This window comes from Rutilus rutilus (assembly GCF_951802725.1).
Source record: "Rutilus rutilus genome assembly, chromosome: 5".
Taxonomy (NCBI): domain Eukaryota; kingdom Metazoa; phylum Chordata; class Actinopteri; order Cypriniformes; family Leuciscidae; genus Rutilus; species Rutilus rutilus.
The window spans coordinates 28,410,917-28,555,095 of record NC_140213.1 but is presented as its reverse complement, the minus strand read 5'-3'; the positions used below and the strand labels follow the sequence as shown (position 1 = coordinate 28,555,095).

At 37.1% G+C, this 144,179-nt stretch overlaps 8 protein-coding genes across 15 annotated transcripts in view; 4 read left to right on the top strand and 4 right to left on the bottom strand.

Moving 5' to 3' along the window:
- The window catches only part of myo7aa (myosin VIIAa), a 42,886-nt gene extending 30,598 nt beyond the window's left edge, over window positions 1-12,288 (bottom strand). Inside the window, exons 1-11 of the mRNA XM_084410099.1 lie at window positions 12,095-12,288; window positions 7,020-7,133; window positions 6,661-6,813; window positions 4,193-4,377; window positions 2,985-3,106; window positions 2,736-2,878; window positions 1,855-1,968; window positions 1,586-1,739; window positions 1,392-1,468; window positions 949-1,068; window positions 729-871 (exon numbers count right to left, since the gene is read on the bottom strand). Coding sequence (XP_084266225.1) covers window positions 729-871; window positions 949-1,068; window positions 1,392-1,468; window positions 1,586-1,739; window positions 1,855-1,968; window positions 2,736-2,878; window positions 2,985-3,106; window positions 4,193-4,377; window positions 6,661-6,813; window positions 7,020-7,133; window positions 12,095-12,175 — 1,406 coding nt within the window. The 5' untranslated portion in view covers window positions 12,176-12,288. The remainder of the gene's footprint in view (window positions 1-728; window positions 872-948; window positions 1,069-1,391; window positions 1,469-1,585; window positions 1,740-1,854; window positions 1,969-2,735; window positions 2,879-2,984; window positions 3,107-4,192; window positions 4,378-6,660; window positions 6,814-7,019; window positions 7,134-12,094) is intronic.
- Window positions 12,289-25,832: 13,544 nt separating this feature from the next.
- capn5a (calpain 5a) lies at window positions 25,833-51,580 on the bottom strand. The gene is made up of 13 exons (XM_084408840.1): window positions 51,375-51,580; window positions 48,712-48,884; window positions 44,198-44,329; window positions 35,834-36,042; window positions 35,447-35,639; window positions 34,801-34,994; window positions 33,260-33,337; window positions 31,425-31,620; window positions 31,226-31,348; window positions 29,573-29,769; window positions 29,370-29,491; window positions 28,084-28,220; window positions 25,833-26,151 (listed from the first exon to the last, which is right to left on the bottom strand). Exons 2-13 carry the CDS (start codon window positions 48,874-48,876, stop codon window positions 25,969-25,971), a joined length of 1,929 nt encoding a protein of 642 aa, XP_084264966.1. The 5' UTR covers window positions 48,877-48,884; window positions 51,375-51,580; the 3' UTR covers window positions 25,833-25,968.
- ompa (olfactory marker protein a) lies at window positions 36,619-38,141 on the top strand. The gene has a single exon (XM_084409803.1). The coding sequence runs from the start codon at window positions 37,021-37,023 to the stop codon at window positions 37,642-37,644; it is 624 nt and encodes a 207-aa protein (XP_084265929.1). The 5' UTR covers window positions 36,619-37,020; the 3' UTR covers window positions 37,645-38,141.
- A 2,977-nt stretch (window positions 51,581-54,557) lies between the features above and the next one.
- On the top strand, window positions 54,558-56,271 carry LOC311290748 (uncharacterized protein). The gene is made up of 2 exons (XM_084409444.1): window positions 54,558-54,803; window positions 55,279-56,271. The coding sequence occupies exons 1-2, from the start codon at window positions 54,581-54,583 to the stop codon at window positions 56,202-56,204; spliced, it is 1,149 nt and encodes a 382-aa protein (XP_084265570.1). The 5' UTR covers window positions 54,558-54,580; the 3' UTR covers window positions 56,205-56,271.
- A 613-nt stretch (window positions 56,272-56,884) lies between these two features.
- Window positions 56,885-62,148, bottom strand: dcun1d5 (DCN1, defective in cullin neddylation 1, domain containing 5). Of its 4 annotated transcripts, none has more exons than XM_084409448.1 (11): window positions 62,014-62,130; window positions 61,226-61,284; window positions 61,038-61,089; window positions 60,839-60,941; window positions 60,673-60,764; window positions 59,938-60,008; window positions 59,723-59,814; window positions 59,516-59,624; window positions 58,479-58,583; window positions 58,188-58,290; window positions 56,912-57,457 (listed from the first exon to the last, which is right to left on the bottom strand). In XM_084409448.1, exons 4-11 carry the CDS (start codon window positions 60,907-60,909, stop codon window positions 57,399-57,401), a joined length of 702 nt encoding a protein of 233 aa, XP_084265574.1. In that variant the 5' UTR covers window positions 60,910-60,941; window positions 61,038-61,089; window positions 61,226-61,284; window positions 62,014-62,130; the 3' UTR covers window positions 56,912-57,398. The 4 variants fall into 4 exon arrangements, with proteins under 4 accessions (XP_084265573.1, XP_084265574.1, XP_084265572.1 ...); XM_084409446.1 differs by having other exon boundaries at window positions 56,922-57,457; window positions 61,047-61,089; window positions 62,014-62,148; XM_084409447.1 differs by lacking the exon at window positions 61,226-61,284 and having other exon boundaries at window positions 56,885-57,457; window positions 62,014-62,148.
- Window positions 62,149-62,166: 18 nt separating this feature from the next.
- eif2a (eukaryotic translation initiation factor 2A) lies at window positions 62,167-70,890 on the bottom strand. Its single transcript, XM_084409443.1, has 14 exons — window positions 70,796-70,890; window positions 69,985-70,054; window positions 69,828-69,899; window positions 69,092-69,210; window positions 68,860-68,959; window positions 68,683-68,765; window positions 67,922-67,995; window positions 67,686-67,830; window positions 67,467-67,583; window positions 64,818-65,392; window positions 63,429-63,542; window positions 63,240-63,353; window positions 62,708-62,773; window positions 62,167-62,484 (listed from the first exon to the last, which is right to left on the bottom strand). Exons 1-14 carry the CDS (start codon window positions 70,821-70,823, stop codon window positions 62,419-62,421), a joined length of 1,743 nt encoding a protein of 580 aa, XP_084265569.1. The 5' UTR covers window positions 70,824-70,890; the 3' UTR covers window positions 62,167-62,418.
- A 967-nt stretch (window positions 70,891-71,857) lies between these two features.
- On the top strand, window positions 71,858-74,527 carry serp1 (stress-associated endoplasmic reticulum protein 1). Its single transcript, XM_084408999.1, has 3 exons — window positions 71,858-72,089; window positions 72,312-72,387; window positions 72,990-74,527. Exons 1-3 carry the CDS (start codon window positions 72,006-72,008, stop codon window positions 73,028-73,030), a joined length of 201 nt encoding a protein of 66 aa, XP_084265125.1. The 5' UTR covers window positions 71,858-72,005; the 3' UTR covers window positions 73,031-74,527.
- Window positions 74,528-74,534: 7 nt separating this feature from the next.
- Window positions 74,535-117,691, top strand: lrch3 (leucine-rich repeats and calponin homology (CH) domain containing 3). 5 transcript variants are annotated; one of them, XM_084408990.1, is made up of 21 exons: window positions 74,670-74,980; window positions 88,004-88,148; window positions 89,734-89,860; window positions 89,960-90,065; window positions 90,154-90,290; window positions 92,454-92,563; window positions 94,240-94,333; window positions 94,459-94,579; window positions 94,707-94,852; window positions 94,940-95,016; window positions 95,319-95,364; window positions 95,441-95,578; window positions 99,787-99,834; window positions 100,460-100,540; window positions 101,188-101,262; window positions 101,720-101,753; window positions 101,858-101,971; window positions 103,515-103,615; window positions 106,292-106,429; window positions 106,530-106,607; window positions 115,602-117,691. In XM_084408990.1, exons 1-21 carry the CDS (start codon window positions 74,725-74,727, stop codon window positions 115,758-115,760), a joined length of 2,331 nt encoding a protein of 776 aa, XP_084265116.1. In that variant the 5' UTR covers window positions 74,670-74,724; the 3' UTR covers window positions 115,761-117,691. The 5 variants fall into 5 exon arrangements, with proteins under 5 accessions (XP_084265119.1, XP_084265117.1, XP_084265116.1 ...); XM_084408989.1 differs by lacking the exon at window positions 115,602-117,691 and adding an exon at window positions 109,292-112,978; XM_084408993.1 differs by lacking the exons at window positions 100,460-100,540; window positions 101,188-101,262 and adding an exon at window positions 99,979-100,032 and having other exon boundaries at window positions 74,535-74,980.
- The last annotated feature ends 26,488 nt before the right edge of the window (window positions 117,692-144,179 follow it).

Here is a 144,179-nt window from a genome sequence, read left to right as displayed (position 1 = left end):
TATGTGCATTATAATTAAATGTATTAATTGATTATTAAATGTTTTATTAAATATAAAAAATGTATTAATTATTATTCATTTTATTCATATAACTCAATACAATTTTATAATTAATGTGTTTCACAGACAAGGATTAAGCTAGTCCCAGACTAAAATGCATGTTTGAGCCGTTCTAACTGAAAGCAATTTGCACTGAAATATCTTAAAATATATCAATGCCATCAATGCCATCAAAATGCACACCAGTAGTTTTTTTTCTAAGGCATGTTTATAAAAGCCACTTAAATGCCCTATTTGAACTAAGGCCTAATTCGGGCTTAATCTAAGCTCTGTCTGTGAAACCGGGCCTATTTAACAATATTTCATATATTCATTATTTTCAAATATACATTTTAAAGCTTACAAGTCAAGTCAAGGCAACAGTCTCTGAAAAGGAAAGTTGCTTTAGAGGTGGAGCTTCAGAAATATTTAAAATTCAATGACATTTTTTTTCTGTTAATATGCACTGATGAATTGTACACAATTAGACCAGGAAAGTGCATTAAGGTACATTTTGATTACAATTTGACTAAAAGTAGTCATGAACCATCATATGCATGAGGATTAGTGTATAAGTAAGTGAATAAGTACTCAATTTGAAAATATTTTTTTTATGTGTAACAGGGACACTATAATGAGGTGTTTGCAGGATTTGCGCTGTATGTAAGTGTGTGTGTGATATTTTCTACCTGTTAACTGTGAAGTTCTCAAAGCCGAATATGTCGAGCAGGCCGATGGATCTCCGCACCACTTTGAGCTCAAGGGATGGAGGCTTATAAATGGCTGCATTGATTTTCTCAACAATCCACACAAACAAGCGTCCATATATACCCTATGAGACACACAGCTGGTTAGATGCTGTTACCGAACAGGATCAAGTATATAGATGAACGTGTGAGATGGTTTTACCTTAACAAAGGCATCTCGCACGTCCAGCGCCTGCTCAATACTGAGAGGAGTGGACACCGTCTCTCCACGGGTTATTATGGTTCGACTGGTCAAGCAATTCATCAGGTCCTTCATGTCCACCTATGAAAACATACAATAATACAGGATTTTAAGCAGTCAAAAAGTCATTTTCTAACTTATGCATACATTTTCTCTGTACTTTTTGCACCCTGTAGAAATCTTAAATCCATCACAGTAATTTTATCTTTCCATGTTAGTCACTAGAGGGCACACAAACACCTGATCTTGCACATTCTTGTACTAGCATGCTAATACATATTAACAAGAACAGTCAAATGTCAGATACCTCAAAGACTGATTTTTTTTTTTTTTTTTTTTTATTAAAATGCATCTAAATCACCATAACAGCAGCCATGTTATGACTTTATGATTTAGCATCATACCTCTAATAAAAAAGCAGCAGTGGTGAGATTTGAGCAACGCACAACCTCACAGGCATCCAAATTATCATACGTGCGAGCTGAGGAGGAAGTTTACAACACCATAAGTTGTTAAATACAACATTTCTGGCTATTTTGAACTGAAAAGGTGATGACCAAAATGAGTTTATTAGACACATTTGTCCAAGCAAACTCACCCTCGTAGTTCAGGTTGCCCATGTGCAGAATAGCGGCTAACAGCTTGCAAATCTCCCAGTTCTCCTTTTCAGTGAACATGAGGACCTTCATGGCCGAACGGATGTTTGAGTATTCCTTCTGATCATCACGACCGTCACAAACAGTGCAGCTTCCCTGAGTTATGACAGGTCAAGGTTATATCATCTGTATATCTGAAGGACATTGTCAACATGTATTCTGCACAGCAAGAACATTAAAGCATTAAAGAACATTGAAGATCATCACTCACAATGGTAAGGTAGGTGTAGTCTGCGGCTTTACCCAAGCCTAGTTTTTTCTTCTGGTCTGGAGTCATTCCCTTCAACATACAGTAGAAAATGTGGTAGTTTCTCTCATCGCGGGCCTGAAAGAGTGGGAGAAAAGATGCTAATTATAGAACTTAAAAAGTTTCACAAATGTTGCCATTTGGACTGATTTTATTTTAATCGTAAAAATGCAATGTTTATAATTATAATGATGTTCTGAGAAAACCTACTAGGTAAGTATGACCTATGACCCTAGAAAGTCGCATAAGGATCAATGAATGATATGTACTGTATATCCCTCTAAAACCCTCAAAAAAAATGTTTTTCTAGAAATGTGTACTCCAACATAACCTTTCTGAAACCAAAATGCAATGTTTTGAAATGTCATACACTACTGTTCAAAAGTGTAAAGTCTTATTTATCAATGACGTTCAATTGGCATTTATAATGTTACAATATTTCTATTTCAAATAAACTACTCTTTTGAACTTTAAATTCATCAGAGAATGCTGAAAACATATATCATGGTTTCCACAACAATATGAAGCTGCATTACTGTTTTCAACATTGATAATAATAAGACATGTTTCTTGAGCAGCAAATTAGCATTAGAATGACAATTCAGCTTTGCCATTATAGGAATATAATCCACTTTAAAATATATTCAAATAGAAAACCATTATTTAAAATTGCAATAATATTTCACAATATTATTATGTTTTTACTGTATTTTTAATCAAATAAACTGCCTTGGTGAGCATAAGAGACTTTTTTCAAATACATACATACATACAGTACATAAAAAAAAAAAAAAAGTGAACACTAATATATTAGCCAAAGAATTCGGATTCAAAGTTGTTCATACCTGTCGACACACTCTGGATTTCTCTAGAAGGTACTGTTCAATCTTTGCTCCCTCTATAGCTCCTCTTTTGTTGAAGTGGATGTCGATGTACTTCCCAAAGCGGCTGGAGTTGTCATTACGGATGGTTTTAGCATTCCCAAAGGCTGTTGGGTAAAGTCATTAAACAAACCGGAATGTAATTTGCTTTTTTCTGACAGAGATGTGGTTTCTTAGAGCTCAACCCCCTCCAGATGGTCCCGGTTCTCTTACCTTCTAAGATGGGATTCGCCTCCAGCACCTGCTGCTCAATCCAGGAGTGCTGCCCGCTGATAGCAGCCAAAAACTGTAGAATCAACTTGGTACTTTCTGTTTTTCCTGCTCCAGACTCACCACTGACGGGAAAATATACAGATATAAACATACAGTCTTAAAAATAAAGGTTCCAAACAGGGTTTTTGCAGCGATGCCATTTAAACATTTATAGTCCCCAAAAAATCTTTCAGTCAACACTTAACAGTTCTCAACAGAACAATGTTTTAGTGTGAAGAACATTTGACTTGCATAGTATGGGGGAAAAAATACTATGGAAGTCAATGGGGTCCATCAACTGTTTGGTTACCGACATTCTTCAAAATATCTTCTTTGGAAAGAAATTCATACAGGTATAAGTACCAAATTTGGGACTAGAGTATATGGAAGCTTGTTTCCATCACCGAATGAAAAAATCAAAAAGGTAATTGCTACTTTTTATCTCAGAATTGTGTGATATAAAGTCGCAATTGCGAGATATAAAGTCAGAATTGCGTGATATAAAGTTGCAATTGTGTTATAAAGTCAGAATTGCGTGATATAAAGTCGCAATTGCGTGTTATAAAGTCAGAATTGTGAGATATAAACTCGCAATTGTAAGAAATAAACTCGCAATTCTGACTTTTTCTCAGAATTGCATGTTTTTATCTCGCAATTCTGACTTTAAAACATGCAACTTTATATCACGCAATTCTGACTTTATATATCGCAATTCTGACTTTATATCACGCAGTTCTGACTTTATATCTCGCAATTCTGAATTGAATTCAGAAAAGTCCGAATTGCAAGATGTAAACTCGCAATAGTGAGATAAAAAGTCGCAATTATCTTTTAAAATGTATTATTCTGTGGCGGAGACAAGCTTCCATAGTAGCACTGTCAACGGCATCAAAAATATTGTCCTGTATTTTAAACTGGTAGAAGTGAGATCAAAGTTGGCGTTAGGTTTAAAATGACCAGGGTAATGTATGGGTCGGGATCAGGAATGGCCTTGAGGTCATAATCAGGAATAAGGTAAGGCTTAGGGTTATAGGGTTAGGCTCAAGAAAAGGGTTTGGGTTAACCTGAAGATATCCAGTTCCTAAACAATAGATAGACAGACATAAGACAAGCTTTAATGGAAGCACTCACACCAAGCGTTGCTAACAGAGTCTTACAGGTTTGCGCACCTTATGATACAACACTGGTCTTTGTTGTTGCGTTGCATGTTGAAGTAACAGTTGTCAGCGATGGCAAAGATGTGTGGAGGCATCTCTCCGATCTTCTTATTGGTGTAGAGGCGAATCTGGTCTGCCGTATAGATGGGCAGCAGCTGATACGGGTTTACAGCCACTAAGATGGACCCGGTATACGTCTACGAAGGATACAGAAATAGAGCTGAAGCAGAGGAACATGAGTGGATATGTTTGTTTCTTTGTTCTTTAATGGACCACACGACGTAAACATTTATAAAAATATCCTCTTAGGAATGTAATTCTTGAAATTACAACACTGCAGAATAATTATATAAGGTACAAATAAACCACTTGTTTTTCTTTACTTTTATGCAATATTGACAGGCTAGTTCATGTAGAGGACATGCAGATATCAACAGTCATGTTACGGCACAAGACAGACAGTCATATTGGTTACGAGGCAGAGCGAGTGAATATGACAATGAGAGGAGAGTGCACGGGCGTCTTGCTTTTCGGAGGGTGCTGTTACAGTGGGATGTATCAGTGTCCTGTTACCGCAGACCTCAGAGCCATGTTGAAATGGAGAATCGTAATGAAAACACACTCACTCAGAGTGAGGCAATGAACAGCGAGCAGCCATGCGTGTGAAAATGATGTTTGCATACTCACCCGACCACCACAGTTAGTCTTCATATAGAGAAAGAGAAGAGAAGAGAATATAACCAAAGCAAATAACTGAGGGGACTTATTAAAGGGGGAGTTATTAAAAACAGGGTAGATATAAAGGCTCTTATGGATTTAATTAATGGAACAGGGCAACAAACTGTTTTTGTCTTTGCGATGACCATAATGAAACAGAAATACCATATTATTTATTCCAATTATTATAATTTTTTTGACAATAGTTGTGTATATATTTGAAATTTATTTATTCATTTGGTATTGAGCAACTGAGCAAATTAGTGGACCTGGATAATTATTTTGATTAATTTAACTCATAGAATAGGGCAGCAAATCTTTCACAATGAATAACTGAAATATCCCATTATCAATTATTTATATATATAGATAGATAAGAGTACACATAGATTGGTTTAAACTAGTCTCACTGGCTCACTGGTGACGCAAGATGGTGTTCTGCTGGTTTACCTGGTTGGCCAGCCTGCAAGTATCCAAAACCCCTCTAAAACCAGAAAACCAGACTATTTTTCTGCTGTAATTTAATAAGTATATAATATATACACTATATCGCCAAAAGTTTTGGGACATCTGCCTTTACATGAAGATGAACTTTAATGACATCTCATTCTTAATCCATAGGGTTTAATATGGAGTTGGCCCTCCCTTTGCAGCTATAACAGCTTTAACTCTTCTGGAAGGCGCCATCCCCAAACTGTCCAAAATGTCTCGGTATGCTGAAGCATTAAGAGTTCCTTTCACTGGAACTAATGGGCCAAGCCCAATCCCTGAAAAACAACCCCACACCATAATCCCCCCTCCACCAAACTTTACACTTGGCACAAAGCAGTCAGGCAAGTACCGTTCTCCTGGTAACCGTCAAAACATCTTAAAGAACGTCCATCGGATTGCCAGACAGAGAAACATGATTCGTCACTCCAGAGAACACGTCTCCACTGCTCTAAAGTCCAGTGGCGTGTGCTTTACACCACTGCATCCAACGCTTTGCATTGCACTTGGTGATGTAAGGCTTGGATGCAGCTGCTCGGCCATGGAAACCCATTCCATGAAGCTCTTCTAGCTGTTCTTGAGCTAATCTGAAGGCCACAAGAAGTTTGGAGGTCTGTAGCTATTGACTCTGCAGAAAGTTGGCGACTTCTGCGCACTGTGCGCCTCAGCATGCACTGACCCCGCTCTGTGATTTTACGTGGCCTACCACTTCGTGGCTGAGTTGCTGTTGTTCCCAATTTCTTCCACTTTGTTATAATACAAAGTTGATATAATAACAGTTGACTGTGGAATATTTAGTAGTGTGGAACATTCACGAATGGACTTATTGCACAGGTGGAAATCTATCACAGTACCACGCTTGAATTCACTGAGCTCATGAGAGCAACCTATTCTTTCACAAATGTTTGTAGAAGCTGTATGCATGCCTAGGTGCTTGATTTTATACAACTGTGGCCATGGAAGTGATTGGAACACCTGAATTCAATGATTTGGAGGGGTGTCCCAATATATAGTGTATATATATATACACAAGTAACTGATTAAATTAGCCTGCATCATTTTTTTTTCTTTCATTAATTTAATTTGATTCAGGTCATTTACATTTATACATTTATTAACTAATCTAAAACCTTCAAAATAGAAACCTATTCAAAACATACTTTCCATTAATCACAAAACTGCACCTCCACATCTGTTGTGGAGTTTTGCATTAGGTGTATGCTTACGCAACAAAACATAGATCTTCAATACTTTGAATGGACAGCAGGACTTACATAGATGAGATGTTCTCTGTAGCGGATGAGAAGGTTCCGGAGGATCCCCGCCTCATTCAGATCCCCCAGTCGAATCATGTCCTCCACCCCGTGGATGGAGGTGGGGTGCATCGGCTTAATGTTCGTGGCATTTTGGGGAGAGATCCAGTGTTCCTGAAAAGAATGCAGATCCATAGATTTAATGCAAAAGAAAACACACAAAAACCCACACCAAAGAACTTCAGAATAATTATTAGCTCCAAAGTCACATGTCTAGTCTTTATATGAAATGAAACATATGTAATGCAACAAATCATATAGATCAGCCAGAAGAAGAGCAGCTTTTCAGCCCAACAGATCAGCAATGATCAATAACTTACATTTCCTTCATCATCCAAGACTTGGATCTGACCAGAATCACAGAGCTTCACCACGGCTCCGATCGGGACCTCAAACTCCCGGCCTGTCTTCAGGTCCAGCCAGACATAGTCGCCCTGAAACACAATTCAGACCATCGAGCATCAGAGAAGTGTTATTTTAGATTTGATTGGGATCCTATAGTTTTAATTAATATTTTGAATACATTTCTATTTTATTTAGTTAACATTTTTGTAATTTTTAGTAGTTTTTTAATGTGTCTAAATATTTTTTTGTATTTTTTATTTAGTTATTTTAGTTAAACTAAATTAAAAGGAGAAATGTTGCCTTGGCAAAATAAGTTTAAGTTTTTTATATTTTACAGTACATGTTTATTTTATGGTTTTAGTTTCAGTTAATAACCCTGCATCAGTTTATTATTTGTAAATGACATTAGTCTGACATCACTTCATTCAAAAACCAAAGACTGAGACGCTGTGACATCATCGGTGCATGATGCAACTCAAAAAGTGCTGCAAACCTGCACTTGCACACCTCTCCTCAACAACATTTATGTATGCATTCATCAGATGCTTTTATCCAAAGCAACTTGAAATAGAGAAACTTAATTACAATTAAATAAGACACATTTTTTGACAAATCATGCAGGACATCATGCACACACTGAACACACTTTACTACTTAGTGTTAGATCAAAATCAAACTGAATTCAAATGTAAATCCACCAAAATATAATTCCAACAAGACACCATTAAATGATTGGTAAGCATTTGCACGTAACTGGCAACTCTCCACACATACCGGTAATAGAGTGCTGTGTTTGAACACAGTGTTGACATTTCGTACTAAGGCCCACTTTGCCTGATCCTTCTCGTAGAGTTCGACGTAATCCCGACGCTTGTACATCCTCACGAGATCAAACTCTAATCCATGCAAATGGCAAAACTCCAGACCGAGAACGTCTTGATATACCGCACACACACCCACACCCTCACTTCCTCAGCAGGTGTGTGAGCATTAAAACCAGCTGTCCACAGACCCAGGATATCACAACAACAACAAAAATGTTTCCTTTCCGGTCCGACAACAGGACAAAAATAATTGTAGAGACAAAAACAGGAGTCCAAGTTGTCTGCACTACGTCCTGAAACACACAAACGTCTCTTCTAGGGCATCATTTGCACAAAGGGAAACCAAATCTGAGGCCCAAAGCCTGATCCTGTGTGGATCGTTCCTCTCTGTATTTATTGCTCCGTTCACTTTCTTGTTCTTAAAGTCATTTTTTTCTCTGCTGCCTCACTGTCTCCACTCTTGCTTGTGTATATAGTGTGAATGGTGTCTGTCCCTGTCTTTCAATTGAGGAAGGGTTGGTCATTGCATTGGGTGTGGAGGTGGATCCCCAGTTAATATGGAGCTTTTTAATTAACTAAATATCCCCAAAGGCAAATCAATACAGGTAGAGGGAGAACCCAACACCGTTTGGCCGCAGCTGTCACGTCTGAGAAGGCAGCATTGCCAGCCAGCATCGCTGATACAATCCTAGCAACGACACACGGCTGAATAATTCATGCCAAGACAACAACTGCATTGTTAGCTCACTCCTCCTCTCTGGCTTTCGTTATCAAACCTCCTAACAGACTATCAGAGGCTAAAACAAGAGCACTTTACGAAAGAAATGTGGCACACTTAAGTATTCATTGAAAAGCAAGACTTTGAAAGTCTGAGTGCAGAAACAGAAACTAAAAAATAATAGAGAAAATACTTTGTGAACATACAGTATACTGACAATACAGCTCTTACAGCAAGTGGTGTAAGATATAGATCAAATGTCACCAAACCAACTTGGGTTCCTATCTCGACTGCAAATCATTTCTATTAAATAATTGTCTTATGATAGAAATGAGTTTGTATTGTTCATTTACACAGCAGCAGCACAACTGTTTTCAACATAAGAAATGCTTCTTGAGCAGCAAACCAGCCTATAATGATGGTAACACTACAATAAGGTTCATTAGTTAACATAACATAACTAACAATGACCAATCCATTTGTTACAGTATATATTAATCTTTGTTAATGTTAGTTAATAAAAATACAACTGTTCATTGTTTGTTCACAGTGTATTAACTAATGTTAACAAATACAACCTTTGATTTTAATGACGTATTAGTAAATTTTGAAATTTGCATGAACTAAGATTAATAAATGCTGAAGAAGTATTGTTCATTCTTAGTTCATGTTAACATAAGGTAGTTAACTAATGAACCTTATTGTAAAGTGTTACCAGAATGATTTCTGAAGTATCATGTGACACTCAAGACTGGAGTAATAATGCTGAAAATTCAGCTTTGCATCACAGGAATAAATTAGACTACATTTTAAAATATATTAAATAGGAAACAGTTGTTTTTAAATTATGATATCAATATATTTCATAATTTTACTGTATTTTTGCTCAAATAAATACAGTCTCGTGAGCATAGAGAGACTTATTTCAAAAACATCAAAAAGCTTACCGACCACAGGCTTTTGAACGCTTACATTCACACATAAAGGACAATCACCGAAAATAATGAATTGGCTCAATGATTTCTGTTTGTCCAATCGAGTTCACATAGGCCTAATGCAACAAGAATTTCAAACTTTTATTATGAAGGTCTTTTTTAATCATTTGTGATTTTCTAATGGACAAAGCAAGTTTTTTAGTGATTATTTTGACTGGAATTTATTATTTATGACATTTAAGGTATTGAGGCTGCAATAAAAAAAATAGCTATAAATTTTTTTCAATCACTATATGAGGCGCACAACATAAAACAAAGCTCCTGAAACAAAGCTCCTGAAACAAAGCTCGGACATTGGAAGAACATTTAGAAACTGGACCTCTAATTAAATATCCCAGTTGATGATCCAGTTCAAATGAGATGAGAACATGGTGGTGAACATTTATAGCCGTACAGGTGTATGAGCCTGCAGCAGCGCAGGTAAATTATTCAGCAAGTGCAAACGATCAGCACGACAAGACGAATGACGTTTGTGTTAGTTAGATCATGCATTATCCCCGACAAACAATAATGCGGTAGGCTACTACAGTTACTACAATAGATGTAAAGGATGTGCGTCATAAAACACTCTGCAACCTAATCTGAAATACATTCGTGAGCGGCAGCACAGACAATAAACAAAGGCGGCCTTGGAGCATCAGTTTCTTAAGGTAGCCTAATCTAAACCCATAGGTGTAAACCAAAGACCCATCGAGTTTGTGAGCTCATATCTACACGTAAGATCGCCCCCTCTTGGCAACAACTGGTCATGCGTTTTATTTTTTGCATGCATGCATTAGAATTTGTGAGGAGTTAAAAACATTTAGAATTGAGTATATTCAACGCATTATCAAGTCTAGATTTTCATATTTTCTAAGCATTGTCAGGCAATGCCAAACTTGTCAGCATGTCCCATAAGTCTTTGGTTAACTTTTGAGAAAAAAAAAAAGAACTGTTCAAACCGCTAACCCAGAACATGAGCAGTAATAGATGCTTGACTTGCCAAACACAAAAAATGACAGTAGCCTAAATCATCTTGGTCTTGGCATTCAGTTTAAAATTTGGTCTGGATTGGTATTAATTAGCATTTAGATGACAAAATTAGGCAAAGGTCAAACAAACAAGGGTTAATGTATGTTCTAAAGGACAGCTGGTGTTTCACTGCAACCACCATTAAAATGCTGCCAAATGTTCTGCCTCAGTGCACAGTGTCATCGCCAAACTGGAACATTACAGCATAATATTCATAAAACATGCCTAAGCAATTAAACCACTATTGCATTTAAACCATTAAACGCTCTCCTCATAAGCTGGTACTGTAAACCAGTGTAGATGTAAAGCATGTTTCCAGGGTTATGTTGTAGCTATCTGTCCTCTCAGAACAACATAGACATGAACCCTGTGAATGCTGGTCTCATTCTCATTGCTCTGCATGCATGACTGCACTCACTCACTCACTCACTCAGGGGGAGTGTCTGTTCTGTTGGCCCCGCCCACTTTCAATTCACTATGAGTGGGTGGAGAATGAAACAGGTGATGTCATTGGATGGGCACTTAAAAGACTGGAATATTGGATGGGCACTTAAAAGACTGGAATATTCGTACCTCAGACTGGAATGCATTCATTAATCAATGCTAATTAATTATGAGCCAGAAAAAGATTGTAATAATCAGTGGTTTTGATTCATTTTAAACAAAGCTGAAATAAAATAAAACATAAATAAACAAACTTAGAAGAATTAAATATATTTTATGAAATAAAATAGGTTGAAATACTAAAGTTACTCAAACTAAAACTGAAATAAATATAAATTAAAGCTAAATCGATTTTTTCTAAAGGAAAAAAAAAACAAAGAAAAAAATTATATGAAACCACATAACAAAATTAAAACTAAAATATATAAAAAACTATAAAAAATGTAAAATATGAACAAACACTATAATAGCCTACTATATAAATAATACTAAAATAACATATGGTAAATACAAAGTGTTGCTCCATGAAATTCATGTAGGGTGAATCTTACAGTCACAAAGATTGTCAAGAACATAAGCCCAAAATCGAAAGAAAAATATGTGGAAACAAATATATATTTTGTGCATTTTGACATTATTTTCATAGTGATTAAGCACATTTTCACCTAGATTCTCAGTCTCATCTTATGCTTTTTTGAGTTTTTTTCCTCATTAATTTCAGTGATAATGCTTGTTACAATGCAAGATTACATTTTTTAAATTACATGATTTTTTAAATAAACAATATAAAGGCAGTACTACGGATGAATAGAGTATTTATTTAGAGTAACTGTCATTAAATTATGATATAAGAAGTCTTCAAAATATAATTTATAATTTTTTTCCCCTGTAATTTTGGGATGAATTGGTAATGCTCTCATGAGATTCACCTTTTATGATTTCTTACTCACAGTCAATCCCACTTTTATAAAAATAATAAATATGTGGCATCTCTTGTTTACGCTATTAAAAGTCCTATTTGCAACTAAACCATTGACGTATTTAATCCCCAGCCTTACCTGTATTAATGTGAGATACTTGTAACTCAGTCTGCGCGTTCTCACATCCCTTTCCTGTGCTTTAGCCCCCTTCATCTCCATTGCAACCCCATTCCAAACACACTGTCCTGTTACGGCACCTGCTGACCGCTAACCCTTCGTTTCAGTCTGTGTTCTTTAAGGTGACATACCACTGCAACTATTCGTTCCACTGTGACAGACAGAGGCGAGGTTCCCTCGTACCCCTGTGAATTTATCAGCCCATGAATGACCACTTTCTTGTCCTAAAAATGAGGTCCTGTCAGCAGTGATTAGAGACACAGAAAGGCAGATGAGACGAGTTCTGTGTTCTGTGTTCATGAGGTTTCCACTGCACTGGCAGATCCTACACACATATAAAGCCAATAGACCAGCATGTTTCTAAAATAACCTACAAAAATAACCCTTGTTACTACAGTTGTAGTACAGAGACAGAGATTTGTAGATGTCAAAGTATTGTATATAGCGCAAACCAAGCATTCAACTCTCCGTATTTGCACAAACATAAGTAATTATGAGACTTGTAAATAATTAAGAATTGTAAGACTGGGGCTAGTTGTCACATAGATATCTACAAGGTCTACAAGTAGTGGACTTTTTCAGTAAAAAAAATCCATCAACATTTTTGTATTAGCTGTGATAAAAAAAAAAACACTAACATATATTATGTGAGAGTCACTATTTACTATTTTTAGCATTTTTTCATAAATGTCAGATAGGGCAAGTTGTCACATTTGTTTTATATTTTGTAATTTCTGTTAGCCACAACAATGGACAATTGTTTAAAACATCAATTTATACAAAGTTCTGTCATGAAACTCTAGATGGCACAGGCTGATAGGTCCTTAAAGGGATAGTTCACCCAAAAATGAAAATTCTGTCATCATTTACTCACCCTCAAGTTGTTCCAAACCTGTATGAGTTTCTTTCTTCTGCTGAACACAAAGGAAGATATTTGGAAGAATGTTTGTAATCAACAGATCTCGGTCCCCATTGACTTCCATAGTAGGAAAAAAATATACTATGGTAGTCAATAGGGACCGAGATCTGTTTGGTTACAAACATTCTTCCAAATATCTTCCTTTGTGTTCAGCAGAACAAAGAAACTCATAGAGGTTTGGAACAACTTGAGGGTGAGTAAACGATGACAGAATTTTCATTTTTGGGTGAACTATCCCTTTAACTCAATCTGCTTGCAATCACACCATGCTCTATAGGGCACAACTGATTGGTTACTGCTGATCAACCTTCAAATACTTGGTCAGCTTTGCTGTAGCAGTTTCAGCGTGCTTGCAGAAACCCTCCACCTTCCCCAGCTCCACCTGTATAGATCTGCTACGGGTAATTCATGTACGCTATATTGTACAGCAGCAGCATGTCTTATGCCGAGTTCACACTGAACGATTCTAGGGCCGATTTTCGCTCGCCGACAGGTTTTGGGAGATCGCCGACAAATGCTCGAAATCGTAGGCAAATCGGTGGTCATTCATGTGAGTGACAATCACGCAGTGTGAATTATCAAAGACGCGATCTGAGAGAATCGTCGTGGCATGCTAAATATCTGAACCTGTCGACGATTTCAAAATCCTGCTGTGTGAATGTGTTCTGACTGAAAACTACATCGGCGATGACCTACAGCCAAGGAGGAGTTACAGACCACAATATCAGTATTTTAATAGATATTTTTACAATTATATCAAACAGCAAAGCACAAACATTTGCTTGACAGCAGCACATTGCAAAATTATTTATTTACCCCCAACTCTATTTGCATAACACACAATCCTTGCTCTCCTCATCTCCCCAACCATTTCCTCCTGCATGATCTGTTTTTTGTTTTGTTTTTGCAGCCGCAAATCTTCTTGCAGGCTATAATTTTTAACAACAATTTCAGTCTTGTGCGAGAACTCAGGTCTCACGCACAAGTTGATCTTGCGTTATTTCCTTATCACTTGTCGCATGTGTTTGGTTGTGAAACGTAGTTTGCGGACCAGACATAAGCTGTCAGCGATTCTTCCTTTTGCAAAGTCATGCAGTGTGAAACCTCCTGTCGCCGATCCATCGTGCAGTGTGAACACAGCAGTAACTGAATGTTACCCCAGATAGTCACGCAGTGTGAAAAGAACAGTGACCCGACTACTTTGAAAATCATGCAGTGTGAACTCGGCATTACTTGCTCACAGCAGTCATGTATGTATTGGCAGTAGCAAGTCCCGTATTTTCTCTGTAGCAGCAGCAAAAACAAACAGCAGCAGCAGCGTAGCAGATCTATTCCACCAAGACCAAACATATTAACATTGTCATATCCATAAACACTCCGAGAGTTGTCATGACAAAAATGTATTTACCTTTTTTCATGTTTAATGAATCCTTTTTACTCAATTTTTTCAGTTTCAATTTAGCTGAAAAGCCATTAATTAGGCAAATAAATAAATAAAAAAAAATTGTATTTTAATTTTTTTTTTTTTATATATATATATATATATATATATATATATATATATATATATATTATAAAAAAAAAAAAAATTGCATCAATAAACAGCAGGTATAAGGTGACAACTTACAACATGCCCTGCTATGGGGTGAACGTTTCTTTTTCTTTTTCTTTTTTTAGTCCTGGTCCTTATCAGTGGTCCTTATTTGTGTTTATACAGAAACTGACCTTCACAAATAAGCCAACTCTGAGAAGTATTCATTGCAGTAAAAAGTGTGACAACCAGCCCTTGACTCGCCTACACCACTGTTTTGTACAGCTTTCTGCTGGTAATGAGCACTGGTAATGAGATTCAGGCGTTGAACTGAGAACACAATCTGTCATTTATCACAACATTAGAGGGTCTTTAGAACATTGTGGAAAACAACAGTCTTAACTCAAGAATCCAGACATGCAAACAACTTCATTAACCCGAGCAGCACTAATAAAGAAGTAGCCTAAACGAGACAAACAGCAGAAAGATAAATTCACAACACGCTGAAAGAACAATACAGATTGACATACTACTGAGGGCAGAGGCAGAGTATATGGTACTGAGACCCTGATCAGATTAGAGATAATTAGTTAACAGCATTTACGTTCTCCGCTCCACTGAAGCAGCTTTATTTCTGGACCGAGTGTTTACATGTGTCTCAATGTCAAACCAGTGATGTTCCCAACTGACCTCTACAGGCACCAAAGAACAAAACACATTCACAGCCAGCATGCAGAGGTGTAAAGAGTACCCGAAAACCACACTTGAGTAAAAGCAGTAACACTTTATTTTGATGGTCCCTTTTAACATTCTGTTGCCTATAAGTAACTTTGCAACGACATGTCAACTAGCAGTCATTAGAGTATTAATAGACGGTCTGCTTAATATCTGCTACCTTTTTATTTTGATGGTCCTCCAACAGATATTCTACTGAATATAAGTAACTTTGCAAGTACATGTCAACTTATTCTAGCCCTAACCCAACCAGTCAACCAATACTCCAATGAGAGTTAGTAGAAATGTAGGTGCAACTTTGCTTATAGTCAACAGAATGTGTTAAAGGGACCATCAAAATAAAGCGAAACCCAGATACGTTACTGTGTTACACCATTACAAGTTACAAACCACCAATTCCAATATGACTTGAGTAAAGTATCTGGTTTTAAATGAACTTAAGTATTTTACTCATACTGAATGTAGGCTCAGAGACGCACTAGTCCTCAAAACCTAAGAGACACACCAGTGAAAAACAAGAAACGGCTGATTTGTGAGGATGCTTATTTTCGAAAATCAAAATAAAACCGAACACTTCAAAACTCCAATAAATCAAGGTCGACACAACAGTCTCTTAAACGTCTACAAACAGTCAAGTTCAGTTAAGCTCAAGTGCTCAAAACGGACACAAGTAAACCAAAATCTCTTCAAGGTCTCTTCAATATAACAGATAAGTCAAATGAAATATTCAAAGCCTACTTTCAGCCTCCTCAACGGCTCCAGCTATGTCCTCATCTCATTTATGAAACACCTGTGATTCAAAAACTACCTGCTAATGCACTCGCATTCGTGTAAAATAGCCTTGTTGACTAGTTTAGGTGAGGAGGGCTCAGTAAGTAAGCAAGTAAGATATAGTACCTTCAATGCCCTGTAGATGGCGATATTGCTTGTTTTGTAGCAGAAATAAACTACTGCAGAAAAAGTTAGGTGCCATACAAAATGTAAGGAGTAATTTGCTGAATTCGGAACTGCATACTAGCAAACTACTCTTACTATTTTCCCCATATCTTTATTTGACAAAGATAGTAAGAGTAGTATCAGAGAATGTCTAATAAGGCGAGAAGTTTCACTCTCAGTACACTTCCGGCTTCTGAAATGGTTGCGTTCCACTTTGATTCCATATGAGGGCGCTCACAGGACGAGTGCAGAATGAATGGAGGTCTATGGCAGTATACCCATCAAAATCCACTTTTCTCAGGATATAATTTTTTGTCTAGTAATTGAATATTGTATTCGAAAGGAGATGCAAAGAAATTACACATTGCTGGGTGTTAGATTTTTTAGAGTCACTTATTTGCTTTAAAAAGTCTTTTAAAGTGTCAATGACGTCATACACATCGTACGACCAGAGATACTGCTTTACGGCAATCCTTCAGTCACTTTGGTGCTTTCGCGCTCTGCACTTTGTTTTCTCTCGAGACATCGACAACACAGCTGACACAGGTAAATACACGTGCTAGACGAGTTTTTGTTTTGTTTGTTTCTGGTCCCGCTTCGGATGCCACGATGCCATCAAGTGGTATCTCTGGTCGTAATCAGTCCTTCACTTACCAATCAGCGTTCATTAGCAGAATGCTAGCGTATTATGGGCAACAACAACTCAACCTGTAAGAAATCGAAAAGACATAAGTACTCGTTCATTCAACTTTCGACCTATAACCCATGTTGAACTTGCATCGACCTACTATCGAATCTGAGATTTCTCAACGGCAATCGGGTGAAAGAGACAAATTTAGCCGTCTAGCCCCATAGACTCACATTCATTCTGCACTCATGGGAGATCGCCCCCAGTGGAACTCTGGTGGAACTACAACCAAAATTCGGTACAATAGGACTTAATAGGGAGTGGGCAGGCTCTCCGTGGACGGGCTCTGGTAGTGTTAGTATGCGGTTCCGAATTCAGCAATTGCATTACTCATCATCACAAATATATTTGAATAAACTTATTCAAAAATGTAAGAGAGTAGAAAGTAAAAGTTGCTTATATCTATGATATTCAGTAAAACTACAAATAGCCAAAAATATACTTTAGTACAGTAACTAATAACATTTACTCAAATACTTTACTCAAGCTAGCTTTGAAAGCATGAGATCCCACCCTCTTTTTAGAGCGCTCTCTCCAAAGCTACGCCTCTTTCAAAACACATGAACGCACACAGCTTGAGCAGAGTCTGCAAACTGTCACATGAGACGACGTTAAATTACTTCATGTCTCATGTCACATTTTTGGTCCAGAGACTTCCGCAGAAGTGTTTGTGTACCTGCTGTAGAATGACCATGACTGTGCTGTTTGTGTTTCCTTCTGGACATCAGACGTCACCACACGAGACCCTGAGAAAGAGCCACACATCAAGATTAGTGCTACCCAAAACACTCATAAAGTGTGCATGACATAATCATGACATACACATCTGCAAACTTTCTTTTAAAGTGCATCGTCATAATACTGTACCAACACAATGCTTCTGGTCGACACAAACACACAGTGAAGCACAGAGCATTAGATTCAGGTTATCTGTCACTCGACCTGAGAAACTCGTTAAAATTCTCTTTAGAATTAATTTTACACCATTGCTTTATTTCATTTGTCTATACTATTTGTTTACTCGATTTGTACAACGATTATTTTACTTTTATTCACCTTGTTTTTTTATTTTATACTTTAATTTTACTTATTGCTTTGTCAACACCAAATGTTGAAAATTTAAATAAGAAAGAAAGAAAGAAAGAAAGAAAGAAAGAAAGAAAGAAAGAAACGAATATGGATTTTTTTTAACTCTAACCTAATTTATTTTCCATTTCTCAGGTCTCACAATTTTGTATAATAAAACAGCTAAAGATTATAAAAATACTGTATGACAAGAAAAGTACAAATATTGCAAATAGTCTCTCAAGTAATATGAGGTCATAAGCCTGCATGTATAAAATATAGAATATTAATCATAAGATTTTTTTTTTTGTTTTTTTTTTAGATGGAGCAACATGGCAACTACTCATGCAACACTCATACTGTTTTTGTGTTTATGAATTATTGTCAAGCACTGAAAGTCAGATAAACACAGATAAATATATATAAAATCAGCATGAAACAGATGTTGCTTCCCTATTGTGATGAATATGAGTGAAACGGCTTTTCGAATGAGAAACAAATGTAAGGCGGGACTTGATTTTGACCATGGGGAACTGATTAGATGGTTGTGGATTGCTATTGGTGGATCTCCTGTGAGTGACAGGTTGTCTCGCGCAGTACACATCATCAGAGGAGAGATGAGCTACAAGATGGAGGGGAAGTTATTTTGTTTAAAGATTATGAAAGCACATGAATTAAAAATTAAAATAAAAATAAAAATAATGATGCGCATGGATAAATCAATAATTTATAATAAATATTGCAAGAATTGGCCATTTTGATTTCATGCGGACAATGGGACACACAACACTGAAATACAGTAGTCAACATTTCAAGTGGATCAAAACCTTTCATCAAAGTTATACATGAATTTTGATGAACAATACCCGTTCTTGTCTTAGGACAACTTTGATGAACTTTTTGGATCCACTTCGAAAGTTGACTACTGTGCAAGCAGACACACAAACACATCGCCTCTGTAGCTTTTAAGAACCAAGTGAACAGAAACAAACAATAACCATATCAAAAGCAAGAGCAGTACATTAAAGTGTATAAAAAAGGAAAAAAAGGTAAAACAAACAAGACAATAGCAGCTGTAAACATTCTCATGCTAAATTATTCAGCCGTGGACGACCTGCCTCACATTTCCTCTATTTAACTTCCCTTTGACAACAGCTGACCTATGACCTCCTGATAAACATGATCTTTTTAAGCCATCTTTACCAAGACTAACTATCTACGTATCTATCTATCTATCTATCTATCTATCTATCTATCTATCTATCTATCTATCTATCTATCTATCTATCTGTCTGTCTATTATCTATCTATTTCAAGTAACTAAAATGTTTTAGTTAACTCTGGTCCACACTCTGGTGTAGTTCCTGTAAGTCTAGCTGTTTAATCTGGGCTGGACACGCAGGGGCGAACAGGATAAATGTGCTGAATAGAGCTGCATTCACGTGGACATTAATATTTTACTGTCTAATTAAACCAGCTGACGTCTGGGAATAAAGACTGCACACTCTGGATGCATGGGAGAGGGGTTAAACAACAGACTAATAAATACGGGACTGGGTCCGTGTGTTGAAGAGCCACTACACATTTCTTTTCATTTCCCTCACAAAAAGTACTGTGGCGATACCATGGTATCAAATATCATGGTACTTTGATATGTACTACCAACTGAATGATGATCATATTCATGCACCATGGCATTTACATGACAACATAGAATAGCATAAAAATATCATACCATTCAAATTCTAATAAATTAAATAATAAATAAGTTTGATTTTAGACTTGAACTAGAAAAAAAATGGAGGGGTGTCTATTACTTTCTAAGCATTTGAACTTCCTTAAAGGTTCTTCTCTGATTACATCAGGGTTGTTCAACTAAAACCACGATGATGCCGTCTAAACCAATTTATCAACCCAAATCCAATTGACTGATCAATTAATCATTTCCAACTGTAAACTTCAGACATAAAAGCTGTCTGCATTTAACTGCTGTTGAATATATAAATACAAATCTAAAAGAACAAACACTTGTGGTGCCTCCTACTGAGATGGAGGCCTTCTTGTTTTCGTGTACAGGATATGTTTAAAACATGATTTGGATCAGGCCAATTTAAGAACTTCTTAGTCCAAAATCCACAGGGTGCCGATCTGATTCCTGTTCTGACCAATGACAGGACAGATTCAAGCGGCCAAAGAAAAATCTTAACGCCCAAAATACCAATAAAGGACTATTTTAAACCCACAGCTGATCTTTAGACTTATCTTTCATTGGTTATGTCACAAGTTAGAGGTTTCACAGACACACTCTACACCCTGTATTCACACTGGAAACAGTGGATTTCTTATGACAGGTTCCTTAAATTGTACTGGCTTCAAATACCAATGCATTATTAATTAGATGTTGCTGTCATTTTTTGGCAAGAAAACTCAACTGGAGAGCAAATTCTGACAAGCCAGAGGATAAACGAAATGCTGAAAAGCAAGAAAAACTTGCAAACCTCCATGCAATCTGTGTCTCGTCCTTGAGAAGACACTGTAATTTAGCATACATCAGACAAAATACTCCAATTTCACTGCTTACAGTCACCTCTATAAATCTAAGAAACAGATCTGATAAACAGTAATGGCTGTGATAGTGAGTTTCAGAATGCTTTAGGAATAATGTTTTTTTGTACACATTTTTTTTTTTAAACATAAAAACACAGCTTATTAAATGTGATTACTCCATCGTGCTATTTACAGATTTACTGATACACATCCATAAGGTATAGCAGCACTAATGACTAACTGTACAAGGGATACAGAATGAATTAATAAACAAACAAACAAACAAACAAACAAAGTGAAATGAAAGGGTAGAAAATGATTTCAGTAATAAGATTTAAACCTAGGCTACATGAAGGACCAAACACTGGTCACTCACCACAACGCAGGAAAGACTCTGTTCTGTGTGTTTCCAGACATCCACACAGGTGCGTCAGACGAGATGAAGAATGACTCTGGATGAAGAGCACAGGCCTGTGTGTCGTCTTCGGAGTGTGACACCTGCCTCCACTGCTGTATGAGGATGACTATGGGGATAGCGACACTCTCCAGTCCTCTCCTTCACGGTCACTGATCCTTCACGGGGAGGGAGGAGTCAGGACAGACACAGAATGAGTGACAGGAGGGAGCAGGAGGCTCACGAGTCACGAGAGGTTACACACACACACACACACACACACACACACACACACACAGAGAGACACGCAATACGAAACATTCTCTAAACATGCAAGAGATACACTAAATAAAAAGACGTCCAACAATCAAACTCTCAATGTAAATGAACAGCCAGTATTTTACAAGTAGGCCTAACTGTATTATTGATGAAAAGGTCACTGCTTTCCGGGCCGTTTGATTTGAGATCTGAAGTTTTACTGCAATGAAACCTGGAGATGACAAGTAGATTCTCTAGGATGCCTCTCATAACTTAAGTCGGTTGTGGTAGGCTACATATACAGAGATGTGCATGCATTTTTTCCTCAAGTCTGCCATATTCATTACTTTATTAAAAAGGAGTTATAAAAATAACATTTATTTAATCAAAAATACTGTAAATACAATTTAAAATAACTGTCATTTATTCCTGTGAAGCAAAGCTGAAAATTCAGCATAATTTATCCAGTGTTTAGTGTCACATGATCCTTCAGAAATCCTTCAGAATATCTTAATTATTCCAAACTTTTGACTGGATGTCAAGTGTATATGCTTACTAAACAGTACAAATTATTAAGTTAGGTTGAGGTGAATAAAAAAAAAATATATAATAATAATAATAAAAAAAAAATTATATATACACACACACACACATTTTTAAATACGTCAGTTTCTGTATGTATGTATGTATATGTAAATATATATACATATATACATACATACATACATATACATACATGTCCATACAGACATGCTCAAATTTGTTTTGGTACCCTTACAGCTCATTGAAATTAATGGTTCATTCCTCTTGAAAAGAGCTGAATTATTGCTTATTCTACAAAGATATTCTAAAATGGCCTGGACACATTTGTTGGTACCCCTTAGAAAAGATCATAAATAATTGCATTATAGTAATATTTCAAAGTAATTAGTTTCTTTAATAAGTATCACACATGTCTCCAATCTTGTAATCAGTCATTCAGCCTATAAATAGAGAAAAGTAGTCATTGTGCTGTTTGGTATCATTGTGTGCACCACACTGAACATGGACCAGAGAAAGCAAAGGAGAGAGTTGTCTGAGGAGCGCAGTCAGAAAAAATAATAGACAAGCATGGTAAAGGTAAAGGCTACAAGACCATCTCCAAGCAGCTTGATGTTCCTGTGACAACAGCTGCAAATATTATTAAGAAGTTTAAGGTCCATGGAACTGTAGCCAACCTCATGGGCTCGACCGCAGACTGAACAGAAGGATAGTGCGAATAGTAGAAAAAGAACCAAAGAGAAGCTGAACTCCAAGGTGAAGGTACATCAGTTTCTGATCGCACCATCCATCGCTTTTTGAGCAAAAGAATGGAATGGAATTTGAGCATGGAAGAAGACCTAGGAGGACTCCACTTTTGAAAGAAAAACATAAAAAAGCCAAACTGGAATTTGCTAAAATGCATATTGACAAGCCACAATCCTTCTGGGAGAATGTCCTTTGGACAGATGAGTCAAAACTGGAGCTTTTTGGCAAGTCACATCAGCTCAAAAAAAAAAAATCAAGCTTTCAAAGAAAAGAACACCATATAGTGAAACATGGAGGAGGCTTGGTTATGTTTGGGGGCTGATTTGCTGCGTCTGGCACAGGGTGCCTTGAATCTGTGCAGGGCACAATGAAATATCAAGAGTATCAAGGCATTCTGGAGCGAAACATACTGCCCAGTGTCAGAAAGCTCTGTCTCAGTCACAGGTCATGGGTCCTCCAACAGGATAATGACCCAAAACACACAGCTAAAATGTGGTAATGGATAAGAACAAAACATTGGACTATTCTGAAGTGGCCTTCTATGAGTCCTGATCTGAATCCTATCGAACATCTATGGAAAGAGCTAAAAAAATAAAATAATAATAATAATAATAAATATATATACTTTCAGCTGTTTGCAATGAACAATAAGCTCAACACAACAAAAGTTTCAAGTGGTGTCCCCAAATTCAACTGAAAATGCAACTTTTAATGACTTCTGGAGTCTCAAAATTATTTAATCCCCTGAATAGAATTCCTCACAACAGCACTAATCTGCTAAACAAATATTGTCTAAAGCACAACTGATGCAACTTATCAAGGGCTTCATTTGTTGCACCAGGTGTGCTGGAGCTAGAACACATGAAATATCTGAACTGGCTAGGTTTGTTGAGTATCACGTTTGACTGCATTTTAGAAATATGGTACAAAAGAATGGTCCAAAAAGTTAAGAGAAGATATCATCGCCCTTCACAAACAATGAGCAGGATACAAAAAGATAGTGAAGGCACTAAATGTTCCTAGAGACACCCTTGGAAGCATAGTTCGCAAATTCAAAGTGGTTACACTACCTGGACGGGGCAGAAAAAGGAAGGTATCAATATCTGTAACCAGATTTCTGAGAAGGCAGGTTCAGAAAAACCCTAGTGAGACAACAAAAGACCTGCAGCAAGACTTGGTGGCAACAAGCACTGAGGTTTCAGCTGCACAGTAAGGATCGTACTAAACACATGCCACTCCAAGACGTACACCACCCAAAAGCACAAGTAAAGTCGGCTCAACTTTGCTCAAAATCATATAAATAAGCCACAGAAGTTTTGGGATTCTGTTCTGTGGAGCGATGAAACAAAACTAGAACTTTTCGGCCTGGATCAGCGTTATGTCTGAAAAGAACACTCTGCCTACAGTTAAGCATGTTGGGGGCTCAGAGATCCTCTGGCACTGGAAACCTGCAGCATGTGAAAGACAAGATGGATTCATTGAAGTATCAGGAAATCCTAGGAGAAAACATCATGCCATCAGTAAGGAAGCTGAAGCTCGGGCGTCACCTTCCAACAGGACAATGATCCCAAACATACCTCAAATTCCACCAAGGCTTGGTTTCAGAAGAAGTCCTGGAAGATTCTACAGTGGCCATCACAGTCACCTGACTCGAACCCCATAGAAAATCTCTGGTGGTATTTGAAGGCGGTTGCAGCCCGCAAACCCAAGAATATTACTGAACTGGAGGCATTGCTCATGAGGAATGGGCTAAGATTCCTCAGAAACAGTGCCTGGTGTCTGATTATACATCTCGTTTGCAGCAGATCATAACAGTAAAAGGGTATTCTAATAAGTACTAAAGATGCTTGCAATGAAGGGGCTGAATAATTTTGAGACTGCAGAAGTGATTAAAAGTTGCATTTTCAGTTGAATTTGGGGAAACCACAGCTATTTCAATTACTTTTATTAGATTTGTTCATTGCAAACAGCTGAAAGTCTATATATATATATATATATATCCCAAGTTTTACATGATCATGGGAACCCTGTTTAAAACTTGTGAAAGAAAAATAATTACAGGCAAATAACTGAACATTTAATTAAACTTTATTTCATTTTGTGAAATAGTGAGAAAATCAGTCAAAATATACAAAAAACTAAAATCAACAAAAATTTTCACAGAATATGATCAAGATTTCTTTGGCTATTTTACCCGTTCTGATAAGGCACATCTATTCATCTGTAAACAACAACAGGCACTGCACGGAAAGAAATTGTAAAACTTAGATATGAAATGAAAATAATTCATAGCGATTGTAAAATGGCACAGATGTAAAAAGTGTCTTGGCATTTTGTATCAAAAAAAAAAAAAAAAAACAGAGGATAATTTTTGAATTTGGCTTGATGATGACATCATTTAATTTTTGAAGTTTGTTTATGACTATCATTAGTGTGTGAAGAGTTAAAAAAATGACCAAATCTAAATATTTATATAATGTATAATAAATGTATATTTTATATATATATATATATATATATATATATATATATTAAAACACAAGTACATTAGTTTTGCATGTTACCATTTGAATCACAAAAAAAAAAAAAAAAAAAAAAAAAAAGGCAAAACCCCACAACCTGAGTGAAGTGCTTCTCACTTTCTGATGACATACTGACACCTGGTGGCTATAATTGGTCTTTACACTGTGTAGATAATAACCTCTCAAGGGGTGGATAACATATCATATAGTAAACAATATTTATATTTAGTGTTTAAAATCATATAGAACAGCTGTATGGCTCTAAAACAGATTTGTATGTATTATACATTAGCTGTTCCTTAAACAGGGACATTTTCACATGTCTGTCTGATACCTTCACTTCGAAGACCATGTTAAACAAATGAATCCTGGATTCTGGTAAACACATGAAAACACCTGATAAAACACTACATAATTTGGAGAAATGTTTCATTTCACAAAAGCATGACAAACTTGGCACAGGTTCATAAAAAAAAAATCAACACTAGATTATGGCAAATATTTAAAGGAGAAAAATACATAAAAAGGAATGCCCTCCATATTTAAACATTTAGTGTAAACAGAGATTAAACAGAAAAAGTCCTTTACCTTATATTACTGATTGTTTGGCCAAATTATGTTATACAAATATGAAACTGAAATTCATTACTACATATCTGCACTACCTTACCTGAATAGTGGCGAGAGGAATTAGATAAATGCATATACAGCATGCTATTTCATAGTGATGGATGCATGTCCTATAATATCCGATGTATATATATATATATTTCCAAGACAAACACAATAGGAAGCACCTAATACCAGGAAATGAGAGCTTTAAGGTGTAAAAAGTGCTTGTAAACAAGTACATTTTCCTTCCAAGAAACATTCCCAAAAGAAAAAAATGACTGTAAATACATGTGTAATACAACAGATAAAGTACCACAGGAACAGCATGACCGTGAGTGACGTCAGATGTTGGTCAGGACGTCGCTGGTACTGAGGCTCACCGAGACGAGACCCGGGAGGTCATTGTTCTGCCGGTTTCCTTTGTCCCGCAGATGAAGTGTGTGAAGCTGCTGCAGGTCTGACAGGTCACCGCTCAAGGTCGCCTGACCCATGAACGAGTCCTTCAGAAGGTTCTTGTTGTAGATCTGACAGACACAACAGAAAGGTAAACAAAGACTTGAGAATAACAGGCAGATTATAGAGGAGGGAAACTCCATTCATCATGACAATAGTTATGACAATAGACAATAGTTATGTTTCCATCCATCTATTTTCATGTGAATTTTGGGATATCACAAACGCTGGATAGAAACGCCAAGATGCAAATAAATCGTAAAAATGCAGCTAAAAAAATATATGGCCTCAATTGAGGCAGATAATGTTTTTATACAATAAGACGACATGCGCATAAAATATGATGGAAACATGATTACCGAATAAATCCCTTGATGCGCATTCAAATACCCAGAATGGTCTTACACGATTGCATTCCCAAACACCAAGCATGTAAACAATATAACATGAGAGCATTTTAGGGCTGGACCCGAATATTCGTTCAGTGGGTTGGTATTTGATGTTAAATTTTGGGATTCGAATATTCGGTTTTTTTATTTGTTTTGTTTTTTTTGCACACCTGGCATCCCCCTCGAAACGGTTCTCATTCGCGCTTCAATGTTTACACTATTAAAATCTGACGAAATACAATACTCTTTTTACAATTATCTTATATAGCCTAGCCGTTTTTATAAGGATGGACAGTTGAAGGAACCCAACCTCGTTATACTTAATAAATATATTTGCTTCTTCTTAGCCTACTAAAGTGTTCCCTACAACTGGAGTATTCTCTGTCTAGAGAGTGTGCATGAGCTTGTATTTTGGGTTAAGCTGCTGTTGGAAACTTTATTCCTTCATCGAAGCAAGACCAGGAGATGTTGGGATATCGTTCAAGCAGAAGTTATTCTTTATTGAGGACTTCGCTGAGCGTTGCTGCAGTCATCCAACAATCTAACTTAGTTCTATACAGTATAGTTTTTTATACATTTACAAGGAGGAGGGACTGAAAAAGGTGGAGACAAATCCAAACAAAGCATGCAAATGTAGGGATGATTTGATTCTATCAAGTGAAAACTGGTTAGGCAGGTTATCTGGCTTGCTCAAGAGAAACAGACCCAATCAGCATAACTATTCAAATGCATATATGCTAATCCAATCAGCCTAACTATTCAACGTCTGGAGTTGGGGCTCCAAGAGCCATTAAAGACAAAAGGTGAGAAACAGGAATTGCAACTTTGCTTAGCAGAATCATTCATATTATGTACGGAAACATATTTGAAATAGATTCTTAAAATTTGTTATTCTTCACTGCGTTGCTTTGAAATTGTGGAAAATAGAATAATAGAAACAAAATGTATAAGCCTTTTTCGTTATTTAGGGCTGTGCCAGTAAACTTGACAACCACACCACCGCAGTGACCGAGTAGCACCGGCGGTGGTCCACCAAAACACCGTTTTACATGAATATTATGACGAGTGAAGCACAAAGCTTTGTTTACAAAATAAAGAATAGGTTAGCAATGTTACATCACAGCCATGGAAACATTTTGATTCATGACGAAAGAGTTGTGCGTGAGCCCATAAATTGAAGCTTTCTTAAATATTTAACTTTATTATATTATTTAAGTTACCATTATTTATTGAGATTTATTTCAATGCTTTACATGCTTTGGTGTGTTAATTGTTTCATTGACGGAAGTGCTCAAATAAACACGCGTGTCTGTTACAAAATGGGTATTTGAGCCTTGTTTATTATCATTTTTTTATTTCCCTCCTCAAAAAATGGTATTCGGACCAGCCCTATAGCATTTATTGCGCATTTATGATGTATAGGGGAAAAAAGCCACAGTGGCTTTCCCGATTGCAGCAACTTCCATTTTTCATCACATTTTTAAGTTTTGTTCTTTTAAACAGATGGGATGGAAACGGTGCTTTATTTGCAAATGTTTTATGCGATATTCCAATTTTACGCGATGGAATTTTGTGGATGGAAACAGCTACAACTGATTCCTAAAAGACTGTCACCTGAATGCAGATCGGCTTTTTCGGCTTCTTCCTGTAGAAAACAGCCTTCACGTCAAAGTCTGGGCTCTGTGTGTCTTTGTGCACCGTAGAACGAACCTTCTCTCCCTCACAGCTGATGATGACGTACGGATCAGACGCTGAAACAACAGGAAAACTCAGCCATTCAAAAACATCAAACTACTGGGTCAATTTATTCACAAATACAAGATCTGAATGCACTTATTTTCAATTATACACATGTTGGTAACTGTCTTATTAAAAGCTAAACATTTTTCAAAGAAATATAGTAGTAACAAGTAGTTTGGCATTGAGTTGTCATGTGACATGCAAATCCTGAAATAGGAAATGACATCACAGAGAACAGCTGTAGAGTCTTATGACCGTCTCAAAGTTTCTTAAAACATCAGATAATTTGATCTTTTATGGTATCTCAAGATTTGTTCGATTACAATCGCATAAATACAATAAAAGTATTTATAATAATATACATTTGATAGATTAAAGCAAGAACACTTCTATTCAAATGTTTTTTGAAAGACAAAAAAACTTTTCAGAATTATCAATTTATTTTTAAATTCTGAAAAAATATATCACAGCTTCCACAAAAAATATGAAGACTGGAGTAATGATGCTGAAAATTCAGCTTTGCATCACATAAATAAATTACAATTGAAAATATAAATCACATAGAAAACAGTTATTTAAAATTTTAATAATATTTCACAATATTACAGTTTTTACTGTATTTTTATCAAATAAATGCAGGCTTGATGAGCATAAGAGACTTCTTTAAAAAAACATTAAAACATCTTACAGACCCCAAACATTTGAATGCTAGACTAGTGTACAGTGACATGCATTTCAGTTATCAGAAAAATATTTGATTATTTTACTTGGTAGTTTTAACACAATATTTTTGAGTTATTTAAAAATGGTTGTAAATGTTTCAAAAGAATTTCAAAAGTGCTTCAAAGCAAACATGCTTGAATTTTTTTTAAAATATTTACAAGCCTTTTTTAATTTAATGTGTAAAAATGTCAAGTGCATATAATAAGAAATATGAATAATAATAAAAAATACCATACTCCTAAAAACTTGGCACAACCATTTTGAACTAGACTTTTTTTCCCCCATTTTATACAACTTAGTTGTTCTTACATGTATCATGAACATGCTTGATTTGTTCAGAACTATCATAGTTGATCTCTTTACGAAGACACTGTTATCCAGAGCATTTCTATAAGGTGTATTGTGTAAAAAAACAGAGAGAACATGACATGACTTACATCCATCTGCGTCCTGAGCCTTGAGTCCGTCTGCTCTGTGGACGTGCACCTGTGTGACCAGCTTTGGATACCCACAACACCCCGTCCAACACGTCTGGGGCGGCTCGTCTTCTGTCAGCTCCCTTAAAACCACACAATCTTCATCGATGCATTCATTATTCATAATGAAAAAAGAAAATAATGTCCAATATATTATGTATTACTTGCAGGCGGAAGGTACATCCGTGAAGATACGCAACAGGAAGTCTCCCTGCAGGTTGGGTTCAAAGGTCGTGGGAATGATGACATAGCGGCCCTCCTTCAGGTCCTTGCGCAGAAAGACGCTGCGGGAGTTAATGTAGATGGAGCTGCCCACCGTCTTCTGAATGCTGTGCATGCGGTACGTCCGGTTGAGCTCCACCTATCAGAGAACACATCTCGCTCAAACAGGTGTGCATGTGTGCATCCTCCCAATGTTTTTTCCCCATTTCTGTCACCTGATGGAGTTTGGGTTCCTTGCCAATGTCACCTTTCGGCTTGCTTAGTTAAAGTTGTTAAAGACACTTCGAATTCAGTAAAATTATCGATTTAACTGCACTGACGCTTTTGGGTGAGAACAAAACTTCGAAAACTGAATTGAGCTGAATAATGACCCTAATTTTGCAACATCAACACTGTTATTGAACAGAATCGAACATTGTTTCCATCCAAAGTTGCCAATTTAACATATGTGCAAAATTAGAATATTGCATAAAACATTTGTGAATAAAGCACCGTTTCCATCAAATGTGTTCAAGAGAACAAAATCATCACTTCCTGGGAAACTGACACAAAATATCTGTAATAAATGTTTTTTAAGTTGCTGCAGTTGGGAAAGCCACTGTGTACACTGTGTGTACATAATAATAATAATTCGTTACATTTATATAGCGCTTTTCTAGGTACTCAAAGTGCTTTACGTGGAAGGGGGAATCTCCTCAACCACCACCAATGTGCAGCATCCACCTGGATGATGCGACGGCAGCCATATTGCGCCAGAACGCCCACCACACACCAGCTTATTGGTGGAGAGGAGACAGTGATGAAGCCAATCAGTATATGGGGATGATTAGGAGGCCATGATGGACAGAGGCCAAGGGGCAAATTTGGCCAGGATGCCGGGGTTACACCCCTACTCTTTTTCGAAGGACATCCTGGGATTTTTAATGACCACAGAGAGTCAGGACCTCGGTTTAACGTCTCATCTGAAGGACGGATGTCATCATTAATTATTTACGTCTCTGTCAATAATGCAATGCAATAATCTCTGTCACGTTATCTTGCGGTTGGATGCCTGGTTTTTGGGAATGCAATCATGTGAGAGGCTTTATACCAAATCATTTTGATGACAGACTGACTCATGCATTTCAGAACGACCAAACCAACAGTTGAGATGCTGTGCGATGCGATTGGTCCGCTAATTAGGGATTTATTCAGTAATTGTGTTTCCATGACATTCATTTTTTATGCACATTTTTAAAATGTATGCGCATATTGGTGTTTCTATCCAGCGTTTTTTATGCAATATCCCAAAATGTGCATAAAATAGCTATTGAACAGACTCGAGTCGAATAATGACATTGTCTTCTGTAGAGCTGCTTATAGCTGAATTGAACTCGTTTCATAATTGATGAACTTTACAATGTTATTGAACTGAATAGATTCAACATTGCACTGACTCAACTTGAATGATGACACCAATGTCTTTTTAGAGTTGCTTTATGGCAGATTTTGAATTTGCCATTAATTCTGCTCTTTTCCGGTTTATGACTGTTATGAAGCTGCTTTGAAATAATGTGTATTTAAAGTGCTATACAAATAAAGGGGACTTGACATACTTTTTGGATATCAAAGCCGATGGCCACGTTCTCTCCTTTCCCTTCTTTGGATCGAGTTCTCTTGTCCTGCTGCTGTAGGCAGATCAAAACTTCATCCTCTGGCTTCATCACGTCAAACACGTACTGAAAAACAAAGTGACGCTCTTCAGTACACGACACATCTACACCACAAACACGCACTTATGAATGAGTGTCGCACCTGTGGGTTCTGGAGGAACGTGGCTTTGTGGTTAACGCAGCCTCCACATCGGTTCCTTAAAGGGTCGTCGTGGCGACACCAGGAGCCTCGCATCACTTCCTCATCCCAGGTCTTGTGGATGCTCAAGTACGACGTATTAATCAAGCGGCACAGAATCAGGTCTGTGAAATACTTGCAGAAATCATCAAAATCCATCCTGACGATAAAAAAAAGACCATCAATAACAAGACAATGACAATACTGAAGAGTTTTGAAGAGTTTCAGTTTGAGTCCACGAGTTGATTCTAAAATAAAAGGCTTGATTGCATACTTTACATCCATAAAATTCAGCTTTAAATCAAAGTTAAACAATATGCAGTACAGCATGCGGTTGATTACCACAGAAAATATCAACTTATCTATTTTGGAAATAAAATGAATTTAATTTAGGCAAAATTAACGTGTTAACACATGCAATTAATTTTTTCAGTTTAACAGAAAAAAATGCAAAAATGCCCATTATGTCAAGTATCCTTGTAAGCACAGTCTTAAATTAGCTGGATGAAAGTGTTAAATGAACGTCAGAGTCATGTGCGTCAGGTCTTAAAGTGACAGCAGCCTAATAAACCCACTTCTGTCTGTCATTAAAGATAATCAAAGAACAAAGGAAAAAGGAAAAAGAGAAAATAACTCACTGCTCTTGACTGAATAACTTTTGCAGCTTTAATAAGGATTAATCTATATTTAATTTATAATTTATGCAGTAAAAACTGTTGTGTTTGATAACTTTATTCAATTTCTGTATATATCCTTTCTGTTAGACCTACCTGAAAATCTTAAAGCACTGTTTACAAGGTTATATGGCTCAAAAACAATGAAAACAAGCGCAAATCAAAATCTGAACCAGTCTGACTGGGTCAACAGAAAAAAAGTCAGCCCTGATATATTGAAGGGCACAGGTAAATGTGACATTTATTACAAAGGGTTTATGTGAAGATTATTTTAAGTTCACTTAAAAACGTTCAAAGTTTAAAAGCCTAATAAAATGTTACAATTGATAGCTTTTAATTATACTGTAATGCTGAATGCTTATAATGGCTAAAATTGAGGGGGGAATTTCATATTTCAGAGAGACCATCAGTAGCAGTATTGGTATCGGTGATACTGACCTTTGTTCATAAAAAGATGCCATTAAACTGTTTTTATGTTGTTTCTACATTATTTGGAGATTAAATGTGAAATTATTACAATATAAAAAAATATTGAAAACTTTAATGTTAGGTGTGCTTAAGCCTTAATCGCGATTAATTACAGAAAAATGTGTGATTTAATAAATTAAATGGGATATTTCAACACAATAAACAATAAAATACACACTATTTTGAAAAGTATAGTCGCAAAACGTTATGCACGTTCAAATATGAATAATGCAATAAAATTAACTTTGTGTGAAAAGTTACATGCAATGCAACATGTAACGTTGTAAAAAATTTCAGTGCTCCTGTGTAAACCATGTTTACCATGTAAACCAGGTAAACCCAGTAACTTTCATATGATGCGTGCAAAGATGCCAGAACAGGAGGAAAACATTTATTTTTGCACCGAAGAATTAGTATAAGCGCTTTAACCAAATACAAGCTTCACATTTCTGCTTTTAAACCCTTTTTTAACGCTCTACTGGCAAGCTGAAAGACGCAAAATGATTTTCTGTGGTAATCGACACCATGTCACAGATGGAGCTTAAGTTGGATTTGATCAGAATATTCCTTTGTTTAACAGATTTTCTGATTGTCCTTCACAATTTTAATGCACAAAGTCCTGAAACACAGCAAAACCTGTCAAGATATTAATCTCACCAGAACTCGCCATCATCCTCCACGGTCACACCCAAACGCTCTCGCTCACCCTTACTGACTCTCTTCCACTCCTCTGAGCTACAGATTCAGAGACAAACAGAAATGGATTCAGAAAAAAAAAAAAACCTTACAGTGTGGTAATACCTATAACTCTGTAATAAAGAATAATAATAATAATAAAATTGACAAATATGCCTGCTAACAACGCATTTCACAAATGGCTCTGGTAACTGAAAATGTTTGCTTTTGCATTTTTGCTTTGATTTCGATCCCAGATTGATTTGGTGAATTTTTTTTTAATATGCATTAAAGAAAAATCCCCACACATGACATACAGGGAAAAAAAATAATATCATGGCCACAAATTAATAATTCATTACCTTGTTTAATTAATTCGTTCCCTTGTTTTAGAAACGAGGAAACAAATTAGTACAACGTGGCCACGATTTCCTGAAACGAGGGAACAAATTAATAAGTCATGGAAACAAATTCTTAATTCGTGGCTACAAAGTTGTCTGCATAGCATGTGCGGGGCTTTGTAAAATACTGTATTACAAATGTAAAAATTAGGTTTCCTTCAAATGTATATCATCAAAATGTATGATTGATTGTCCCTCCCACATAAAAATGTAATTAGTAACTCAAATTTAATGAACAATATGACTCTGTACTACATTAAAATAGAATTATTTTAATGGATTGGCAATGTAAGCATGATTAAAAAAAAGTATGGAAATACATTAATATGGAATTAAATGTATGTTGTAAGGTCCCAGCACGGTCTTTCTGTCCAACAAGTGGTTTTTGGTTGAAGACCCCTGATTTAGAGCATTCTCTCTCACATTTAAATCTGATTTTCACTCCCAAAATCTTGCAAAGTGAACATGATCAGAATAAACTCAAAGACAATTGCTGTATTTGCATGAACAAAAAATGATTTAGTGCACCTTTACAATACTGAATACGACACCTGATGTTCAGTTTGTCCTCCAGTAGGAGGCAGCATGAGCACAAAAACACACAGAGCATTTAAAACATTCACAATCGTTGGTTTGAAACAAAGCGTCTCTGTGTCAGCATATTTCCTGTTTTTTCCATTGCATCTTTTTTTTTTTTTACATGGTTGCATGTGCATTATGTATTGTGCACTATAACGTTTATACTTTAATCCTTTTTCATTTATGAAGCATGTTTTGATTTAAATAATTTCTCTTCCTAATTGTTTAAGAAATGTTAGTATTAGGCAAATGCTTTCTACCAAATGGGAAATTTGTTTAGATGATCATTTGAAGTGTTTCTAGTCGCAAATCAAACTATTTACATCAAGGAAGGCCAGGGAAAATTCCAGCTTAAAATAAGGCCAAGTTCCCTTTCCTATTGCACAAACAACGCTGACAGTTCAAATGCAGAAAACACTGTAATGAATTTAGTCTCCTGTAGTTGTGCAAATTTATGCTGGAACATCATGCAGACATGCTTAAATGTGTACCGTCTGCTTTAACTATAAACCACACACTAACAGCTTGCAGATGTTCACAAACCTGTCGCTCCAAGCTCCATTCCACTCTCTCTGACCCCACGGGTTCCTCATACGGATCATGGAGAGCTTCTCTGATTTGAAGAAGGCCAGCAGGCCGGTGCCCAGACGTACCTTACGCACGTCAGTTACAGCATACGCGTGACCTTTGACCAGGCCGCAGTCTAAACGGGCCTCCATGTCCGCCTGAGTGGTCGCCTACAGAAAAGAGAATCCGAACAGTGTGAAAACATGAGACTGGACGGCATGAAACTTGAGTTCATATTTCTAATTGCATTAAACACAAATGTGTTTGTTTTATGAGGAGTTTCAGTTTGAGCCAATGAGCTGAACTTTAATTGGCCATTGCATACTAATTAAAAAAGCTTTAAATGAAAGTTAAACTCTATGTTGAGAGTTGACACCTGTTGATTACCCATTCTGAAGAAAATAAAAATAATAAATAGAAATTGTGTTTACAGTAATGCACGTATAATGGACGTCTATGAGGCAGGATATTACAACAGAATAAACAAAATACACACTGTATTGAAAAGTATAGTCACGAAACATGCATATTCCAATATGACTAGTGCAATAAAGTGTGCTTGTGTTTATCACATTTCTTATTGCATGAAACACAAATGCATGCGACTTGACATCAAACTCACTTTAATGGAGCAGCTGATCAGGCCTCCTCTGTTGTGGACCTTCAGAACCCGCTCGAACAGCTGATGGCGGGCCTCTTCCTCCTGGTTAAACTTCCCTTCCAGCAGATCCATGGGCTCGGATACACCGCCAGTGAAATCCACCAGAGCATCACCTGTGTTGCCACCATCCAAAGCCTCATAACATCCACATAACCTGATAAATGAGGGATCAGATAAACGAACCAGTTTAGTAAAGGACATCATTGAAACATACTAATATGAAACATTTCTTATTATTATCATCATCCTCATCATCAACAACCTATATCTGATATATCCCTCCAAGTATCTGCTAGCTTCATTCAATAAGGCATTTTTCTTTCTGTTTATACTGGTCGTGGTACTTACTTGGCATAGGCTTTCTCCACCAGAGCACTCCAGAACTCATTACTGTCGTTGGAGTGGCAGTAGATGAGATTCCCGTTTGCGGTTGGCAGTCGGTCATCAACGACGACGTCCACCCATTCCCCAAAACGCCAGAACCGAAAATGAAAAATCCCAGCATAGCTCTCTGGTTTCTCCTTCTCCCATTCCTGGTCCTTCCAATCAGGAATAACCTATAAACAGCAAAATACAGTTGTTTTTTTTATAACTGGAGTCAACTTAACCTTGCACTGAAAAATATGGTGAATAAAAACCATTAAAATGCATGGATGGGTGAATTATGGGTGAATCAAATGAAAGAACATGCCCAGGTCATATTTCACTCCAAAATCAAAGAAATAAAATAAGATTTTATTTTACTGTTTTGCTTCAATAATTGTTTTGAATTATTGAATTGTTTACCCTATTTTTAAGCACTGTTATTTTACTATTATGATATAATAATTATTATTTTAGTATTCATTTATATTTAGAATTTATTTTTCAGTTTAGTTGTTTTTAGTCATTTTAGTACTTTTTTCATAGTACAGTTTAGTTTAGTACAGTTTTTCATCTAATATTTATTTTATTTTAGTTTCAATTACAGGAAACAAAATGTAATAGTTTTACTTTTAGTTATCAATAACAACACAAATTATTTAACGAAACTTAAGAATTTTGGAATTTCAGTACATTTTAAGCATATTTTTCTCCCTGCAATTCAGAATACCGTAATACTAAACTCATCTCATTCTAGACCAACAACAACAATAAACATATTATACAGTACATGAAGAATTTCTAAATCAGAGTACTTGTTATACTGCATTTGTGCTGATAAAAAAAATATTGGAATACAAAACTTATATATTTGGATTTTTGCAAAAAAAAAAAATAATAATAAAGTAAAATGTTCAGATGCATTGTTAATGACAATGTTGGGTTAATTGTAAATAAATAAATAAATAAATGCTGTTCATCCAATGTATATTTAACCTATCCACACACACACAAAAAAAGTTTTTTGAACAGCAGCAAGCATCTGTTGCCTAGTACTGCAATACGTCAAACTCTAACAGCAAGTCTCCGGTTGGTTTGCTCCTCCTCCTGCTCCCAAAACTCATCCAGAGGCTCAGAGCATGTGAGGCAGAATCAATAAAGTCCCCAACTAAATGAGGCTTTTTGCCCGTGGGGGCCACAGAAGCGGGTGGGGATGGAAAGTGAAGGTTGAAAGAGGAGAGAGTTTATTCAGTCGCACACAGACACAAGCCACGAGCAGACGGCTCCTTCCTCAACTTGAAGACTATCGGGTCATGGGTTCGGAAATGGAGCTGAACTTCACCGAGGACCTGCAGCTGACGGAGGTGATGCGTTTGAGGGTGCAGTCGCTGCAGCAGAGGGGTCAGAAGAGGCAGGACGGCGAGAGGCTTCTCCTGCCGTACGAGTCCGTCTACCGGCTGGACTTCAGCGAGCAGGAGTTGACCTTCTCCCACTGGAACGTGACCCTGCAAGGAACGGGCCGTTTCACAGTCACCGGCATCTGCCAGCTCTGGACGCCCGACCTGACCAACCTGATGACCAGGCAGCTGCTGGAGCCCATCGGCCAATTCTGGAGGAACGCCGGAGATCCTGACGATCTGCCCATCAAATGCCTGGAGGCGGACATCCAGGAGTTCGGAGAGAGGATAGCCGAGCTGGCGAAGGTGCGGAAAGTGATGTATTTCCTATTCGCCTATAAGGAGGGAGCGACGAAAGAGAAAATCTCTTGCTCTTTGACCTTCAACAAAAACAAGTGACAGATCGAATCCTAAAACCGCAGACAGGTTAGATGCTCTATGTAATGGTCAGTCAAAACCTTTTTCTTTTACCAATCAAGGAAAGCCCTTTGTGTTAAAAAAACAACAAAAAAAACATACAATTTCTTTAGCTCTTGTCTTCTGTAGTTTCCTGAACTTCATGATGGTTTCATTAACCTGCCGTCCAGAAAAATGTAGTAAGATTGTTTGTATGCAGAAAGCTATTGCTGGATGATTTTGTCTGGTGCACATGTAAACCAATGCCAGTATGATGCTTATAGAGCGAATTTACAGTCAAATAAATTGTGTTGTCAATCATTCTGTTTCTGTATGTGAATGTTTTGTTGATATGGTGAAGGCATCTGACTGGAAGGTCAACTGAGACAGACTCGGCCAGTGTCCGTCACTAACCACCACACAACTGGATCAATATCGGCATTCAATCAATGTGCCCAGCCTTCAGGCAAATGCCACACATTAGTTCTAGGAAGTCTGACTCATTTCCATGAACGGGCTCTTTTTAACAGTTTGTTTCAATGAACCGGTTCAACAAGCCAATTCTTCAGTCCTTTACGTCATCAAGTGTTTCCGTTGACATTTTGTTTGACAACTGAAAGGATAGTGAGTTGTATAAGAATCAAACTAGTTCAGTTCAATTTGTGAACTGTTCATTGAAAGAATCCAGCAAAATAACGGTTCTCACTTCTCACACATACAACCTCCAAAATGTTCTCTGTGTGCTATGAAATAAGGCAACTAAATGTTAGGCTAATCATTTAAATGTGCCTGTCAAAGAAATAATGTTAATATGTCAACGTAAATTTCTCACAATCTTTGAAAACTTTTCCCCCCAGGTGTGAACATCTATAGCTCTGTTCCAAATAATGGTTAAAATATATATATTTTTGATATATATCATGTCAGCGCATTCTAGGGTTTCCCGCACTGTGAAGAGTACATGTGACTTTGGCAAATATCTTAAAAGGAAGCCACAAAAAAAGCCTACCTAAAGTGACTCACGCTTTATTTTAAAGTGAAATAGTTACACGTTACTACATGTACTTACTATGGTAATAACCGTGAATTATACATAATTACAAATAGCCTAACTAACCCTAAACCAAACCCTAACCTTAACCGTAACTCTACAAGTATGTAGTTAATATTACTCTATTTCTAAGTACAACTATTTCACCTTAAAATAAAGTGTGACCTCAAATCCCAATTGATTCCAATAGAGCGTTAAAGGGATAGTTCACCCAAAAATGACCAAACTGTTGATGGGCCCCACTGACTTATTTTTTTCCCATACTATGGAAGTCAATGAGGCTCATCAACTGTTTGGTTACCAACATTCTTCAAAATATCTTCTTTTGTGTTTAGCAGAAGAAAGTAATACAGGTTTGAAACAACTTGAGGGTGAGTAAATGACAGAATTAAAAAATGTATGGGTGAACTATCCCCAAGTTAGCATTTTGCTAATAATTATAACAACAATAATAACAATAATAATAATAATAATTTATTACATTTATTTAGCGCTTTTCTCTGCACTCAAAGCGCTTTACATATGGAAGGGGAAATGTCCTCAACCACCACCAATGTGCAGCATCCACCTGGATGATGCGAAGGCAGCCATATTGCGCCACACCACAGACCAGCTTATTGGTGAAGAGGAGACAGAGTGATGAAGCCAATGAGTATATATGGGGATGATTAGGAGGCCATGATGATGGACAGAGGACAATGGGCAAATTTGGCCCTACTCTTTTTCGAAGAACATCCTGGGATTTATTGCGACCACAGTGAGTCAGGACCTCGGTTTAACGTCTCATCCGAAGGACGTGCTTTTTGACAGTTTAGTGTCTACGTCACTATACTGGGGCGTTAGAACCCACACAGACCACAGGGTGAGCACCCCCTACTGGCCTCTCTAACACCTCTTCAAGCAGCAACCTAGTTTTTCCAGGAGTCTCCCATCCAGATACTAACCAGGCTAAATCCAGCTTAGCTTCAGTGGGCAACCAGGCTACAGGGTGAAATGGCTGCTGGCAAGATAACTATGCAACACTCTAAGAAGAATAAAAATAGACAGCAAAAACAAACCATTTTAATAGGACAGTTTTATTGATATTTCACGCAGTACTAAACAGGTTTTTTATTGTTAACTAAAACTATTATAAACATTTTTGTTAATGAAATAAATCTGAAAACATGAAACATTAGAAACGCTGCCTTGGCAACTAACCAGAATAAGCATAAGTTGAACCATAACAATACTAACTGGAAATAAATAAAAACTAAAAGTAAAATAAAACTACAGTGGAAATAAAATTAAAGTAGTAATATTTTTAAAAAAATAACAAAAGTGCATTAAAAATGGCTAAAATTAAAGGAGAACTCCGGTCAATTTTAACATTGAGCTCATTTTTTTGTACATTTGGAGTGCTGTCAGTACAGAGAACAACGACAAAAATCGGTGTTTCCTACACCGTGTTATCCTCTTTTTAAAATTTGCACCCTGTTGACTTCAATGGGGCAAGTTTTAAACCTGCTTTTAGGCTCTTAACATCCTTGATGTGTCATTACAAGTGCACAGGTCAGGTCAAAGTAGTTGATTGTCGAGTTCACGCGCATAGGTTTAGTACCTATGATCACGCGCGTGAACTCGACAATCGACTACTGTGGACTTCGACCGAAAACAGGATGTAAATACAGGTATTTGCGCTGGCTGAATAAACATAATTTTTATTCATATCTTTCACATCTACTGCAGTCAGATTAACCCGCGTTCACCCCGAAGGAATCACTCACATGACCTGTGCACTTGTAATGACACATCAAGGATGTTAAGAGGCTAAAAGCAGGTTTAAAACTTGCCCCATTGAAGTCAACAGGGTGCAACCGATTTTTGTCGTTGTTCTCTGTACTGACAGCACTCCAAATGTACAAAAAAATCTCCCGGAGTTCTCCTTTGAAAGTTTGAAAATAAACAAACAAAAAAAAATACAATTTTAAGAAAACTATAATAATAGTATATAAATAATACTAAAATAACAGTGGTACTGAAAAAGTATCAAGTAAAAAGTCAACAATTCTTTTATTTAATTAGCAATGGGTTCTGGGATTGTTTTCTCTATTAAGCAGAGATGTGATGCTGCCTTAGAATATGGTCAAAAGGAGATCTTAAATTGCAACATAAGGTCACCGCGTACCTAACTTCAGCACCTTTATATGCCTAGGTAGGCAGTTCACTAGGTATGAGTGTGTGGCCAGATGAGATCTATGAGTGTGTGTCTGATGGGGCTCTTCAGGGGAACCGCAGAAAGAGTTAGCGGACAGTAATTAGACCTCAGGAGGAAACAACTTGTCTAGCAGAGACAGAACGCACAACAAGGAGGGATTCTAGTGCTCAGCGTACTGTATCCGTGTAAGGTGCATTACTGCAAGCGCTGCGGTGTGACAGCGACAGGCAGGACGTCCCATGAGGCTCTTTAATGAGAATTACGTGGAGCGACACCGACGGATGACGTACGACTGTAAGCTCTTGAGTAAACGGAAGTACTTTAAAAAAAACTTTTTCCAAGCATTTGGATCTGGAAAACTGTAACGCAAGGAAACAAACAAGTCATCTCGTGGGATCTGATGTTTGTCCACGACTGTGCATCGTGTGTGGACACAAATGAAAATAGAGCAAGCCAAGGTGATAACCCCAAGTCTCCAATTAGTCACAAGCCATCAATGCGATCTCATTCAATCTAAGCAAGACTCGTCCTAATAATGCATCATTTTCTCAGTAAGCACATCCCATGGCTCAATTTGTAAGGATTACAGTGTACCTGCAGACACCGTGTAATGAGGAAAGATCACATTATGTGAGAAATGATGACCTTACATTATAGAGGAGTCACCGGAACACTGTAAATAAAACATAAAACAAGTTTCATAAAACGCAAACAAACATGACATTTATTACTTGTTAGGGCTGCACAATACTGGAAAAAAAAATGCGATATGCGATACGATAATGCTTAAAGTGTGTAAAATAAACTTAAATTATCTTTAAAATATATTTAAAATTATATAACCTACATAAGTGTTTCACATTCTTTTTGTGACAAGAAAACATCCCTACAACTTCTGAAAGTGAACAGCAGTGTTTTACTGTAGCATAGGAAGTGTTATTTTAACATCAGTGTAAACCACGGGGTTTAGGGTTTCAGGTAGGCCAACATTAGGTTTATTTAACAACAGAAACTGAATAATCAAATGTAAAAAAAAAAAAAAAAAAAAAAAAACTGCTTAGTTTTCACTGTATGAATTAAATATATACTGATTCTTATTAAAGCTACAAAAGTTATTCAGCCAAGAGCTGTGAGTGATTTTCTCTTTGTCTTTTGTTCATGACCCCAGTTATTGCAAGCTGTTGCGATATGTATATTGCGATATATACATATGTGATATTTCGATAATTTCGATATATTGTGCAACCCTACTTGTTAGACAGACAAACGTTAAAAAAACTGTGCCATTCTAACATTGCATTCACGCCATGTCTGATCGTTTTGTTAATATTGCAAAAATGGCTTGTGAAACTTTTGGAAGCATCAGTAAAAATGTGTTAAAAACTACCACGGTGTTGTTAATGTTAACTAAAACTCAAACTCAAACTAATAAAAATCAAAAAGGCTGCAATAAAATATAAATATTAGATTAAAATATTTAGAAATGTTGCCTTGGCAACTAACTGAAATTAAGTATGAACTAAAATTACTAAAACTGGTTACAAAAATAAATTTAAGCTAAATAGAAAGCTTAAAAAACTAAACAAATCAACTAAAACTTAAAATTAAATTAAAATGAAACTGACATTTTTTAAATAAATGCTAATTATAATCAAAATGTTAATAAATACAATAATAGAATATTTCTCTTCTCTTTTCAGCCCTTAGCAAACACTTGGACGGGATTTATCCCAGAGCCAATATGCTGCTGTAGGTGCCGCTGACTCACGGAAATGTTGTACAATGGTTTTCTAGTCTTGGCGGTTAAGGGCTTTATATTTGGCATCAGGGAGGCAGAGTCGTTTGTTTTTAAGGTCAGCCTTGATCTGTTTTGTCCAGGTTTTCTTGGGCGCCATTTATTGAACCTTCCAGTTCGCAGGCCGCTGCCACCATAGTCATCGGTAGACGTCGTTCATTCATTCGGCATACGTGACCGAACCACAGCACCCTGCGCTTTTGGATTTCTTCGTCGACTGTTGGCTGATTCCCACACCTCAGTCTGATGGTGTCATGTCGAAGCCGGTCAGAATACTAGACACCTAGTATTCATCGCAGACAACACATTTGGAACATTAAATCTGCTTTTAGCAGCGTCCATGTTTCAGATCCCTATAATAATACCGGTATGATAAGAATTTTTATTTTGACCACGACATTATGCTTCCTCCATAAGCACCATTCGACCATAATCTAGACCAATTCTGCTGTGGACAGTCAGAGAATTGGCCCACTTTGAGCACTGGCATAGGCTCTATATAACTCATATGATATTTCCCACATCTTCTGACTAGTATATCCTGCTTATCAGTGAACTCATTCTTACAAGAGGGAATATTAACTTGCATGGACATTTAACCTATTCATTAACCAAACTAATGATAAGGAGGTGGGCGTTGAGATGAACTGCTGATATCGACGATTACAGAGCAGTTGTTCAAATCCTTAAAAACATATCACAGTAACCATCAATCCAGACAAAATACCATACACTCTTAAAAATAAAGTTTGTTTTTTGCATCTACGATTCCATGAAGAACCTTTCACATTTTCCATTCCACAAAAGGTCCTCTATAGTGGAAAAGGTCCTTTAAATTATTATGTTCTTCACACTTGGTTCTTTTAAGAACCGTTCCCTGAAAGGTTTATGGGGAACCAAAAATGTTTTTTCAATGGCATCGCTGCAAAAACCCACCCTTGTGGAACCTTTAGTTTTAAGCGTATAGTTACAAACAATCATTCAGAATAGCAAAGTGTAAGCTGAATGGCCATAATAATTCATTAGTCCCATCTGCACTAAATAGCAACAAGATTTGATTATCTTTGTCATGTATGTATATATACACACATGCAGTTAAGCCTGAAACAACATTTTCTATGGTACAATAAAGTATACTGTACCTCACCTTACCTTATCTTAGTTTTAGTTCAAATAAATGTGGTTAATTGGTATTAGCGATCACTGTCATCAAAACAAGAAATTCAAATAAATAAACATTCTGCAAGGGTTCTTGCATTCTGTCAGTGCTATAGTTTGAATGTATCCGGATTTAGCAGGCTCTTTTATCCAAAGCGACTTACATTGCTTTCAAGATATACATTTGATCAATTCATGCATTCTCCAGGAATCAAACCCGTGACCTTGGCGTTGCTGACTAACAATATTTCAATATCTCACACTACATTTTAAGACACCATGTCAAGTTAAAAGAGATTGGTAACTATGGTATTCAGGCATGTTTTTAGTATGGGAACAATAAACATGAACTCACCTTCTGCCACAGAGCTTCTCTGGAGGCTAGACTGGAACACGCTGCCACAAACCAGCAGTTTCCCAGCTGCCCCTGGTGCAGGTCATGGGCACTAATTCCATTCACAAACAAGTGTGGGTCTTCACAGAGTTCCTGTTATAGAGAGACAAAGAGATTCCCATGATTCAGTGCTACAACAGAGTCCAGTTACAGAAGGTCCACAGCCGCAGGGCAGCGTGTTTTTATTAAATAAGAAAACCGAGCACCTGTAATTCAACCAGCCATGTTTTTCTGTTCTTGGTTGACCTGTTTAGTGTCACTGAGGCACAACAACTTTGAGTACTGCTGAAATGGCATTCCGTTCATCCTAAGACTAACTAACTACACCCACTTATAAGATTAGTTTAAGGTTAGTTTTTTTTTCCTGAAACGCAAAAAACAAGTTGAAGCTTCATTTATCTAAAGGTGTTGAAGGAGAAACTTTAAAGGGATAGTTCAACCAAAAATGAAAATTCAGTCATCATTTACTCACGCTCAAGTTGTTCCAAACCTATATGAATTAATTTATTCTGCTGAGCACAAAAAATATATATATTTTGAAGTATGTTGGTAACCAAACAGTCGATATGCCCTATTGACTTCCATACTAGTATGGAAAAAAATATATACTCTGAAAGTCAATAGGGTCCATCAACTGTTTAGTTACTGACATTCTTATATTCAAAATATTCATACAGGTTTGGATTCGGAACAACTTGAGGGTGAGTAAATGATGACAGAATTTCCATTTTTGGGTTCCCTACGATTTTCCACTAGTTATTACAATGGTAATATTTTATTGGTGTTTATATTATGTGCCTAATATATGCCTAAACAAATAATCATTATAATAAATATGACTATTATATTATTATGCTATTTATACATATAAACACAATATAATTTTTTGCCCCTTTTTGTGTAGCCCTATAAACAACAAACATAGCGAATCTGAAGCTCTAATAAATGCATTTTAAACTCCAATTGCATAAATAAATAAACATAAAATAAATAGCATAAAACAGAGAGAAGCATTCTTTCTCCCTTCCCGACTTAACAGAACAGATAGTATTATTTCAGATGCTAAAGAAAACAACAGCTGCAGTGAGGAAGAGCTGCTTCATGTGACATTCATGAGTGAAGGTCTGTATTCGCCACCGGCTGCTTCGATAAACGGTATAAACGGTGCACAGGAGGTCTTCAGTGGACGGATGATTGTATTGCACTTGTTCAACTGCATTGCACTCACATGCCCGAACAGAACACCGTAATTCATGATGGACGGTGAAAAAGGGAGTGTCCTGAAGCAATGCTCCCTAAACGCAAACACACTGCTCTGTGTGTGTGACCGACTGTTTAGTGGTATTTGCAACTGCTCATTCTTAGCATTAAACTTTGAGGCGTAACGTTTGTATTTCTGACATGAATGATTCCTCAAATCATGCGCTTTGCTGAGGAGAGTCACTGTTACTTTACTAAGTCATCAGAAGCACCATTTTCACCTGGAGGATGATAAAACGGGTAGAAAAAAACAATAAATCACATATGAACCAGAGCCAAATCTACAGATCAAAATCAGTGAGCAAACAAGGTTACATTAGCCGCTCACTAGCTAAAACAACCTTTAAGCTTGTCTAACATTGACAATCCATTCAGTGGATTACTTAAAACCTCATGCATATTTAACTAGTTAATGGAATGCCAAAAGGACTTTTCCCACAGCCTTTAATGGACTGGGTTTTTTAGGCTTGTTTTTGTGTGATGAGCTTTAGCTAACTGCTGCTGTGAAGACACTGAAAACAGTAGGGAAGGTAAGAAAAAAAGACATTTCATATAGTACTATTAAGAAATTAAGCCAAATTTATCTTAAAGACCTTTTATTTATAGGCTTTTGCTTAAATTGTGCTTATCTATGAATTACTGAGCAAGTTGGTTATAGTTGCTTAAGTTTGTGAATTGATAATATGCACTACCGTTAAAAATTTGGGGTTAGTACGATTTTTTTTTTCTGGAAAGACATTAATGCTTTTATTCAGCAAGGAAGTATTAAATTGACCAAAAGTGACAGTAAATACATTTATAAAGTTACAAAAGAATTCTGTTTAAAAAAATATATATATTCAGAAAATTCAGCTTTGCATCAAAGGAATAAATTACATTTGAAAATATATTCAAACACAAAACAGTTATTGTTATAATATTATAATATAATTTCACAGTATTACTGACTTTTTGATCAAATAAATGCAGCCTTGGTGAGCAGAAGAGAGATCTTTCAAAAAAATCTCACTGACCCCAAACTTGAATGGTAGCGTACTAAATATTGCACATAAAAACAGATTTTTATCAACGACTTTAACCCACCCATTTCTGGCACTGTTTATCTACATACATCCTGGTTCAGATTTATTTATATGCTGAAAAAACAGATTGATTTATCACACAGCATGACAGCTACAGGAAATTATTCCTGTACACAAACCTTTACTCAGGCACATTTCGAAACAATAACCATTATAATCTTTGGCTAAATATAATATTCACAACAGAGTCGAGCAGGGGACTGCATGTAGAGGTTATTGTTTTAACTACAAACACATTAATCTGGCATCAGTTTAAATGCGTAAGTTACAAGTGGTGTACAGTTACACAAGATCTACGGCCAGAAGAGCCACACCTTCCATAAGCACAGAGCTCAAATATGATTAATGACTACATCCAGGTTATTTAGGAGACAGGTTTAATCTAAGCAGCCATAACTGATTAAAGTGTATTAAGAGTTACTAAAGGCCACTAATTATCAAGTCTTTCGATACATTCCTTAGTAATTAGTGTTGTTTGCTAACTATTCCTTTTGTAATACTTGAAGCAAGGGATTTCGATGAAGCCCCTCCTTCTGAAATACGAAATGTGCTGTGATTGGTAAGCTGGCCCAGTGTTTTGTGATTGGCAGTTGTTCGGGAAATGTCCTGCCCCTCCATAACTGCGAGTTCTTCTCTAGTGTAAATATAAAAAACTAAGGATGGCGTCAATTTCAAACCAATTCGAGCACGATTCAGATCCTGACAATGTTAACGATCAAGAGGACAGTGCAGAACGATTTTCACAGGACGTTTCAGAGTGGTATGTTTGTAATTTTTTTTTTAATACATTATAGATACGATGTTATCCACCATTTAACGTTGATATTTGTCGAAAAACGAAGGTAATACAAACAGTAATCGATTGCAAAATCATGGCTAATTTTCCTAAGGAGCAGTGAACAGCCTTACAAAAGCAAGAGCTTACAAAAGCAACAGAAAACAAGCTGTTCTCCATAAAATGTGCAGCGCACAGATAAACTCTTGGGTTTTAATGTTCAGGAACAGCGTTTAAAATAAATTAACCACTCTACGTTCTTCAGCCTTAAGAAGGTCAAACAAATGAGTTTTGGAAATGTGGAAAAAACAGTGTCTCTGTCTTCTCTAATGCCGAGTTCACACTGCACGATTTTAAGCCTGATTTTCGCTCGCCGACAGGTTTTAGGAGATCGCGTGATCAAAATGTCAAAAACGCCTCGACCCCTTAGGGTTAATTAATTATCATCGCCAGAAATCATAGGCAAATCGGTGGTCGTTCACATGAGTGACAATCACGCAGTGTGGATTATCAAAGATGCGATCTGAAAGAATCACCGGTGATTCAAAATCCTGCTGTGTGAATGTGTTCTGACTGAAAACTACATCGGCGATAACCTACAGCCAATGAGAGAGCAAGATACAGGACCACGGGATGTTTGGGGAGGAGTTATAGACCATAATATCAGTATTTTAATAGATATATTTACAATTATATCAAACAGAAACAAAGCACAATTTATATTTGCTTGACCAGCAGCAACAGCAGCACATTGCAAAATTATTTATTTACCCCCAACTCTCTTTGCAGAACACACAATCCTTGCTCTCCTCATCTCCCCAACCATTTCCTCCTGCATGATCTGTTTTTTTTTTTTTTTACCGCAAATCTTCTTGCAGGCTATCATTTTTAATAACTATTTCAGTCTTATCACTTCTCGCGTGTGTTTGGTTGTGAAAGGTAGTTTGCGGACCAGACAGAAGTTGTTGGCGATTCTTTCTTTTGCAAAGTCATGCAGTGTGAAACCTCCTGTCGCCGATCCATCGTGCAGTGTGAACACAGCAGCAACTGAATGTTACCCCAGATAGTCACGCAGTGTGAAAAGAACAGTGACCCGACTACTTTGAAAATCATGCAGTGTGAACTCGGCATAGGCCTCGTCCCTTTTTTGTGCATTCTGTGGGCGGGGATTATTTAAAAACAAAAACATTGTGACTTCATAAGATCCGGAAAAATCATGTTGCAGTCGAAACGCGCCATTCATTGTAGTTCTTGAAAAGGGGATTCTGTTAAATAAAATATCTCCCTTTGGAGATATAAAACGCCTTTATTCAATCATGGCTTAGGCATTTAAAAACAGGTAACAAGGTTCTTTATACCTTTGGTCTCTTCCAGGTGACTTTTCCAATGCGGTTTCCATGATAGAAGAGCGACTGGTCCACCGGGAGGAAGAGTGGGTCTTCAAACAGAGTCCTGTTCTGCTGGCACTGTTTCCTCAGGGCTGAAAACTGCTGCCCTTCAAACGGCTTCACTGACGAGAACATCCTGCAATCTGGAACGACACACAGACACAAGATCAGAATTCAGGAATGTTCTGACGGCGCTGGGATTACTTTACTGCAATATCTTCTACATTTGCCTGTTTTCAGAGGACATAGGGTAGTCATTCAGAACAAGAACCGAGTTATGAGTGTCATTTATAAAACATCCCATAAGGCTAATGTAGAAACACTGTTCTGGATGCGTTTCTCTGGTGTGAATAACATTCAACACAGTTTGACTTTTGAATTTTGTGTAAAAGACAATAATATGGGTTTATGGCATATATATCACCATACTTTCCCCAGTGTATTAATCACAGTACAAGACAATTGTTTTGTATTACAAGTTTTCTGATTTGTTATGTTTAAATATGCAAATGAGCTAATCTAATTAAATACTCAATTGCATAAATGTCCAGCATAGAAATCTGAACACTGGATAAAGCCAAGTACAAAATTCATTTTGACGACATATTAAAATTAGAGTTTTTTTTTTTTTAAATCACTCTATAAATCAGAAAATACTTTCAGAAAAGAAGAATAAATCATGTTTTTAGGAATAAAATGTTAAATATATATCAGGTGAATGTTACATGAACAAACCCTTCAGAGTATAAATAGAAATATACCTGTAAAGTATGGTGTATGTTAAGCTGCTGAAGTAGAGATTTCGGTCTCAAAAATTACGGCCATTAAATATATGGGTTAAATGAAATCTACAAATGCAAATAGATCAAGTGTAATAAAACAAACACTTAAATGTGTATTTTGGATGTTTTCCTTCCACTATTCTGAAAGAAGACATGTTATGGAAGAGAAATCTCAGGCCTCTGGGTTTGCCCTGTAGTGTCTCGCCTCAAGAATATGGGTTTGGAATGACATGGCAGGAACTATTCCTAATGTAAAACTGTTTAACATTCATGCAGAATAATGATCAGTCACATGATCAGTGAAACATGAGTCAGTGTCACACTGTCAAACCAGAACAGCCAAAAAGGGAAAAAAAAATGTTTGCTAAACACTATTGGCCCCTCCTTTAGTTTACTGTATGGTTCTGCTTTTTATCACTCAGGGGTAGTCCTGCAGGATCTGCAAACACTCACATCACCACACAGCCGTAAAACTATTACACACAACTGTGAGAGAGGAAAGATCGATACGAAGCACAGATTAATCTGTTTAAGACGCCACACACCCATCCAGACTGGAACCACATCATCCAATTGACAGCACAAATGATCCTAGTTTCTGAAGACAAACACAATATAAATCCCTTTCACAACACATGGCTCTTCATTCTCAACTATCAGGATCATGAGAATGAGTCAGCGATGGTGTGTTTTTAAAGAGGGTGTGTCTTCAACTGGTGACATATTTATTTGGGCAGTTTGAAAGGCCTCAGAAAGTATCTGGACACTTAAAATGTGGCAGTTTCACTGCATTAAAAAATATCATATCAAATTATGTTATCTTGCTCTAATGCTACAGGATCTTTTCTCTTAATATTTCAAGATGAACATTTACTGGTAAATCATGTTCAATCGTGAAAATCAAATATGATCCATCAGGCTTCCGAGGAACGTTTATTTGTCCATCTCTCAATCATATTGCATTGCATTGCATTATATGTTTTGCCCCCACAATAAAAACTACAGATAAAACTAAGCATTTACATATCATCTTAAGACATATTATTGGGAGATATAGAGTGCCAAGTTGACAACTGATATTTATATGCATTCTCATATCAAATTATATGCATTCATCTTACTTTCATCAGAATCTCCTCTTACGTTTTGGCCTTCAGCAAATCAGCAACTGCACCAAAATGCATATTTTTGCTCAGTCTGGGCCTCTGAATAAAACTGAGGTGTTTTTCCCCTCCATATTCTTACTATCAATACTATATGAGCCGTAAAAGCCTGATGTGTCAAATACGATAAAAACACATAGACCCATTGTAACTTTAACTTTTTGTGAATAACTGAACATGACTGAACATGCATAAACAACTCATTGTTAGAGGGACAATGTTTTTTTGTAAAAGTTTGGAATGTAACATTTTCAGTAGAGAAAATTTAATACAATGTTACGAAAAACTAAATCAAGGTTCCCATAATTTTGCCAAATGTTAGGGATTATTGCATACATTATTAATAATATGATAAATATTTTATAGAGATTAATGAGTTTTTCAAGCCAGCAAATCACAAAATAATTCATATTGTTATGAACATAGAACCCTGACAAATGTATCAAAATAGCAAGTTCATTTCCAGACAGTTTCGGTGTACCTCCCCCCTTTTCAACATTCCACACACATGCAAACAAACTCAAAACATGTCACAACAAAAGCACTAAAAGAAGTGGAAAAACACAGCAAGTTAGATGTGTAGCCACTTGAACACCCCCCAAAAAGTGACAAATTTGAAAAGAAAAAGGACAAATTTCAGTAAACATGAGCCCGTAATGTTGCAAGAACCTTAAATTCCTTAAATTACCTGCAAAACTCTTCGTGTTTTCCCCAGCTGGTTGAGGATATTCAAATGAGGAATGAACAGATGCTTCTTTTAATTTACTAATTCATATGCACAGATGAAAGACATTCACAGTTCAGAGCCAGTTTTCTCCTCTAACCTCCAGAGACTGTAACCCACTGGACTGTGTTTTTCTGTATCTATTTCCTCGTGTCTTTCATGTTCTCTGTGGTCTGGGTGAGGGAGGGGCCTTCGTTGCGGGTGTTTCTGCAACTCATCCGCATTTATCAGAGGGGAAACAGGGTGAAAAGGGGTTATCGTATCGAGCCACATAATCAAACTTTTCTGAAAGAAGATTGCCTTTTACTCTCTGTTTCGAGTTTCACTTTAATATAGCCAGTTAATATATCCATCTAAGCAAAGAAAGACGACAAATGAAAGAAACACAAAACAAAACAGTTTCGCAAACCATGGTGACTTTACATTTACTGCTGCCACCTTGTGGCAAAACGCTGTAACGTTTAATGAGGATTGCTGTGCAAAAAATCAAAACAAGCAGGTGGAATTGCGATTGAATTGCTGTGAAATTCAGTTAAAATAGGTTCTGCAGCGTGAACGTTTTTATTCAATTTATTTGGATGCATAATTATATTGCTTTAAAATAAAATAAAATCGAAAATCGCTGCTGACGTAGGGTGTTGTCACGTGATGTCTGTTACTTTTCTCAGCGCGAGTCACTATGGACCAATACTTAAACTTGGCGGGCAACGTGATCTGCCACATCCATACAAGAACAGCAAACGAACCCTGAAAATAAAGTTGAATTAAAGAATGTCTTCAATTGCTGGCTACAAAGAAATCTAACTCTATGGTCGTGTCTTGATATCTACAGCTGAAGGCATTTCTAGGATTGTTTACCCAGCTTTGTCCTTATATGTCAACCCGAAAACCTGCTCATCTATCGACTCCATACTATTTAAATTATTGTGGAAAAATAAAACTGAATATGTTAAAAGGAAGACTCTGATAAGAAATACTTTGGAGGGAGGTGTGAATGCTTTGGACTTCAGTAGCCTAGCCTACTCTCAATCAGGTTTTCAAAATCGGCTGGATTAAACGCTGCCTGAATGCTGACTCTAATTTGTTATGGTTTTACATACCTAATTCATCTTTGAAAAATGTGGGGGGTAAAATTTTAAAGATTTTAAATGCAACAAACTTTTGGCCAAGCTTGCTAATTTTCATAGGCAAGCCTTGGAGGCCTGTAAACTTGCCTTTTCCCACAATTGTTCCCCTCATAGGAGTATTATTATGGAACAATCAGAATGTGCTGTGTGGAAATCTTTATTAAGAATTGGGTTGACAAAGGTGTAATTTTTGTTTGGGATTTTTTGAAGAAGGACGGCAGCTTTTATTCCTACACTGAATTTATCAACTTTTTTGGAGTGGATTCCTCACCTAAAGTTTATGACTGGGTTATTAATTCTATTTCACCTAAACTTTTGCACATGGTTAGGTCAAACTGTAGAGAGTATCAGTCTGTGAAATGCCCCAATTATCCATTGGAGGATTGGAGCTTTCCATTTTTGGATTAGAAGATTTCTTATTAGGAAACTCAGCTGTCATCCCAAAGGTTTTTTTTTTTTTTTTTTTTTTTAATGGAAATTAAATTATCCTTCTCTTTTTACTATTAATATATGGACTGGCATTAATAAGTTTCTGTTACCTAACAAGTGGAAAGAGCTTCACTTTAAAATTCTACATAATTACTATCCCTGTAACTCTCTTCTTTCTAAGTTTAAGTTACATCTCTTCACAGTGCACATTCTGTAACTCTAATCTTGAAACAATACCACATTTGTTCTTTGAATGTGATTATGCAAAGGAGTTCTGGAAAGAAGTAGCCTGGCTTATTTTCTCTGCTTATTACAAACTTTTTACTTTTGAGATTATGAAAGTGCTGTTTTTGATTTGGGACTCCGGGTCAAAGGAGATGGATGACAGATTAAAACTGCTAACTTTATGTGGTGAGTTTCATCTCCATAAATGTAAAGTCACTGATTCTAAGCCCAATTTTAGCCTTTTATTTTTTATTTTTTTTATTCTATGACTCTCTTTGTTTTTCAGCAAACAAGAAAGCCGCTAAAACTGCTCTGTTACTCAAAAAAAAATTATGGTTTCATTATAAGTTACCTCCTGATTTTCTGAAGATGACCATTTTTAATATTTTTGAAATATTTTTTCCCTTGTTATTTATTTCTATTCATTTATTGTATGTTTAGTTTCTATTGCTTTAAATGTTTTGTTATTATTATTATTATCACCTTTAATATTATTATTTTTAGTAGACTATATCTTACTGTATGTACTTTACTGCCTTGCTTTACCTTGAGTTTCATATCCTATTTTTTTTGTGATACATATATCCCCTGTGATCTTTGTTCAAAATATTCTTTATATTTTTCTATTATAACAGTCCACGGAGCTATGTTTCATGATTTGCATTTAGCATTGTTTTCCTTGCTTACCATGACTCATCAGAACAAATCTGTCACCCATTTCTGGAAAGCGATGCACCACAGAGAGAAATTCATCAGAAATATGGCCTTTTTTTCTGCTGTTGTATTGGATACAATTTGGCAATTTCTTGACAAATTCTACTTATTCTACTACTCTGCATAAATGTATCACGGTGGCAAAGATAAAGAATGTTACTAATTACCTAAAACTCAGATTTGTTCAACCATAAACCGACTTTAACTGTTATATCAACTCAAACCCTTCAGACAATCCACTGGCATTCTCATCCACATGACATCCTGTCTATTATTGAAGAGAAAAACGTTAATCTTTAAACATGGAGCACGAGATGAAATATAAGGGCTGTCATGTGAGGACTGTACTTTACTCTTATTGAGAACTACAAGACTCATTCTGTGAGTATTTGACTGGCTGATCTGACTGATACTTATAAATGTGTCATATATCTGTGTTGTTTTTAAATTAATTTTTCAAATGATAACAGTAAGAAATTTTCTGATTTTCTTACTCAACCTCAGATTCTGTGTGTGTTTTGTGAAGACAAACCACAGTCGTACTCATTGGGGCTGCTGTAGATAATATGACTTGGGTCAAAGAGCAGTTTTATATCAAATTATTGCCATCATATTCATATAGCAGAAAGGTTTACATTTAAGTTAATGAACGTCTCTTTATTTATTTTTTTAGAGATGGAGTTCAGAATCAGCTCTTTGTTGAGTTTGATTCTCCTTTGTAACTCTCCATGTATTATTAGCAGCAGAACAGAACACAGTGACATTTCTGAGAGAAGCTCTCAACAGTCGCCAGAGACTCTGAGTCAAACAAACCATCTGCAGGTCAGACCTGTAAACTCAGTTCACATTCATTCAGGAGAAACGCTGGTGCTTCAGTGCAGAGATGAAGGACATGAAGGTGAGCAGCACAACATTTCTTTCTTTCTATATATATAGGCCTATAGTAAATATGAATTTAAAACACCATCAGGATAAGTTCTTTTAGTATAATTTAGTGTAACCCAGTGTTATTTTAGTGTCATTGATATATTAAAATCTCAATTATTATATTTTTTATAATTTTTATGTTACATTTTAAGTTTTATAAAAAATATTATCAATTTTATTTCAGTTTTTGTTTTTTTGTTATTCAAGTGGACAAAGTGAATGAAAATGATCAACTTTATATTTTATTTAATTTCAGTTAACATTTAATGTCAAGCAAAAAACGATTTCTTTTTTAAATAGTTGTAGTTGTGGATGAATATTTTGTGAAGTTTAAGTGCCTTCTTTCACTGATCATTTATTGAAAAAGAACAAAAAATGTAGCTCCATTTTTAAGTGTTTCAAGGTATGAAAAGTGTCTCTTGATTGTTTCGTCCGTCCCTTTGCAGTGCTGGCACAGTGGTGGCAGACACCTTTTGGATTATTTGACGATTGCAACCACCAAAACAAAGACCCAGTGGAAACATGCAATGGCACTTTGAGGATTTCAAGGGCCACATCCAGCCACGACGGACTCTATTTCTGTATCCATTCGGACAAGATGAGCAAAACAATTGTGTCTTACAGAATTAGTGTAGTGGGCTTAAATCCCAACATCCAGAAACTGAGGAAGACCAGAGAGGTTTACACCGACACGTTGTCAGAAAGCCATTTCGCGGCGGCTGTGGCATCATCAGTAATCGTGAGCTTTTTAGTGGCCTTCACACTTGGTGCGTTCAGTAGATCCTACATAATAAAGTGTCTACAAACAATAAGGGCTTGTATACCTTATAGAAAAGGAAATCACAATCATATCGATGGACAAAACAACGTACAGACCACCAGAGAACAACCTGAGACAGTGTTCTATCACAAAACCCACGGCACTGGAGAAGACACTGTGGACATTGGTTTGGTTGATCAGGAACTCAGTAACGCTGATGATGTAGACGCTGTAGAAAATGCAGATGGCGGGGAGGACGATACAAACCAAACTCAGAGCTGTGGAGGTGAAGAACAAAACCAAGATTTCAGATCAGTGGTTAGTCCACATCCAAAGAAGAAGAGCCGCATCATTAAAGTGTACAACTATGATGAAGAAGGGAATCAATACAGCCACATCAAAGCCTCTGGGATGGAGGGTGAAGTCGAGGTCAGGCCAAAATTGAGGACGCAATCACTGACAAGACTCAACGCCATCATGAAACAGGCAGACTTCAACCCAGTTAGAGAGTCAAAGAGCCAGTCGACTCACCCAGATGTTCCTTCCCACGAAAACAGTGTTTCAGCTACAGGAGGAGACAGAGTCTCACAAACAAGTCAAGAGACATTGTAAAATGGAGGAACAATCATTGTAAAAACTTTTGAAAAGGTTCATTTTGAGATCAGCATTGGCTGATAATTGGGTCTGATTGGACAATTGACTTAAGTGTCATTGTCAAAATCCTAGTCAATTAAAATCAAGTAATTTTGTGTTTATCTTTAAATGGTGAGTTAAATGTTTATACAGACAAGTTCTTTCAACTATAGTAATTTTGATGCTTATATTAGAGATGTAATCAAAAATATGTATACAGTACTTGTTCAGAAGTTTGGGGTCAGTAAGCTTTTTTTTTTAACAATATTAATTATTTTCATTAAAGATGCTATAAATTGAGAAAAAGATTTCTATTTAAAATAAATGCTACTCTTTTGAACTTTCTATTCATCAAAGAATCCTGAAGAAAAAATCCACAAAAATATAAAGTTTTATTTTTTCTTTGTAATAAGAAGAAATGTTTCTTAAGCAGCAAATCAGCATATTAGAATGATTTCTGAAGGATCATGTGACACTGAAGACTGGAGTAATGATGCTGAATATTCAGCTTTGCATCACAGGAATAAATTGCATTTTAAAATAAATTCAGTTATTTTAAATTGTAATAATATTCCACAGTATTACTGTTTTTACTGTACTTCGGATCAAATAAATGCAGTCTAAATCAGCATAGGAGACTTACTTTAAACTTTTTTTTTAGCAAATCTTACTGATCCCAAACTTTTGAGTTGTAATGTGTGTAAAAGTAAATCTTTTTATTCATGCTTCATTTAGATGGTTGAATAATGCTTTAATGTTCTAACAGTGCTGTATGCCACTAATGTCCAGAAGAAAAATTAATTTACAACTGCTTTTTTTTATTACCTTTTCAAGACACCATAAACAAAGTAAAACTTTAAGGAAAAAAAAAAAATGAAAGGGACAAAAATTACAAAGACTGTTTCCCTCTCAGACAAATCATACAACACTGGCAATAGAACTGTTGAAACAAATCAATACATAAGAAAAATATTTCCCCTTTTATTTGTCTTGTGATTCCTCTGAGCCATTTTCCTTTTTAAGTAACACTGTAAGAGTCTCTGGGTAGTGATGATCCGTATTGAATATCGGACACTTTGAAGCAATCCTCGAGAGGTTTGCCTGCATCTGGGGCAGCCAGGGGCACACCGAAAAAAAAATATCTGATGTGCTTTAATTCAGCGTCTGGTTGTGCTATAATGCAATATTTCTGGCTTTATGCCACTCCACAAACTCATCCAGCATCACTGGCCCTGAAATCAGCACAGAGACAGAGATCATTAGCAATTTTTAACTGGGAAAGATGAATGGACGGATGGCAAGACAACAGAGCTGCACGATTCTGGATAAATTGAGAATCAATTATTATAATTTTTTTGACAACTAAACAAAATAACATGTAATTTACTAGACGTTCTGACAAAATGTTAATTGCTGAAGTATAATTTTTTTTTTTTATTATTAATTTGAATGAATTATAAAAAAAACTGGTCCTAAATACCGTTCCACTTCTCACTCATAAACAATCGTTTCATTACTGGATGAATCAGCGTTTTTGAATGAATCTCTTGAATGATTCAATGACAAATAAATTTTTTAAACAGTCACTTGTCGCCACCTACTGGTGTAACGATATAACTGATCTTTATTTGAAGCATCAAGTTACTTTCGCTACCATAGACATCAGTGTCTATATATGAACTATAAACTTGTATCCCAGTCCCTCTGTGATAATATGAATTATTGATACTGTGTGTGGTTGAAAAGACTGTTTGTGTAGCTGTTTCATACCTATACATGACAACTGCACTCTCTGGCGGCAGAGCAGATTTGAATGTTTTGGTGTGATTTTGTCAAATCAAAGGTTTCATAGACATAGCCGAATCGTTATCATGTAGGAATAAGATCGCGTCTGTGTTTGAATCGAGATCGCAACCTTTTAACGATTAATCGTGCAGCTCAACAAGACAATCATAAACTTACAGGCTCCATCTTCATCATAGTTGCTCAAGTCTGTGTTAACTGTACGGCTGAACTCTAAGACGTTGTACCATTGGTCCTTGTTCATGACTTTGTACTTTGATTGCTAGAGGAAAGATACTTCTGTTAGTCACGTTATTAAAGAACAAATACTACGAAATTCAGAGTTTTTAAATGCATAGTCCACCAAAAAAATAAAAAATTGGTTCAGTTTGGCTTAAAATGGTGTTTTTTCATCCTCTTTGGAGCTTGACAGCCGATTTGACAGTCTGGTTTGGCGAAGAGATGACAAACCTCCAGAAATTGGTGGAACACTGGGAACAGAGGCCACGTTCTTCCAAGGATCAGCGCCAACATGGATTTTGCAGTGTCCATATCAAGACTGCGCTGATCTTTATCCTACAGACAAAATCAGATGAATATGTTGAAAGAACATCAGTAAAGGCTGGAAGTGGAACACACTACACGATTTGTAAAACACTAGGCATTATACACTTGATGACTTTGTAAATGGTTACAGAGGAAAAACTGGGCATCATACAATAAACGACTGAGGATCATACAGTACCAGACTTCCAAAAACAACAACCTCAGACAGAAACACGCACCTCCTTGCTTGTATGAAACAAACATGGATGTGCAGGAGATGACCGCAGTTGTTGTTGTAGCGACTCTGTGTTGAGTCGCAAACGGGAAAAAAACGAGTCAAGCGCATTTATATGCGGCCTTGGGTGGGTAGACACTGTCAGTATAGATGGACTCGTACTAATTATTCTTTTTTACAGATTGAAACGGGAGTTAGAGGTGAGTGGCGCAGTCAGTTGTTTTATATGTGCAGATGAGTCAATAATTTAGGCTAATTTGTTATGTGTACTCTATTTATTTACTTTAGTATTGTTAATGTATTTGTATTGATAGAGGACAGCTTCAGTTTCAGCAGCGGCGCACCATACACTATACGACATGTGTTCTAAAATCGGCTCAAGATATCAAACAAGTTTTGATATCATCTGACTGGATGGAATCATAATCTGAAGCTAAAAAATAGGAGTGTGCTCATCATACACTACGCGATTTTCTGAGAAATCGGTCAACTGCCCAAAATCTGCAGACTGGCGCAGACTTTCGTCAACTATTGTAGACTCATCAAGACTGCAAATCGGGGCAAAAAAAAATGAGCAAAAGTCGTGCAGTGTATTCCAGCCTTAAGCAGACACAAATTCACTGCAAAATAGAAAAAGATGCACGCAATATTTATCTTAAAATGATTAATTTATCTTAAAATGGAAGTGCTTTTTTTTTTTTTTTTTGTCCTACTAAAAGCCTCTCACCCTGGCAAAGTCGAAGGCATATCTGTAAATGCTCTTGAATATAACTGGGTCATTCAGTTGAGAGCGTAAATAATCCAGTCTGCCTTGTAATCTCTCTGTGCAGTCACAACTGTAAAGAGAGAAGTGAAGTTAAATGCTAAAATCATAAAATACTTCTGATTTCTCATGATATCCAAGCAAGGCATGTGACGTGAAGGTCATTCTTACTGTAGTGATGTCATTCCTTTCAGCCACTCTTCTTTTGTGAAAAATCCCATATTTGTTGCTTCAAGTTTCCAGGCTAAAACTAACATTACAATCTGAAGGGTCACAAAAACACAGTGCACATTATTTCTAATGATTTCTCATATTTTGGACAGAAGACTGTCCCTAAAATCTAACTTCAGGAATTAGTATGAAATATATGAATGAATTTTGCTAACATTTTCTGGCTCAACTCCGATGTCCTCACAGAACTTCTCCATGCTTTCTGGTCCGACAATGTCATCTGACCCTACACACATAACGATAATCATTTCAAATACATTTATCAGAAAAAAAAAAGAAAAAGAAAAAGAAAAAAAATCAAAATGATCCCCATTTGACTTAATACATGTTTATGGTCTTATTGCAAATGATTCATCAGTGCACATTATTTCAACAAAAAAAGTAATCAAAATCTTTAAGCAATATTTAATAACTTGCTCCACCTCAAGCCATCTTATTTTTCAGTCCCTGCCCTTTGAATGTCATATAGACATATTTTACTCCATCCTGACACATAAAATCATGCACTGCCATTCATTTTTTATTGATAAATACTGTTTTCACTGAGAAATGTCACATTATGGAAGTAAAGTGGTTTGAAAATGCAGTTTCATGTTAACTGGCTGCATGTGTTTAAAGTCGGCATGAAGTATGACGTATATCAGAGTATACGGCTTCTTAAACAAGAAAAAAAATGCAGGGCGGGATTTTGGACATCTGGAATTGGACATGATTGGATGGTTTGCTATTGCTGCGATACTGTTGCAAGAGAGGGGAAGTTATTTTGATTAAAGATTATGAGGCACATGAATTAAAAAAAATTATTATTATGTGCATGGATTTATACATATTTTTTGAAATAGTCCCTTTTGATTTCATGGTGACTTTAAGGAAAGCACTGATTCACATACCTGCATATTCGTAAAACCAGGCGAGACATTTCTTGTTAGAAAACTGATCCTCTGGGTTTACCATCCGTCCTGGAGTTTGTGTCCTACAGTAACTGAGGGGATGATACAGTTAATATGTATGGAAGAGTGAAGGGATGCAGAGAGAAAGACAGAAATATATTTTTACCTGGTGATTTTGCACTTTCTGATGCTGGGATCTTCTGAGCCAGATGACTTTCTTTTCTTTTTCACGGGCATAATGGAGCTTCGGGTAAGTTGGTTTGGTGTCACTAAACAAATCACAATCAAACAGAACAAATTTAAACTGACATTGTCCAATTCCTTCCTGTCCAATTCAATATTTCAGAGTCAATAAAAGCAGATACCAGCTCTACCTCTCTACCCGTGGGCACCGTGTCCATTCAAGTGTACCAGACTCTAAAACAGGAGGAAAAACAAAACGACACCTTCATACTTATACTCAAATGCATGACTTATACAACCAACTAGATTTAAATCTTAATTCATGCTCAAATTAAAAAAATGTGCTGTCAAGATATCCTGTAGGACTTACAAGTTACAGAGGTAAGATGTGCCAAAAAATATCTTTTCTAAACGTCTCACTGTTCAGACCTTTACAAAAGGAAAATAAATACTTTATGTGAGGTTTACCAGCTTTACATGCAACATATGTATGCATGTGAACTCCATCAAAAACAACATGAATAATGATGTCACATAATCATTATAAAATACGAGGCAAATCCTGATGTTAATGTGTAAAGCAGAATATCCATTTGACAGAATAAAAAAATGTCTAGAGCAACATCCGAGTTTAAACTTCGTACTTAATACACAAAGTAATATATTTTTCATTGTTTTAAATAAAAATTAAAATGGCTGCGTATTACCATCACATTAATGCAACTTAACGTTAGCTCTAGAAATGAATCGAATACTGAACTAAATTCCCCTGACACTAAACGGAATGTTTGATATATACCGATCAAGTTTAAATGTAAAGCCTAATTTTAAAAACAAACAACTGAAAAACTATCAGATAAAACAACAAAAACTGACGCATCGCCTTTGTGGCTGCTGAAATGGCTGAACTGCTTAATGCCACAAGCCCGAAACTCATCGAAACGTGTGAAATCAATACAAATATAGTTATATTGAGGTTAAAAGTAAAAGAGCGTAAAACAACTGATGGTATGAGTAAAAAGAAACAAACACACGCATGTGCTATATGAACATATATGAACACCACCTCACCGGCTCATTTAAATATTACAAATAAACACACAATAAAACACTCCACATGTACAACACTCAGTGTAACGAAGAGCGCACTCATCAAACCTGAATTATCGGCTGGTTTTAGTTCGTCCTCTTCAGTTTATTTGATAACAATTTCATCTGCGTTTGTGCTGAAATCTGCGACTGCTTCAGTTTCACACTGAACTAGGAATGAACACTTCCGGCTCCCCAACCGACATAATAAAAGTCACGCAGTTTGAATTTCAACATTTTTATTTAGTATTTCATGGATGCTCTCCCGTGATGTACGTCACATTGCATAGCAATATTGCTTTTGAGAATTTAGTTCTTATTATTTTAGCCATGTTCAAAGAAGCAAAACAGTCTTTTATTTGTTGTTCATGAGTAATTCGTGAAAAAAGAATCATCTTCTATACATATTCATAGCAGTATGACAAAGCAATGTTTGGAAATTGATGACCAATGTGAAAAACGGGTAAAGTGAGTTTACAATCCTAATTCAAGATCTTCAAGCTCTTTCAACAGCTGGGACTCCTTCTGCATCTTCTCAAGCTGTAATAAAATAAAATAAATTACAATAAATTATTATTAAGGGTCTTGCGATTAAGCATTAAAAAAATCGTATGTTCTTAGAAAAGTTTTAATTCTTAAAAACTACTCATCTCATGAAGCATTGCAATGGATGACAAACAATCAAATCACAAACAATGATACAAATGAAAATAATTTAAAATATTTATTAAGATGCGCTGATGAAATTATAAAGCTGTAGTACCTGATTTTTTTGCATTACTTTGCCGGCAGCCTGTTGGTCCTTCAGTTCATCAATGGCTTTGAGTTTCTAACAGATAAACAATTACATTATGAAACTAAAAACATCAAGTCTGACTCTGATATAAAAATAAAACAATAATGAATATGCATATTTTATTTATAATTATACTATACCGGGTATACTGCATCATACCCAGAAACATGCCATTTTTGGTGTATTCATACAGAATACAATTTTAAAGATTTGTATTTATTTATTTTATTTTATTTTTAGAAATGAGACCTTTACAGGGTTTTACTCCATTAAGAAAAGAGACAATTTACTCAAAATAAAGGTAAGAAGTTGATTTTCTACCGATAACATAAGAGGTGTATAAATAAAACAGGCTAAAATGAAACCTATAAGTAGGTCCATTTGTGCTCTATTCCAAGTCAAGAATAAATGGCAGGATTTAGTTTCTTTCCCTTCAAGAAGACTGATCTGTGTGTATACGCTCATCTTATTTGATTGTAAACATATTCCTAACATTTACCTTTTTTAAATTCTTGATCTTTTTGTCAGTTTCAGGGTCTCCAAAGCTAGAAGTCACATGAGTGGCAGGGGTGGAGTCTTCTACTGGAGGCGGAGCTTCATCAGGCTTGATTTCCTGAATTAATATAAAGCATCACTTTGAGTTAAATATTCCTCTGTATAGTTTGTTGAACATTAAAAACACGTGTACCTGCTTAGCTGCTTTCTTTGCTTCTCGCCTTTTCTGGTTTTTCAAAGCAGCTTTAGAGATTTGCTTCTCTCCTGCAGCACCAGGTTTCATGTTCTGTGGCAGCTCCTCTTCATGCTTGGATAGAAATATTGTCATTATTCTGGTCACGGGACATTCATAATGCTGCCCTGCATCATATTTGCTGAATGAATACTTTTACTTTTTTCTTACTAGTTTTGGGGTGCTGATTCCAAAAAATAGTGCCTGTTTTGATCAGGCATGTCACACTTTCTCACAAAATATGAAGTGCATTTCAACAACCACTCAACCAGGGTCTTGTATTGTTTCTTCATCACCAGAAAAACATGTTTAACATAATTTTTTGCCTAATCATAATTTCAAGGTTAGAATTATAGCGAGTGACAGAAGAAAATGCTGCTAAATCTGTGGGTGGTTTATCCAAACAGCAACAGAAAATTACAGATTTTGTGAAGGAAGCGTATTTATTTATAAACTTGTTTATGCAAAGTTCTTTGAAATTAAATTGAGTATTTGAACACATTTTTTCCACTCCTTTGCAAATTGAAAGTTAAATGATACATTTTGAATACTTCATTTTGTCAAAAGTTTCGACATTTGACTGCTTTTGTTATTTTGATACGAGCATTAACGCTGATAAATACACTAGAAACAAGTCTCTTCTGCTCACCAAGGCTGCTTTTATGTGATCAAAAATACAAAAAAATCCATAGTATTTTGAAACATTATTACAATTTAAAATAACTTTCTATTTGAATATAATTTATTCCTGTGAAGCAAAGCTGAATTTTCCTCATTACTCCAGTCTTCAGTGTCACATTATCCTTCAGAAATCATCCTAATATGATGATTTGCTGCTCAATTATCAATTATTACTGACAATCAATTATATTTTAATTATTAAATGTATTTACTTTGAAATCTTAAGTACCCTAAACTTTTGAGTGGTAGTGTATCATGGTTTCCACAACCATGGAAGGATCAAGTGACTCTGAAGACTGGAGTAATGATGCTGAAAATTCAGCTTTGCATCACAGGGATAATATACATTTAAAAATATTTTTAAATAGAAAAAAGTTCTTTTAATTTGTATTTATTTATACAATTAAATGCAGCCTTGGTGAACAAAAGAGACTTGTTTTAAAAACATTATAAAAGCATACCGACCCCAAACTTTTGAACAGAAGTGTATATAAATTGAAATATCTGCATTCTCATAAAAAAATTAATTAAAAAAAACTATGCGATGCTAAGTTGACATTGATATTTTTGAACTCAGCATCATCTTATTATTATAATAATTTTTTTCTTTTTTTTGCAAATCAGCAGAATATTTTTCAAGATGCAGGGCTGTGTATGACACAAACTTACTAGTTTGGAGCTGGCTGTCTGGGGTTTGTTGCGGAGAGCGGGTGGCCGATACGCCTGGGCTGGTTTGGCTTCAGTGCTGCCAAGCTCACTTGGCAACGCCTGGTATTTCACTGGCTTCTCTGGGAAGGTTCCAGTTGGGAAGGGTTGCCATAACACTTCCCAGAGCTCTTTATTTGATGGCGTTTCATGCTTGTACAACACAGTCCCGGTGTAATGCCAAATCTTATAGCCATTGCTGACCCTGAGCCTGGGGGAGCAGGTCGCCGTCACTACGTGTTCTCCGTCAGGACACCAAAAGAAATGTGTGGTATCTTCAGCCTGGGGTTTCGACACCTGCTTGTATTTCTTCACGTCCCAAACTTCCATCTGCCCTCTCAGGTTCCCGAACCCAGCGAGGACGAGGATATGACCCTGGGGGCTGTAGAAAGCTGCGTTGCGGGGGCCCGTGCCAAAGTCGAACACTGACTCACACTTGCTGTTAAAGACAGTTGCCTTGGCAGGCATAAAGCCATAAACCACGCAAAACTCAGAGGAGTTGGGGTTCCAGGATACATCATATATGGGGCCTCTCTTTGCTGTGCAAGAAAAAAAAAAAAAAAAAAAAAGATTTTATATATATATTATAATATACTGTATTAATGATTTTATACACACACACACATATATATACATACAACAAAATCATTAAGAGTAATTTTTATTATTAAAACCAGTATAAATTAAAAGCAGTGTAACAAATACAACCGTTAGGTCTATGTATAAACTTTACTTTTACAAATAACTAATAGATATTATTTTCGTTTAATTACATTAATGAGAAACAAGAATGCAAAAACATCTAAATCAGAGGTCTTCAATCCTGCTCCTGGAGAGCCACTGTCCTGCAGAGTTTAGTTCCAACCTGCTTCAGCACACCTGGCTTTGAATATTCAAGCGATTCTGAAGAGCTTGATAAGCTGATTCAGGTGTGTTTGATTAGGGTTGGAACTAAACTTTGCAGGACAGTGGCTCTCCAGGAGCAGGATATGGACCCACACAAAATATTTCATTTCCTGCAAATCATACACTACTGTTCAAAAGCTTGTGGTTGGCAAGTTTTTGAATGTTTTTTAAAGTCTCTTATGCTCACCAAGGCTGCAATTATTGGATAGAATATAGTAAAAACAGTAATATTGTGAAACATTTTTACAATTTAGTAAAATTGTTTATTAATGTGTATATATATATATATATAAAAATGTAATACATTCCGGTGATACAAAGCTGAATTTTCAGCATCCCTCAAATGTGTATTCCTCAAAAAGAATGAAAACAGTGAAATGCAAACTCAGAATATTACATAAACCTGCAATAGTGAAATAAGTCTCAATCTCACTTTATTAACCAATGTCTTTGCTGCTGACGTTTAAAGATCCCCTGTGGTGAAAATCAAGTTTTTATTGTTGTTTATATGTCTATGTGGTGTTTTTAATATGATTATATGGAGTATTTTCTGCATAAAACTGCAGTGAACCAAAAACAGTCTCAAAAGCACGGTTTGAAATCACCCTTGTTCTCTACGTCACAAATTGTTGTAACCAATCAAGTCAACATGCGGGTGGGCTTTAGCATTTCATCATTACTATGCCGTGAAGCAAGCCTGGTTATACTGGTATATTTTTCTGTTGATATGAAAAATCTGGTACATTATGTATATTACGATGTTATGATGAACTATATGCCTTTCTCCACCAACATTCTAAGTTGTTCAAAGTGTTTCTAAGGATACTGATTTTTAGAAGGCAGACTAAGATGGTGAACGTGGTCTGTGCAACATTAGCAACACATTATTAGCTGTTTGCTAACGTAGTCAAGTCAAAGGCTAATCCTGTTAATTACCGTTATTTGTCCGACGTAGTAGAGAGCAATACATAAAACGCATTACCATTCTAATACATCGACTTTAGACGAGCCTTCCTCTTCTTCTGAATCAGTGTCTGGTTCAAACATATGTGGCTGAATTAAACCAGAATTTCCACTTGCATTTATGCAGCGTTTACTACATTAAAGTTGACCAAGTGGATCAGGTATTCTAAGCTGGTGTGAGTGAGTGGAGGCAGGACTAATTTGCATATTCATTCAAGCATTACTTTCCATAAAAAGTAACCAAGCAACGCAATTAGTTACTTTTTTAGGGAGTAACGCAATATTGTAAAGCATTACTTTTAAAAGTAACTTCCCCGACACTGGTATTGAGTCTCAGATTGATCTTTCAGAAATCCTTTTAATACACTGATTTTTCTAAAGAAACAATTCTTTGATGAATAGAAATATAAAATATTCTGTGACATTAGAATAAAAAACATCTTACTGACCAAAACTTTTAAAAAGTAGTGTAATTCTTTTGATTTTGCGGTGAAATATGACATTTCTTAAAATTCATTCTCAGATATACAATCAGGTCAGAATTTTAACACACACATATGTTACATGTTATATATAAAACTACAGTAGTATAAATATTATTCACCCAATTTTTAGCAAGTCAGTGCAAATAGTATGTGAGTTCAATGAATTTAATTGTTAAAGGCAGAAATTGATTTCTATTGACTGCACTGTAATTAATTATTCAATCTGTTGAATCGTTATTCAAAACGGAGTCGTACTTACGTAGTTGAATTACTGCACTTTCTCCATTGATGGCGACATAATGTAAAGTCTGTTCTCCATAGTAAGAGGCTCCTGTTTTATCAACCTCTGTGCTGGCGGTCACTAAAACCGCAGTTGCTTTTGGAAAAAACAAAAAACATTAATACATATATGACAACCTTTTATGAGTGTTAATCAATGTTGAGAAACCACTTTTTTGTTAAACCAGAAATTATCTACCTTTTTTGTTCCACAGCATGCTCACTCTATCGGCTTTGAAAAAGCTTTTGTTTGCCAGAGCAGATGTTGGACCTCCGAAATTGGGATACTGATACAGCCGTACAAAAGACGGACCTCCTTTGCTTCCAGGAACATATACGACAACCTTAATTAATGAGTGAGGGATTAATACGCATTTGTATGAGTAAAATAGCACATGCAGCAGTAAGAGAAAATGTTTATAAGGGTTCTGATACCTTGCTTGGCTGTGATCCAGGAGACAAAGCAAACTCAGACACCTTCTGGAGGTGAAGCTTGTTGGCAATAGTTTCTACACGACAAAACACAATATAGATTGCAAGCTCAATGGGTATTTAAAGCCATGATATTTTATATTTACTTAATTTGAGTCATTCTTGTATATGTATTACACATGCAGGCTACATGGAATATTTTGACATTTAATTTGTCATAATGCAGGAATCTTAATGTGTCTAGATTTCTTAGATTTCTCATTATTTGTAGTAGTTAGCTGTTTCGTGGGTTCTCTTAAAGGGATAGTTCACCCAAAAATGAAAATTCTGTCATCATTTACTCACCCTCAAGTTGTATCAAACCTGTATGAGTTTCTTTCTTCTGCTGAACACAAAAGAATATATTTTGAAGAATGTTGGTTACTAAATAGTTGATGGGACTCATTGGGAAAAATCAGTGGGGCCCATCAACTGTTTGGTTACTGACATTCTACAAAATATCTTCCTTTGTGTTCAGCAGAAGAACAAAAATCATACCGGTTTGGAACAACTTGAGGGTGAGTAAATGATGACAGTTTTCCCTTTAAGAGAACCCACGAAACAGCTAACTACTACAAATAATAAGAAATCGAAGGAATCTAGACACTTTCCTTTATACATTCATATACATTAAAACTTTAAAGATGTTGTTAAAAAGCCATGTCCATGTTATTTATCAATGTTTTAACAGGCACAAAGTATTAATTAAACAGAGACGGTGTTACCAAAGTTGTTGTTCTCATAGAAGTGAAGTTCATTATTGACATTTCTAGCGGTAATACTTTCATCATCTGCCCAGCTCGGACACCTGTGAAAATACAGACAACAAACATGCAACAAACATGTTTAACAGTTACAGAAAGAACACAAATAAACTGTTATGAACAGCAATAGTTGCTCACCATCCTGTAATCTTCTTCTGATAGAACGCTTTAATGCAGGCACCCGTTTGCAAGTCCCAAAGCTGCAGGTTTGCCTCTCCCTGAGGGTTATCCTGCGTTTCTGAAAAATAAAAGCTGTTTTGTTTTTGTGTCCTGCTTGCTTAGATTACATTTTCTTTCTTATAGTTATTATAAAGCTAGAATGTCATAAAACATTATATATGGATATTACATCACATTTTAAAGTGCTTACTGGTATAATGCTGCCAGGTGGCCAGAACTTTATTCAAAGGTGAGAATTCCAGCACGGATGTTTTGGGTAAATCAAAAGACTTCACCAATTCTCCCGTGGAAACTTTTATCACACTGACCCTGCCAAACACACACAGGACATTTACTCAAATGTCAATCCATCCATTCTATTGGAAAACCTTTGGAAACTGATTGCCTTAAAATTTGCAAGGAAATTACTTCATTTTTGAGTGGATTAAGCTTAATAGAACTTGGTAGAGAGAACTTGCATGTTTGTATAGGTGAGTATTGGTAACTCAGTTTGACAAGTTGAAATTAGTTCAGCCATCTTAGAGATTTAAATGCGTTTTACTAAATAAATCAAAACCAAATCAAATCGAAATTATTTTAGGGAAACAACACCAATTTATTAAATCATCTTCTGTGATATTCTCTCAAAAATTTCAGTTGCATTGACAATTTAACAACATACTTTGGAAAATAAGTGAATGAAACTAAAGATAAAGATAACTTCAGAAGTGGGGGAAATTATTGAAACATTGAAAAAAGACTGAAACTCATCTTTTGCTTGACAAAATGGTACTCCTACAAATCAAGTTATCTTAAGTTGGGTTTTCTGAGTAACAAAGGCATAATACTAGATTTTTACAATTAAGTTCAACAAACTGTTGTACTATAAGTTAAGTCAACTAAAAAGGGTTAGTTAGGAAATGTGTTAGGTATTACAGTGTACGTACTGTGAGCCATTGCACCAGCCAAACAGGGACCCATCACTGCTGAATGTCATGTGTTTGCCTTGCCGGTCATCTCTGAAACGAATTACTGTTACTGTTACTAAATCGGACAAAGTTTTATGGTAAAATCTTTCTAAGCACAGCAAATGCAATAACTGACCTCTGAAAAGCAGAGCTTTCCTGACAGCTCGGAGGTCCACACAACAGCAACGTTCCATCTGATCCTCTGACTGTTTGAAATGGAAAAGACTATGTTAAAATCAGAAAAGGAAAACAGAAATTGTATTCTGGCTTGACAGCCTTAAAGTGTAAAGGTTAGGCTATAAATCTTGTGTAGATTTAATATTTGGGGCACTTTAAAAATAAATTGGAATTTTGCACTGTACAGACAGGTGGACTGGTGGATGAATAGACTTTTCAATATATGTAAGTGACTTTGGGGGATTTTTGATGGTCAACCATGGGGGGAAAATAACTCTATTAAATCAGAACAAGCTGAGGGATTTTCTGAGTTTGGTGGATGCAGCTTGAAAATTATTTAAACTAATACAGTTCAAAAAATTGTTCTCAAGTAAGGGACTTTAAAAGCATCATCCTTGACATAAGTTACAGTATGTTAATGTTGGCTTTCTCGAGCCCGCTTAAAAATATTTATTCTAAAGTTCTGATGACATGCAATACAAAACATTTATCAGCTGATCATCAGCTAAATATAATATATATTTATGTAATATTTTCATATGTAATATGCTGATACGTGATAACGTTAGCTAATTTCTCTCATTGCGCTGAAATAACGTTACAAAAAAATTGCGCACATGCCAAGAATGAGTTCATGCCTTTATATGTATGCAAAACTTGAGAAGAAAAGACATGCAGTTATTTCATAACATGCTTGCCTTCTCACGTTGATTATTTATCTTTATGCAACTGAAATGAGCATGAAAACACATTTTAAAGCAACAACTCACCTGCTAAATGAGGTGTGGGGGGCGCCATTTTGAAACGGAAGTACGACAGCGTGCCACGTCATAGCAGTTCCATACAACACCGACGTCACTACTACAGCTTTTCGGTCAGTTTGACGTGTAAAATGTCAAAACCAAATTCATAAAGTAAAGGTTTTATACGTAATGTCGGTTCTTTCCGATTTTCAGGAGAGGATTTATTTGAATTATTTATGTTTTTTTATTTATTTCTAACAAATCTTAGTACAGTTGTATAGACTATTTTAATGCGTGATATTGATTGTGTATTGTCTTTTCAAATAAGCCGAATATAGCTTAGTAAATAATAATAATAATTTCGTTTTGGACAAGTGTTGACCAACTTCGTAGAAAAAATGAATGAAATGAATTTTGATGAATGCTTTCTGATGATGACAGCATTTCTTTCTCAGCAGTTTGGAACAGATATGTTTCCATGACTGACTAATGCACTGAATAATTGCGGCGTAAAAATAATGACGTTTTTCCTCAATGGGTATTTTAAAAAGAGAATGTGTGCTTTTTAAGATGAACATGAAGGCATGTTAAAAACTGTTTTCTGTTAAGCACACAACAATCCTCTAGGGGGCGATCGGCGGCCATTCACTCAAATGTTCCATTTAGCCGCATAACAATTAGTAAATCTGTTTTTATGACATTTTTTTACTCTAAAAATAAGATATTATTTTCAATGTTTGCCACTTAACACACACAAATTCATATTTACTCAAGCAACCTTTACAAAATGCCTAAAAAATATTTTTTATCAAGCAGTGATTGGTCCAACATCGCCAGCGCTGATTAAAGTAACATTTACCATGTGACAACAACTCTGCGTTTGAAGCACTCCGGAATTTTTTTATTTTTATGAATAATACAAGTGATGAACTTTTATACTCATTGGCAAGAAAAAAAAATACACTGAAAATAACTAAAATAGAAAAAATATATCGTTTAGATTAATCGCCGCCCATTACATTGTCTCCTTTTTATCCGTATTGCCATTCTACTCATTTATTCTCTTTCGAAGCGTCCACGTCTCGTGGGTGGAGTGAGTTCCTCTTATGAACACGTAGACTAAACCAGTGCAGTGGCAAGATCACACGTCAACTGATCATACAGCCTCTCGGATCTCTGTCGGTCTCGACGCTTCTTCTTCTTTCTTTCTTTAAAAACATCAAATTATTTGTAAAAGATGGTGGCCAAACAGAGGATTCGCATGGCGAATGAGAAACACAGCAAGAACATCACTCTAAGAGGCAATGTGGCCAAATCCACGGTAATTTTCAGCTTTTACCTCTCAGACTTTTACTATAGTAATGTATCTAAAATAGGTTTCACTGCTGTTTGCTCTACAGTAAATGTTTACTTCGTGTATTGTACTGGACATTGTTTTGGTCATGTAGAGGAGCTTTCATTTGTCCAGTTGATCATATTGGCTTTCTATAGAAGTAGCTAATATATGTCTCTAAATATACTAATGTTAGTATTTTCTCAACAGAGAGGCACTCAAGAAGAGAAGGGAGTGGTGGGACCGTGGCTTCTTGCCTTGTTCGTCTTTGTAGTGTGTGGATCAGGTGAGTTTACAATCCGAAAAACATCCACTTTCATTGAATGTGATGATGTCTAATGCATTAAAAGGATCAAATACAAAGCAGTACATCAGCATGCCAAACATGAACGTTTTTGTCATAACTCTGTTTAAAAGGACAAAGTGCATTCATACTGCAGACAGGTTTCTAACCTGATCCACAGACACAATTTTAATTTCTTGTTTTCTTTGTACACGATACGATTCAGAAATCATTTAGTCTGTGCTTTAGCTAGTGATGTTATATTGGATAAATAATGAAGGGAAATGTCTGTACTGAGACATTTTGTTTTAATTTCTTTAAACTTGAAGTTCAAAAAGAGTTTTTCACACGCATGAGCATTTAATTCAATGTTAATGACCTCTAACCAATGTGCACAAGACCCCATACATTTTTTTTTTTTTTGCTCTCATTATTCAACGTGTGATATGCTGTCATTGTTGTTTCTTATATTTTATGTTCTCTTCTGGTGAAATGTCAAGGACTAAATATGACATGAGCAGATAATACGAATTCTTAGATACTTTACATTTTCTGAAGATCAAATGTTTTTGTTCTAATGTTATTTCTCTGTCTTCTCAATACAGCAATATTCCAGATCATTCAGAGCATCAGGATGGGAATGTGAAATGAATGGTCATCAGTTTGTTCTCTTCTCCTGGCTTGCCTGAAGATCACTTGATCATTCCCCCTTTCTTATTTAATCTTTATATGTTTCAAGCTTTTTCATCACAACACCACGGTCTCTTGTGCCTTACTCAAAAGCTGGAAGAACGTTATCTTCTGAAACATTCCAATGTGGGACTTCTATTAATATTGCTGCTGAATCCATAACCGAGGCAATAAACCCAAGACTACAAATGACTTTCAACTTTTTCTGTGGAAAAAACAACAACAACAACAACAACAACAACACATGATTGTTTAAAAGAAATGCTGCAATGTATTTTCTGTGTTCTAGGTTTTTGGACCAGTTCATGTTGATTAACATTATTTGGTACTATGCACCTTTATTGGATTTTCCTCTACATTTAGAGCTGAATTTGTGTTCTTTGACCATTTGCTAAAGGAATGAAGGTCCACATATTCAGTTGTGTGTAGAGAACATAAAAAAAATAAAAAAAATACTGTTAAATCTAAAATGTCTTTTTTTTCCTTTTTTTTTTTTTGAAATAATTTGTAAAAATGTATTTGTAACCTTTATTTAACCAGGAAAAAACTCTTGAGATTAAAAATCTCTTTTACAAGAGGGTCCTGGCCAGGACAGACAGCACACGTAGTTAAACATAAAACATTTAAAAATGAAAATAAATACATTATTTACATTTACAATTTTTTTTTATACAATTAGTAAAAACCATTTCAATCAGGTAAATCCGTAACCAAATCATTTAAAATACTCTTCAATTTAATTAGAGAGACTAACTCTTTAAAACACAATTTATCTTGTAACTGATTCCAATCAGATGGATAAAATAGAGCTAATTTTTTTTCTGTGGATCAATAAAGAGGCCCATAGAATGATACAACACATATCCATACAAATGCTTATCATTACACGAATGCAAATCTCTGTTGGCCGTTAGCATAATGTGAGAATAGTTGTTTATGATAATGGCTTTTTATTAAAATTATAATACATGTTGTGATTTTTAATGATTTATTAGAAGGGTTAAATAGAGAGGTTTCTAAATAGACAATCCTATTCTCAGTTTTATAATTGACCAGTAGGGGGCAGTTTGCATATTTATATATTAAAAAACATTATTACAGGTCAATACATTTTTCGTATGATTTAACTCCTTTTATATGTCTCACACTCGCAAGAGTTTATCGATCATAGAACCACAAATCTAAAAATATTTTTCTTGACTATATATAAACAAACTTGAATAAGTTTGTATCTCAGATCGTGCATTGACATTTATTTACCATGCCATTTTCCTACATAAGGAACACTTTATTCGAATTTTTAAAATAAAATAAGTAAGAGAATATTTATTTATTTGTTTGTTTATTAAGAAAAGTCATGTTCATGATACTTGTCAACTACCAACTTTAATGCATGGATTTATGTATTTAGACTATGATCAAATAAAGGAGAAGTTTGGGATAATTCCCTACAGCCCAGACTGGTTGGTCTTTTTAATGCCGAGCCTTCGCCTTCAATCCACGCACGCACTAGTGTCCTCGCTCGTGCTCCGTTGGATCTGTCTGGTTTCAGACCCCTCTCTGCCCTCTGTGCGCCCGCGCATGCGCACTGCCACTGTCCGCGCTCGTGTGTGGGGCCCGTGAGGATCCAGCGGGAGTGTTAGCTGTGTAATGGCGGCTTCGGTGTTGCTCTCCGCGGAAAGCGCCGTGCCCTCTTTTACCGTCGGCCATCCCGCCGCAGTTGCTTCTGCGGGAACTACTCATCACGGATTATCCAATGCTCCCGGACCCTCGTCCTGGAACCGCTCGCTGGATCGGGCGCTGGACGAGGCGGCGGCCACTGGAGCTCTTAACCTGAGCGGCAGGAAACTGAAGGAGTTCCCGAGGAGCGCCTCCGGACACGACCTCACCGACACCACCCGGGCCGGTACCGAGCCTATTTGCTTATATTCTGCTCCCCTTTAACCGTTAACAGACCTAAAAACTAGTTAAAGGCGTGTTGGTCGAGTTTTACACTAGTTTACACTGGGTTTGACTGGTGTAAACACACGGGTGTGTGCTGGGCTGGTAACGTTAGCCCATCTGAACTCATGATCAGTCATTTGTGTCCAATAAATGTAACGTTAAACGTTTCATCTTAAGTGCTGAGGTTTGTCTAAAGTTAGGATTTCCTCACAAACTTTCAGCTCATGGTTGTGTTAAAACTATTATGATCCGATGGGACATTAGACATTCAGGGAACATCTGTCAAATTGAGTTCCATGTAACGTTAGGTTATATGAAACCCAAACACGGGGCTTGTTCATCAGGTTTATAGGAGTTTGACAGGTTAAGATGTTTGAACAAGTAGCTAATCAGATTGAGGTGTTTGATCAATAGATTAAGTTGGTTAAGGCTTGATCATTATGGGAATTGGGTTTTGATCATCATGTAGGTTTTTTAACAACCACTCAAGAAGTTTGATCATCTGGTTGGCTTTATAAGACGTGATTAAGAGGTTTGGTCATTGTTTTGTGGGATCCAATCATACTTATCTTTATTTAGACAACGCTTTGAGCTTTGAACTGTTTAGATCAATTAGATCTATTTTAGATCCATTCAAGGTGTTTGCTAATAATAATATTGACAGGATGTTGATGATCATGTGGATCGGGGCCTTTACAGTCTTTTAGATGCCAAGTCTGAGTGACCCCCATCCTAAAACTTAAAAGGCCGGTGTGTATTTTCATGTGCAGACTCAATTTATACTGTGAAAAATGTGTAATTTAGTTTCTATTATGAATATTATGATTGTCACTGTAGTAGTTAATTCGTTTTTAAGTTGTTCTATAATTTTTGTTACACTGATTTTCTCTAAACTTTCCCATGGACCCCCTAGCACTCCTTTGCAGCCCCCTGGAGCCCCACTTTTCACGGACTATGATGGCGCGTTTCCACAGTTATCAACGTCGCTAAATTAGTAAAGTTTTTAATATTTTCATTGGGAAAAAAAAAAGTATACACAATTAGAATTCTGCTATACTTTGTGTAATATTACCTTGACAGTAAGTGACGACAAAATGAATTAAAGCTGCTTCGAAAACAACGGCTGAGGTAGTGACTGCAAATTTGACACCATTCTCCCTTCTGACTGCTGTAATAAATCTCTCTGTATTTTTTCCCTCTTTTGGAAAGTTGTGGAAATGCTTTTGCATATATTTTCTTTTGCTTTTAGAGCAAATACAAAAATTATATTTGCTGTTATCTCCCATTCACCGCTATAGAAGTTTACAAAGCTATTGCGACTTCCGCTTGTGATAACCCCGGAAATGTGAAATATAAAAGAAATACATATATAATATAAAACCCTACTAAGAGGTTTGATCATGTAGCTTATATGCCTTATCATATTACTAATGTAGCTAGCTGGACAATGTGCAATCTGTCACTTCAAAGATTATTCAGATCAATATATTGCTTATTAAAGTATGTGTACAGTGTCAGTGACTGAGAAGGACAATTTTGGCACTATTACTAATTGTTCTAATCATTATACCCATGCCTGCCTCTTCTGCACATATAAAAACAAGACTTATAAAAACAAGCTAAAAAATAGCTTGCTTACCTGACACATACAGGTGCAGGTATCTTGGTTTAGGAGTTTCTAGACGTGTTCAGACGTGTTTTTTTTCTTCTTTATTTCCTGAAGCACAATCAGAAAAGTAGCATGTCCTGTATAAGAGTTGTGTTACATTCATCAATGTGAGAGAATCATACAGAACCTCACGTCACGTCTCCTAAGCATGTAGGATAAAACCGAGCAGGCTGTAGTGTACAACCATCTGAAGGTTTTTCTGGACCGCTGTATTAGAAGTGCTTATAAGTTAATGCTTAAATGTCTACCTGATTGATGGTTAGACATGCAGATGTATAAGTTCATTACTCATAGGCTATACTTTTCAGTGTTTTGCACAAATTGCAGATTTGAGGATTTATTTTTTTATTATAGTTTACTGCATGATGTAGGCTATAGCATCTCAAATTGCCATTGCCAATAGAAGATTGTGGAAACTGTGGAAAAACTGCTTTTATTGTAGAGTTTGACTGTGCATAAAGGAGCTACTTGCATCGTGTAGAAATTTAGACACATTCCACTGTAGCATCTTTATGATTAATGTTGTTGTAGGAAATAAAGTGATGCTTCTTAATGCTGGTATGATATCCCTTTAATTACTGCTAATAATTAACAAACCCTAGGTCTAGTTATGAAATGAAATGACTTCTCTAAAGTGCCATAGTTAGTGAGTGTTACCCTGGTTAGCCTCCTCGTATTGTGTTGAACGGTCTGAAAAGAGGAATCGGTCAAGACTACAGAGAGCACACATGGTAGGCTATATTGTGTCTGTGTCAATATTGATTGTCTGTGCAGTGCATGCTGGGATCCACACAGATATCTCTGATTTCGTTCTCATCCAAAGGCAGTTGAGTTCACAAAAATGTAGGCCTAGACTGTAGGAATGAACAGAAAAAAAAAGAAAGAAAGGAAAGCTTTTGGTTCTGGAGCCCCCAAAATAGTTCTATTGCTTTGCTGTGAGTTTGTTATGGTTTGCAAATGACAGATTGTGAGCGCCATAGCTTTGTTTCTGCCAGATAGTTTATGGTTCTTTTTTTAGCGAGGTCATTTTACGATGATTATAGCAGTTTAACATTGGCTTTTGATTCTGACTGAGAGGTTTATCAATTATGTCAATAATAAAAAAATAAAAAAAATTGTTTAACTACACTGTAAAATCATCTTGTAAAATTTACAGGAATAACGACAATTCACCATGACGTCACAACAGTAATAGACGTTCTTCCGGGTGGCAAAAGCCGAAGCGTTCCTATGGCAACGCTAGTAAATTGCTTGGAAGGCACCATCGACAGTAAAAATGTAATAAAAATAAAAAATGTAATTAAATATAATGCTTTTTTTTTATCATAATAACAACTGTGTTTAATGATATAAGTAAAAAATATAATAAATATGTAATATAGTAGGCCTGCACATAATTAGCAAAATACTCTCTATAGCTCTTTTTTCTAGCCAAAATAACGTGCTATATAGCCTATCATGGTCATTAAATGGCTTTCCTGAGGTAAATGTTATGTGACAATTGTTCTCCAGCTGTTATATCGACCTTTGCGCGGTTGAAAAACACTGATTGGTCGATATTATGTATGAGGAATATACATTTCGGTAAGTTGCGTGAGAAAATGGATGTGTGGCGTGAGAGCGTGTGAAAAGTGACAATTGCGTGAGTCTCACGGTGAATGCGTGAGAGTGGGCAGCCCTCTTTTACTTCAGGCAGTGACTGGCAATGAGTCTCTTCATCAAAAGAGACAAGTTTACTAATATTAGTCTCGAATTTCCCCGGCGGAAGATAAATGCTCTGCTGTGATTTTGTAGATGGACCGTTTTGAGAATACATGAAGCAGAGTTGAAGGGCAAGCAGGGATGGCAGCAGAAATGTTGGATGAATCATATAATTTAGGGGATCGTTAAGATTTCCTACTTTTGACGACACGACGTCCACTCGCTATAACCTCCTCCCCTACACCTTTTGCTGTATATCTGGCAGCGCAACCCCAAACACAACACGTTTTCATCATCGTTTCAACTTTGATCAACAACAATGTTTTTAACTATGGAACTGTTGCAGTCGCCGGCTGGATCTCTTCAGTTAGTCAGTGGAAGCCGCTTGCGTTCTGCCACCCGGAAGTTACTCGGTGCCTATTGTTTACAAACACTCTGAAAAGGCCTGAATTTCATTTTGGAAAATAGGGTGGAATCCCCCCCTTAGGGGACTTATGGAGGGATTTTTAATTTGATAAATTACATTTATCTCACCTAAATGTATGCTCACTCTATGTATTTGTGTTTTTACAATGGGGCAATTTTGTTGCGCATGAGTTTACACAGCACAAGTTAGCTTGATTTCAACCTTGAATTAAATTTACAAAGTAAACAAGAACAAATAAACAAATTACAAGCATAAGGTCTGTCTAACAGTATTCAGGTACAGGAAACCTGTATAAATGGAATGTTTCATTGTATAAATTAAGTACAGATTAATTCTTCTCACTATCTTTTGCTCTTAACATTAATGACCGACAGCAGCAGATAGGCTATATTAGGCTGCTGTCACTTTAAGAGCTGGCCTAATTAACGGATCCAATATACTGATACACATGCGTTTTATTTCTCAACTGTTTACCTTCACTTCACACATCATCGACTGTGTTTGTTAATACTCGACAAGCCGGCCATTTTGACATAATGTTGTGTCTTTCAGACAGTTTAAGCGCAATAAGCCACAAAAAAAGCACTCGGTTTGGTACTCACAAGCTGTTTGAGAGGCGGCTTTATATGTGTGCTCCAGGTATGAGCGCACAAGAACTGTCTCAGACAGAGTGCGAGTACTACCGAAAGCTTTAAAAACGTTGAAGGTTTAAATTGACACGTTGTGCATATAATAAACTTTAATGATGCAACAATGGCCCGATTGGGCAAGTGACAATTCTGTAACGAAATGCGAGGGAAATCGCAGCGTGCAGCTCACTTGTACAAAATATGTGGTGATGTGAAGCCATGTATTACACACTTTCGCTGTATGTGAAATTATGCGTCTCAAAGTTTTAAAATGACTGATTTGATCTGATAATCTTTGTGGATTAATTTGCTCATTCAACCAACAAGCTAATTAAATAAATGTTTGCGGGAATTTCCCGCCTCGTAAGCGCGAAACCTTGCGGGAATGATTAAAATTATGATCTGTTGGCTGGTTGTATTGAATAATTAATAGCGAAACGGCTATTGGTAAGAGCGTTTGTGAGTCTCTGTCTGCTGACTTTCTGTGATTATTTGACCTCAGATATTTCCTCGTCTGATTGCTTTGGCTGTGTTGTCCTGTGAACCGTGCCAAATGTATTGGTCTCCTGCTAAGGAACGTTGTTTTCCCTCAGCTTAGAAGGCTCAGAACAGGTGTCCTCCCTCTCAGAGCGATTACAAGGCCTTCTGGACCGCTGTCAATTCAACGACACGCAGCACTATTGTCCCTGCAGACTGATTCATTAACTTCATACTCCCATTTATACATTTGTGCCGTGTGTTGTATTTAGTGTTTCATGCTGTTGTTGTCTTGTCAGTTTAATTGATAAAGTTTCCTTCAAGATGATAAATAAATATTTTGGTCTTGCTGCCTTGGTAGATAGATGGAGGTTTGATTGTCGTTGTAGGTTGTTCTATTGATAATAGTTAATCAACAGTTCTGTGTTTAATCAGCACTCACAAGAGTTGTTAACTGATGAAAATCCCCCTTTATTCCCCTTGCCAGACTCCAATGTTTTTGAATGATCTAGCCTAAATGATCTTACAAAATGGAATTACTTTTGATCAAATTAATGAATGAAACTGAGTTATCATAATATCACCACCACAATAGAAATCATATGAAATCCAAACACCAGTCGAATGAGGAAAGGAAAATAACGTCTTTCTCGTTAAACGTCATTTAAATAAATGAATATTCTATTTTTATGAGCCCAAATATTCGAATACAATATTTAAAGGGATACTCCACTTTTTTTGGAAATAGGCTCATTTTACAACTCCCCCAGAGTTAAACAGTTGAGTTTTACCGTTTTCGAATCCATTCAGCCGATCTCCGGGTCTGGCGGTACCACTTTTAGCATAGCTTAGCATAGATCATTGAGTCGGACAAGACCATTAGCATCTCTCTCAAATAAATGACCAAAGAGTTTCGATATTTTTCCTATTTAAAACTTGACTCTTCTGTAGTTACATCGTGTACTAAGACCGACGGAAAATGTAAAGTTGCGATTTTTAGGCTGATATGGCTAGGAACTATACTCTCATTCCTGCGTAATAATCAAGAAACTTTGCTGCCGTACCATGAGTGCAGCAGGCGTAATGATATGACGCAGCGCCTGAAAATAGTCCCCAGCTCTGTAACTTCCAACGTGACCGGGACTATGTTTGTCTAACCTATTAGACCTATTTTCAGGCGCAAAAAACCCATCACAAGTTTAAACTCCTTTAGGAATTATTTGGTTATTTTGGCTATTTGGTTAATTAACTCATTAAAAAGATTTTTAATGAAGTGAAACCACATTGAGTTTTAGATTTTTTGAAGTCAAAGATAAATGTTAAAACCTTTTAACCTCTTTTAACCTGTTTGCATTTAATTGACAAACAAACATGTTTAAATTAGATGAATAAACTTTTTTTATGAGTGAATCTCTCTAATCCTGTCAAGAACATGTTTGTGCCCTATTTCATTTTAGAGTTTATAAGTGATTCGAAATTATTTTGCGTTGTCTGTTTAAATGAGTGACGATGTGACGTGACGTGTAGCCAAGTATGGTGTCCCATACTCGTAATTTGTGCTCTGCATTTAACCCATCCAAGTGCACACACACTGCGCGACTCGCAGTGGTTAGTAAAACGCTAGCTCTCACAATGTGCTGTGGACTGTGGTCATGTCAGATTTGCGATTGTAGCATTGAAAATGTTGGACACATTGCAATTACACACATTCCCACGCCACGCTTTGTTTTTGAACAGAAGCTCTTGGCCTTACATAAGCAGGCATGTGAAGTTCACTGCAGCCAACCTCTTGCTTGCGATATGGCGGCCACTTAAACGCACTGGTGTGACTCCTGTGGTCTGTTCTCAAACACATCACAGAGATGGAAAAAACAAGAAGTGCTTTTTTAGTTCTTTGTTGTCAGTTGTGTCATTTTTATGAAAAGGATTAGCATAAACAGTTCTACATAGGCTACTTTATTATCTGAAGTGTAGAGGTTTTTACTGTGACAGTAGCTTATTTTCCACCTGGTTAAAATTGACAACAAAAATTTGGACCGATTTTCACATTGGTCTGAACAAAAATGGCAGACAGGCTCAATAGAAATGGAAATCCATTCTCTGACGGTGAGTAGGTGTGCTGGTGCTGTCCTAACGCTAACCAATCAGGCCTCACTGTAACGCGTAAAATGCCCGGTCATCATCTCATGATCGATCGTCGCTGCCACATCAGAGTACTATAGTATGCACTTCTCTAAAACATACCTTGATTGTTTTTAACTAGATTTACAATGCATTTTACTTCTTGTATTGAACATTTTGAGTTATCTTAGCATCAATAGCTGTTAGTCAAAAATGGTTCTTCTATATTGTTGTCAAAAAAGTTGAGAAGATATCGTTTTTTAGATATGGTAGATATTTATTTTAGACTAGGAGTATATTGCTTGTATTTGGTGAGTTATTTTGCAGTGCGTTTTATTGAAAAGACATATGAAAGAGATATTTGATATAGAAGGAAATGCGCAGGAATCCTTTGAGGGAGATGCTGGATTGAACATTATTGCAGCCAGTGAGTTTGTCTGCTGTTGTCTTGCCTCGAGGCCTGAACTGATGACTGTTGTGTACAAGCATTGAGGAAGTGAAGTGAACTGGATATTACTGTCTGTATTTGACTGAGGCCATGAGTCTGTCCAGTAATACTCATAAAGGAAATATAAACAAAAAAACGAGTAATGCATATCACTCCGTCTTCGCTCATCTCAGCCCTGTTGTTGCGTAATGTTGGACGTTTTCAGAATTAGAGCATCAGCAGCATGTATAAACAACAGATCATTAATTCTTAAAGGCTTAAGGACAAGTGTTTTAAATCCTGTCCTGATATAATCTGATCCGACTTTGCTTGTTTAGTGGGTGTTTGCTACAGTGCATTTGTAAGGATTGAATTAGTGTCTAAAAACCAAGGATGAATCTCAAAACTCTTTGCTCCTAAAAATATGTTTGTTTTTTAGTCAAAATATAATTTCTTATTTTCTGTGAAAGATGACCTGGACATGTTCTTCACCCTCAGATTTTAGATGCTGTGCTCATCTGAAAAATCTGCCCACTTTATTGTATAAGTGCTTGTATGTTTTGAGTTCTTCATAATGGATCCAAACTGCAGATAATGCCAGTGTATAGCCGCTTTTCCACCGTTGGGCCGATCTGGTAAGGAACGGTTCCAGTTGTATTTCCACTTGAGCCTGGTATGACATGGCACGATTACAAACCGTTCTCGGCCCGGAATTCTCAGCACGGTTAGTTAAACGTCCCGAACCGTGCTGGTAGATTCTGTGAAGTGAAGTCGTCACTCAGGATTGGTCACTTCCCAGATAGCACAGGTACATTTTTAAAATGGCTGCTAAAGATCTGTTAATCTGCTGTGTAAAAACATCCGACAAACACCTAGAAAAAGCAGTTTTACGTACATTCTATATCTTAAACATCTTAAAGACATCTTCTAAATGTCTATATGACATCTAACAGGAAATGTCCTAGAGACGTATGGCAGATGAGCAAACATGCAGATTGCAGATGTAAATGCAAACATCAAATAGACGTCTCCGAGATGTACTTGTATTATCAGGGCTGTCTGTTGCCTGGCTACCAGTTTCCCTGTAGCTGGTTAAGCACGCTATTTGAGTGACGTAAACAATGTAATAATAAAATTCAAAGCAATATCTGATCATTCTCCATTATGTGGTTGCTATTTACGTCAGTAAACCGTTGTGTAACCAAGGCAACGACTGACGCATTTGTATTACATGCCAAAGAGCAGCCGTTATCAGCCCCACAGTGGAAACCGTAACCGTACCAGCTGGCCCGGATCGGCATGGAATGGAACGGTTACGCATTGAAAACCGTTCGCCCCGACGGTGGAAAAGTGGCGTGTGTGTGTGTGAGCATGCTGGTTTTAGGTAGCACTCTGTGTTGGAAGCAGACATTACAGTCAGCAGCACTTCCTGTCTTCCCCATCCCGGATCTCTGCACAGCTGCACAGTTACAAATATAGATCCAGTGTGGATTGAAAAGCCATCAATACATCCACACACCTCCAAGACACTGACAAACAACAGCTACAGGCCACAGATCGACACATTGACCATGAATACAAAGCCCTGATTCCACTGATTATGTGTAACAAAAACACTGTACTGCCAGAACAGAGCTCACAGACACACAGTATATGATTTGGAAACCTGTCTCAATCTATTTGTCCTTTTGACAATATTTTAATATACATGTTTATTTTTATGCACTTGTTCTAAAATGACTTCATAAAGGGATAGTTCACCCCAAACTTAAAATGTTTGGCATTACTTACTCACCCTCAAGTTGGTCCAAACCTGAGTTTCTTTCTTCTGTTGAACTATGACAAAATGCATTTTTGGGTGAACTTTTTTTCTTTTAAAAGGTTCTTTTTTTTCAGGTTTTTTTTCCAAAAAATCTTTTTTTACAGATAGACATTGCTACAAGTTCAAATCGAATGATTTCCGTGAACCGTCAGTTTCAATTAACTGATTCAAAAACTGGATTCATCAGTTTGTTTCATCACTCGAAAATTTTAGTAGATGCATAAAATACAGGAAAAATAAGGCATTTTTTTACAGTTACTAATGAAATGGAAAGTATTACTGTATCTTTATGGTACAATAATCGCCTTGGAATTGTGTAGATATGTTATAGGTTCATTTTTAATGAGCAGTTTAATGTTGAATATATCGTAAATATTTTAATTTGCATTGTCAAGTTACCTTTATTTATTTATTTATATATATATATATATAGCTTTTTATACGATACAAATTGTTTCAAAGCAGCTTTACAGTGATAACAGGAAAAGGATTCAATGATGCAAACATAGTTTATTTAGGCTTTATCTTGTAAAGATAATCAATTATTAAATTAGTTAATTTCATCTACCTTATCTCTCATTTACATTACCTCTGCATTTCTCTATTTCTCTATGAAAGGATTAAACCAAACCAGATCTGAACATTCTAACAATAACCATAACTAAAATTCAAAAACACCCACAAACGCTCACAGCTGCCATGTGTTGTCTAAAATTTCCTTAAAATGTTCAGCATCTCCTGTCTGTCTCTCTCTATGCTTTACTATTATTAGGCCGTCTGATGTTGAAACGAGTGTTTGAGCACCAGTAAGGATACTGGCCTCTTTCATGCGCGCCAGAACAGAAAAATGGACAGACACTTATCTCGCTTTTAGTCTGGCAGCTATTTTTGGTGGTCATGGGGTCTTACTCATAAGTGTTTGTGAGTGTTTGTCCTCTGGGTTTAAAGCCTGAGTCTGTGTGTTTGTGCATGCAAATGTAGAGTTACTTGTTCTGATGATTTCTGGATTGGTAAAAAAAAAAAAAAAAAAAAAGATCCTAAATATTAATACATAAAACACTTTGTTTACCCCTAAATGAGACTGTCAAAAAGTTGCTGCTGGCAGCAACCAAGCGCTATGTAGCCTGTGTGTACCAGTTGTGCTGTTACTATATCTAATTCAGATTTCAGATGCAGTTTGGATGATTGCATTGAGGCTATGTTAACAGAAGTATATTAAAGTGATATTTTATTTATAATTAGTGGATGCATCCTGTATTTCAACTTGTGTGTGCATTCAAATAATGTTTTGTAATTCACATTCAAATTTGACCATTGTAATCATGCATGGTTCATTGACTAAATTGAAAACAATCATAGACCTTAATAAGCACACTTGAATTCTACATACACAGTGGTGTGTGAAACCTCACAAGGGGCGGTCAGTGACTTAGGCCTAATAGCTGATGATTAAACAGACCTGGATAATAAGTGTTAGGGCTGCACGATATATCGAAATTATCGAAATATCGCATATGTACATATCGCAACGACTTGCGATAACTGCATTTTTTCATTTCTCCATAAAATCACAAAAAGTCTAATTTTTAGGTCGCCGTAAACTGGACAGATACAAGACTGTTACATACGTGTAGGGCTGGGCGATAAAACGATAACGATAATTATCGCGATATAATTTTTCTCGATAAAACGATATCAAGAGTTCGATAAATGTTCGATAATGTTTATGTGCCAAAAGCGGAATGAAACTCATTTGAACCGCGCGAGCTCACTAGAGCGTTTACTCTGATCGCTCTCGTCACGAGATCCAGTGAGAAGCGCTTGAATTCAGCGAAGAACACAAATGTCTCAGTGATTTAAACCAGTTTAAAGGCAGATGAAACAGCGCTGACAAACAGGAGAAACACTGTGTGCAACGATACAAATTCCCATCATTTACCATGGATTTACTGTAACGTTAGCCTAGTAATATTAACTGCACCATGAAATGTGGGATATACATATTGAATTGTATTATATTATTAATGTAGACGATGTATAAAAGGACTGATGGAATATAATTACAGTATTTAATAATGTATTTAGGCAACTGTTTTTCATACAAATACCATAGAAACCATAAAGTTACATTTTGCCATGATAGTGAGGTGCTACAGGCTATGCCTGGTTTTATCTGTGGTTATCATGATCTAAATGCATGATACTGGATGACCAATGGTTAAGTTTAATAAAACTCAAACAGTCAGAATATTACATTTTACCAAATAAAAATTAGCACATGCAGAAACTACGAAATGAATTGTCCAATAAAGATATTTATTTTGTTAAGGAAAAATGACAAATGTTTGAATGTTCTACCTCAGATTTGTGAAATGTTCACCTGTTTGGCAAGTGTTTGTCCTGATATGTTCTGACAATAAAGAGTAGCCTATTTAAAACCACAATTAACGCTCTGGTTTCTACAACTTTCACTTAGGAACAAAAATCTGCCTTTAAATTTGAAAGAAATAAAGATTTGACTTTTATCGTGATAATTATCGATATCGACTGATATAAAAAAAATTATCGTGATTTTTTTTTTTTTGGCCATATCGCCCAGCCCTACATACGTGTGACATGCTTAATGTTTATTGGCCGCAATGAGCAAAATACTCGCGCACACAGGAAGCCGCCTCTCGGACAGCAGTCCCTATTTCAGTTCTCTTCCACAGCTTATATGGCCAGAATTATGTCAAAATGTCTTGGTGAGGATTCACGTAAACAGTTGAGAAAGAAAGCACAAATGTAACATTAGCCTATATTGGATCCGTTCAGCTCGTAAAGTGACAGCAGCCTAACAAACCTGCTTCTGTCTGTGTGCTTAATGTTAATCAAACAACAATAGACAGAGAAAATCACTCACTGCTTTTGTAGCTTTAATAAGAATCAGTGTATTTATTTTGTGCAGTGTTTTATTTATTTTACATTTGATCATTACATTTCTGTTGGTAAATAAATCTAATATAGGCCTACCTGAAACCCTAAACCCCCTGGTTTACACTGACGTTAAAATGACGTGTAACATATGATGTTTATATAATTTTCAGTTTTTAAATCTATTCAAAATAATTTATTTTACACACTTAAAGCATTATCGCATCGTAGATCGAATATCGCATTATATAACCAGTTATCGCATTTTTCTTCAATATCGTGCAGCCCTAATAAGATTGCAATAGAAATTTCCATGATGGTCAGCAGCTCTGAAAGTATGAGATCGCATATTTTAGGTTGCTGTCTATAATTATTATTTTTTTTTTTGATGTATTGTATGAAGTATTACACAAATAGGTGTAAATGTAGGCTACATTTCGTTTCAGATGTTGCGATTGGCCATTGTGGCTTGCGGTTAATGTGCCTTAATATGTTGGATCTTACTTCCAATATTGGCCAATTCAGATTAATAGTGGTAATAAAAAAAAGTGGGCTAATACTAATATAATAGTGTATTTTCATTAACCTGCAGGAGAGTAGAGCAGAGGTTTTAGATGGTTTTCAGAGACTTGATTCCAGCACAATGGTCCAGGAATGAGCCAAGAGCTCGTCAAACACGCTTTTACGTGAGCGAAACCAAAGACAGGTGTGCAGCTCGTCTCCTGCCAGACATCCGTTTCTTATTGTATTTTTGTTCATCTCTCTTTCTCTCTGCTATCTATCCACCATCTCCCCTCAGATCTTTCACGAAACCGGTTGACGGAGCTGCCGGTGGAGGTGTGCATGTTTGTGTCGCTGGAGAATTTGAACCTGTACCAGAACTGCCTTCGTTCACTACCAGAGAGTCTGATCAACCTACAGTCCCTCACCTACCTAAATATCAGGTCAAATCCATAGACATCACATTTATAACACACTCAATTTTGTAAAACATTGATATTGAACAATTTGAAATGTTTGATACAACAGCTAAATGCTAGCAGTGTTACCACAAGCTAAAAATGCAAAGACGCACACAAGACTCACACATCTTTTGTTTATATCTCTTTAATTTGATTTGTTCGTGTCATTTATGTCAGATAAATGTTCTTATAAATTATGATTTGAGAAGATTTTCAACCATGCATTATTTTGCAATTCAAAAAAAAAGCTTCCAACCATCTAACAAGGAATTCATTGTAATTTTACTTAATAACTCACCAAAACCATATTTTACTCACAGTTGGTGCATAGCAAGTGTTAAAGCAGAACTTGGTAACTTTTTTAACTTAATAAAACTGTCTTGAAATCATTTGGATGGTTAAACAACCTGTTCTGGTTATATTGGTGACTTTCCCTGCTCCCCCCAGCGTTCCCAGGCGCAAAACCAACCTTGCAACTTGGGGACTACCGTCCCGGCAAGATAGAAATTGGAAGTCTCGTGAGAAGCGAGAACGAGAACGAGCGCGAGCGCGAAACACGAATTGCTTTACGTCATGTCAATGTTCTATGATAATGTGTACATGATGTATTACCCACCTCGGTAGACATAGCTCCACACGATACAGTTGGCTTGCTCCGATCATAACAAAACGCACATGAGCAGCGGTAGAGAGGGGGAGGAGGCCGCCGCAAGTGAGTTTTTTACGACAGTGTTGTGAAATATACGCCCCACAGCTGTAGGGGGAGCTTGTGGGGAAAACATGCGACAACAAAAGGGAAAATCAGCGAAGAAGTGACTAGAGTTCGCCAGAGTTGCCGAGTTCTGCTTTAATTAGAGGTGTTTACTAAGGCAAGCATCACTATTACTATTGCTTACACTTAAGGTTAGGTATTTGAACAATCTCCAACCCAAGTTCTATTTCAGCTAGTCATGTGCTTGTGTTTCAGACGTAATTACACTTTATATTGTTTGACTTTTTGGAAGTGTGTGAGGTGTGTTATTACTTTAAGCGATCTGACTCATGAAATTAACCTGAAAAATACTTTAACTTATTTTATTTTAGTTTGTTGCCATGCAACATTTCTAGTTTACTAAGTTTAAAAGAGTTAAGTTCACCCAAAAATGGAAATTCTCTTTATCATTTACTCACTCTCATGCCATCATGGATGTGTTTATCTGAAGAAAGTAAGTCATAAACATCATGGAATGAGAGTGTAATGATGAGAGAATTTTCATTTTTGGGTGAATTATCTCTTATCTCTTATTTATATATATATATATATATATATATATATATATATATATATATATATATATATATATATATATATATATATATATTACATAGTATTTATATTTTATGTAAATTCAGCTTTATTTAAATATTTTTTATTTAAAAAATTTTTTAATGGTTTTAGTTTTAATTAGAACTCTTTAGCAACCACAAGTTGGTATCACTGACATTCACAGGAAATTGACATTTTCTTATATCTAGTTTTTGGGCCCTGCAGGTTTTAATTCCCATGATTCTCATTTTCTCTCTGCAGTCGGAACCAGTTGTCCACTCTCCCCGCTCATTTGTGCCGACTGCCGCTCAAAGTTCTGATCGCCTGCAATAACAAGCTGGTATCACTGCCGGAGGATCTGGGCAAGCTCAGACAGCTCACTGAACTGGTGTGTGGAACAGTTCTCCCTTAAACTCTGTAGTTTATCTTCACATTTTTTCTCACTCATTCACATTACTCTCTCTCTCTCTCTCTCTCTCTCTTCAAGGACGTCAGCTGTAATGAGATCCAGACTCTTCCTCCACAGATCGGTCAGCTGGAAGCTCTACGTGACCTCAACATCCGCAGAAACCACCTCGTTCGCCTGCCTCCTGGTCAGAATCGCAGGCACCTGCACCTGTATGAAATGAGTGATGTTTTCTAGTAGATGTGTTGTCATTTCTGTGTTGATTTGGTTTGCAGAGTTGGCTGAGCTGCCATTGGTCCGGCTCGATTTTTCCTGTAACAAGGTAACGACAATCCCTGTATGCTACCGCAATCTCAGACACCTTCAGAGCATCATTCTGGACAACAATCCTCTGCAGAGCCCACCTGCACAGGTAACACATGTCCCTGTTTTGATCCACATTAAACATCCTGTTTTTCTTAGAAATAGGTCACTTTTTTATTTATAAGATTTTTTAATGCTGTTTCAGAGCCTTTTGAGCCAACTGATTTTCAGCTGTGTAATCTTGCTGTTTGAGCATGAAAAGGATCTGCAAAGTTACAAAGCATAAAGTCACTAGTTCTTTTCTATATCACTAAGCAATGTTTCTGAACTCCCTGAAATTTTTTCATAGGGCTGGGCGGTATGGCGATACATATCGTAGTGACGGTATAAAATATGTTTTGTTACTGATTTTGCTATATTGTGTATGTTGCGGTATGTAAATATATGGGTAGCACAGCAATATTGACACTTTAGAGTGATGAAACGCATGAATGAGCCAATAAAGAGTAGGACGAGCATGATGTTAAAAAGAGTTAAGCTGTAAAAAAGAACTATGCGGTGCTTGCGTCTCTCAGCATGTGATTGCGAATTCAGTTTTCTGTCATGACTTATTGTGCTCAATGGCCGAATACACACAATGATTTCAGAATACCCATCATGTTGAGTATTCACAGTCAGTAAACACAGTCGATTATATCTCAAGTGAAAGTAAACAGTTGGGTGTAAACCGGATGTGTATCATTATAAAGGATCCGTGCATTCGGTCTTAAAGTGACAGTAACCTGCTGCTCTCTGTGTCGTTAAAGTTTATCAAACAGAAGAAAGAAATAACTTTACTTTTGAATTAGGGCTGTCACAATGTTAGATTTTTCACACCACGGTTATTGTGGCCAAAAGAATTCACGATATCGATATATCGCGATATCTATAGAATCTATGGGGGGGGTACTCAATCTATGACAAATTTTTGTGAAGGAAGACAAGCATGTGAAGTTTATCTGGTTTCAAACTGAAGCCAAACACTGTCTGAAGGTTTCCTGAAGAACTGAAAAGCTCTTAAACCTGTTGTTGCACTGGCGCCAATAAAGTCATGCAGATAGCAGATTTGAATAAAAAAATCAAGTGCAAATACAAATACAAAAATAAGATGAGTAAAGAAAACGGGGTTCTTAATTTTAATAATCACCCTTTATTAAATATATGAACACAGAAACCCCCTGTTAACAGTTAATGTCACGTTTCCCATTCCATGATGACTAGTAAAATAATAGCCGCGTCTATGACAACTCGAGGTATTGCACACCGGACACGCACTTTCTCAGTTTATGGCCAGCAATATCATTATGTTTAAGGACATTATGGAATTGAGATAATGTCTGTACTATGTTATGATTATACTGTACAATTAAATACAATAGTTGCTGAGTCTGTGATCTGAACACTTTTTTTCTGCGCTCTGTGTCGCGTAAGGATTTTGAACAAGGTCCTGAGCCGTTGCTGGGCGCCGCGGACAAACGCCGAATAGAACCGCGCTGTGCTTCTCGTCCGGTGTGTGTACACTCATACAGAATGTGTTCGAATTTTAAAGACGTGGCGCTGCGCTTCTCGTCGGTTGTGCGACCACCTCTAAGGTGCTGTTTTCTTTGAAGCCGAAGAACTCTGTTGTTAATACTGGCGAGCTCAGCTTACTCGGGTGTGGACAGAGTGTTTCACTCTAGCTGCGCGGGCGCGGACGAGCGCTGCGTCTAGAAAACGCCAATATCGCCAATACCGGTATATTGTATTGCTCTAAATTAACACGATGTCGATATTTCATGCTTTGAATATCACGATTATCGTCAATACCGGTATATTGCGACACCCCTATTTTGAATGAATAACTTTTGAAGCTTTAAGTATCAATTTATATTTCATTCATACAGTGAAGACTGCAGTAATTTATTTTTATATCTGATTATTCATTTTCTGTTAAATAAACCTATTGTACCTGAAAATTTATATTTGTTAATTAATTAAAAACATTTTTATATTGTATGTGTCCTATTGTTTGTTATTTGCTTCTTTGCTCTTATTTTTAATAGCAAAAATATATTGATATATATTTTTACCATGAAATAAAATTTCTTATAACGTAAAATAAGATTTTGGTCATAAATCGCTCACCCCTAACACAAATTGTAGTCTTGAGTTTTCTTCCCAAAAACAAAACAAAATGAAGACTTCCACATCCTGAGGACCATGTTTATTGATGTGTTTCTGCATCTTCCTACAGATCTGTATAAAGGGAAAGATCCATATATTTAAATATCTGAACATGGAGGCATGTAAAGCAGCATCAGACCTTCCAGACTACGACAGAAGACCACTGCCCTTTGGATCCTGGTGAGAAAGTACTTCATATCACTGGGTTTTGTGGGCATAATGTGGATCAAACTTTGATGTGCTCGCTGGCTTTGACTCGCACCCACATCCAATTTGAGCCAGTGTTTATCGGCTGTGTCTCTGAGGACACACTGAGCAGGGCGATTTTGCAGATAAAGAAGGGAGGGGAAGGAAAAGACACAGACTGAGTGAAAGACTGGAATGATTGCAATGAAGGTATGAAGAGAGGAGAGATTGCTGCAACACCGGATGACGGATGGTGGCAGAACCATATTCATGCGATAGCTAATTTTGTTAATTTTTATTGTTTTGGTTCTTTCTTTTTTTTTTGAGTAATCATACAATTGTTTGCTCTGTTGCAATAAAAGTAAACAAAAAATATATAAAATAAAATAAAAGGGTAAAAAAAAAAAAAAAAATCACATAGACTTAGGCCCAATCCCAATTCTATTTTATACCCCTTCGCCTACCCCTAACCCTTCGCCTACCCCTTACCCTTGCCCCTTGAAACAGAGTGGCAAGGCGTAGGGGTGAAAATATTCCCCTAAGAAATGGGACACCACTACTACACCGTTACACGTCATTATACGTCGTTGTTAGCGCCTACGTCACAGGAGATGCGCCAATGTTTATCACAAACTTCCAAGATGCCGTCATCAGCTGTAGGCTTGCGTGAGTTACAGCTATTTTTTTGCATTTTTCTTCTGAAGTTCGCAGAAAACAACGGAGATGACGATATCTTCGACGCCTAATGCTGCGTTCACACCAAACGCGAATAGAGCGTCTGGCGCGAGTGATTTCAATGTTAAGACATTTACGCGCGTCTGGAGGTCTTGCGGCGCGAATGAGGCATTTAGCGCGGTGGACGCGAATTTGCCTCATTCGCGCGTCCACTTCGCTTCAAACTTTTGCTTTTTACACACGTCATATTGTTAACGAACTTTAGCGATTTTTTTTTTGCAACCGTTTATTTGAATAACATGACCGTAAATATGAACACAAGATTGAATGTGACATAAAGAAAATGATTATTGTCAGTCATGTTGCCTCTGTAGCCAGTGTATGCAGGTACATTTCTCATACCCCTTCGTTTGAAGTGTGGTCCCGAAAAATCTTCGTTTCAAGGGCTATCTGTCCCTTCCCCTTACCCCTACCCCTCCAACCAAAAGAGAATCGAGACAACCCTACTCCTTCACGGGAACGCGCAAAACGGAGGGGTAGGGCCAAGGAGTGAATTGGGATTGAGCCTTACACTGAAGGAGGGACCCAAGCCATATCTAGACACCAGAATATCACAGAGACTTGAGAATTTTTTTATTTGGGCCATTAAGAAACCACCCACAACTATCAGATTATGTTTTGCTTGGTGGAAATTAAATAATAAAACAAAACCAAACAGACTTGGACTGAAAGAAAGACTCAAGACTTTTATTTCAAGCCTAGAAAACGAGAGTGGGCTTCTTTCATTTGGGCCAGTAAGAAACGTGTTTAAAAACCACTTTAGAAATATCTTGAAATTTGTACTTTATTTTATCTCTTGTAAGGTGATATGTGTGTTAGAAATGAATTGCTTATTACAGTTATTTCAGACGTTTAGTTGACTATTTCTATGTGTTTGTTCCTCATGGAGCAGTATGATGATATGATGTTGTTCTCTCTGGTCTGTCTCCTCTCAGCGTAGAGGATTTGTATTCCGGTCGGCCATACGGAGCTCTGGACTCTGGGTTTAACAGTGTGGACAGCGGAGACAAGAGGTGGTCAGGAAATGAGGCAAGTGCTTTTTTCAGGTCACTCAATCAAGAATCCAATCTGTCCAACTCCATTATGTATTGCTCATTTTATTTAATTTTTTAATTAAATCTGTTTTGCCTTTCCCCCCCATCTATCCCTTAAAGCCTTCAGACGAGTTGTCAGACTTGCCTTTGAGAGTGGCAGAAATCACCAAAGAGCAAAGACAGAGACGAGAAAGAGAACGTGAGGATCATCGGACGGGGTCTCACGTGACCAATGGCACAAGTGAGATGACATTTACATTTATGAAATGGACTCTAAATTCTAATGAAAAGCCACGAGAAGCTGTGTATTACAATTATTTTTACCATGGTTAAGTGTATTTTAAGCACTTTATTGTCTCTTTCTGTAGTGGACGCAGAGCTTGAACAGATAGACTTCATTGACAGCTGTACAGGGGATGATGATGAGGAGGATGGGCGGAGTCGTAGAAGGGCGGAGCCAGTCAGCCTCAGCTCTCAGTTTATGGCCTACATTGAAAGACGAATCACCAGAGAGGTGCGTATTAGTATTTAATGGCTGATTTTGATTCTGATTTTGTTGTTAGTTACCACAGGGTTTATGATAGCTTTAACTTGATTCTAGGGTTCACCTGTGAAGACCAGCCCATCCAGAGACTTAAGAACTGATGACCCAAGACGTCAAAACTCCCTAAATAACCGGTACTGACCAAATTACGCTGTCATAACTATATATATATTTGTTATTTGTATTAAATGATTACATGTATACAATTTAATATATAATACTATAAAATAAATTGTAATATTAAATAAGTTGTGTACATGTAATCATATAATGCAAATAACATAAAATGTTAGGCAAAAAACAGTTATACACACTAATTGTACTGAAAAGGAAAGTAACATAAAAGGGGCAAAAAGTGCATAAAATAAAATATAAAAACTAAAATAAAAAGAATAGTCATCTGTGTTGTCACTAACAGTTGTTGTTCTCACTTCAGCGGTGGTTCAGATACAGCGGTCACGTCTTCATACACTCATAACCAGGTAAGAGTCGCTGTATATACATGCCTCATGATGCAGTAAATCAAAACAGTGGTTTTACTCTGGTTCTGTCTATCAGCGGTCTGCTGGTGTGGCGTCAGGTTCTGGTGGCGGTGTGGAGAAAGTGAGACGAGAAGCTCAGCTGGCGGCACAGCGGTACGAGGAAGAGAGACAGAAAAGATCAGTGCAAAGAGATGCCGTTATAAATTACGCTAAGGTACTCGCGCGCACACACACACACACACACACACACACACACACACACACACACACACACACACACACACACACACACACACACACACACGCAATTAGGGCTGCAACGATTCATCGAGTTACTCGATTTACTCGATTACAAAAATTCCTCGAGGCAAAAACTCTGCCTCGAAGCCTCGTTAAATTCCTATGACGCGCACTATACGCGCAGGGATCTGATTTCACACGGACCGTTGTTCAGTGTTCAGGAAGCACAATAGCGCGTGATACATTTTGAATTTAGTTGGCGCGATGGCGGAGAGTAAAGATGTCCATAAAGTTTGGGATCGCTTCCTTCCAGCGTCGCTGAAACAAGGTAACGATTCTGTCCCCCGCATTTTTTTTTAACCCAGCGCCAATATTTCCGCCCGTGCCGAAGCCTATACATTGATGTTCGCTGATTTTAATCCCATACTGTATTTGTAGTGATGTCGTGATGCGGTTTGACTAGATATGATGTTTAGCTTTGATGTTTTAAAGAAGTAAATGTATTCATGTTCAACTGCAAGAGAGTATAGCCTAAAAAAGAACCCCTTCACACACACACACACACACACGCACCCTCGTCTCTCTCACGCGCCAGTCAGACCAATTGCGGCAATGCATCACATATGCTCAAACTTTTATGTAGCCACGCAACAATAATTTCAGCATGCATTCACTGTATACACCGGGACGTGATGGAGGAACAAATATTGCATTGCAGTCTTTGCGAGACCTTGTTTGTCACGTCTGCCAAATAGTTACAGACAACAACAAAAAATGAAACTCCCCAGCCTGCTTCTCCAAATCCACTCGTACTTTTGGGGAAGACATAATCGGCTACCAAAGTAATTGAGCATAGAACATTTTCAATTAACAAAAAAATATAATACTACAAAACGTGCTAATATACTTCAACTAGCCTAAGTGAGAAACAAAATGCTGTGCTTTTTAACATATTTGCAATAAAACATTCCCCTTTTTAAAGCTACACTTATTTTTTTATAAATTGTATACATTGTGTACCTGTTTGGCTTGATATTTTATATTCATTTAATTTATTTTTGTTCTCCGGTGGGTAATTTGCAGAAGGTGCAATCCTTTTTTTGTAATGTTGTATTAAGAAGACAAAACTAAGGCCAAATGGCCTTTACTATTTAAGTTTGTATTCATAGTTGTTATACATGTTTTACAGTATAAAGTTGACTTAACTGTATTGTTATATAATTGTTGGCACTGGCACTTATAAACACTAAATGGGTAAAAAGTACAATAAATGGGCTTAGTTTTGGAGCCAAATGTTGGAGTTGGAATAAATAGCTCTGTTTTTTTTTTTTTTTTTTTTTGAGAAATAAAAGCCAAATGCTTGATTATTTTACAGCCACATCATTTTCGTTATGCATTATTTGTTTTGGTTGTTTAAAAACACACTATTTTTTTTTATCCGATTACTCGATTAATCGATCGATAAAGTGCTAGATTAATCGATTACAAAAAGAATCGATAGCTGCAGCCCTACACGCAATTGTATTTGCCAAATAGAGAGCTGCAGTGAAGACACATTTTTGTAGGTTGTCATTTAACATCATCCTGGTTCCCTTGACAAAATACCAATAGGATTTTGCCATTGGCTTTTGGATTATTGCAATAAATAAGGTCTGTGACAAACAAGTTTATGATTCTTACACGTTTTATTCATCATGATAATAACAAATGAACACATAATGATTATGAATTTAAGTCTAAATACAATCGCCAGAAGTAAAAAGTTAAAGGTAGTCTATAAATGAACTGCACAACTTTGGGTTAGTTTACCCAAAAATTCTGTCATAATTTACTCACCCTCACGTTATTCCAAACCCGTAAGACTTTCGCTCATCTTCAAAACAAAAATGAAGATATTTTAATGAAATCTGTCCCTCCGTTGACAGCTACACTTTGACAGACCACTTTGACGCTTCTAAAGGTTCATAAAGAGATTGTAAAACTAATCCATGTGTATTGAGCAATTTAGTCCAAATTTTCTGTTGAGACACAATCACTTTATATGATGAACAGATTGAATTTAGGTTTTTATTCACATATAAACATTGATGACTGCACATATCAGATATGGTAAACAGAAGCTCAAGCATGCTTGACATGCGAGAACCAATGAGGTTCATTCTCGTGTGTTACGCAGCACATTTGAGCTTCCGCAAGAGCCAATGAGGTTTGTTCTTGCGCGTCAAGCAGGTTCGGTTGATATGTGAAGAAAAGCCTAAATTCAATCTCTTCATCATATGAGGCGATTCAATCTCTTCAGACAATTTGGACTAAACCGCTCAATCCATATGCAGACCTGCCAACCTGTACGCATTTTGCATAGCGGATAAGCATTTTGACTTACAAAGTACCGTTGTATCAGTGCTGAGAGCTCTCTCTCACAAACACGGACGCGCGCACACAGAGAGAGAAGATAATTATAAAATGAAAATTGACGGGCTAAGTTTAAATTTTGTTCTTGCTTTTTTTTTCGGTCAAAATGTCAACGCATTTTGTATTATCCATCTGTGTTTTTAAAATTTGTTAAATGATGGACGTTTTACTGTTAACACACTCCTCATTATACCATATGTCGGATTCGTCTAACTTATACTTGATATTCTTTTTAGAATAAGTGATTTGTTATGCTATTATTGGACTCCTGTCTATTCATTGTCAACTGTTTTCTATAAATATGTTTGTATTGACTAACATTTATTCAGCTAATGCGTGTCCTGTTTAAAATGTGCAATGTTCAAATGCAAAGACAGCACGTCACAAATAGAAGGCCTTTTTCCTGTGGTATTTAGTATCATATTTGGATATTGGAATAATAAATTAATTAGCCTATCTTAATTGTACACAATGCTCCTATGTTTTTATTTTTATTTTGTACTGTTTTCTAGGGGGTTCTTAATTTTAGACTAGTTGACCAGCACACATTATATGCAATGCAATATATAATGCATGCGTGTCGTCGTCCCCCAAACACCCCCTATAACCCCCCATAACCCCAAATTGTGTTGACCACTGTAACTTACGACTTTTCCCTGGATTTGAAGGTCTAGGGAGTGGGAAGGGCAACATTAAATCACTGTTTGGCAATTTCTATCATTAAAACACTGGGAGAGGGAATAAGGCAAGAGGGAACGGCAGAGCAGGTGAAACTTTATTTCTGAGTGCTATGATCAACAAAATGTGGAGAAGATTAAAGAAAATAATTATTTAAAAGGATAATATCTATATACACACAGGCAATAATTCAAATACACAGAGTCTGGGGAGGACAAAGGGAACTGGACAGTGCCAAAGCAAAGAAAACAACAAAATACAACAAAATCTTTCTAACCCGTTTTAACTTAACCTGTCTATTAAAGAAGAAAAGGTAGAATGAAAAATCTTAAACGTCCAAGATGTCGGTTCTACCATACACGAACTATCAAACCAAAAATACAGCAGGTGGCACATGTCCCTAACCTGGTGTATGTATACAGAAATATGTCACATGACATTACTTACAACAACTCAAGAATTAATGAACCAAAGTAGGGTCGGCAAGATAATGTTGGTTCACTGACAAAACAAACACAGAGTGCACAGTCACAGCTCAAGTCTCTATTTCTGCGTTGAGGTGTCCTTTTTATAGTTTCCCAGGCTTCCGGTGGTGAAACAGTCACAAATCACCATTTGACGTCAGCACGCTCAACTTCCCCTCTCGGAACCAAACAACAGATCCAAACGTCATAGGGACAACCACAGACCTTATTTCAGGCATTCAAAAAACCCATTGACTTCAGGGCGATGGAACTTGTTTAAAGTTTTGGCCTAGCAAAATACTATTGGCAAGATTTTATTAGGTTTAAAAACAAAACTTTTTGTACAAATACGTCATCCCTGCAGCAATCTATAGCTATTAAATCTTGTTTTAGGCTGCTAAAGTTTTGCCAGTAGTCAACACAATTTAATATTATTTAGTATAATAAAAGTTGCAGCAATAATATCAAATGATGTTGGATTTGAAAAAGAAACATTAACATTGAGATACATGGAGATGCTCTGATGGGTGAAATTTGATCTGTAGCATCCAAATCCCAGTCGAAAACTCCCAAATTATGCACCATGCCACCATGATGGGAAGAAAAATTTCTGTCTTTGTACTTTCAGCATAAATCAACTCCAAGCCCTACGAAGCTCAGTCCAACAGACAGTGAGGTGAGTCTCATCCTCAGATTTGCACATTCACTTCCTCCCCATCCATCTGTGTGTGTGTGTGTGTGTGTGTGTGTGTGTGTCAGAGAGAGAGAGAGAGAGAGAGAGAGAGAGTCTGTAGTCATATGCATTACTGTCCCACCCCAGAGTCTGTACCCCTCCCGACGGTCCACTCACACCGATGACTCCGCCCTCTTCATGGTAAGAGCCAATCAGCTCGGATCATGCGCCATCCTCCATCTCCTTTCTCACTGTGTTCTCTTCCCTTAACAAATGTCAGTTTTAGTCTTAAGAACTTAGCATAATGTATTAACACGATTTAAGGTTATTTCCATTTAAAACTGCTTTTCTGATCAGTTTGAACTGCTAACATGTTTTGAAGGTGCACTCAGTAATTAAGTTTTACCCATAAAAAATGAATCACATTTTAGTAATCACATTATATCTTGTATTTGATAGTTATTACTTTGTTTACTTACTGAATGCACCTTTAATATTAGATGCTTTTCCTAGTGTGCGTCTTTAATACGCTTGCCCTGCTTCTTTTTGCTTCCCTGTCTGTCCCTTTACTTTGTCTCTTTCTCTACTTCTCTCTTTCTCTCATATATGTTGGTTCTGTCTGTGTCAGAGTGAGTTTGAGCCTCTACTGATATTTGAGATAGACACAGATACCAACACTATAAAGAAGAGGCCAGACCCTCACAAACAGGTGAAGGAGACACACAGACACGTTTATCTGCTGTCAAAATGGGGACTTAGCATAAATTGTTTTTGTTAGTGGCGTTTGCTAAATCAAGCATCACAGTTAGTATTGGTTATAATTAGGGTTAGGAAAATGAATGAACCCTGAAATGTTTGTATTAAACAGTTGCATGTTGCAAAACTCCTCACAGTTTCATTAGTACATTTTAAATAATATCTAATAAATAATATTTATTTGTTTATTTGGAGCCTGCAGCTGATCTGCCTTCATTTTATTTCTGTAGATGCAAATAAGCTTATTGTGGCTGTTTCTTGACCATTTTACTCTAAAAACATGTATTAAACGTTAATATTAATGTATTAATTTACAGTAATGTGTTTATATTTATTTATTATATTTTTATAAAGCTGACTCCTTCAAGAAAACAGTCAGCATTTTCAGAATAAATTAAACCTTATTTAATGCATTATTGCTGTAATATTTCCTCTTCATGATATGTTTCCTGCAGTATTTTCAGTATTAAACAATGAAATCTGACGCTTCCAAATCACTTACACTTTCTCAAACCTTCTATTTATTTCCTACGTTCGTCCTTTATTTCTCCTCCTTTCGTTTCATTTCTATCCTCTCCTCATTTCTTTGTGGCTGGCTAGTCTCTCTCTGCTGTGCCGCTGGATGGGTGTGTGTCTCCCGCTTTATCCGTCGCCCCCTCCTCCTGTACGCCGCAGGTACTGAACCGCAAGAGCCTGGAGATGATCGGCCTCTAGATGCAAATAAGCTGACTGTGGATGTTTCTTGAAAATTTGACTCAGCAAAGATATTGTGGTTGCACTCCAATCTAACACTGTCATATCCCGGCAGAATGAAAATGACAAGTTTCATTGAGGAAATTATGCTGGAAACCTGTCACGTCCTGCTTATGTAGGATTTCAGCTGATCATGTACATATTTATTTAGGGTTTGCAAGTTCTCACATTAAAAACGTAAGATAATGTGAGGTCACCTGTGGGCGAATCTTACAAAAACTGCCAAGAGATATTGGCTACTTATTTCTTTTTGAGATTCACACCTAGAGGTCACTTTAAAGCGCATGCCACAGATACAGTGTTCATTATCTGATATTTCAACTCATTTGACCTTTTTCACTTCTTATTTTCTCACCAATTGAACTCCTGTCTTCGGTAGCAAGGTGAAGATTATGCCTCACTGTCACCCACTGGTATGTATTCGTTTAAATCATGAACTCATTCTCTCTTTCCTTACTGCTGTTTTTTTATTTATTTAATTCTTTGCCCCACATCCCTTTTTGGCAATGTCTTGCAGCCCTCCAGTCACCCATTTACCCCAGCCCTACTGCCCCGTCCCCCTCCCGCGGCCTCAACCAGCGACCTGAGAGTTACCTGTTCCGCCTGAGTCAGCGAGAGGAGAAGAAAAAAGGTTTGTTTACCTTATGCAGCTCATTGCTTCTTTGTGGGAAATTTGTGATGTCATGATTCGTATACAGTACCGTTCAAAAGTTTGGGGTCGGTAAGATTTGTTTTTTAAAAGTCTCTACTGCTCACCAAAGCTGCATTTATTTGATCAAAAATACAGCAAAAACAGTAATATTGTGAAATATTATTACAATATAAAATAACTGTTTTCTATTTTGATATATTTTAAAATGTAATTTATTCCTGTGATGCAAAGCTGTATTTTCAGCATCATTACTCCAGTCTTCACTGTCAAATGATTCTTCAGAAATCATTCTAATATGCTGATTTGCTGCATAATAAAAAAACATTTATTATTATTATTATTAATATTTAAAAAACTGTTGTACTGCTTAATATTGTGGAAACAATGATACATTTTTATTTCAGGATCATTTGATGGATAGAAAGTTCAAAGGAACAGCATTTATTTGAAATATAATATTTTTTTTATAACATTATAAATGTCTTTTCTGTCACTTATGATCAATTTAATGCTTCCTTGCTGAATAAAAAGTATTACTTTCTTTCAAAAAGAAAGTTAATTTAGTTCCCCCAAAAGGCGTTCCTAGAACTGAAATCGTTCCCAGTTCCTGCGGTGCAAACACGCCAAAAAGTGGGTTAATAGTTCTAGTAGTTCTAGGTACTATGAAAAGGTTCCTCCGATGCAAAAGCCCCTAGTGTAAATTAAGTGCACAAATCAGTGTCAGCCTAAATATTTGAATATTTTGTAATAAACCTCTGAACAAAATGTTTTATCAATTACTTGTAGTCAGTAGTTTTGTGTTTTAATGTTTAATCATTCGGTATCGTTGTTTCCTAACCCTCATGAAAGAATTTAAGTGCACAGTGTTGTACCTTTGCCGCCTTAATGTTTATTTTCATTAAAAAAAAAATGGTGCTTTGAATCACGTGTTGATATAATTAATCTCAGAGTTGGATGGTTTGTCTTGAACTCTTAAGTGAAGGATTTTCTGAAATGCGTATGGAGAAAATATGAGAAATACAGTAAAAAAAATAAATAAAATAAAATCACTGAAAAGGTGGCAGTGTTGTTATTGTTAACTAAAACTATCACAAATCATAGTCATTAATTTAAGAAAGCGGAAATAAAATATAAATATTAGATGACCAACTTTAAAATAAAAATTAGAAATTTTGCATTGGCAACGAACTAACTGAAAATTAGTTTAAGTTGAAGTACTAAAATGACTTAAACTGAAAGAAATGTAAATTAAAGCTAAATAGAGACATTTTTAAAAAAGAAGAAGAGAAAAACAACAAAATTACTAATACTTAAACTAAAATTAAAAATGAAAACTGAAAATAAAAAAAGAAAGCTATTTTAAAATATGAATAAATACTGTAATAGTATTTCAATATAAAAATTTCTCTGAAGTAGGCAGTCACTGTTGTGCTTTTACAAGTTAATCATCATTCCTAATTAGAACTTGCTCATGTAATTACGCAGTGATGTATTTCTAATGGCATGTGTGACCATTTTACAGGAGAATCAGGCGCACAGAAGGCGGAGCCAGTGGAAGCCACTCCCACACAGAGTCCAGCCCCAACGGGAGAGGAGGCACTACTGATAGAGCAGCTGAGAAGGGTACCCTCCTCTTCTTGTTATTTTTTTTTATATATATATATATATATATATATATATATATATATATATATATATATATATATATATATATATATATATATATATATATCCTCCTCAGACCCGAGCTTTGGTTTGGCGTGCATTTTAGATTTCTTCTAGCTTTTTGGGGTTAGGAGGGGACCAATATATATAATAACCAGAATTTATCTTTGAACATGAAGCACTTTTTGAAAAAAATGATGTCCACATATGTGGACACTGGGTCTGAATTCACAGAAAAAAATCAATACACCATTGTGTAACAAAGTGCAAATCTCTTTTATTTACAGCCTGTGCCTGAACATTTTTCGTTGTTACTCTTGTATAACTTCTGAACATACATACATACATCTTCCGCTTATCTGGGGCCGGGTCACGGGGGCAGCAGTCTAAGCAGAGATGCCCAGACTTCCCTCTCTCTAGACACTTCGTCCGGCTCTTCCAGGGGGACACCGAGGCGTTCCCAGGCCAGCCGGGAGACATAGTCTCTCCAGCGTGTCCTAGGTCTTCCCCAGGGTCTCCTCCCGGTGGGACGTGCCCGGAACACCTCCCCAGGAAGGCGTCCAGGAGGCATCCGGAACAGATGCCCGAGCCACCTCAGCTGGCCCCTCTCGATGTGGAGGAGCAGCGGCTCTACTCTGAGCTCCTCCGGAGTGACCGAGCTTCTCACCCTATCTCTATGGGATCGCCCAGCCACCCTGCAGAGAAAGCTCATTTTGGCCACTTGTATCCGGGATCTTGTCTTTTCGGTCATGACCCACAGCTCAGCCCAGGTGAGTTGGAAAATTTATCCGGGGCCCCACCCTGGAGCCAGGCCCGGGGTGGGGCTCGTATGAGAGCGCCTGGTGGCCAGGCCTCCCCCATGGTGTCCGGCCGGGCTCAGCCCGAAGAAGCGACGTGGGGCTGCCCTCCCGTGGGCTCACCACCCGTAGGTGGGACTGTAAGGGGCCGGTGCTTAGAGGATCGGGCGGCAGTCGAAGGCGGGGGCTTCGACGACCTGATCCCTGGACCCTGGAGGGGTGCTGGATAGCGCTCTGACTGGGGACTCCATCGTTCTACTTGGGGACTTCAACGCCCACGTGGGCAGCGACAGTGACACCTGGAGGGGCGTGATTGGGAGGAATGGCCCCCCTGATCTGAACCCGAGCGGGCTAGTCACAGTTTGTCCATAAGGAACACCATGTTCAAGCATAAGGGTGTCCATCAGTGCACGTGGCACCAGGACACCCTAGGCCGGAGGTCGATGATCGACTTTGTGACTTTGTGGACGTTTCATCTGGCCTCTGGCTGTATATCTTGGACACTCGGTGAAGAGAGGGGCGGAGCTGTCAACTGATCACCACTTCTGAACATTGATATGGAAAAACAAAATTTATATCCAAATAAAAAACATATCCCAAAAAATTTTTTTTTGAAAATTTGCTTTCTCTTTTGTAACACTCCAAAACTTCAACTTCTCCAAACTAGGAATGTTATTTTTATTTGTGTGTGTGTGCACGCTCGATCGCAGTGAGCAAGAATGTGTGTGTGTGTGTGTGTGTGTGTGTGTGTGTGTGTGTGTGTGTGCGCGCACGCGATCGTGAATGAGCAAGAGAGAGTGTCTGTGTGTGCGATCGCGAGTGATCAAGAGAGTGTGTGTGTGTGTGTGTGTGTGTGCGCGCGCGCGCACGCGACCGTGAATGGGCAAGAGAGAGTGTCTGTGTGTGCGATCGCGAGTGATCAAGAGTGTGTGTGTGTGTGTGTGTGTGCGCGCGCACGCGATCGTGAATGGGCAAGAGAGAGTGTTTGTGTGTGCGATCGCGAGTGATCAAGAGAGTGTGTGTATGTTCGCGCACGCGATCGTGAATGGGCAAGAGAGAGTGTTTGTGTGTGCGATCGCGAGTGATCAAGAGTGTGTGTGTGTGTGTGTGTGTGCGCGCGCACGCGATCGTGAATGGGCAAGAGAGAGTGTTTGTGTGTGCGATCGCGAGTGATCAAGAGAGAGAGAGAGTGTGTGTGTGTGTGTGTGTGCACGCGCGCCACGAAGCTCGCAAGTTGTGCAACTACAAATTGTCATTTTTTTTGCTAAAATTCTTATACAGTTTCATCGAAGTTAAGTCCCAATGTCCACATATGTGGACATCAAGTTTAGCAGCCTAGTAAATCTTTCCTGTTACAAAAGTTTGTCAAATGTGCATGCCATTTTAATCATACAACACTATTATGCATAACTTAACAAGAATCAACGATGAAATGTTATTACATTTTTTACCTTGTGGGCGTTTTGGTCTGATGTGGCTGCGTGACATTTCGCCTCTGTTCTCCGCCATCTTGAAATTATTTATGTTACATTTTTTTTTCTCCTGACACCACCAGATGGCAGTATAAGTGTCCATGTTTGTGAAAAACCAGTTCCAGTTACACAGAATTAAGTATTAAGCTGCACACAGCCAAAAATGTGGTGTCCACGTATGTGGACACAGGGACTGAGGAGGTTAAATATATATATATATATATATATATATATATATATATATATATATATATATATATATATATATATATAAAATATTAAACTCATTTATATTGTATTATGCTGTCCTGTTAAGCATATATAATTCAAAATACTGTAAGTCTAATTTTTCATCCTTCATGTAGAATATTGAGTGTCGACTCAAGGTGTCTTTACCCACTGATCTTGGGGCAGCTTTGACTGATGGGGTCGTGTTGTGCCATCTGGCCAACCACGTGCGTCCCCGATCCATACCGAGCATCCATGTACCCTCACCGGCAGTGGTGAGTGACTTTTGGGGTTTATTTTGCTCATAACTTAATTTATACGTTTTTGTGTATGCGCATAGGAATACATAGTTTCATCTTTTCTTTTTCTTTCCAGCCCAAACTGACAATGGCCAAGTGTCGACGAAATGTGGAGAACTTCCTAGAGGCGTGCCGCAGAATTGGAGTTCCTCAGGTAGACTTGGTCTCCTACACTTCAAGCTGTTTCCTTTTTCATGGAAAAAGAGTTTTTAATCTTTATAAATCAAATTAAGAAATGGCTTCTCAAACACATGACGTTTCGTGTTTTCTTCAAACTAACTGGGCTTTTAAAGGGGACATATCATGCCAAATGCACTTTTTTAGCCCTTAAATGCATTTTGTTGTATATTTGGAGTGTTTAGAAGTACAGAAAATATGAAATTATTCTCTTCAGGTGCTTCGTTGATATCTTTATTTTCTGTTTTGGTCATATTTTTCATCCTGTTCCGATTTTTCTGTTATCTATGACGTTTTTTGAACTATTACGTCACAGTATTTGCAGCGGAACTGCCAAATAAGGACATTGACTTCCGGCCCAACACTTCGAGCAATCCGCCATTTTTATTTCTCGCTGCAATTTTGTAGTCCAAGCTAAAGGATGCAGAAGTTACGAGAGGGTAAGTTAAAATGTTCGGTTGTTGGATGTAGTAACCCACACGCTTCATTACACCGTCTAATGTAGATAAACTGCCGCGCTTGTGACAAGGGCGCATGTTTAACTGAAAGAACGAGCAGAGAGAGAGACCCGGTCGCACGCGCGCTCTCTCTCTCTCTTCAGAGCCAGGCGAAAGTGTAAACAAGACATCACCGTCTCCAAACTAGACGCTGTCTTGCTCTCTCTCCCTCGCACATATTAATCGAAATAAATCGACACGGTGGTAAAAGGTCGGAAGACCAAAGTTTCATGTGTAAATACTAGGGGTGTAACGATTCATCAACTACATCGATGTATCGATTTATATTCCTACGATCCAACTGGATCGATCTGTGCTCGGCAAGTTGGCCTTCCGGACGACATATATCGATCTAATATCGTTTTAAAAGGTAATGAATCGATTGTATCGATACTAGGAAATAGCGCATTGGATTTAAGCACGTTAGACTTTATATGGATGTTTTTTCTTTGCACTTTTAATGATAAAGGCGTTAAACGTTACTCGATTCAGTCTGCCTATCTGTGTCGTCGTCGCCATGCGTGACGCGCCAGCAGCAGCGCAAAGACAACAAGCTAGCAGCGCAAAGTCTCTCACCTCAGAAAAACGGACTGTCCTGTCCTCTCAGCCGCTGTACTGCAGTAGCGCGCACTCTTCAATTGCACGCGCAAATGCGGTGGAGCGCGCTGTATCACTTCACTAAAGCGCAAAAGAAATACGAGCATGCAACGTCGTAAATTAGTAAGTTAAGAAATAAAAGTAAAATACCAATAAATTACGTTATTGGTACGTCATGTTGTGTTGCTGTTTATCAGGAGCAGTTTCCATGTTTCTTTACCAGTTCTTCTAAGTATTGTGTATCACATGGTAGCCTAATTGTTGTTTGTTTCCATAACAAAATGCCACTTACTGGTTTTGTATATTTTTATATGACTGTGGTGGCTCATACCAAGATTGTATTAACAAAAACTAGTTTGGGACTGCTATTTAATAGCTTAACCTCGCAGTGCCTACTGTCTATCAGTATTTGTCATATTCTTAAAAAAAAATTGTTAAGTAAAGGGGGACAGAACTTGTGTGTCAACAATTTTTGTGTAAACAAATGTATTATAATAGGCTTATATAATTCCTAAAAAGGTGGGTCGCGGCTTGATGACCATGCGGAAATGTGGGTCCCATGGCCAAACTATTCAAAACATCATTCTATGTTGTGATAATCGTAATTAATAATCACAATTACAATTTCAAGGGAATAATCAACAATTATCATTTTTGTCATAATCGTTCAGTCCTACTTATTAAAATAAAATGTGAATGCATTTTACATTAATTGTTGTTTACTTGTTTGTTTATATCTATAATTAATTGATACCTGATTCCCTTACAAGAATTTTTGGCTAAAAAGTTACTGAATCGATTTCAAGTCACTGAATCGTTTCGGATCGGATCGTTCTAAATGAACCAATATCGTCCTTGAATCGTATCGACAACCATGAATCGCGAATCGAATCGAATCGTTGTTAAAACGAATCGTTACACCCCTAGTAAATACAGTACACACCAGTGCGATACATCCATATGAAGACGTTGTTCTACAGGTTCGTCGTCTTCATTTTCATCTTGCTCCGGCTCCGACTCTGGCTCGAACATGTAAGGCTGGCTGGACAAGTCTTCCGTTGTTGACATTTTGTTAATAACGTGTGAATAAAAAGTTTCTGTGCCGCTAGATAATCGTATCTCTGCTATCAAACTACAAAAATGGCCGAACGGGGTGGAGTTGAACCTCTGCAACCTGGAGAGGGGGCGGGGTATGAAGTGTCTCAATTGTATTTAAAGAGACCGCACCAAAACGAGTTGCTCTCAGATGCACATCAGAAAAGGGGTAGAAAAGGGGCCTGTGGAGCTATAATAATGAAGAATTCAGACCCAAGCATTGCAGTTCCGCTTTATATAGACTACAAATGTATGATTTATATGTAAAAAGGAACAATTTAAAAGCATGATATGTCTCCTTTAACATCTTTTGCTGTTTCCTCTAATGCTCTAAAAGTTTAAGAGCTAATACCACTAACTCTTTCTCTTTCTCTCCCCCAATTCCCTTCCATTTTAAAACCATCTCACATCCCATCAACCTCTCATTGTGTTTTATTTGAACACTCATGTTCATCTTCCTCTCTGCGGGCAGGATAGTTTGTGTTCAGCGGGCGACGTGCTGAAAGGGGAGGTTGTTTGTGTGTTCAGGCTGGTTGAGGCCTTGCTCTCCCTGGGACCGCCTCCCCTTCGCTCCGCCCCTTCGACCCAGCTGGCTGGATTCGCCCTTTTCTACCTGTCAATCATGTCGCTGCTATGTGTTCTCTACTGCCACCTGGTGCCAAGCTGTTAAATCACGCTTCCATATTGATCACTGCACTAAAACAGTCAATTGGGTTTTTTTGTGCACAAATGAGCAGATTTACAGGATAGCCAGTGTTTATGCACGTTTAGTGTTCTAGTGCACATCATTGATACTTTGCTAAGCTCTGTCTGACCCCTTTGTGTAATGTTGCTCGCTCAGGCAAGCTTTCAAATAACATTCATGCGAATTGCAGTAAAGCGTACTCTTTAGGTGGGACAAATGGATTGAATGGTAGCCTATTACATGGACTGGAAATAATTTTGATTTATGCTAAATATTTGGGACAGGAGAGATGTCAGAGAATAAATTAGAAAACAAAGGAACTTGCGTTACTTGTATTTTGTTATACATTTAAAAGTATTATTTTACTAGTTACTTGAAAAGAGAAATCTGATTACGTAACTCGTTTCTTGTAATGTGTCCCCCCCCCCCCAACACTGATTATAAATGTCTTTACTGTCACTGTTGATCAATTGCATCCTTTTTTTTTATCTTACTGACACCAAATTTGTGGACAGTAGTGTACATTATCACAGTAAACCTCATTTCATGGTTGATAAATGGCAATAGTTGCTAAGGTGTGGTCAGTGACGTTCTAAGGCAGGGCTTAGCAAAGGGTCAATTGAGAGTGTTTATGTCTGTGTGTGTGTGTGTGTGTGTGTGTGTGTGTGTGTGTAGGGAGCACATTTCCATAGAAAAATTCAAAGCTTCATCAAAAAGCACAAAAATGGGTGGATTTCCCCATTCAGCCTTAAACAAGACGACAGAACAAGCTGACTGCTCTGTGAACGAGCCCTTTGTATGTTAGTTCTGCTGCACATTTTCCCAAAGTCTGCTAAAGTGGATGAGTATTTTGTGTGGCTTTGTGTTTCTGTGAGGGTTTCCTTGAATGAATAAGACAGTGTGGAGGATGCCAAACCTTAAACTCCCTGTTTTATCCCTTTGTGCCTTACTGTGTGTGTCAATGTCTTCCATCTCACAGTTAACACAATGGTTCTCCAAAAATAACATTTACTCACATTTATGTCGTTCCAAACCTGTATGAGTTGCTTGAGTTGTCATTCCAAACCTGTATGAAATTTTGCATACTGTCTGAGCTGCTCTTTTCCATACAAAAGTGAATAGGGACGGGAGCCTTTAAGAACCAAAAATGACAAAGCAAGGGCACCATAGAACATCCTGCCTTAATTGCATATTAAAAAGATAGTTCACTTAAAAATGAAAATGAAGTCATTATATTTACTCACCCTGGTGTTGTTCTAATGCCTTTCTTCCTTTATCAGACCACAAAAGGGGATGTCAAAAATGTCCTTATAATGATAGTGCATGGCGACCACCATCGTAAGATGCAAAAGTATCACAAAATGTTCCCATGTCATATATTCCAAAAAGTTTTTAAAACTAAAAAAAAAGTAAGAAATTAATCAAAATGCGACACAAAAAACAATGTGTGCTTTTCCTGGGCGAGCGTGTGTGAACTATGGCGCTAATAGTCACATGAACATGCAGTCGTACAAAGAAGACCAAAGGCCAAAGCCAGGATTTTCGATAGATAATCCAAACCAAACCCTATCGTATACCCCGGGCACTTGGAATATACGACACATGTTGAATAGGATCATTCTGTGATACTTTTGCGTCTTTTTTCAAAGCTTGATACAGGACATTTTTCTTTTAAATTCTCCTTTTGTGGTCTGAAAAAGAAAGAAGGGCATACGATATTAGAACAACACCAGGGTGATTAAATTACTTAATTTTGATTTTTAAGTGAACTATCCTTTTAAGTAATACAGTGCATGTTATATGAACTACTAATATGAGATGTTCTTTTTTGAAGCCTGGCAGTCCCTGAGCTAATTTATGTTCGTTCATATACCTTTCAATAATATATAAATAAATTTGGAGTCATTTGTGTGTAAAATGGACTTTTCCAAAAACTCTCCTCTGGATTCACAAACGCTTTGTAGACTTCAGATTTGATAGTTAATCATGCGTATGTTAATAAATTCCAATCATTTTTAACTAGGCTGCTCATTCATAATTAGCATAATCCCACCCAAAAATTACAAATAAGTGAATTGCGTTTACTGGAACGCTGTGGGAACTTCTTGACTACCTTTTCAGATTTGGTTCCAATATATTACATAAATGCAAAAGGAATTATTTGGCCATATGCCTGTAAAAGGTTTCAGTTTTTGTTTATCAGTCAAATGTATTTTTACATGTGACTAATTGGTTAATCAATTGTAATATTGCATTATTGTTGTAATATTAATAAATGGCAAATAGTGTTATCAAATTGCAGTGTGTTCAGTTTGTAAAAATAAAAAATAGATAAAAGTATTATATTTTCATATGAATACAAACACTTTCATGAATTTTCATGAAGGCTTTAAGAATTATTTGCACAAAAATGTATTATGTTTCAAGGAATGGCCTCACATTATGTGGAAAAAAGCAGCCACAACTTTAACATCACATTTTGTGAAGAAAGTAAATCATACATTTGAAACGACTTAGTAAAATAATTATTACTTAGTAAATAATGTCAGAATTAGGGATGCACCGATCCACATTTTTTCACTTCACTTCCGATCCGATCCCGATACCTGAATTTGGATATCGGCCGATATCGATACTATTCCGATACCGATACTATTCCAATACCAGAGCTGTGTTTGCTTTAATATTATTATTATTATTATCATTATTGTTTATTTTATATGATGCTGAAATAAACATCTCTCAACAGGCAAGTATGATATGTACATATGTATGCATTTTCCAAAAGGCAACTTGAGGTAAGTATAAGGTCAGAAAAGGAAGTCAGAAAAACAGAAAATCCTGTTAACAGGAAAAATACCATTCTGAAAACAAATATGCAACTGTAAGGGTCTCAAATTGATTGTCATGTCAATATTTATTACATTCCCAAAATGTCAAATACTTGAGTCTTGAAATAAGTGCAAGTGTAAACATCTTACACACACACTATCTGAAGGGTGATCCTCGCTCAGAAGCGGTAACTCTCGATAAATGCTCGATCAACATCACCCATCATGCAAATAGACAAGCGGATTTCGCCTCAAACGCGCGTCAATTTCGCTTCAAACTTTTGCTTTTTACGCGCGTCAATTTCGCTCTGGACGTGCGAATGGATTCAATATATTCAAGCGTCCAACTAGACGCGGTAGACGCGAATTTGACGCGCTATTCGCGTTTGGTGTGAACGCACAGTAACGTGGTGCTTTTTTAAATGTTTGATTGCGTTCGTTGTGTTGTACGACGCGAGAGAGTTTCAAAGAGTTCTGAATTACGGCTTTGCAAACATTGCATTTCGCTGTCTTGCTCTGCGGTGTTTCCAGTGTGAAGTATTTCCACACAGCGGACGTTGTTGGCTAGCCGCAAACTGCGGAATGGATTTTCTGAGTGGGGGCGTGTCTCATAAAGCTGGTAAGTCCCGCCCCTTCTGCTAACCCCACTGGACCTCTAGGTTGAAAAATCGTCAATGCAAGTGAATGTGAGAAAATAATAATTTTCTGGTCCCGTTTGAATTTTGCCATGAATGTGAACATATGTTGTCTGTGAATTTTTAATATAATTTTTCGTGTGAAGAATGCTACAATTTAGCGGGTAGAAGTTTGATACAGTTAGACTTTGTGTGAGAGCACTTTGTGGACTACAACTCTTCGCTGCTTTCGATTACATCAGACGGGAATCTGAAGAAAGAACAGCCCATGTTGTTTGAATGGTGACATTTGGGTACAAAACACACAGGCATCTCGATCTGTCTCCATAGATTATCGCAGCATTAGCACCGTGATTTGACAAGTGGAGGGAAAATGTGTTATGCGGTGACGGGATGTAGTCTTTCTCGTTATGTCTTTTCCACAACTGCTAGCCAAAGAATCATACAATATACTGTCAAACTCGTAACATGAAAAATTATATAAAAAATTCACAGACAACATATGTTCACATTCATGGCACAATTCAAACGGGACCAGAAAATAATTATTTTCTCACATTCACTTGCATTGACGATTTTTCAACCTAGAGGTCCAGTGGGGTTTTACGGATGGGCGGGACTTACCAGCTCTATAGAGCCGCGCCTCCGTTCAGGAAATCCATTCCGCAGTTTGCAGTCAGCTAGCAGACTAGCCGGCGGGAATCACTTTTGGAGTCATTTCAGCAGACAACAGACATGACTCATGGATATCGGATATCTCCGCAGGTTGGATCGGGAAAATCCGATACGTGAATTAAGCTGGTATCGGTCCGATACCGATACTGGATCGGATCGGCCCCATCCCTAGTCAGAATTGTAATTATTGGCTGAACTAACCCTTTAAATTGCTAGAAAACATCTCGCTATCCGCTCTTAACGCTACAGTTATCAAGCATCTTGTCAGTCTTGCACCAGAACACAGTTTACTCACTGAAATAACAGTCCTTGTCAACCAGTATACCTGTTGTTAATTAATATACAGTGTAATATAATCCTAACACGCATAGGAAATACAACACCGGTCACATAGAGTGTGTAAGCGTTTGTGTCTGTCAGATTTGTGTGCCATATTGCCTGATTTTCCTACAGTCTGACTTGTCCTCCTCTGCTTTTCTACAATAAAATCGAAACTCAAGTATCCACTGTAGATGTGTGTTTCATCAGTAGTTTAGTTGTGTGTTTATGTTGGGTAGTGTGGTGCTGCAGTGGTAAATGCTTGGCTGGCATGTTCTGGATTGTCTAGCAGGTGAAAATAAGTCTGATTGCTTATACACTACTGGATTTAAAGACTTTTATGCTCACCAAGGCTGCATTTATTTGATCTAAAAGACAGTAAAAACAGTGAAATTTCATTACAGTTTAAAATGGCTGTTTTCTATTTGAGTAGATTTTCAAATGTGAATTTTCAGCATCATTACTCCAGTCTTCATTCGCATTTCTTATGATCAATTCAAACAATAATAATATTGTTGCTTAATATTATTGTGGACACGGTGATACACTACCGCTCAAGTTTTGGGGTCAGTAAGATAAAAATAAATAATAATAATACTTTTAGTCAAGAAGGATGCACTAAATTGCTCAAGTGACAATAAAGAGATTTATAATGTTACAAAAGATTTCAAATTCAAAAGAACAGAATTGATTTGAAACTTGGACTTCGTATCATGGAAAAAAGTATCGTTTTCCACAACAATATTAAGCCGCTAAAGAACCATCATTCAACGTTGAGTACCAACAATAATGAATAATAATTGAGCATCAAATCAGTATATTAGAATGATTTATAAAGGACCATGTGACACTGAAGACTGGACAATATTTCACAATATTACTGTTTTACTGTATTTTTGATCAAATAAATGCAGTCTTGGTGAGACTTCTTCCAAAAACATTAGAAAATCTGAATTTTTCCAAACGTTTGGCCTGTAGTGTAGATTGAACCTCAATTTGATATATGGTTCATGTTTTTAGCACATACAGGCCCGGTTTCACAGACAGGGCTTAGACTAAGCCAGGATTAGACCATAGATCAATTAGGACATTTAAGTAATTTTTATAAACATGCTTAGAAAAAAACATTACCGATGTGCATCTTAAAACTAAAAAGGCACTGATATATTTTTAAGATCAGTCAGTGCAAGTTTATTTCAGTGGAAACAGCTCAGACTTACATTTTAGTCTAGGACTAGTCTTAAGCCCTGTCTGTGAAACCAGGGGACAGTGTCATGATTTGATCTTTAGCTTTAGGAGTTGGCTCAGTTCACTAACCCAAAGCATGTGCAATAACAACCACTACTAATAATACTCTCGCCGGTTAGTTCCTGGTTTGTGACAGACAGGTTTCTGTCTAGCAGGTTTTGAATGATTTTTCCATCTATCTTCGTCTCCTTCATCTTTCTTTACAGTTTCCAACGGCCATTTTGATTTAAGTCCTTCCTTAGTAGTACATTATCTGCTTTATTTGAGTTTATCCATTGTAATCATTTATTTTAAGTTATATTGATTTTTATAATTTTGTTTCTCCATTGACACACCATTTTTGTCCCTTTTTTGTTCGCCCCTGCTGTGTGTGTGTGTTTACGGCCGCAGAGCCAGCTGTGTCTTCCCCTGCACATCCTGGAAGAGAGAGGTTTGGCTCAGGTGGCCGGGACGGTTCGCGCCCTCCTCGATCTGGCTCCCCCAAAGCACACGCCCTCCCCCAGCACGACCCCAACCAGTCCCAGCACTGCGTCTCCTCTCGCTCTGTAGGACCGAGCTGTGAACGGGCCAATCGCAAGGAATCTCCTCCCAACAGCCCCAGAGATCTTTAAGACTCCTTTCTGCTCTAGAGAGACCCTTGAACGGTTCTGTAACGGTAACACACTCACACACACACTACCTGCTTTGTGAACACACCGCTCTTCAAACCCCAAACCAGCCTTCAGACAACAGAGGGGGAGAAGAGACGACTGACGGGACAGAGAAGCATGTCCAGAGACTTCTTTGAAGCAATATTTCTTTCGTTTTAACAGTTAGTTTTACACTTTAATATCTTTAACTATTATGGGTGGTGTTTTTTTGTATTACTATTATTATTATTATTATTATTATGATTGACTCTCAAGTGATGTGGGAATGAGAGTTGGCCAAAACTACCCAAGCTCACGTTACAGAGGCTGATGGTTAAATCTCACTAAACCTGTCTGGGTCACATTTCACCCTGAAATGAAATAAACAAGATATTATACTTAAGAAATTAAAGCGTTTTTTGGGGGGGGGATCGGGGATCGGGGCAATTTTGTGACATTATTTTCATGAAAATCGAAACAAATTACGGCAGCGCAAAAACATGATGATTAAATATTATTTAAACTGTAAAGTATTTATACATTTAATTTAATTTATTAAATTAAATTACATTTATAGATTTAACTTATGTGAATTTAAATATAAATCATTGTATAGTCATAGTTTTACTGTATTACAGTAATGATAATATTGAATAATGATTATTAAAAAACAAAAACAAAAAAAACCTTCCAAGCGCATTCAATGTAATGAGAATTTAGGGAGGAAATGAGCTTAATTGTTCTGAAAATAATGTCACAATTCAAATAAATAAAATGTTTAGGAGAAAGAAATAGGCTTCATTTAGGCAAAAGAAAATATATATTTTGGGTGAAGTGTGGCATGTTTGCGTGAGATTCAACCGTGAGCCTTTGAAAACAATCCAAACCAGCATGTATATGACTGAATTACACTAATTAGCAATGGTCTTAGATTAACACATGAGGGAAACAGGACTGAGATGTTGATCTGCTGAATGTTTCTGTCAGGAGTTTCAGTGTGTAGCCACAGGGTTTTGTTGTAATGACACTTTTCATGCTACTTTTAATACTACAAACACAGGAGAAAAAAAAACTATTAAAACTTTAAGAGCTCACAGACTGTATTTGACCTTGTAAAACTGAGAGGTATATTAAAGTGCTATAGCAAGGTTTAGCATGATGGGCACAATTTTTTTACAAAACAAATATATGTAAAGACGTTTGAAACAGTAAATGATTGAAACACTTATTCTATTTTTATAGCCTTGGTCTGATAGACTGACGAGGGCTGATTTATATTGCTGTTGTGTTTCTATATGTAACAGGTCTTGCATGCGTGGGATTCTGGGATTTGGGAGTTAGACTGAAATAGAACGGCAGTATAAAAGCTGTTTTTTGTTTTCTTCTTCAATTTTCATTTCATTTTTATTCAGATTGTTACATTGCCATCGCATGGCTTTGCTTATGATTGTCTGCCAACACAACACACATTTCATCCGTGGCCCAGAGCTGGATGCATGTGCGCCTTGAGCCCGAATAGCACAGATGCTGTTCACTCGTTTAGGCTGTTGTCTTTTAAGAGGTAGTGCCACACGCTGTTACTTCCCACACGGATCTGCTGCATCGTGCCAGAGTTACTGGAGTGAGTCCTGAACTCCCAGCAGTGCTTTTTTTCCACGCTTAAAACGGGGCCAAGTGTACGAGGGTGAACCTCACGAACACAGTCAAGAACATGGCCACGTCGTTTCACCCCAAAATCGAAAGAAAAAAAGTTAATTTTTATGCACATTTAAAATGTCCTTTAAAATGTTTCTCTCTATCTCTCTATCTATCTATCTATCTATCTATCTATATATATATATATATATATATATATATATATATATATATATATATATAAACTTATATGAGATGTAAAAAATATATATTAAATAAATATATATATATATATATATATATATATATATATAAACTTATATGAGATGTAAAAATATATGTTAAATATATATATATATATATATATATATATATATAAACACACACAAAAAGTAATTTTATTAAATAAAAAGTGTATATATATACACACACACGCGTGCGCGCACACACACAAAAGTAATTTTATTTAAAAAAAAAAGTTTATATATATATACATACATACATACACACACACACACATACTTTTTTTTTTTTTTGTAATGGCATTTTGGGACAAAAATATGCTTATTTATTATGAAAAGTATGTCACAATACAAAAACATCTTATAACAGGCTACCTTTTCGTTATGCACACTACTATTATTAGTATGTTTTTTTTCTTTTGATTTTACGGTGAAATGTGACCGGACAGGTTTTCATGAGATTCACCCATATGGTCATGAACATGCTGTGCTATTAACGTTGATTTTGAATGTAATAATGCAGCATTTTCAAAGCTTCCTCATAATCTTTAATGCAACAAAATGAAACAAGAAAATATTGAGAGAGGAAGAGTGTTGAAGAATCATGTAAGTTACTGTTTTAACTCGCTTTTTTTAGAGACGTTGAGTTTTTAAAAGGGAAGTTAAAGGCGGGTGAAAAATATATTACAAAAAGGATTTGTGTAGATAATTTTAGTATGTTTTATTTTTCTCTATAAAATAAATTGGGTGTTTCCCCAGCACAAATCATGTTGTTTCTTCTGCAGGGTTTGTCCCTGCGTGTCTGTACAGTAAATAAATACATTCCATACGTTTACAAGTATGTACCACTGTCCACCCGAAACACGAGGACCTACTGTGCGCTTTCAGACAACCGAAACATTTGCCCTTTTTAGATTTTTAATTTCACAGCGGTTATGTTTTTGAACACATTTCCCTGCAAAACATTTGCTGTAATGTTTTTATGTTGGAAAAAAAAGATGGAATTAAATTCTGGTCTGAACATTTGGATTCGTGAAATGCATAAATAAAAATTTTCCCATTTCTGCAGTGATTTTGTTTATTTGGACTCTTGCGATGTGGATCGGGTTTGGATGCCACAGTGTCTCATTTTACAGGTTTTTGTCATTATCTTCTGCGGTCAGGTATATTTGTATAATGACACATTACACTGTACACTTGAGCGCTGTCACAGGCAAAGGATTTCATGCAAATGTGTGCTAGTTTTATGTCTCCCGTATCACTCCAAGCTTTCTTCTAAGCAATAATTTAAACGCAAATCAAAATTTCATGTCCCAACTAGTTTTATTTGAAAAATCCCAGAACTGATCATGGCAAAAATAAATGTAAACATCCCTGCTGACAAAAAACAGCTAAAACCAGCCTAGGCTTAGACTGGTTTTATCTGGGGGGGGGGGTTTCAGCAGGGAGATATAAATGTTTTATTGTTCTTGACAAGCTTCTGTTCTTCTGTTGGGTTGTTGGAGTTTTTCCTGCCTTTTTTTTTCACGTCAGCACTAGGGATATTTTTCAATGGCGTCTGCTGTAAAAAGCTGTATAAAGCTTCTAGATCACTTCAGCTTATGTTGAAATTTTTGTCTTCTGAAATTTCTTGGAAAGATATTTTTGCAGTGTTTCGTCAGCAGAACAATCCAATAACACATTAAATAAAGAACCCACTGAAGAGATGTACGTCCATCCCCCACTGGCTTTCATTTCCGTTAAAAATCAAAGATGGCGCTGCTGTGAATAAGGTCTGTTGAACAGCTGTTCTCCTGTTCGCCGTTTGCCCAGCAGAGGGCGACGAGAGTGAAAACAAACGTGATATTAATGTGTCCATCTTTCTTCGAAAGTCTGGAAGTGTTACAACATTCATCTGAATGGACTGCAGAGGTACAGATTACAGACTAATCACATTATGAAATAAATGCTTTTCTCCAAAACACGTTGGCCATAATTATTGGCACCCTTTTATTAAATACTTTTTGCAACCTCCTTTTTCCAAGATAACAGCTCTGAGTCTTCTCCTATAATGCCTGATGAGTTTGGAGAACACCTGACAAGAGATCAGAGACCATTCCTCCATACAGAATCTCTCCAGAACTATATTCTTTGGTTTTACTCAATGTTATGGATGATTAAGGGAATCTGGCCTTTGCGTTTCATCATATTTATACTTCTGTGAAACAAGAAGTCATAGCTATACAATTTCATGTTCCTAGTCACCCTGGTATGCTAAAGAATGGAAATATACTTTAGAGATATTTTACTCAAAAAAAAATTCTAGGGGTGCCAATAATTGTGGCACGTGTTTTGGAGGAAAACATTTGTTTCATAATGTGATTGAAAAATACATAGCGAGACTCTCTGCCTGCCGTACAAACACTGTGCTGCTGGGGGGTTACACTAATTTAAGAATAATAAATTAGTTTGAAATATTAATGATAATAAAATTAATGAAATAATGTAAAAAATTATAAATACTTTTTTTTTTTTTTTACAAACATAAAACCATTGTTTTGGTCAACAGAAATGAAAGAGTTACATAAAATAACAAAAACACAAAAAACTTGCCCCAAGATGATATTTATGAAAATATCCTTGTTTGTATAGTTATAGTTGACTGTTGCCTTAAATAGTTCACCGCAAAATGTAAATAGTCAGTTTCAAACTTGTATAACTTTCCTCCTCCTGTGAAACACTAATGTACATGTTAGGTTGAATGTCTAGGCTATGTGAGTAAATGGTGACACTTTTAATTTCATTATTGGTTGAAAATAATTTCTTTGTCACTGTGGCATTAATCAACAGTTATTACAAAATGTGATTATCTTGGAATTGTATTTTGGAAGATGGAATTAATAAATATTATTAATATACTCCAACTAGCCCAGGTGTACTGTATCATATGATGTATCATGTTTTGCTCACTAAGTCTATCATGAGAAGCACCTTAACAATGTAAAAGTCTCTCTTTCTCTCTCGTCTCAGTGCTGTTTCTGGCGGAGTTTCTCAGCAGCTGGTGAGCAGAAAGCATCATAAAAACATGTACAGCACTGCAGCAACCAGTTACTGTCATATAAGAACAGCTGGAACCGCCGATGTTACGTCCCTGTGGTTGTGCGTCTCTCTCTCTTTCTCTCTCTGTAACCTTTGTAACCCTGTTGTTTTTAGTTGCCATCTCGTTTTGAATATTGTTTTGATAGGTCTCCATTTACGTTTTCTTTCTGCCTTTTGATGGCGTTGTTCGACCAAGAGTAAAGTGGACAGGTTAAATGTCACGTGACTTACATAAAACAACACCTAGGTAACTCGATGTAGATACCCCAGTGAATGCCACCCTCTGTATGTTTTGTATTTGTTAGTTAGAGTAATTAAGTTAGGGCGTTTGACGATGAAGATTTTGTTTTTTCCTTTATTTTATTTTTATTAGTTAGATTAGAGGTTCGTTTAATTACAAGTTAGAATGAGTTTTGTTTTGTTCTTTTCATTTCTTTGGCTTCACTAATTGCGTCCCTTTTTTCTCTTGGGTTATTTATTTATCTGATATCTTTTTTTCCTTGCTTATATTCACCATTATTATTATTATTATCCATCTTTTTGTATAATTATTTCACTTATGTATAATAAATGATCTTTCTTTCGCATTACTTCTTACGTGTTGTCTCTTGCCAGCCCAATCACACCTAATTTTTATCATGACCTCAATGTTACCTCTTGAGTAAGAGGTTCGTAACAGCCGAGAACAAGAGTGTCCCCTCCCAAATGAGACACTGAACCCAATGCACATAGCCTACACTATAAATGCACTATGTACTCAACAGTGTAGTCAAGTGTAGGGTAACGTGGTAAAATGATGACCCCCTCACCTTTATTTTTTTCTCTATAGATGGTACAAAATCTCATCTCACCACTTTTGATGAATGGCTACACTAGTAGGCTATTTTTAATTTTGTCATTTCATCTGAATATCAACATTTGTGAGATTTAGTCAGCCGGTTTGAGGGTAATTGATATCATTTTGTGTTTCTGTAAAATAGTGCGCATTGTATTGTGTTTAATGTCATTTTTAAAACGACAAGTAGGCTACGTGAATTGGGACGAACCTGTCTGTAATGTAACTCAAGCCATATGCATAAAACATTCTTTTTAATAAGCATTTTCATAAAGCAATATTTCACCCAAAAATGATAAAGGCCTAATGTGTCATAGGCCTATGACTATGTCTAAAGGCGTCATTTGAATGCATTAGATCTGCGAGCTGCAGAAGCAATTTAGTTTACTTTTATTTGAATAGGGATAGAATTATTTTATTATTATTACAACACAAAGTTAATGTATGAGATGAGATGAGCTAGACAACGCTGTCCTCGTTCAAATTCATGATAAAGTGTTTAATCATGATAAATAGCCTAAATAGCCTCCTTTTGTGTCCCAAAGACGACAGAACTTCCACAGGTTTGGAACAACATGAGGCTGACTAAATGATTTTCATTTGTGACGTTTGGGCTCAAACTTGTGACACATTATTATTATTATTCCTATACAACTAGCCTACCTTTGTGAGCAGTTAGCCGTTGAACGCAAATTCAATTAAACGTACAGTATGTAATTTTTTTCGCCGCTAGGAGTCGCTAACCTCTTCCAATAACAAAGGCGTAGCATGATGACGCAACATTTGCTAAGATTTATGGATCTTGTCGTCAACGTAAAGCCGACCGATCTAATAATGTTTATGCATGAGTAAATACATTGATGTTTTTATCATGACTGTGATATGAAGCAGGTCGGGATTGCTTAGAGACAGCTATCAGCTCCACACGCGACGCGAGTCCCGCGGATATAAAAGGAATATGGACATTTCATTCTACCGAACTACACGCAAGTGCAGAATTACTACTCACAGGTCAGTTTATTAGACAAATTAAACTTGTGAGGTAACGCAGCGCTGTTTCACTTGGTCTAACATTACACTATCACACTAAACTGCATTTAAATGTGTTGAAATTTGTGTTACGTTTGTCTGTATGAGACTAGCAGTAAGCTAGATCAACAGTAGAATAACATACAGATCATATTCTAACATTTTATCATTGCTGAACTATATAACATTGATTAGTTTTATGTAAATGTGCTCACCTGTTTAATAAAGTACATTTAGGAGCGGTCAAAGTCTCGGACGTGGAGCTCTCGTTTATATACTGTCTATGGGAGCTCTCGGCATCTCGAAAACACCGCCCTGATATTGATTCTCGGTTTAGTTCTCCTTTTTTATCCAAAGTCTGCTTGCCATGGTCCATAATGTTTGAACGAAACAACAACAGCGTGCAAATAGACATTGCAAACTAACAGTCGTCCACGTCTGTCGCCTTGGTTACTGTCAGAGGGCTCTAGGGACAACGCAGATATGACGACTTTGACAGCGACAAAACGGAAATAAAGAAACGGGACGTGTCTTCGAATTAAATTACAAATTTCTCCTGGTTTGAAAGTTGTTGGAAACAGTCGGGATAATGTAAGTACACAAAAAAAAAACAAAAAAAAACTTAGATATAGTGATTTTTGCTATTTTTAAAGCAAAAAAGTTACATATTGTGCCTTTAAATGACTGTCCGTTTAACAATGCTTCCACTAATTTACTGATAATTCAATCTATATGATAGCCTATTCTCATTCAAATCAGAATTTAACCGTCAAAACGCACAATGAACCTCTAAACCACTGTGAAATACTGTAGCATCCAAACACGTGTTGTGTTTGTAATATCACGCGTTTCCAGTAGAGGTCGCGACTGCGCTTCATAAGAGACTTCAGATGGGTGTGTTCTCTATCTGCACCTGAAGGGCCTTTTTCAGTGGGGATTGAGAAACTATTCCATTATTATATAATTTAAAGATGAATATGCTCATTAAAAGTGGATTTGGGTGGCTGTACTTCATTCATCTCTGTTTTTGCTTATCAAATCAACCGTCCCCTTAAGACCAAATGCAAAATGCCAGCAGCATCTTATTTTCCCAAATGCAATGCAGAATTTTATCACTAATTATGAAGTATGCAAATGACGGCAGGCTCAATGACAAATGTTTTGAAAATTAGACTCTCCAAGGCTTTAGTGAATTACATCACAGGAGATTGTTTCTATAGTGAACGGGACCTCAGGAAAAATGCCACATCAATTTAAAAAAGAAAAAGGGGATTTGAATGAAATTCAATAGGTTTGATTCCAAGGAGCAATACATAAACTATCACTACTGTGTCTGCAAGCAATACAAAACTTTAGGTTGCTTAAATCTGTAGTATGCATACTGCATATCTCTTTGTATTAAAGTAGCCTATCAGATAATTAACTCATTGTATCTGTGACCGCAAGTTGCATTTGTTTGCCTGTTCTTTGCTTTTGGGTTAAACAGACTGTCTGGAATTAGTTTCTTGAGCTATGCTGATCATATGCCAAATTAAGATGGTAGAGATGTAAAATGTGTCAGCTGTGTGTGTGTTTGTGAGGTCCGATGGTTTCCCTACAGCATTATTTAGACAGAACAGCTGTGCGAAACACAGAGAGACGGTGAAAGTCTCACAGGAGCAGATGTCCCACAAGATCCAGAGACCAAACTGTCCCAATAAAACGGCTTGACAAGTGCAGTTTGACTTTCCTGTGTTGACATTATTTACACAGAAACTTGGTCCAGGACATATCGAAGAGCTTGTCTTTTATTAAATAGCCAGTAGTCTTTAGTTTATGCCTTGTACCACAGAAACTAAACAAAATGAACATGCATTTTATTCAAGCCAAATTATGTTTTGATAAGGAAACACTAGCTAAGACTTTTTACTTAATTTATCCTGACTAAGTTTACATTTACATTCAAAAGCATGTCTTATTGTGTCTGATGTTGAATGGTGTATATGGTGCATTTATGTGGAGCTGGATTTCAGCTCAGTGTTGTTGGAACAATGCGGCAGGAATATAAACTAAGCAATCGTCAAAAATCTCCTGGGGCTCATAGCAGATTGTTAAGGCAAAAACATTTTATTTATTTATTTTTAACAGGCATTCACACGGACTACAATGGTTTGGGCAAATACTCTACATAGTCTATTCATGCTTTAGGCTAGGTAGGCTACTATGTTTTGTTCTGTTAATGATCTGTTTATTGATATACATTCAAGTTACATTTTTGTAGTTATAAGCCTTTAGAATGCCGTAATAAGACACGTTTGATTACACCATCTGTACGCTCAAAACTGATCGGGTGAATGCACGTTTTAAACAGCGTTTTGACGTCATCAGCGACTAGTCGATGTCGACTCGACTTTAATCACATAATTGTTGACTTAAAAAAATCGTAAGTCATTCAACCCCTACTACATAGACAGCAACTCTATTTGTCACATTAATAGAGATACAGTAACCAGCATTAGCATGCTGCTATGTTAACAACTCAATATCGTTAATTAGCTATAATTATCTGTAAAAAAAAGTACAGTGTTTTATTAAAAATATATGCAAGTAATATTGATGTTTATTATGATGATTTTTGTTTTATATAAACCCCTGTTCAAAAGCTTGAGATTATTTTTTTAAAAGAAGTCACCAAGGTTGCATTTATTTGATCATATAAAACAGTAATACTGTGAAATATTATTACAATTTAAAAGAACTGTTTTCTAGTGTGATATATTTTAAAATGTAATTTATTCATGTCATGCAAAGCTGAATTTTCAGCAGTCGCCAGTGTCACATGATCCTTCAGACACTCAACTCATTGATTAACCACAAAATCTTTTGGAATTGAATGCATTGTGAGTACATTTATAATCAACAATTATCTTGCTTAGAAGTAATCTTAGAAGACAGCATGTTTATGAGTATTTATGCTCAAGATATCTTAAAATGCTGTCTATGTAGGCAGCTAGCTCACTAGCTTTTGGAACAAAGCCATAATGTCTAGAGTCTGAAAAAACACTCTCAGTGATGAAGTGAAGCTGGAGATGTGTTTTATCTGTTTGTCATAGTCCTGACACTTACTGAGAGAGTTTTTGCAAAGATGTCTGTACATATTTGACTCTCTTTGTTTCTCGCTCTTTCATCAGACTTGAAGAAAGAAAAGCTAGAAAAAAAAAATATATATATATATATTAGTTTTTTTTATACAGCCATCACATATGTTTGGGCTGTTGAGACTGTAAGCCGCAAAGCAGGACTGCTCGACTTTGGGGGACAGAAATATACATTTTGCATTAATAAGGTGCGTAGGCCACTTATTTGCATTATGACCAACATTTTATATTACGATATGATGCATTTTAAATCAAAGTTCACTCTGTCATAACCCGGCTCGGAGTTTATGACAAAGAAGTAAAACAAAAACACTTAATAGAAAGATAACCAATTTATTTACCAAACAGAACCAAACCTAAACACAAAATGCCGGCAATAACAAAAACAGAAAGGAGAAGACACGCCGAGTAGAGAACCACTCTCTCCTCCTGAAAGGCAGGAAGTAGGAAGCTTTTAGCAGGACGTTAAACTCCAAACACAGGTGTCCTCCATTCACCCTCAGGATCGCAGCCCCGCCCTACTGAAACAAAGAATAACAAAGACAGGTATGCAGGCCGTCACACTCCCCCCCATAAAAAAGGGGTTCCCAAATGGAAACCCGACCACAACAAGTACTCCAACTTAAGCCCAAACAATTACCCCAACCAACATTCAAAAATAAATGAATAAATACTTAATCCAGCCATTACTGTTCCATTCCTCAGCATCTTTCATTCCTACTTCTGGTTCAGTAATCGATGTACCTAAAAAGCAATTGTAAGAATCCAGAAAAGGCAGACAACTGTAGAAACAAAAGAACAATTACCCTAGCGGCGCTCTGGACAACGCATCCGCAATTTCATTATCAACTCCTTTCACATAGCGAACGTCCAAACAATAGGACTGCAAAAACAATGACCATCGAATCAATCTTTGGTTCGGACACTGCAAGAAATTTAAGAAGGTCAAAGGATTATGATCGGTAAAGACCACCACAGGAGCACTGCCACTAACATAAACATCAAAATGTTTTAAAGCCATAATCAAAGCAAGCGTCTCCTTTTCGATCACAGAATAATTCCCCTGGTAACGATTAAATTTCCTTGAAAAGAAACTAACCGGCCTCTCGATACCACAGTCATCCTCCTGCATGAGGACCGCCCCAGCCCCTACCTGGCTCGCATCCACATACAATTTAAATGATCTGTCCAAACACGGCGCCGCTAACACCGGAGCGGTACATAGAAGCGTTTTGACACGTTGGAAGGCACTTTGACAAACAGGAGACCAAAGAAATTTAACTTTATCCCTCAACAAATCAGTGAGAGGTGCCACAACACTAGAAAAGTTTCTACAGAATGCTCTATAATAACCTACCAGGCCTAAAAAACGCATCAACTCTTTTTTAGTTGTTGGAACTGGAAACTGTTCCACCGCCTGAATTTTTGCATTCACTGGACGCACCTGACCCTGCCCAACTACTCGGCCAAGATAGGTCACGGTCGCCCTCGCAAACTCACACTTTGCGAGGGCGAAATACAATTCCTGCATACGTTCTAAGTGACTATCCCAAGTGTTTGAATAAATGACTACATCATCAAGGTATACAGCGCAATCCTGCATGTCACCTACAACGTGATTCATGAGACGCTGAAAGGTCGCAGGTGAATTCCGAAGCCCAAACGGCATCACCTTATACGAATATAAACCCTTTGGAGTAATAAACGCAGCAATCTCACGAGCACGTCTAGACAAGGGCACCTGCCAATAGCCTTTAAGGAGATCAAACTTACTGACAAACTTCGCATTCCCCACCTGATCGATGCAGTCATCCATTCTCGGCAGGGGAAACGAATCCGGCTTGGTAACAGAATTAACTCTACGAAAATCAGTGCAGAAACGCATAGTACCATCCGACTTAGGAACAAGTATACAGGGAGAAGCCCAGCTAGAAAAACTAGGTTCAGCAATGTTATTTTCCAACATATATTTTACCTGGTCCTCCATTTGCTTTTGTTTGTCCGTATTTACCCGATAGAATCTCTGCTTTATTGGTTTCCCATCGACCACCTCAATGTCATGTTCTATCAGATGCGTGCAGGTAGGCGAATCAGAAAATAAACAGGAAAACTGATTAATTAATTCTGTCAACTGCTCCGCACGTGCCACCGGCAAATGAGCAAACAGTTTTTCCAATTCAGCCAAAGTCTGCGAGTTATTAAAACCACCTATAGACATTTCTTCTACCTCATCCAATGTTTTTTCAATGTCTCTATCGTCAGCTTTAACTGAACCTGCAGAGACCGCGACACATGCCGCATGAGCTTGAACTACTGAAGGAGGGTCACTACACGCAGAAGGCTGAAGTACACCAGTAAAATAAGGTTTTAGTAAATTCACATGACAAAGCTGTGTACTTTTCCTACGATCAGGAGTTGCAATAATGTAATTTTGCTCTGACACCTTCTTTACAACCGTATAGGGGCCCGCAAACTTTGCCTGAAACGGAGAACTAATTACGGGAAACAGAGCCAACACCTGGTCCCCTTGGCTAAACCTGCGTAACTCAGCATGCCTATCATACCACGATTTCATTTTCTCCTGAGATGACGCCAAACTTGTTTTCGCTAACATTCCAGCTGTATAACCCTCTGGGGTCTAAGGTGTTTTTGGGGTCCTTGAGATGTTCTGACATTCCCTGACATTTGTGCTTTTTTCAGTTGCTTATAAACATATTAATGGCAAAAAAAAATTACACACTATTTAGCACAAACAGGGCTACCATAATATGTGAGCAACAAGAATGTACATGTCTGCATTTTTGAGAGAATAATGTTTATGCGTGGTTATTGAAAAAACTAAAAACTAAAGTTTCTGAAATAAGACCACAAAACACATACTAAATATGTGCCAATAAGACTTTTGTCTAATAGATGTCATTGCCTAGTGTTTTTTCTTCAAAATGATGTGAAAATCATCCTGCCTAATCATTCACATAACACAATACATTGATTTGAATTTTGCAAAGCACTTTCTGTTTGGAAAGGCAATATGCGGAGTGGGCGTATTTAATATTTAAATATGCATATTTAGTGGTTCACACCTGAGGAGACAATGGGGCCTGCATACTTAATTAGCCATTCATTCAGGTGAGTCACTGAGCCACAAGAATGCAAGAGCAACAGTTGGAAGTATCTCAATTCTTTTTTATTTTTCCACATATTGTGCTTGCAATTTGGCCTATAATATCCAAGGAAAACATGTCTAGTAATTGTGCAGTTAATTCTCATACTGTATTTTCAGTTTTGGAATTTTTATCCTCTCCCCAAATTTGTCACTAATAAAACACAATAAAAATTATTTAAAGAAAAGGCTTACCTTTTAATAGTTTGTTTACATCTACCTTGTAAATATATTTTTTTATTAAAAAGGTTACAATTACAACAACAATTCAAGTGTAATCTTTCTTTGTAAAAACTAAAGTATACATTTTATCATACATATTTCAAAGTTAAGGATTCGATTGATTATTTGATTACTTTATTTTTGACAAAACATACTATATTTAACATGAGCAAATATTGGCAAACAAAAGCTTATTTGAGGTGGCAGATATTTTACAGTAAAAATGTATAATCTATCCAAAACTAATCAACGAAATGTTGTCTTTCATATGTCTGTAACATAGGTCTTTCATTTTTATTATAAGAAATATAAATGTTAATTTGCAGTTTAATACGTTGCTTATACAAATACATTTTATTTCAACATATTTCAGTCGATTTTTACTCAGTATAGCAATACAGTTTGCTAAAACCGAAACATTCATTCACAAACAGAAACGCCTGACTGTAACGTTGTTTTTATGAAATATTAGGGCATATAAATGTTAATTTTCAGTTTAATACGTTGCTTATACAAATAGCCTACATTTTATTTCAACATATTTCTGTCGATTTTTACTCAACTCAGTATAGCAATACAGTTTGCTAAAACATCATCATTCATTCACACAGAGACGCAATTTAAATTTAAACTGTCTTTTTGCGAGCTGTGATAAACAGCACGCATCTCTGCGGCTGCCATTCATTCATTCACAGAAACGCGATTAACTTGAGAAGGAAAAAAAACTTACTACAGTATTCGGATCCTCTCTCCTCGCAATACCCGCACTCTGAGGTAGATTTTCCGTTATTATTATTCCTCACAGCGCTGCCAGATGGTGTAAACACGTAGGCTACAATGATATGATTAAACTTGTGTTTTCTCGAGCTGATATGGGGGGTTCACAGGATTGCCTCAGTAATTTGCGTTTGAATAGCACGCGCTCTCCGTGGGCGGGTTCACATTACATTTGAATGAGCTCTAATTAGCTCGACTGGAATCGCTCTCTTTTAATACAGATTTCACAAGATGAGAATATTTGTTTTTTATATAAATTACCTCATTTTAAAGAAGAGAATTCAAGCTTCATGCCTGTGTGTCTGTATGCCTGTTTGACTCAGTATTCGCTGAGTTATTGTTCATTTTCGGACGCGTTTCAGAATGGTCTTCACTGACAGAGAGAAGGCAGAACTCGCATCACGTTTATTTTTCTTTATTTGGCAAAAAGCACAACAGTTTGTTTTTATTGTGAGTATACACAAAAATATTACACATTTAACAGAATCGATTGATGTATGAAACTTGCTTGTAATATCAAAGTCAACAGAGCAAAATTAATTTCTTTTGAACTGAACTGAAAAAAATCCAGCAAAACGCGCGGGCGCGTTTGTCGACCTCAGAGGGATAAAGGCGATGTCGAAACCCATTAACGAAATCTATCAGGTTCACAGGAGGTTCAACATCCTTCCAACCATCTGCCAATGCTCCTAACGGACCCCGCACTTTATGCGCAAACACCAGCTCATTGGGAGAAAACCCCAAGCTCTCTTGTGTAACTTCTCTAGCTGAAAGCATTAACCAGGAAAGACCTTCCTCCCAGTCCCCACCTAGTTCAGTGCAATACGCTCGTAACAGAGATTTTAACGTTTGATGGAAACGTTCTAACGCTCCCTGACTCTGAGCGTGATAGGCCGAGGCTTGGACATGACGGATACGAAGTTGTTTTAAAACTTGACCGAACATATGAGAGGAGAAGTTAGATCCTTGATCTGATTGAACTATCCTTGTTATGATTGAACTACCCTTGGAATGCCGAAAATCGACATAAACTGAGAAAGTGCACGAACCACAGACCTAGTAGTTATCGTGCGTAAAGGATATGCCGCAGGATAACGGGTGCTCTGACACATCACTGTCAGTAAATAATTTGCCCCTGATTTCGACTTAGGCAAAGGACCTACACAGTCAATTATAAGATGTTCAAGCGGCTGGCCCACCGCAGGAATAGGAAATAGCGGAGCAGGTTTTAACTTTTGATTCGGTTTATCTGTAAGCTGACATGTATGACAAGTTTTAATATAAGCGGCAACATCCTTTTTTACACGAGGCCAAAAAAAATGCCTCAACACTCTGTCATACGTTTTATTAACGCCCGCATGCCCAGACTCATTATGTGCCACTTTCAGAACCGCCTCACGAAATCTTAATGGCAGCACCACCTGAAAAACAGGTTCCCCAAGGACTTTACCTTTATGATCAACCCACTTTCTCACTAACAATGAGTTCTGGAGAAAATATCCGCTGGCACTATCCTCGATCTCAACGTCGGGTTTCACTTGTTGAAACAGCTTCAATAAAGAGGAATCCCCCTGTTGCTCTGAGACCAACTCACTGTAGGATACAGACAACGGAAAATCAGCCAAAGGCAAGTACATTCTTTTCAACGGCTTATTCACCCTAGACAGTGCGGTAGATTCCTCATCAATTTTTATGCGCGACATGGCACGCGTTACCGCACAAGCCGTAAAAACTTCAGGAAAATCCAACCTGTCTCCATCCAGCTCTTGACCTACCCAGCGTTTTTCCTCCACAGTCTCCAACGATGGAATATCGGACCAAACCCGATCACCTGCTAATTTGTTACCAAGAATAACAGTAACTCCTTCAATCGGCAACGCCGGACGCACAGCCAGTGCGGCCTCACCCTGAAACAGATCACAATCAAGCATCACTTTATGCAATGGCACATGCAAAACATTTAACCCCATTCCCCGAACTGGCACTAAACTTCCCAATTCGGACTCCCGAGAAAAGGGCAGTACTTCGGACAGAATAAAGGAGTCAAATGCTCCCGTGTCTCTCAGAATTTTTACAGGCACTTTTACAGCACTGCCTACCAAAGACACAAACCCTGTTCTAACAAAAGGCTGGTATGAATTCAGTACTGCAGAACACAAGGTTTTACTTTGTCCAGAAGTAATCTCATCGAGTGAACTTGCGTCAGATGAACGCACAGGCGCCGCTAAACCCGTACCTTTAGCTGAAGCACCTGAAAAAAATTTAGGCCTAGATTTAAGCACATAACAGTCTGCTTTCCAATGCCCCCGTTTATGACAATATTGACAAAATTTATCTGAGTCACGCAAACTATTTCTATTTTCTGACTGGAATCCTCTACTCTGGCGCAAACCAACATCATCAGACACATTAACATTTGGCATACTGTAACTTGGCTGGTACTCGTACTGATCAAAAGTGCGTTTGTGCATTAACACATAATCGTCTGCAAGCATTGCCGCCTTGGTTGCAGTCTGCTTTTTGTTCACTAACATAGACTGCAACACGACTAGGAACCGAATTCTTAAATTGTTCCAAAACAATTAAGTTGCACAACCCCTCAAAATCACTGACTTCGGCAGCAGAACACCAACGGGAAAAATGCATTTGTAAATCACGAGCAAACTCCAGATAACTCTGTTTTTCACTTTTCTTCCAAGTTCTAAATTGTTGCCTGTAAAATTCTGGAACACGTTCATAAGCTTTTAACACTGCTGCCTTTACTTCTACATAATCCTGACTATCTTCCACAGTTAAAGACGAATACGCCTCTTGTGCTTTACCTGTCAATACAGTCTGAAGCATTAATGCTCTGGCCGCATCCGGCCATTTACACGCATCGGCAATTCGTTCAAAAAGTACAAAAAAAGAATCTGGATCTCTTTCGCAAAATTTCGGTACAAGCCGCAAATTTCCTACGACATCAAAACCAGAAATACCCCTACTTGAGAAAGAAGTTGACTGCGCACACGAATCTGTACCAGCTGCAGCACCTTCCTTGTCCGTTTCTAGTCTAAATTCCAGCTCGAGCTTAGCCTGCATTGTTTCCTGTCGCATTTTCTCCACTGCCAAATCCCTATCTATTTCAACCTTTACTTTGAACCTTTCGTGCTCAATTTGCATGCTAAGTAACTCTCTCTGCTGTTCAAATGTTAAATTTGAAGTCGACATAGGACGCAAAGGTAACGAGAAAGACTGGTTTTCTGCCAAAACTCCCTTTTCTATTAAACTACTTCTTACAATCGCCTTCTGCCACTCTTTAAGCATATTATTACTAATATCAATATCATAATATTCAGCAATTTTAAGCAGTTGCTCTTTTGTACAGAGATCTAGTAATTCTTCCGACGGAGATGCTATAAATTCCTCTACAGCCGACATTTTAACCGCGTGCGTAAAATCTATACAGACTAATGGCTATCAAATTACTAAACATACTAATAACAAAAAAGGTGCGCCCCTCTAACTACCTCAACCCCAAATTTACTACATAAACTCAACCCTAGTCTTCATGCGGCTACTTATGGTGGTTCCATTATGCACCAAACCCGATGGCAAGGAAAAGCAACCAGAAACTGGCGACTCTCCTAAAATCCACGGAGTGCCCCCGAGACAACTGCTCTGTCCATTTTCACCGCAACACTACACCACCCCACCAGACGAAACCCAAAAGGGCAACGCCACTAAACCTACCAGAGATGCACCCCTTTGAAAACAAATAATTACAATTTAAAAGAACCTACTTACCTAGACTTCCCGCACACCGGTCAAAATCAACGTTCTCCTCCACTACCACCGCGCCACGCGGTCAAATACTGGCGTGTGACATCACACCAGCGAAACTTCATTCACACATAACCCTAATATCCCACCACTACACGACTTAATATGTAGCGAACAGAAAGAAAACAAACGGACGAGCCCCCAAATTGTCATAACCCGGCTCGGAGTTTATGACAAAGAAGTAAAACAAAAACACTTAATAGAAAGATAACCAATTTATTTACCAAACAGAACCAAACCTAAACACAAAATGCCGGCAATAACAAAAACAGAAAGGAAAAGACACGCCGAGGAGAGAACCACTCTCTCCTCCTGAAAGGCAGTAAGTAGGAAGCTTTTAGCAGGACGTTAAACTCCAAACACAGGTGTCCTCCATTCACCCTCAGGATCGCAGCCCCGCCCTACTAACAAAGAATAACAAAGACAGGTATGCAGGCCGTCACAACTCCAAAAATATTTAGGCCTAAATTTAAGCTTAATGTATTTAGCTTGCAAATTTCTGTTCATTTGTATTACAGTTTTAACAAAAAAACTAGTAAACTTGTTGTGATGCATATTTGTCAAACGGTTAGGATTTCTGTAATAGTTCTAATGAACTGAATGCATTTTAAACACACAATAACCAACTTTATATATTTATCATCAATAAATCTATGAATTTGTTTCATTCTCATATTTTGAATAAACATATAATGTATAATCTCTTATATTTCATACCATTTAAATATATTACTTGTCCCACGGCTAGACATATTTTATGCTAATTCGAATCCGTTTGCATACATGCATATTACAAATTATTTAAATAAAATCAAAGAGTTAATAAACTTTTTGAGTGCAGAAATCTTACCTGCTTCATTTCTGATATGCATCTATGATGACGAACCTTTGTGATGACGTCATCACCAGAGTGCCATTTCAGTGCGCCTCAGTGAGTGTTAAATATGGTTATAATTAGTCTGTCTAGTACATTGTTTAAGCGCTTTGTTTACATTTCATTACATCATACCAGGTACAGTCATCTATGGAGGTTAGCAACTCCATAAGACATACATTCAGTAACATCATGTAAGTTCCATTTCTTTGACTGTTTACTGTTAGCACTTGCTGAAGTGTAATAAGCACAAGGAGTCTATTGGTTTTTAGACTGTTTATTGGTAACTTAAATGATGCAGCTTTGTGGTGTGGTATTGTTTTGTGCTTACTTGTTGATTATGCTGTGTCCTGCTCGTTCCGATGGCGCGCATAACGCGCTCATAGCAGCGGTCATACCATTTTGCATAACCAGGGGGCAATGTGGGGATTGTGATGTTTGTTCTGTTTAATGTATGTTTATTATAGTTGCTTAAAGCTGCACTCATTGTATTTATTGGGCTGTGGAAAAGATGTGGTTGTTTTAATGTCATTGATGTAATGGGCATTATTAGAATAAGGCTACCGTGTGCAAATGGTTCTTCCCATTTCCGTTTGGCGGGAAGATTGCTTACTTAACCAGAGGGTTCCTCTGATTAAGGAGGGTTGGTGGTTTGCCAGGGGGGTAATGTTTCAGAAAAAAACTGAAGCTTCCCTGGGTGCTGCCATTGATTAGCAGACCCTCACCTCACCCTCACCCTCACCTTCCATTGACTCCCATTCATTTTGGCGTCACTTTGACAGCGAATAACTTTACATCTGAGGCGTTTAAAGACTCCATTTGTCCATTATTTATTTCGAAAGAAACACGAAAATGTATAAAAGGCTCCATTACCTTGTATCTTACGTTATGGCCCTGTAGAAGCAGTTTTTGTAAAAATAGGCTAACGATTGCGTCATAACCACGCGACTCTCTGTCGCACAGTAGAGAAATTACCGTATGGACAGGAGGAGAAGCTCGCGGGCAGTCGGGGGGACGTGGAGGCAAAATGACAAAATAATTAATCAGAATACTTAGCAAAAGTTTCTCCTGCTCCTAGCTCATAGACACCTCCTACTCACGCTCTCCGTCTCTGCAAGTTTCGGAAGGGAATGATTCAGATTTCTCTTGGCACAGCTACTAGAAGACAGACAGGTTGCTCACGTCACATCTACGTCGTCAAGCTCAGTTTGAGTCTGCGCAGTACGGTCAGCCATCAGGAAGTGAATGCTTCTAATTGACTTCACTTTTCTCCGTTGAATCCAATGGGGTCGCTGTGTCCATTTCTTTTACTGTCTATGTGGTTTGCGCTGTCACTAGAGCACAGCTGTATGTGAGTCCTACTGTAGATGGGGGGCTGTTCCAGCCGGTTTCCTTTGTGTTTAATCTGCAAAGGGTATGGTGCTGCCACATAAACACTGATCATGTTTTTTTTTATTTGTATTAAATTGTACTCTGCACGGATTACCCTTGGATTGTTAATAAATGATCTCTTTTTGTACCGGAATCCATCTTGTCATGCCATACCTTCCTAACTCCTCTCTAACCCTCGAACTACAGCACCTGACTTTGGACAGTCCCAAAGGCTGTCCTTAGCGACAGCATCACATTAAGTTAATTAATTGTGTTTGTTAAATCAGTGTAATCCATGTAGATGGATTTTTTTAAATATGCAATTCAGATATATTTTATACTTAAATTTAGGGCTAAATAATTTTTTTTTTTCTTTTTTTTTTTTTTGAGTGCAATGCATATATTATTATAAAGTTATTTTTGCTGGAAATTTAATTTTAAAATTTATAGAAATTTATTTAAAAATATATAGAAATAGTCCAGTTAATTAAATATTGAATTAATGATTTAATATTTTCATTTTATTTGAAATAAAGACAGCATATGCACTGTAAAAAATTATATGATCAATAAATAAATAAAATGTTCAAAAAATAGTTTTTCATTGATTTAACTCATCAAAATAAGGTAAGCAACATTTTTTATAATTCAGCTCATTTTGTTTTAAGTCAGTTTAATGTAATTTTTACAGTAATAGTTTATTGTACTTAAAACTTTAAGACAGCAATATAATTTTTTACAGTGTATGTACACCTGATGGCACACTTCATGTGTATAATCAGAGAAACAATAAAGGGTTTGACCGTTGGGTTTGACCTCAGACCGTTGGGTTTCTGGTCCCCCTGCCAAATTATTACCCCCCTCGTTGAAGTCAGTACCTGACTGCCTAATCCTAACCCCACCCCTAGACCTAACCCCTCCCCCACAACTAATCCTAAACCTACCAATACTAGGGGGGTAATAATTTGGCGGGGGTCGAAATTCGGCACAACACCTCCCTTGTTTAATCATCACATCAGCATCATCACACAGATCCATATGTGTTTATATGGTTTATATGTGTTTATAACACACTATGTGTTACTGCTGATGTGCTGGTAACTTAGCAACAGCAAGTTCGGTAACATTAAACATATGTGTGTCTCAGCATCAAAGTGGCAATGGCAACATAGCAAACTCTGTGAATATCATTATAGAGTACAGAAGATTTATGCACTGACATTTGTGAAGAGCATTAACTAGCCCGACTGCCCTCTGCGCGGCCACACTGCAATAATAAATCGCTCGTCTGAGGAAAACTACAGTGCGCAGTGGCACATCTCAAGAGTTTCTACACTTTCATTTACAGAGCTCACAAATTAACTGTGCACTCCTAAACAGACAGAAACTTTTACAGCTTGATGTCATCCACAAATAACCTTTTATTCACAGACTTAAAGGGATAGTTCACCCAAAAATGAAAATTCTGTCATCATTTACTCACCCTCAAGTTGTTCCAAACCTGTATGAGTTTCTTTGTTCTGCTGAACACAAAGGAAGATATTTGGAAGAATGTTTTAATCAAACCGATCTCGGTCCCCATTGACTACCATAGTAGGAAAAAATATATACTATGGTAGTCAATGGGGACCGAGATCTGTTTGGTTACAAACATTCTTCCAAATATCTTCCTTTGTGTTCAGCAGAACAAAGAAACTCATACAGGTTTGGAACAACTTGAGGGTGAGTAAATGATGACAGAATTTTCATTTTTGGGTGAACTATCCCTTTAATATAAAGAAAAGCATATGTACAAATGTTTCGCTCCAGAACTAAGATTTTACATTTGACCTTACACAGTTACTGTATATTTTGACCCAGCACATTTGATAGGCCTACATATTGATATTTCATACATTTGGCCCAAATGTATTTATTAAACGGTAAATGGGTCAGTCAGTGTTTGATTAGATTAGATTAGAGCTGTTGTCATTTATAGACAAGTAGGCTAATTATAATTTAATTAATTTAAATAAATTGTAAAAAAATATTTATAAAAATAACCAACATCATCAAATTAATTAGTTTTGTTAATGGTTTTTGAGGATTAGTCACACAACATGTTTATGTTGGCATCTAATGTAATTGGTTTCAACCAAGTGACAGATGAATTTGTGCTAAAAATGTAATGCTCTAATAATGCACACGAGAATTAATAAGTTTGATTGTTTTTTGTTTTTTTTTTAGGATTATTTGATGAATAGAAAGTTCAAAAGATTTTTTTTGTTTTTAAATAGAAATCTTTTGTAACATTCTAAATTTACATTTACATTTACATTTAGTCATTTAGCAGACGCTTTTGTCCAAAGCAACTTACATATTAGGACTAAATTAAGCGAGTCATCGTGAAGAGGCAAAAACAATGCAAGAAGTGCTCAAAATACGAAGTTCAGGCATTGGTCAGAGTAGCATAAACCCGATAAGGGAGGATTAAAGGAAAAGGAAAGAATCTTTTTTTTTTATATATATATATTTTTTATATGAGGTTAAGTGCTCACGGAAGAGATGGGTTTTCAGCTGTCTTTTGAATGTTGTCAGGGATTCTGCATTCCGGATGAGGGTGGGGAGAGCATTCCACCAGCATGGAACCGTGAATGAGAATGTTCTGGAAAGTGATTTTGTGGCTCTCTGTGATGGAACCACGAGACGTCGCTCGTTGACCGATCGTAGGCTTCTGGTAGGGATGTAGACTCGTAGGAGTGAGTGAAAGTAGGAGGGAGCTGAGCCTGTGGTAGATCTGTAAGCAATGCCTTGAACTTGATGCGAGCAGCGAGTGGTAGTTAGTGCAGAGAGATGAACAGAGGAGTGACGTGGGCCCTTTTTGGCTCGTTGAAGACAAGACGAGCTGCAGCATTCTGAATCATTTGTAGAGGTTTAGTTCCACATGATGGAAGTCCAGCCAGAAGAGCATTGCAGTAGTCAAGCCTAGAAATGACCAGGGCCTGGACGAGAAGTTGTGTTGCATGCTCATTTAGGAAAGGCCTGATCTTCCTGATGTTGTGCAGTGCGAACCTGCATGATTGAGCTGTCTTTGAAATGTGGTCGGTGAAGGTCAGCTGGTCATCCAATATTACAATATTACCAATATTATAAAGATTTCTGACCGACCTTGATGGGGTAATTGATGATGAATCTAGCTGGATAGTGAAGTCGTGTTGTAGAGACAGATTGGCAGGGAGGACGAGAAGCTCAGTCTTTGCCTGAGCTGCAGGTGATGTTCCTTCATCCATGCCGAAATGTCCGCCAGACAACTTGAGATCCGTGGAGCTACTGTGGGATCATCTGGTGAAATGAGAGGAAGAGCTGTGTGTCATCAGCATAGCAGTGGTAAGAGAAACCATGTGCCTGTATGATGTGTCCCAGTGATGTGGTGTAGATGCAATGAGAAGAGGAGGGGTCAAAGAACTGAACCCTGAGGAACCCCTGTTGTCAGTTGATGTGCTCTAAATCACTTGATCAGTTTAATGTATCCTTAATAACTTTTTTTTTTTTCACCTAAAACGTTTTAATATAAAAATGATTAAAAATGTTCATTTAGTTATAAAAAATATGTAAAGCACGCCTTGATTATTTCAAACTACATTTTTATTATATTTTACTTACTGCATTAGTAATTTCCAGATTACCATCTGAAATCTAATTTGACTAGTTTTAAGCCAAAACTTGTTTGATTGGACATCCATCCTTTGACATCCACAGAAAAAGAAAAAAAAAACGACAATTTTACAAAGGTAAGTCTATTTATTTCTCTAACTCTGCTTGATTATAGTTATTTGCATTTTATTGTTTGTATTATTATCATGTTTATATCTGTTATCTGAACAGAGGTTCATTTTTAGGTCATGTCCCACCAGTTGAGATGAGCTGCTTTAAAGCTGCAGTCCGTAGTTTTTCCTCTTTGTCGCCATCTCTGTTCGAAATCTGCTATTGCAGTTATTCGCAGAATTATCTCACAGCCGTCACCATGGTAACCCGGGACGGAACCACAATCGCCGACCCCGCGCAACAGGGCCACACCGGGCGGCACGTCACCATGGTTACAGATGGCAAAGAGATGCATTTTTCTTTCCTTTCCAAGTATCAACAAGGACGTATTTGCGTTCAGCTTGTTCACCTACTCAATTTGTGTACCTCAGTCGCTCTCGCGCTACAGTGGTATCGTGACAAGAACATCGCCGGATCGGATGATCTGGGTATTATTGCTTGTGTCTATATATAACCTACAAGTTACTAATTTGACTTTGTTGTCGATTGATTAGATGATCGATTTTGATTGATTTTCCACTATGGCAGGATGTTTAAGCTGCATTAACATTAACTTAACAGTTACTTGTATTTGCTAGCTATATAATAATAAGATAGCTAAGTTAGCTACTACTAGCCACCCTTCAGGGATGCAAACAGGGCGCTTTTCGGCGCCTCCCGCTTTTTTCACGTCAGTTTGGGTGACAAATTCATCTGAAGCCTATTTCATAGCTTAATGTGAGGGACAGAAGTCTATTTACATCATTAAAGTTTACGAAAACTCGTTTTCCCTCCTCTGCGGCTGTCAATCATTCTCCATTCAGTATTCAAACAGCGCGCGCGCCTCTTCCGGTTACAGCAGCATACATGCACGGTAAAACTCTCTCCAATATGATATTCACATTATAATGCTTGATCTGTAGAGAAAAGGCTGTGGATTTGCATAAAAGGACTTTATTTTGTTGGAGTTTGTTGCTGTTTTTAAACGACTCGCTACCGTGTGCCTGTTAGATCACACATCACAAGGACTATGAATCGGCATCAAACGCACAATAACTGGAATTTAAAACTGTGAAGAAACAAATGATCAATAAACTGTTGGACAGATAGACACTAGGATTTGTGCGCTCGACATTTCTTCGCTTTGTGCCGTGAACTTTTAAATGCGCACTTGTGCAGCGCAGTGCAGCACACTGTGACTCCATGTTGCCTTGAGCACATTATTCTGCACCCGCGATGCGCATATGCGCTTTGTGCGCTCTGTTTTGAAGCGTTTCATATTTTCATGGTTTTGCGCACTGAAAGATTATTAAAAGCCTATATTTTTGTATACCTAGCCAGCACAATACATTTAAAATAAGCATAATTTAATTGTATGTTATTTCTGTGTAGTAGTGTAGGCTATATAAAGAGAGAGGTGGTGATGGAGCAGTGGACAAGACACTTGCTTTTGATTCCCACTGTTACACATCCACCAAATAAGTTGTTATGTGTCATACTCATGACATAATAAGTTGGATGTTGCACATTAAGCAGTTTAAGTTTGGTTTTAAAAAAAATTTAAAAATGTAAATTTTATTTTTTAAATTCAAATAAGTTGTTGTCGTGTCATAAAAAGTTGGATGTTGCACATTTAGCAGTATAGGTTTGGTAAAAAGATATTATTTTTTAAAATTCAAATAAGTTATTGTCATTGTTGTTATAATTATTATTACTACTATTATTATAGAATGGTGTTGATGGCGCAGTGGATTAGACACTTGGCTTTGATTTCCACTGCGACACATCCACCAAATAAGTTGTCATTTGTCATACTGTACAAAAAAAGTTGCATGTTGCACATCTAGCTGTAAAATAAATTAAAATGTATTTTTTTGTTCAAATAAGTTGTTATGGGTCCTGCTTTACTATCCATATAGATCCGCCACCAGTTTGATCGGCGTGGGGGGGGGGGGGGGGGGGGGGTCTCAGTATATTTTCCTGCTTTTTTGTCCTTAGCCAATCACATGCCTGAATTTGCCCTTGTATTCGAGCTGCACCAATCACATCGGGTTATCTGATATAGGCGGGCCAGAGACGGGCTAAACAGATGACGACAGCGCTGTGACGTCTAAGTCATTAGTAAACATTGCAAGATGGCTATGGATGAACACCAGTTGTTTGAAACGGCTTTGGCCGCTACAATGAACGAGTTAGACTTGGCTTTTTTCTAAAAGAGGAACAGAAGACGGCGCTCGAATCATTCCTTTGCAAGAAGGGCGTTTTTGCTGTTTTGCCGACCGGATACGGTAAGAGTCTAATCTACCAGTTAGCTCCGCTGGTAGCTAAGCGATAACTTGTTGTGATTGGTCGTAGTGTTATCCAATTAAGTGCAGTGAGATTTTAAAATGGTGCCGCCCCTCGAGCTAGTCGATGCCAGACCATTAATCTTTCAGATTTAGGTCTGGATTTCCAGGCTACCTCAGCACGGCACAGCACAGATGAATCCAATGTTTTGAGGAGAATGTGCGGCTGTCATTCACTGTGCCGGTGTGGATACTGGCATTCGCAATCACAGATTCTACTTTTTGGAAGTATGACCAACATAAGAATTTTCACCGGAAAATGTAATCTGAACAAGCAAGTAAAATCGACTTTTGTTCTGACCAACTAAGGAAAAATAAGGATTGCAGTAAATCGTGCTGATTAAATCTAACGATCGCTTTTTAAATCACGTCAAACCGTGCAAATTATACTTTGTTTTCAAAGTGGGTCTGTGGCGGGTCTGTGTTGAAACGCTGCTGTCAATTAACAATCGTGGGGGGGCGTCCGACTGTGTGACGTCTCACGGTCAGACGGCTCGATTTGAGACAAGGGAAAACATAAGGAGATAAAAAACAAGTAATAAAAACTCAGTGAGTGTTTTAGCGCAATTTTCTCACGTCATGGGATCACAACACTCAAAATTCAATTTTTGAAGCATAAAGGAAAGATTTTTGATCAATTCTTTTTTTCTAATATTATTGTAAATTTTAGAAGCTATCGATTGCAATTTGTTTCAACTCGATAGCTATTATGGTTGCCGAGAAATTTGCAAAAAACTGAATTTTTTCTGGAATTTCCAGGAAATCCAAAATCTTTTCCTGGATTTTTTTTGTGCGTTCCTGAGATTAGACCTTCCTTAACATAATGCCGAAAACCCGAAGTCTCTAGGTGGTCTGGTTGAGGAGTAGATAGAAGTGCAAGATTGGTGCGCACAGACAGAAGAACAGAAATCATGAGTTAACAATCGCAATTTTGTCCGGTGGAAAATTGCGCTAAAAAACACTGGATGGATTTTTATCATTATATGATGGTTGTGTACAGGCACTGCCAACACACATTTCAGTACAATCAACTTGTAAAAGTGCATGTACCATTATATGACCCCTTTAAAGGAACACGGCAACTTTTTGGGACTTTGACAATTTGACTATATTCTCAGAAGGCGAAGCACTGCTGCTTGGGCGGAGTGATTTGCTCACAGCACCTGAGAAGCCCCGTGGTGAGGAGCAGAGAGTTCGCTCAGAGTTGGAGTAAATCACTCTGCAGAAGTAGCAGTGCTTCGCCTTCTGAGAATATAGTTCCCAGTAGGGATGTCCCGATACCACTTTTTCACTTCCGATATGATACCGATGCCGCAGCTTTGTCTATTTGCCGATACCGATATCAATCCGATATTTTTATTTTATTCTTGAACTAATACTACTAATAATAAAATATATGGAAGCACTTTGCTCAATTAGCCACATAAAAACATCTCACTCAAATGGTGAACAAATACTTCTCCAGTATATAGTCCACAACAACAGTTGATAATGAAAGACTGCCACCCTTTATTCAAAAGACAATTATTTGGTAATTGTACCTGAATGAATTTAAAATTAATTTGCTGTATTTCAAATCAATATATTTGTTTCCTTAAAATTTTAATTAACTTTAACGTTATTCTTATCTGAATTATAAATAATTTATTTCTGTATAAAATAATACTACCATTAAAAACACATTTGATTTTCTTTTTTAATCAATGTAGAATGTGTAACTTCAAAATAAACAGATTAGTGTTATGTTTTAGGACAAGAAATGAAAACCAATGTAATATGATGAATGTCCAAAAGATGAGATAATTTTTGCTTTTAAACAGCGTGTGTGTCTGTGTGTGTGTGTGATTTTGGTTGGGTGACAGTTGTAGGTTACAATTTGACTAGAGTTTACAGTTTGACAAAAGCACAATGTTGTGTTTTACACAAATATAAGTAGGCTAAACACTTTGCAGTTGTAATGATGTCCTGTATGAACAAAATGACGAGTATGTTTTTATGTTTCCACTGTTCGATCGCGCCCGTGCCT

Bases quoted from the DNA above. Each gene is read 5' to 3' on its own strand.
- lrch3 (XM_084408989.1), top strand. From the start codon at position 74,725: ATGGCGGCTTCGGTGTTGCTCTCCGCGGAAAGCGCCGTGCCCTCTTTT. The intron at 95,017-95,318 runs GTACTGACCAAA...TTCTCACTTCAG, and splicing joins CAAAACTCCCTAAATAACCG to CGGTGGTTCAGATACAGCGG. The intron at 95,365-95,440 runs GTAAGAGTCGCT...TCTGTCTATCAG, and splicing joins CTTCATACACTCATAACCAG to CGGTCTGCTGGTGTGGCGTC.
- capn5a (XM_084408840.1), bottom strand. From the start codon at position 48,876: ATGTTCTCGTCAGTGAAGCCGTTTGAAGGGCAGCAGTTTTCAGCCCTG. The intron at 44,330-48,711 runs GTATAAAGAACC...TCTCTATAACAG, and splicing joins TCACCTGGAAGAGACCAAAG to GAACTCTGTGAAGACCCACA. The intron at 29,770-31,225 runs GTATGTCAAGTC...GTTCTCTGATAG, and splicing joins TCGGCTTTGATATCCAAAAA to GTGGAGCTCAACCGGACGTA.
- eif2a (XM_084409443.1), bottom strand. From the start codon at position 70,823: ATGGCGCCCCCCACACCTCATTTAGCAG. The intron at 69,211-69,827 runs GTACGTACACTG...TGTGTTTGGCAG, and splicing joins GGCTGGTGCAATGGCTCACA to GGTCAGTGTGATAAAAGTTT. The intron at 68,960-69,091 runs GTAAGCACTTTA...TTTATTTTTCAG, and splicing joins CACCTGGCAGCATTATACCA to AAACGCAGGATAACCCTCAG.
- LOC311290748 (XM_084409444.1), top strand. From the start codon at position 54,581: ATGGAGTTCAGAATCAGCTCTTTGTTGAGTTTGATTCTCCTTTGTAAC. The intron at 54,804-55,278 runs GTGAGCAGCACA...GTCCCTTTGCAG, and splicing joins CAGAGATGAAGGACATGAAG to TGCTGGCACAGTGGTGGCAG.
- serp1 (XM_084408999.1), top strand. From the start codon at position 72,006: ATGGTGGCCAAACAGAGGATTCGCATGGCGAATGAGAAACACAGCAAG. The intron at 72,090-72,311 runs GTAATTTTCAGC...TTTTCTCAACAG, and splicing joins GCAATGTGGCCAAATCCACG to AGAGGCACTCAAGAAGAGAA. The intron at 72,388-72,989 runs GTGAGTTTACAA...TTCTCAATACAG, and splicing joins CTTTGTAGTGTGTGGATCAG to CAATATTCCAGATCATTCAG.
- dcun1d5 (XM_084409447.1), bottom strand. From the start codon at position 60,909: ATGCCCGTGAAAAAGAAAAGAAAGTCATCTGGCTCAGAAGATCCCAGC. The intron at 60,765-60,838 runs GTAAAAATATAT...TCATCCCCTCAG, and splicing joins AGAAAGTGCAAAATCACCAG to TTACTGTAGGACACAAACTC. The intron at 59,815-59,937 runs GTTAGCAAAATT...GTGACCCTTCAG, and splicing joins TCGGAGTTGAGCCAGAAAAT to ATTGTAATGTTAGTTTTAGC.
- ompa (XM_084409803.1), top strand. From the start codon at position 37,021: ATGAGGCTTTTTGCCCGTGGGGGCCACAGAAGCGGGTGGGGATGGAAA.